The 105683-nt window shown below is 37.6% G+C and overlaps 2 protein-coding genes, 1 long non-coding RNA gene and 2 other non-coding genes across 7 annotated transcripts; 3 read left to right on the forward strand and 2 right to left on the reverse strand.

Moving 5' to 3' along the window:
* Positions 1 to 9263: 9263 nt before the first annotated feature.
* LOC129347508 (uncharacterized) lies at positions 9264 to 13418 on the reverse strand. The gene is made up of 3 exons (XR_008599642.1): positions 13123 to 13418; positions 10728 to 10876; positions 9264 to 9798 (listed from the first exon to the last, which is right to left on the reverse strand). It is a non-coding gene; the product is annotated as an uncharacterized LOC129347508 (long non-coding RNA).
* A 4668-nt stretch (positions 13419 to 18086) lies between these two features.
* praf2 (PRA1 domain family, member 2) lies at positions 18087 to 25646 on the reverse strand. Its single transcript, XM_023288907.3, has 3 exons — positions 25445 to 25646; positions 24199 to 24416; positions 18087 to 23058 (listed from the first exon to the last, which is right to left on the reverse strand). Exons 1-3 carry the CDS (start codon positions 25621 to 25623, stop codon positions 22919 to 22921), a joined length of 537 nt encoding a protein of 178 aa, XP_023144675.1. The 5' UTR covers positions 25624 to 25646; the 3' UTR covers positions 18087 to 22918.
* Positions 25647 to 28329: 2683 nt separating this feature from the next.
* copz2 (COPI coat complex subunit zeta 2) lies at positions 28330 to 51747 on the forward strand. 3 transcript variants are annotated; one of them, XR_008599640.1, is made up of 10 exons: positions 28330 to 28421; positions 34303 to 34371; positions 36053 to 36137; positions 36701 to 36792; positions 38037 to 38092; positions 41099 to 41176; positions 41273 to 41324; positions 41555 to 41667; positions 43461 to 43499; positions 50580 to 51747. XR_008599640.1 is itself a non-coding variant. In XM_023262687.3 (10 exons), exons 1-10 carry the CDS (start codon positions 28404 to 28406, stop codon positions 50625 to 50627), a joined length of 570 nt encoding a protein of 189 aa, XP_023118455.2. In that variant the 5' UTR covers positions 28330 to 28403; the 3' UTR covers positions 50628 to 51747. The 3 variants fall into 3 exon arrangements, 2 of the variants coding, with proteins under 2 accessions (XP_023118455.2, XP_054860963.1); XM_023262687.3 differs by lacking the exon at positions 41555 to 41667 and adding an exon at positions 45845 to 45877; XM_055004988.1 differs by lacking the exon at positions 41555 to 41667.
* A 1056-nt stretch (positions 51748 to 52803) lies between these two features.
* Positions 52804 to 52876, forward strand: trnak-cuu (transfer RNA lysine (anticodon CUU)). Its single transcript has one exon. It is a non-coding gene; the product is annotated as a tRNA-Lys (tRNA).
* Positions 52877 to 55989: 3113 nt separating this feature from the next.
* trnak-cuu (transfer RNA lysine (anticodon CUU)) lies at positions 55990 to 56062 on the forward strand. The gene has a single exon. It is a non-coding gene; the product is annotated as a tRNA-Lys (tRNA).
* The last annotated feature ends 49621 nt before the right edge of the window (positions 56063 to 105683 follow it).

Here is a 105683-nt window from a genome sequence, read left to right on the forward strand (position 1 = left end):
TACAAGATACATACAGATTTAATTCAATTTTATTTATATAACGCCAGTTACAGGTCAAATAATCTCAAGACGCTTTATTTTTATATTTTTTTTGTCATATTTAAAATATGACAAAGTAAGAAATTTAAACCTCTTGACTAGTCCAATTTATTATTTGGTTTTTAAGAGACTAATAGACAATTAAAATAAGTTCCTCCACTAAAACTAATAAACATGAGGTCAAATAGAAGGACGAGTTTTAAATACTGCAGTCCCATGACGACAAGAATAAAGTTTGTCAACAAAAAGTAAATCTCTTGGTGGATTCCATTAAAGTCCTAATAAATGATAATAAAGTGTGATACTAAAGGTTTGTGGTGCTAAAAATGTCCAAGTAAAGATATCAAGTTGAACATCTGGATGGAGGTTGATAAAAGTTGATCTTCCTTCATTTCTCTGGAGCCGACTCCATGGACTTTATGGATTGTGGTTAAAGACCTGCTCTTCTAGTGGTCTTCCTTCTAGTCTCTGTAAAAAGTCAGTCCATCCTGGCCGACTTCAACACCTCTTCATGACAAGTTGTTCTGCCTCTGACCTGGTGGAAACTCCAGAAACTCGGGAAAACCTGTCGAGACTCGAAGAACTCGTGGAGACTCCAAGGACTCGTCGGGCGGGGGAAGGTGTGGTGGGTGGTGGTGGGAGGTGGGGGAGTAGAGGGGGGAGGCCGCCACCCACCTCCCCGCCTACTCTCCGCCCTGACTCCACCCAGACTCCACCTTGGCTCCACCCATGTGGTCACTTCAGAAACTACGATGCCAAAGGGACGACGAATGTATTTCTTTTTATCTGATCTGTAGCTCAGTGAGTTAAGGATTTGCCTGTGGAGCTGCAGGTCGCTGGTTCAAGACCAGACCCTTCTTAAATTTTTCTCAAAATCCTGACAAAGACAAAGAAAGAAAAGTGCCAGTGGTGGGTCTTGAACCTGCGACCTTCCACTTGGTAGTCTGTCTTCTTATCCCCTGAGCTATTCGCTCAGATACTAATTCTTCTTTTTTTTGCGCATTTATCCTCTATATTTTGTCGTTTTCGAGTTTTTTTTAACTTGAGTCTCGACTCGACCGTTTTTCTCAGGAGGCTGGACTTCAGCCTTTGTGCTGGAGGGTGGAAACCTCAGTTCCAAGACTTTCCAAAGCCTCCACACCTCCCGAGTCCTCAGGACCTGAGCTTTCACACAGTCTGAGGGCTGAAATTTTCTAAGTCCCACAGTAGTTCTCTGTTAGATTGAACTTTCAGACAGTCCAAGGACTGATATCTTCTAAGTTCCTGAGTAGTTCTCTGTTAGTTTGAACCTTCAGACAGTCTGAGGGCTGAAATTTTCTAAGTCCCACAGTAGTTCTCTGTTAGTTTGAACCTTCAGACAGTCCAAGGACTGAAATCCTCTCAGTTCCTGAGTAATTCTCTGTTAGTTTGAACCTTTAGACAGTCTGAGGACTGAAATCTTAAAAGTTTCTCAGTACTTCCCTGTTAGTTTGAACTTTCTGGTTAACAGAAGCCTTAAAACTTGTGACCATGAGTCTTGATTTCACATTTAGACCATCAATCTGAGTTCTTCTCAGACCTTCACCTGTGGGTTTTTTAGAAATCCTCAACAAACTTTGATTCTCTTCACTGAACAGTAAAGTTTGTGGAGATCAGAAGGTAACATTAGTTTGATCAATGCCTTCAACTACTAGTAGACTTTATCTGGAAAGCAGTTTTCTTCAATGAGTTCTTAGTAAATCTGTCCACAATCAAACCAAGAACATAGAAAGAGGAAATGTTTGAAGAAACAACTTGATGTTTTCATTTCAGACTAGAAAACGCTTTAAGGCCTTTATCTGTTTTTGCTCTTTTTGATCGTTTTATTGTCTCTTCTGTTTAATTTGATCTTCTAAAGTCTAACTGGTGTCTTTTCAAATGTTTTGTCTTTAGTTTGATTCTTCTTAAATGTTGTTTTGCTCTCTTCTCACCTTTTATTCTTTTCTAATGTCTGATTTGATTTTGAAATGTTTTGTCTTTTTAATGTTTAATTGTTGTTTTTTCAAATGTTTTATTGGCTTGTTTGAAAAATTTCCTTTTCTTTCCCAATGCTTAATTTTTCAATTGAATCTTTAAGGTTTTTTTTTTTTTTTTTTACCACCTTTTAATGTTGGATTTTCTTTTTAAATGCTTCATTGTATTTTCTGTTTAATTGCTATTTAAAGTTTTATTGCCTTTAAGATTTAATTTTCAAATTAATCATTTAATTTTTTAATTAAATGTTTTGTCTTTTTAAAGGTTTAATAATCTAATTAAATGTTTTGTTTTTTTAAAATGTTTAATATTCTTCTTGTTTAATTGTATTTTTAAATGTTTAATGATCTAATATATTTCATCTTTCATGTTTAATATTTTTGTTTTAAAAAATGTGTTTAATTTCATAATTACATGTTTTGTATCTTCTGTTTAATTATCTAATTAAATATTTTGCCTGTTTAATATAATTTAATTGTATTTAATGTTTAATTTTCATTTTAAAAGTTTTATTGTATTACATGTTTTTTCCTTTAATTTAATTGTTTTTTTTAATGTAGTTTATTTCTTTAATCTTTTTTTCTGTCAAGATTTTAACCCCAACTATAAAAATGAAGCAAACCCTTAAATTAAAATGAAAATACATCTGTTGTCACAATCATGAGTTGGTCAATTATTCAGTTTATCAATTCAGCTTTATTTGTTTAGCACCTTTCACACAGATGACAAAACTAAACAAGCAAAGAGAAAAAACTATGCTAAAACTATGATTAAAACTCATAAACATATTTAAAAAAAAAAAAAAAAAAAAAAAAGATTTAACATGGTAATAAAATATGTTGTGTCCAGGGGATGGAGAGAGTTTATTGAAGTCTTCTTGGGCTCACATGGGAAATCATTTAAAATATAAATTTGATATTCAGTCTAAGGAAACTGCAGAGCAACAGAAGAACCAACAATATCTCCTGTTTTCTCCTTTAATGAGTCGACTCTTCTTGTGCTTTCAGACTAAAGAACTACAGACTCTAAACAACCTGCTCAAACTCTTGGTACAGGACCTCACCACACGGGTCAAGAAGGTTTCCGTCTCATTTCTACTCTGAAGCTCACCTTCTGCTCAAACTGCTGACAAATGTTTCTGCTGCTCTAAAGTCTGCTCTCCAGAACTTCCTAAAAACTCTCAAAGTCTCTTCTGCTGCAGGTTGCTTTGTAGAACTGTTCCAGAAAACCTCACTAAACCACATGCAGGAGCCTCAAGATAGTCATCCAAATGAAACTGTACAAAAACCAAACTAGCACAACCCAAATGCTAAAGTCTCCTACAGCCTACCAGAGAACCTCTGAGAACAGAGAATCAGGACAGGAACTCTTACCTTCTGGACAACCAACGCTGGTTCTCAAACAAGAACACAGAATGTGTCTGACCAGAAACCTCTAAAGACTCACTACAGCCAAGATAAAGACACAACTCAGCTGTACCAAATCCACTAATCACTGCACACATTAGCACCATGTGATAACTGTGGCTGAAGAACCACATTTACCAAGACAACTATCCAATACAAAGCCCTAAAACACACCAAGAAACACATTAAAGACGATTTTACTGCTGGAAGCTGCAAGCCAACGCCTAAAGAACAAACTAAAGCAACAGAACCAAACCCGGTTCAATGGTGAAGAGAAGCAGAGGAAATGTTTGTCTGCAGCTAAATAAAGCAGAAAGACACTGAGCTGCTCAGGTGTTCCTGATAACACCAAGCAGCCACCTGGACAGCCAATAGGAACACAGCTTCCTGGACGTCCAGAGGGTGGGGTTAGTCAAGGAAATTTAGTTTAAAGTTGAAGCAGAAAGTTAACAAAGAAAGTTGAATACCACCTTCTGATACCTGAAATCTGAGTTTTCACACAAAGAACGCCTGAACATGTTTTTTGAGCAACACACCACACTATGACGTTTTTACAACGAGGGTTCTACTATGAAGCCAGTTTGACATGTTCAAGCGTTCTTTGTGTGAAAACTCAGATTTCAGGTATCAGAAGGTGGTTTTCAACTTTCTTTGTTAACTTTCTACTTCAACTTTAAACTAAATTTCCTTGACTAACCCCACCCTCTGGACTTCCAGGAAGCTGTGTTCCTATTGGCTGTCCAGGTGGCTGCTTGGTGTTATCAGGAACACCTGAGCAGCTCAGTGTCTTCCTGCTTTATTTAGCTACAGACAAACATTTCCTCTGTTTCTCTTCACCACCGAACCGGGTTTGGCTCCGTTGCTTTAATTTGTTCTTTAGGCATTGGCTTGCAGCTTCCAGCAGTAAAATCGTCTTTAATGTGTTTCTTGGTGTGTTTTAGGGCTTTGTACTGGATAGTTGTCTTGGTAAATCTGGTTCTTCAGCCACAGTTATCACATGGTGCTAATGTGTGCAGTGATTAGTGGATTTGGTACAGCTGAGTTGTGTCTTTATCTTGGCTGTAGTGAGTCTTTAGAGGTTTCTGGTCAGACACATTCTGTGTTCGTTTGAGAACCAGCGTTGGTTGTCCAGAAGGTAAGAGTTCCTGTCCTGATTCTCTGTTCTCTGGTAGGCTGTAGGAGACTTTAGCGTTTGGATTGTGTTAGTTTGATTTTTGTACGGTTTCATTTGGACGACTATCTTGAGGCCCCTCCATGTGGTTTAGTGAGGTTTTCTGGAACAGTTCTACAAAGCAACCTGTAGCAGAAGAGACTTTGAGAGTTTTTAGGAAGTTCTGGAGACCAGACTTTAGAGCAGCAGAAACATTTGTCAGCAGTTTGAGCAGAAGGTGAGCTTCAGAGTAGAAATGAGACAGAAACCTTCTTGACCCGTGTGGTGAGGTCCTGTACCAAGAGTTTGAGCAGGTTGTTTAGAGTCTGTAGTACTTTAGTCTGAAAGCACAAGAAGAGTCGACTCATTAAAGGAGAAAACAGGAGATATTGTTGGTTCTTCTGTCGCTCTGCAGTTTCCAGTTTCCTTGGACTGAATATCAAGTTTATATTTTAAATGATTTCCCATGTGAGCCCAAGAAGACTTCAATAAACTCCCTCCATCCCCTGGACACAACATATTTTATTACCATGTTAAATCTTTCTTTTTTTTTTTTTTAAATATGTTTGAGTTTTAATCATAGTTTTAGCATAGTTTTTTCTCTTTGCTTGTTTAGTTTTGTCATCTGTGTGAAAGGTGCTAAACAAATAAAGTTGAATTGATAAACTGAATAATTGACTAACTCATGATTGTGACAACAGAAGTATTTTCATTTTAATTTAAGGGTTTGCTTCATTTTTAAGGTTGGGGTTAAAATCTTGACAGAAAAAAAAAGATTAAAGAAATAAACTACATTAAAAAATAATTAAATCAAAGGAAAAAACATGTAATACAATAAAACTTTTAAAATGAAAATTAAACATTAAATACAATTAAATTATATTAAACAGACAAAATATTTAATTAGATAATTAAACAGAAGATACAAAACATGTAATTATGAAATTAATCCATTCATCCATCCATCCATCCATCCATGGATGGATGGATGGATAAAGATGAAAAATATTAGATCATTAAACATTTAAAAATACAATTAAACAAGAAGAATATTAAACATTTAAAAAAACAAAACATTTAATTAGATTATTAAACCTTTAAAAAGACAAAACATTTAATTAAAAAATTAAATGTTTAATTTGAAAATTAAATCTTAAAGACAATAAAACTTTAAATAGCAATTAAACAGAAAATACAATGAAGCATTTAAAAAGAAAATCCAACATTAAAAGGTGGTAAAAAATAAAATAAAAAAAAAAACCTTAAAGATTCAATTGAAAAATTAAGCATTGGGAAAGAAAAGGAAAATTTTCAAACAAGCCAATAAAACATTTGAAAAAACAACAATTAAACATTAAAAAGACAAAACATTTCAAAATCAAATCAGACATTAGAAAAGAATAAAAGGTGAGAAGAGAGCAAAACTAAACATTTAAGAAGAATCAAACTAAAGACAAAACATTTGAAAAGACACCAGTTAGACTTTAGAAGATCAAATTAAACAGAAGAGACAATAAAACGATCAAAAAGAGCAAAAACAGATAAAGGCCTTAAAGCGTTTTCTAGTCTGAAATGAAAACATCAAGTTGTTTCTTCAAACATTTCCTCTTTCTATGTTCTTGGTTTGATTGTGGACAGATTTACTAAGAACTCAATGAAGAAAACTGCTTTCCAGATAAAGTCTACTAGTAGTTGAAGGCATTGATCAAACTAATGTTACCTTCTGATCTCCACAAACTTTACTGTTCAGTGAAGAGAATCAAAGTTTGTTGAGGATTTCTAAAAAACCCACAGGTGAAGGTCTGAGAAGAACTCAGATTGATGGTCTAAATGTGAAATCAAGACTCATGGTCACAAGTTTTAAGGCTTCTGTTAACCAGAAAGTTCAAACTAACAGGGAAGTACTGAGAAACTTTTAAGATTTCAGTCCTCAGACTGTCTAAAGGTTCAAACTAACAGAGAATTACTCAGGAACTGAGAGGATTTCAGTCCTTGGACTGTCTGAAGGTTCAAACTAACAGAGAACTACTGTGGGACTTAGAAAATTTCAGCCCTCAGACTGTCTGAAGGTTCAAACTAACAGAGAACTACTCAGGAACTTAGAAGATATCAGTCCTTGGACTGTCTGAAAGTTCAATCTAACAGAGAACTACTGTGGGACTTAGAAAATTTCAGCCCTCAGACTGTGTGAAAGCTCAGGTCCTGAGGACTCGGGAGGTGTGGAGGCTTTGGAAAGTCTTGGAACTGAGGTTTCCACCCTCCAGCACAAAGGCTGAAGTCCAGCCTCCTGAGAAAAACGGTCGAGTCGAGACTCAAGTCAAAAAAAAACTCGAAAACGACAAAATATAGAGGATAAATGCGCAAAAAAAAGAAGAATTAGTATCTGAGCGAATAGCTCAGGGGATAAGAAGACAGACTACCAAGTGGAAGGTCGCAGGTTCAAGACCCACCACTGGCACTTTTCTTTCTTTGTCTTTGTCAGGATTTTGAGAAAAATTTAAGAAGGGTCTGGTCTTGAACCAGCGACCTGCAGCTCCACAGGCAAATCCTTAACTCACTGAGCTACAGATCAGATGAAAAGAAATAAATTCGTCGTCCCTTTGGCATCGTAGTTTCTGAAGTGACCACATGGGTGGAGCCAAGGCGGAGTCTGGGTGGAGTCAGGGCGGAGAGTAGGCGGGGAGGTGGGTGGCGGCCTCCCCCCTCTACTCCCCCACCTCCCACCACCACCCACCACACCTTCCCCCGCCCGACAAGTCCTTGGAGTCTCCACGAGTTCTTCGAGTCTCGACAGGTTTTCCCGAGTTTCTGGAGTTTCCACCAGGTCAGAGGCAGAACAACTTGTCATGAAGAGGTGTTGAAGTCGGCCAGGATGGACTGACTTTTTACAGAGACTAGAAGGAAGACGACTAGAAGAGCAGGTCTTTAACCACCATCCATAAAATCCATGGAGTCGCTCCAGAGAAATGAAGGAAGGTCAACTTTTATCAACCTCCATCCAGATGTTCAACTTGATATCTTTACTTGGACATTTTTAGCACCACAAACCTTTAGTATCACACTTTATTATCATTTATTAGGACTTTAATGGAATCCACCAAGAGATTTACTTTTTGTTGACAAACTTTATTCTTGTCGTCATGGGACTGCAGTATTTAAAACTCTTCCTTCTATTTGACCTCATGTTTATTAGTTTTAGTGGAGGAACTTTTAATTGTCCATTAGTCTCTTAAAAACCAAATAATAAATTGGACTAGTCAAGAGGTTTAAATTTCTTACTTTGTCATATTTTAAATATGACAAAAAAAATATAAAAATAAAGCGTCTTGAGATTATTTGACCTGTAACTGGCGTTATATAAATAAAATTGAATTAAATTTGTATGTATCTTGTAATGTTGGAGTAATTCAGCCATATATGTTGGAAAACACACTTTCTTTGTCCATTAATCTGTTGATTGTTTTCTCCAGTAATTCATTTCTTGTTTTGGTTTATAAAATGTCAAACCCAAATATATTCAGTTTACTGACATAAAAACCAAAAAGATTTACATTCAGGATGCAGGAATCAGGCAGTTTTTCACTTTTTATCTTAGTTTAGTCAGAAAGATAGTTGATAATGTGTGAATTCTTGCAGCTTGTGAGCTGTAAAAGATTTTAATCTTTGGGGCCGAGTGTCAGAAAACATTTAGAAACCAACATCAACAAAACACTCAACAAAGATTTGAACATCATTAAAGGGAAATCCAACTTTTGCATGACAATGTCTAATTAAAGGACATTTATTTCCAACATAAATGTGTGATATTCATCCTCTGGAGCTTTCTCTTCACATCATCTTCCACCTGGACTGGTTTGGTCGGGAGCACGTGCAACAAACATTTGAAAAACTGCACTTTAACATCAATGAATGACACTGAAGTTTAATCTCTACATAAATGAGACTGAGTCTGGATGTGCTGCTCTGTCATTAACTGCTAAGTTTAGGGAAAGTTCAAACAAAAGAGGACAGTTCAGATAAGACTTGAGAATGAGCTTATTCTGAACAAACATCTCAGACTTTCTGAGCTTCAGCACCTCTAGCAAGATATTTTAACAACAAGCAACTCAAGAGATCCACAAGTTGGAGAGAGTTAGCTTTAGCTGAGCCAAACAACATGTGGGACGCTAACCTAGCAAACATTTCAGACTTTTCTCTGTGAATTCTGGGAAATAATTTCCTATTTAATGACAGAGCTACACATCTGAACTCAGTCTCATTAAAACAGACTCTAATTCAGTGTCATCCATCCATATTAAAGTGCAGTTACCCAAAATGTTTGTTGCATGAGCTCCAACAAAGCCTGTCCAGGTAGAAGGCCACTTTGACAAACAGGAAGTGGAAGATTCCAAGCAGATTTATAGAAGGGGGAGCCGGACTGTACTAAGTGTGGTCGAGTATAGAGGGGTGTTTTGTGGGTTTTTAAGGCTGATAATGATTATTAGTGAGACATTTGGAGTAGATATTCATTTGCAGTCAATGAAAGTATTTAAAATCTTGGAGTTAAACTTAGAAGAACACAAACTCTAACAGAAAACTTTGTTGATACGTTTTTGTTTTGTTTACAAATGTTAAGTTAAAGGAGTTTTATGCGTGACGTATAACCAATCAAATGACTCCAGAAGACAGAGCGACCACAGGTAGATAAAGGTTCAGAGCCAAAGTAGCGCCATTTTTAAATGTATTTATTACCGTAAATCAGTAAAAAATAAAATACTGATAATCAGTAAATCAGTCAGCCCACAATTACTACAATTCTACAATGTATGTCTCTTTCCTTTGACTTTTTATTTGTACAATATCCGATGTATATGATGGTGTTTTTTCATACCAAAGGCTCTACTATGATGTTTTCTAAGAGACATATGATGCTACTCTGGTTGTTCTGGCTCTGGGCTGCTGCACTCCTCCTCTGTTGTTTTCTGGATTGTACTCAGCTGCATGCCTTCGTCCACCAGGCCTCCGTTGACTCGTCGCGCCTGCCGTCTCTGGAGCTGAAGCTGGATTGGAACAGACCAAAGTACAGTCCAATCACGATGCCAGCTGCCTCTCAAAAGGCTCCTTCATCTGGCAGGTGGCGCCACTTCTTCTGAGGGGAAGCTGAGCTGGCCCGGCAGAACTTTGGAGATGTGTTCCAGTGGTTGGTGGATGTGTGAGGAGATAGAGAGGGACCTTTGAATTGTTCACAAAGGAAAACAGGGAACCCATTGGTAGTTTTAGTTTAGGGTGCTACTGCAGTGTGTTTTTGGGTTTTAAGAGGTGGACAGGAATAGTTTTTTTTCCTATTGATTATTTTTTACTGTGTTCCTGGTTGGAATGACCATCAATGTCAGCGTGAAGTTCAATTTTAGTTCTGTTTATTTATTTTTATTTTACTAACACCCATTTGCTTTTAACCCCCTCACATGTTGTGTTGTTGTAAACTTACTCTTTCAAATAAATACTCGTCTAACTGTCTGGAAACCAGCGTTTGAACTGTTTTTGTGTTGCTCCTCACCTACTTCAGACAGCCGGGACAAAACAACGTTTTGTGGACCAAAGGCTAAACTATGACGTTTTTAGAGCGACAGCTATACTATGATGTTTTTAGAGCCACATGCTATACTATGACATTTTTTTTGTTTTAGTTTTTTTTGTTGTCTTTTAGCAACATATTATAAGAATTTGAACAGTTTTAAAAATTCCTATACTTTTACTTGTGCAATGAAATGATTATTCTATGGCATTTTTTAGACGACATATTATACTTTGATGTTTTCTTGAATTACATACTATTTTGACAATATACTGCACTATGACATTTTTTGAACCACATATCATATATGACAATTTTAGGCAATATCCTATCATTTTGCGCTTTTTGAACCACATAATAATCTATGGGGTTTTTTTTGCCAACATGCTATACTATGAACTACAGGCCATACTATGTTATTCTTGAAAAGTCTACTGTACTTTGACATTTTCTGAACTGCATCCTATACTATGGTGTTATACACAGAGTGCTTTGGTTAAATGTTGATTAATAATCTAGATTTTTTTCTGTTTTGTTTTTTGACGGGATTACCACAGACCTGACAGTGAACACCGTTGACACCCACCTGAGGGAGATGCTGCCTAAGATCTCAAGGCTGCTTGGTCGTGGTCTTTCTGGTCCTGCTCCAGAATACCTTCATCAGCTACATCTTCTTTTGAAGAGGCCCTCAGATGCTGCAATCTCTGACCTTCAGGAGGAACTGCTACTTTCACTCTGTAATGAGACAGCGGTTATTTTAAAGACTCAGCTCCTGGCAGCTTTGAGTGAAAGTTTAACATCCATCAAAATGGAACTACAGACAGTTAAATCTGAGCTGTTGGTCAGTTTTTCAAACATCAAGTCTGACCCGGCTGCCCTAAAGCACACTGTGGGTGAAACGGAAACTTCACTCTCCACATCACCGACGACATCGTCACACTCCAAAGCAGAGCACCTGTCTGCTGAACTTTTAAAAGTGGACTATAAATGTGAAGAATGTGAGCAGCAGCAGCCTGTGAGCAGCGGAACAGATGTGATCAGAAAGAAGTCATTTTCTTTTTTCTTTTCTTTCTGGTTGACTTGATGCTGTCAGATGCAGATGTTGGAGCTGATTCTGATCTTTCAGGATAAAAAGCTGCTTTTCCTTCACAGATTTTTCAGGAAATTATTCTCTCAGGTTTTCTCTGCTATTTATATTTTTATTATCTGTGATTATTTCATTATTTGATTATTGTAAAATAAAGTTTGAGGCATAAAGACTCATTTAGTTATTTTATTCCTGAAATCTTTGACGTAGCAGAACTAAACTTCCATTTTCCTTCTTGTGCTTCTGATACTAGAACTAAACGTGTCTTCAACACAGATCATCTGGTTTTAATGAATCAGCAGCAACATCACAACAACAAATGAGACAATTTTCAACAAATTCATGAAACTAATGTAATTTAAAACTATCACAGTCTGTTTAATGTTAAATTAAAACTGATTACTGACAACTAGAACATCAACGTTACTGTTTTAATCACATTTAAGTTTCCTGAACGTTACATTAACGTCAACCAGCAACAGTTTTATGAACTTAATGAACCACATTACAGGAACACAACACACTTCAGCTGCTGACAGGAAACAACACAAACATCGTTAGCTTGATGCTACATTTAGCTGCTAAGCAGGACTGGTCAGTTAGCTCGGTTGGCATCGCTAATTCACATTAAAGCTAATATTCACTGGATGCTAACTCTCTGCTCTGGTCAACACACACAAATAAACTCCACCAGCTCCTGGGGTTTACTGCTCACATTATATCCGACTCTGAAGTTGAACATAAAGTTCATTAAAACCGGCACCGATCAGTAAATTATCATTTATTACCAACCAGCTGTCGGAGTCCTTCAGTGTCTGTTGGTCCAATCAGCCGAAGGACTGAATTACTGAACTGAAAACTGATTAAAACAAGACAACGGACAGTAAAACTGTCTGTGGAAAATGTGCTGCTGCTCTGATAAATACCAACAAACTAAAACAAACTGGGTAGAAGTGTTGCTTTTAGTGATTTTTTACTAAATAGCAAATATGAGGCTTTTATTTTTCTGGAAGTAAAAGGAAACGTTGCTTATCCGTAGTTTCCTAACTTAACTTTAGCTGCACTTTCACCATGTTCTAGGTGATTGATCACTTTTTTTATATTAAAATAGCTGCACTTCCTTTGTATATTTGGTTGCTGCTGTTTCATTGCAATTGTATTTTAATAATATCACTTTCAAAACAGATAATTAAAAAGAAAAAAATTGGCTCTGAAATACTCAATGAACTGATACGTCATCTAGCATTAAACTGAATAAGAATTCTTAATAATATAAAATGCAACTGACTGAGCTGGATTAATTAAATCAAGATATTGTAATAACTGTAGTGTTCATCATTACTTTGGACATATTCTGGGTGGTTACTTTTCCAATCTACAGTGCAGGAATAAGTACTACAACATGTGAATCAGTCATTAAACAATGTTAACCACTAGAGAGTAGATTTACTTTCTCCAGTTTAATTTCAGAGACTCAGCAGATATTCAGGACTACTGACAACACAGAACCTTAACCTCACTGTTTTAATCACATTTAGGTTTTCTAAACGTTACATTAATGTGAACCAGTATCTCCACTGACATTTTTATTAAATAAATGTACCACATTACACGAACACAACACAGTTCAGCTGTTTACATGAAACTCAACACAAACATCGTTAGCTTAATGCTACGTTAACTTTAATCAGGCTACGACTGAGTAGCTAGCTCGGTTAGCATCGCTAACATTAAAACTAATATTTACCGGATGCTAATTTTCTTCTCTGGTCAACACACACAGAAATAAACTCCACCAACATCTGGAGTGCATGGCACACATTATATCTGACACTAAAGCTGCATATAAAGTGCATTAAAAGCGGCACCGATACGAAAGTAAACATTAACTTACCGAACTATCAGAGTCCTTTCAGTGTCTGCTGGTAGAATCAGCCGAAGACAGAAAACTGGTTAAAACAAGCCAACGGGCAGGAAAACTGTCTATGGAAAATGTTCTGCTGCTGCACCGATAAATAAACCAACAGTTATTATATCAGAATTAATCCAAACGAGGAGAGCAGAGTCTCTGCTTCCTCCTCCATAGGACCTGTCAATCATTCCAGACCAGACTGTCAATCAAGTAGTCCCGCCCCCTGGCTTCGTAAAACTTTAACGCTCTATAAAAATTTCAATATTGATCTATTTTAAGATCGGCCACCTGATCTCTCATTTTACCATGAAAACTAGCGAAAAAAAATTATGTCCAGTCTATGCACCCTACTCTGTTTGGCTCCACACTTCCTGATGACCACTTCCGGTCTCAGAAAACGACAAAACTGACCTTTTTTCGTTTCTCTCTTACGAGTTTTACTTTTTTGCTTTTCTAAATATAAAATGGAAATCAAAGTATTTTTAAAATTTCGTATATCCCTTTTTGATCATGAAAAGGAAAAACGCCTTGTATTTCAATTTTATTTTTTGTATTTTAAAACGAAAATCAAATAACCACTTGTTTTTTGTTTTTCAATACCCGTTTCAGAACGGAAAATCCAATTGCCAAAATATACACGGATTGGACCCATATCCATGTTTAGCACCAAATCAATAAAAGCTCCAGCTCGCTATTTGTAGTTTTACTTTTTTCTAAACACCTGTACAATAATTTCAATATATATTACAGATATAAATATTTTTAAGTGAAAGAATCACTAGACTTATGTTGTGGCTGTGGTCAAAATAGTAAACAAACAAACAAACAAACAAGCAAAAAGGGCAAATAAAAGCTAAATACTCTGAGGTTTTTGCTGTATTTTTCATTGTATGGTTATTTGAAGGCACAGAAATCTTGAAATAAGTTTTTTTTTTACTTTAATTTTTCTACTTTTATATTAAAATATACACTGCCCTATTTAAAAAAGAGTTTAAAACAAGTGAAAAACGTTCTCAGGACATGTTGTAAATATGCTGTATTTATGTGGACTCATCGCTTCTGTGTTTGGTTCATCTGCATATTGTAGACAAGCAGTTTGTGTTTATGGGATTGGATCAGGAAGTATCCCCATTTTAGTAAAACTCGTTCACCAGACCATTTGTTGCTTTCTGTTTCATGTGTTCGTACTGAACTGGGTAAAAAAGATTCTGTTTACTCTGCATGTTTTACATGGAAGATGTTGCAGAAAGACTGGAAACTAACCGAGTTCATCTCATTGAGTGATTTTAAATCCAAACTGCAAGTTCTTGAGGTTGATTCTACAACATGTTTTTCATAACTTGCTTGTAAATTTAATCTTTTTTGGTTTTTTTGCTCATATTTTAATTGTGTTTTAACTGTGTTTTGTATTTGCTGCTGCCTATCTTGGACAGGACTGTCTTGAAAAAGAGGTTGTTAATCTCAGTGGGATTTCTCCTTGTTTAAATAAAGATTCATAAATAAATTAAATAAATAAAACTCATTATGCTGTGCTAAAGACAATCCTCCAATGCAGACCAAAAAAATCTTGGTGTAAAGGAGTATTCCAACTTAAATGTAGACCTAAAGGATGGTTTGGAGTAATATTCTACTCTAAAATCTTCCAATGTAGACCTGAAAGGTTGATCTGATGGTATATTCTACCCAACATCCTGGAACATTTACCTAAAAGGTTGGTTTAATGGTATATTCCCAGAAGAACCCTTGAACATCAGGCTTATTGGTATATTCCACCCAAAATACTTGTACATATACCAAGAAGTCAGTGTAAAGGAAATGTAGACCTAAAAGGATTGTTTAAAGGAATATTTAAACTATTATTTTCATTATTTAATAATCTGTTATCAGTCAGAATCCTGGTAAACTTATTTTCATCAGTTTTTTTAGTGGAAGTCACAAATAAAGGAGCTCTTGGTTTTTCCCGGCGTTACTGAGTCCAAAGCTGCTGTTTCAACACAGAACATTCACATGCATCCACAAACCTCTCAGCACTCAAACATCCACAGACAGGAGGCCGGCTGGACCGAGGCTCGGCGGCGTCCTCAGACCCACGAGTCCGGGAGTCTCTGAACTTGTTGGTCCGGTTTGAAGGCCTCCATGTGGTCCAGTAGAAGTCCACGTAGTCTGTGTTGGCTTTGAACCGCAGCGACTGGCCTCCATCAGGTGGACCGGCTCATCCTCGTAGGACTCCTCCTGTAGCCTTGAGGGAACCACAGGAACATTCAGTAGCTGTTGGAGTTCTTCCTGTCAGGCTCGTGGTAGAACGGCTCTGAAGAATCTTGTACTTGTCTTATCTGGAACAATCTAACAGCCTAAACTGTTAACAGCAGTGTAAAGAAGCAAACACACAGGCATAGATTAGGACTCAAACTAGATTTATTTTAGAAAACAAATCAACTTATAGGCATTTGTTCACACGTGGCTGAATAGGAGGCCGTCCAATCAGATTGGAGGTCTTCACTCTGTAGGTTGTTTGTTAGGTGAGACTCTTGGACCTCCATCAGCTGACGTGGATGTTTGATGGTCTTCCTCTCTAGTGCCAGATGATTCATCCATGAATTCAGCAGCTACAGACTGAAATGAAGCTCATGCTGTCGTTATTGAATTCCTGTTCCAGATCAAATGTTCAGAGCTCACCTTGAATGCAGCCGTCTGCTGTCTGATAGTTTTTCTCATTGTCGTCTTCAATAAAGTCTTTTTCCTCATGTCAGGATGTGGTGAGACTCTTTCTCAGTCTCTGCAGACGTCCCTCATTGTGCATCTCCAGAGAAGAAACAGAAAAACTGCTCACTGCTATACACGGACCAATATGTTAGCTTTTCTTAGTGAGCTACAGTATCTGGTAACATATAAAAGAGAAATTATGTCTCATCTCATTTAGAAATTAGATTTGTTTTAAGACATCATATTCTGTGATCTTCAAACACGTTTTTTTCCATGAAAATGACTCAAAGCTGTGTCCCTACAAACAAAAACAAACAAAACTAGCATTTGTCAAGAGGGTAAAATGAGTATAGAATTGATTCTTAGTCATTTTGATGCATGATTTCATTGGAGCACAATTTTTTTTAAAAAAGGAAACAAGAAGAGAAAATCTGTTTTTAGACTTTGTGTCCCTATATGTGATGTTGTGCCCACTTTCATAACTTTTATTCTTCATTAAATGCATTTACAACAATGCATAAGCAAAGATATTCACTGAAAAGCTTAACCCTCCTGAGTTACCAGGTGTCCTATTTTTCTAATATCCAGTATTTGATGTCCTCATAGACTTAATGAGGTTGTGGATGCTGCTTGTGGAGTGTTGTCTGAGTCTCCCTGAGGGGCTTGGTGAAGTTTGGTGACATTTTATGAGAACAGGATCACAGCAGGTCAGGGTGCTCTCCTGGATGTAGTCAGACATGTTTCCTCATCAGCGATCAAGAGAAGACCCCCAGGAGTTCAACCTTTAGAGGGTTTAGATGTAAAACCCTGCAGAGCTTCTAAAAGATAGCGTTAGATTTCTATGAGCTGAAGAAACAAACACCGGCCTGTAAAAGAGAAAAGACTTCTGAGTCAAAGCCTCATCTGCAGGACATGGTTCTGTTTTCTGCTGCTAGAGGAGCATTTATTGATGAATGAAGTGGCAGAAAACTGATCACATTCTGTTTACTTGACGTTTCATTCAGGATAACCATATAGCCAAAGCAACCAGTGATCTTTCATAGTAATGAGGTCAGTGTGTTTAAAGCCTGTAGCTGCTCAACACTTCCTTCTTTCTGATGTAGTTTTATGAAGGTAGAGACTCTGTACTTTGATCCATTGCTTTATTTCCTATTGAATGTGATAAATCAGAGATCCTGAAGAACTAAAACGTGTAGATGTCCAAACACCAACAGCCAGGTTTGGATGCACACTAATGTCCATGTATATAAGGCATAATAAAAGATATATAAATGCAGATCTAATAATAGTGTGACTGAAGTCGGGACTTTGTTCTAAAATAAATGGAATTCTTATATTGAAGAATCAGGTTTGGGATATTTTGACTCATTTTGTGTAACAATTATGGGAGACAGAACGTGGCAATAAATGCATTATAATGCAGAAAATAATCTTTTGTTGTCTTTTAAAAAGGGGAAATAGAGAGCAAAGCTAAGTATGTCTTTATACAACCTTATATAAACATACATTATGTCTGCAATTATAAAGTGTGAATCAGTCAACTATTTTCTTCAATGAGCTGGATTCTAGATATTCTACACTTTTAGATGTGCTTTGGATCCACACAATTAGTATTTCATAGACTACTTTGAGTTTTCTACATCTATCTTGTCCATTTTTAATACACGTACAAGGACTTTGTGTCTGAACAGATCATCTCAAAATAGAATTTGAAAAAGCTCTTTATTGTCTGAAAAAGCTCCAACCTAATGTAAAGAAAGACAAGCTTAAAATGAGAATATTGGTAATTTTCAGAATTTCTAGATAGGATACTGATGATTCTTTAAAAAAAAAAAAACTTATTACCATGAATAAAATAATTAAATAAGATCATCAGAAGTCTTTCAAATACTTAAAAAGCACTGAGATGTACTCATAAGTTTGACTTGAGATAAAAAAAAAAAAACTGATGCAGTTTCTCAAACTTTCAGCTTTATTCACCATAATTATGATTTAAATCTGAAACTCATGGCTTGTTTTAGTTTATTAAAGTAGAATATTAGCTTAGCATCTCATACTAATGCACTGATTGTTGTTTCATAACTCTGACAGACCAAGAGATGTAATAAATAAATTTAAAGTGTGTGAATGACAGTGAGAGCAGTACCGCCACCTGCTGTTAGCATCTGATAGTGAACCAGCAGGGAGCTCAGACTCAGAGAAATTCATCACTGAATGTTTAGTATTAACGCAGCTTCTCATGCTCATGTGAGACCTCTTTTATTTAGAAAAAATGATCAGCGTTTGGCAAAACAGTCAAAGACACAACTTCAGAGAAACAAAAATGAATGGAAGGCAACACTGAACAATCAGAATCATCACCTGTAAATCAGGTAAATGTAGTCATGCAACTTACAATCTAGAAATCCAATGCAAGGATGTTACAGAGAAAAGGCATTTCTTCTTCCTACTCAGATTTAAGTGTTTTTCCATACTCGTGTTATGAAACCACTAATAGTGGAGGAGGCTCTGGTGGCTGGAGAGTCTTCTGACAGGACATCTTCATCAACCACCATCCAAGAAAGAAACATAGTGCATCAGACAAGATACAGACGATCGAAATGACAATAACACACACAATAAACTGACAAAGTCTTTGAACAACATGATTAAGAAACAGAAATACAAGAAGCTGGCATCCTCAGCTGCTTAATAAATGCTTTAGATAAAATAGGTGTAGAGGAAACCTTCTTGAGGCCAGGTTCATGAACTTAGATTAAGACATTGGTCAGGAGGAATGAAAATAACTCAGAGCCCGATTACTTTAACACAGGATACAGAGGTAAACAGGCACCTCCAGGTGTTTGTAACCGGCTCCCAATTAACAATACCAGATATAATGCACGGTCCCCATAGTAGGCAGCTAGAATACAATAATAGAGCTTTCAGTTGGTCAAACACCTTCAATGCGAGGAATACAAAAGTAAATGAGTATTTATTATGACTGCATAAATGAACTTTCCTTCCTGGTAGTGTTTTTCTTTCTCCTTGAGAGCAACACAGAAGTGCATTTTATTCATCTGTCTCGAAAGAAAAGCATGTCAACATCAAGTCTACAATGCAGGACATGAATGCCGTTTTTCCACCAGCACCTACTCGGCTCGACTCTACTCGGTTTGTGAGGTTTTGCATTAGAACCTGGTACCAGGTACTATTTTAGTTCCTACTGGGCCGGGGTTCCCAGCGAACTCAGTGGAGCCGATACTGTGCCGTCTACAGAGTGCAGGCCACTGATTGGACAGGGAGTGACGACACACAGATCTGTACCGGGGGCGAACAAAGACTTTTCTGTGTTTGGTGGTGGACCAAAGAATACAGAGGGAGCTGGATGGAGAAAGTTTTTCAGGAGGTCTCTGAGCGGACGGCCGCCCACAGATACAGCAGTACAATGAAGCAGTGTCAGGAGAAGCTGAAGAAGCTCAAAAGTGACTATCGGTCCATCAAGGACCACAACGGCCGGAGTGGGTCAAACCTCAGGTGTTGAAAGTGGTTTAACCAAATGGACGCCATTTATGGACACCGACCGGCGAGCAACAGGAGGGAGAGTGGCCTCGACTCCACCGCTGCATTACTGGAGACCATGTTGGAGGACGGAGAGGGTTTTATGACTCCACCCATGATGAGGTGGAACTCAACTGTAATGGAAAACGACCTAAACCGAGTCGAGTCGAGGAGGTGCTGGTGGAAAAGCGCCTTAATAAGGTATAATAAAGAAAGTAAGCGGTGATGTCTGGACTGGTCTGAAGCTCAAAGTTTAGCAGGACGGAGGTTTAAATCACATTTCTGCAAATTTGTTTGGTCGGTGGTCAACATGATCAAATTTAGAACAAAAATATAAGAATCATTGAACAATAGTCTACAGACAAGCTAGCAGTTCTATGAGGCTTCAGGCACAGCGGTGCTTTAAGCTAAATGCTAACATGTAGCAGCTAATGTTCAGCGTATTTGTTCTTAGTTTAGCATCTCAGTAAGCTAACATTTGCTCGTGGCAACACAGCACAGCTGAGGCTGATGGAAACACCATTTGTTTAACGGGTGTAGTGAAACCAGAACTTTGATAAGAAACTTCAATCAAAACCACAAAACCATTCCTACCAACACGAATAACAATGCTATTCTACTTCCTGTGCCACCAACAGCCACATACTTCAAACTAAAGTCCAAAAACCACAACACACACTCCATTCAGACCACTTTATAGGAGTTTGTATCTGGTTGCACTTCATTTAAAAGCTTCAAATCTGGGCTTTTGTCTGGTTTGACTACAAAAGGTCTAACCACAGGAGAATACAGTCAGAAAATGAATGTTTTCCTGATGACGCTACATGGTTAAAGCTGGCAAATTTACATGATAATCTTCTAATTCCAAGCACTGTACTATAGTTCAATATGTAGTGGAGCATGGTGCTGTTACACCAAGGAAAAGGCTTCGATATTTTTCAAAAAGACAGAAAGAAACCCTTAACTGCACCACTGTTGAAGCTAATCCAATGCAGGCGAGCTTGAACGTGACGTCTCATAAGTGAGATCACTGAAGTGCAAAAGACTGAACCAAACTTCACTGAGTCTGTGTGGAGATGATTCAGTCTGGCCTAAAGCAGCAGACTGACCCGTTCATGGCTAACATGGCTAAAAACAGAGCAAATTACAAGGAGGAAAACTGCAAAAATACAGACACCACAAGCGTTGGCACGGCAACCAACGGGCTGTACTGTTAGTGGTTGTTTGTGGCAACAAAGGTTTAAACTATAAAGGAATTAAGAGGAGATTCAGAGTTATTCATCTGCTCTTCCTGGTTGCCAGCAGTGGAGGACGGGGCAGATCCACCGACCAGCAGCGGAAAAGTTCAGCTCTGAGGGTGAAGCCTTTAATTCTGGCTTGGAAATGAGGAAAAGGATTAGTTTAAACATGCTTCACATCTGCTCCTATTGAGTCTCAACGGGGACTCCGACCATAAGTTAATTCATTCTGAACTTGTTCTTCATATAACACCTTCTAACTTCACTTCTTTTAGATCAATGCGACAAAATACAGTAAAGACTAAATGAAGGAAGGAGTTCTGTTGAAGTTAGCAGTGCTCAGCTAAAACCGTCCATCTAAACAATCACAGGAAGTCCTCCAATGCAGTGAGACGATTTCAGTTACTCCTCATGCACACTGGAGAGAGTATGAAGAACAAAAACGTACATTTTATATGTGTTTCCACTACATTTGTAGGCGCTTTGGTTCCACCTGTTGTCCTGCATTCTCCTGTATTAACAGAAGGCCCAACATTGGATGGAAATACCATCAGCCACATTTCAGCTTCCAGACCTTCACTACAGCCTCTCCCCTGCTGTCTTTACCCACAAATTCTGCCTTCTCTAGACTGCATTGTATGAATAAAGGCAAACATGACAAAAAGAATCTTACATAAGGAGTGCAGATGTACACGACTCTTCAAAAGTTTGGGGTCACCCAGGCAAAAGCTCCCACTTTTATCCATGTGCTAACATAACTGCACAAGGGTTTTCTAATCATCAATGAGCCTTTCAACACCATTAGCTAACACAATGTAGCATTAGAACACAGGAGTGATGGTTGCTGGAAATGTTCCTCTGTACCCCTATGGAGATATTCCATTAAAAATCAGCTGTTTCCAGCTACAATAGTCATTTACCACATTAACAATGACTAGACTGGATTTATCATTCATTTAATGTTATCTTCACTGAAAAAAATGCTTTTCTTTCAACAATAAGGACATTTCTAAGTGACCCCAGACTTTTCAACGGTAGCATGTTTACTTGAATGTCACACTGACGTTCAACATGATTTTGTCACGAAAATAAAAATATTAATATTTGTACAACTACTGCATGTATGGTGCAGTGTCGATACTTTGGTGTATGACTTTCAGAGAAAATAAAACAATATTCAAACAATAAGGTTGCACTTTTACAAGAAAATCTCATTAATTTGTAATTCTGAGAGAGTGGTAAAATTTATGGAAATGGTTTGTTTGTTTTTTAAAAACAAAGTTATAGAATCAACCTAATAAAGTTCTAATTTTAAAAGAGAAAAATATCAATATTTAAAGAATAAAGTTGGTTTCACATAAACTGGTAAAAACACCACGATAGATGTGTGATTCTATTTAAAAAATAAACTGATCTTATTTTAAACATGCTTCAGTTTCAGAATAAAAAGATTTAGCTTTAAGAGAAATAATCCAACATTTCTAGAATAAAATTTGTTCTGTAAGTTTTTCACATAAAATTGTAATGCCATTATGAGATAAATCCGTGTTCATTTTATTTTTGAGAAAAAGATGCAACATTAAAAATAATAAGTGTGTCTTTGAAGGAGAATGTGATTAAATTGGGAATAAATTTGTGTTTTTTTTTTTTATGAGAAAAGGCTTTTTAAAAGTCTACTATTTGAAATAAAAATAAATAAATAAATAAAATTGCAGCTTCACAAGGAAATATTTTTGTTATGTATATATTTTTTAAAAGTTGGATTGTTGTGAAAATTAATTAGTAAAATAAGTACAGATTTTAATATTCTATCACAGTAAACAGGGCAGCTGGACAGTATAAACATGTAGGGTTTTACCAATAATAGTCATTTTATTCTCACAGATTTTAGGAAACTGAACTATTTCTTTTAAAATACCAACGTTATTCTCCAAATACAGAAATAAATACATATGAAGTTATGGCACTTTTCACCATGAACACACCTGGAACAACGATGAGCTTAAAGTGCAACGTTTGGCAAAAACACATCAGAAAGAATTTCATATTTGTTTGTTGGCTTCAGTCCTTTTCCTCCTGATTTCAGATCAGTGAACAAACTAAACCACAGCCTTCTACACCTCCTATCTCCTCCTCTTCCACTGCAGTACAGTTCTCATCCTGCTTTCATCTCTCACCTGTCTTCACTTTCATTCCTCCTCCTCCTCCTCCTCCTCCTCCTCCTTCCTCCTCCTTCCTCCTCCTCCTCCTTCCTCCTTCCTCCTCCTTCCTCCTCCTTCCTCCTCCTCCTTCCTCCTCTAGGATCCAGCCTCCTGCTCCTGTCCCAGAGCCTCCAGCAGGAGTCCCATGGGCGTTCTCTTCAGACCGATGCTCTCCAGTTTGTTCTCCAGTTTGTTCTTCAGGCTGCGAAGCCTCACGGATGCATGGATGAGAACCACTGGAGAGAAGCAGACAGGAAGAGATGAAGGAATACTACGAGTAAACAGAACCTTTAGTTACATCAGAGTGAAAAAGGACTCATTTTTCTTTATACTCCTCGATTCTCTGAAGTTCCTGTTTGCTTTATTAGCTTAGATTGAATTCTAAAGAGAACTCAACCTTTCTTTTCCTGAGCTGCAGTTAGATTTTATGCAAGATAAAGTGCTACGACGAGAACTTCGCAGGATTTTCTACATTTAAAAAAAAAAGAGCTGCAATTTGTGCACAAGAGACAATTAAATATAGAAGAATATCTTTATTGTCACTGCGATTTGCAGTGAAGTTGGTCATATTTCTTGTGCAATAAAATTAAAATAGATGACTAAATTAGAGCAATAATTTTTTTTTAAATTGCCTTTTTATTTTACATTTTTTAATCAAATTTTTAAAAATAATCAAAAAATTAAACATAAATTTTTTTTTTTAAAAATTAAAGTATTTTTACTTTTTCATTGTATATTTGTATTTTAACTTTTTTAAAAAAAAAATATCAAAAAATTAAACAAAAAATAAATAAAAAACATTTAAATTTTTGAAGTGTATCTTGGTATTTTAACATCTGGTCCGGTCCACTGGAGATCAAACTGGACTGAATGTAGAATCTGGACTAAGATGAGTTGGACTCTTCTGCTAGAGATTGTTCAAAGTCTAAAGTAAACATTAGCAGATAACAGTCTCATCTTTACCCATAACTAGTGAAACCTGGTGGATTTTGCAGTAGAAGTACATGGGTGTGTGTAGTATAAGTACATGGGTGTGTGTAGTATAAGTACATGGGTGTGTGTAGTATAAGTACATGGGTGTGTGTAGTATAAGTACATGGGTGTGTGTAGTATAAGTACATGGGTGTGTGTAGTATAAGTACATGGGTGTGTGTAGTATAAGTACATGGGTGTGTGTAGTATAAGTACATGAGTGTGTGTAGTATAAGTACATGAGTGTGTGTAGTATAAGTACATGAGTGTGTGTAGTATAAGTACATGAGTGTGTGTAGTATAAGTACATGAGTGTGTGTAGTATAAGTACATGAGTGTGTGTAGTATAAGTACATGAGTGTGTGTAGTATAAGTACATGAATGTGTGTATTTTCCAGTCTTACTCAGTACAGGGAAGGCTATCCCGAACAGGAACACAGCCACTCCTCCCAGCACCGATATGAAGAGGTAACTGGCCAGAAGAATGGCCAGTAGACAGATTAATGGATGGTTTCTACGGAAACGGCGGATGGGAGCTTGGTTCTCTGCAGCCCAGACGAAGCCCAGGAACAACGAGGTGACCACCGTGGCCCCGACGAACAGCTGGAAGGGCTGGAAATACCTGAGAGCAGAGAGGAGGGGATGGAAGCCGTGAATAAAGCTCGTAACTGAATGGAAAAGGATTTCTGGGACACAGATACAATTTTTGATTTTCCATATAAAATTTGATATATTGCCAAAACAGAAATATCTGTCATGATTATCACAACTTAATAAGAAGAACACAATCCAAACTATTTCTGAATCAGCTCATTTTATTATTGTTTAGCTCATTAGAAGGTGGTTGGTATTAAATTCAGATGGTTATTTAGTTGACATTTTAGTGATATTCAGTCATTTTTTTCATAATGAACATAAAAACATTAGTTTTTTAACTTTTAATACAAATGTGTGCAGATATATCCCATGGACTTCAGAAGTCCCTCAATTATAGACTGACCCGGACAATTTTCTTGTCATTTTCAACAAGTTTTATGTCAGCTTGGATCGTTTTTTGTGTCTTTGGGATCATTTTTGAGACATTTAGGACAAATTTCCTGTCATTTTGTACTATTTTTCAGTAATTATGGATCATTTTCAAGTCATTCTGAATAATTTTTGAGCAATTTTGTACAATTTTTGCGTAATTTTGGACAATTTTTGAGACGTTTAGGACAAATTTCATGTCATTCTGGACTAATTTTCCGTAATTATTGATCATTTTCAAGTCATTTAGGACAATCTTCTTGTCAATTTCAACAAGTTTTTGGATCATTTTGTGTCTTTGGGATAAGTTTTGAGTCATTTAGGACAAATTTCATGTCATTCTGGACTAATTTTCAGTAATCATGGATCATTTTCATAAACGTGTGAAAGATATACCCTATGGACTTCAAAAGTCCCTCAGTTATAGATTGACCCAACTGAGGACTCAGTGTGATGATGATGATGATGATGATGATGATGATGATGATGATGATGATGATGATGAAGCTGCTCATCACTGAGAGGTTTTGCAGGAAAACGGAGAAAATTCCCAGAACTCCTAGTGTTTCCTCCAAACATTCTGCAGACTAAGGAGAAACAGAGGGGGGCAGGTGGAGAACTCACCCCAGCAGCAGCAGGAAGCCCATCACCCCCAGCAGGTAGTTGCTCTGGTAGTACAGCAGGTTGTTGATGACGCGGTGGTTCCAGCGCTCCAGATCGCGCACGTCCGGAACCGCGAACCGGGCCGAGCTCAGCAGAAAGTCGTCCAGGCTCCGGAGGGGTGGCGGCTGCACGTCTGCCATCTTTACAGAAGAAACACACTGGCTTTCCCACAATGCAACGCGAGGGGGGCGGGACCGAGGCTCGCGCAGTGTGTGGAGAGGCGCGTGGCCGGACGCCGAGAACGCGCTTTCGGGATATATTATTACTGACATAATTATACTACTACCTCTTATTATCCTATTTCCAGTGTTTGTTTTGTGTTAATTTAATTTAAAGTCAATAAACGGTGGATTCTGGAGTGTTCACTCACATTTTACTGGCTTTAGATTGGATTGTAAATGAAAAAAGTGGCATTTTTGCTGTTTTCATTAGTTTGCATCCAGTAAGGATGCAAATTAATGAAAACAGGATTTAGTATTTAGAGTCTTTCTGTGGCAACAGGATTAAATCCTATTTTTGGAAGATTTTTACAAATTTTTAAAAAATATTTGCAAGAATTTTCTTGCCAAATTTGGGTGGGTTTTTTTTGTTTGTTTGTTTTGGTTTTTTTAAAGGAAACTTTTAAGGGAAACTTTTAAGGAATTATTGGAATTTTCTTCCTGAAGGTTTTGCAAATTTAAAGTTTAAAAATGTAGGAAAAAAATATGTTTTCACAGTGAAACTTCTGATGTCCACATTTTCAACATTTTTGGGAAATCTTTGAACATTTTTTGCTGGAAAAAAGAAAAGAACATTCACAAAAACATCAACCAAAATCCAGCAAAATTCACAGGATTTTGGTAGATTTTTTTGTGAATGTACTTAAAGAAACATTTTTAACATTTCTTTTTTTTTATCAAAAAATGTTCAAAAATTTCCCAAAAGTTTTGAAACGTGGACATCAGAAGTTTCACTGTGAAAATACGTATTTTTCCACATTTTCAAACTTTAAATCGGGTCAATTTTGACCCACAGGACGACACGAGGGTTAATAACAGAATCAGTCCTGGTGATAAAGGTTAGCATTCATTCTAATGCCTGTCTTGTCATTTTAAAAAGCTTTTTGCCTTTCAGCATGTTCCCTGATGAGATCTGCTGCTTAGACAGTTTTAGGAGCAATCACATAACCCCAGCTGTGGGAAAATGAGAAATCTCTGTTTATTTTCCAGTAGATATTCAGTAATAAGGCCACTACTAATAGTTACTGTGACTGACAGTCAGCAAGCATTAAATGTCCAGCTGAACAAAATGCAGCATGCAGATGGAATTCTTTAGTGACGTAGAGAGAAAGCTGGGTTAGAAAAGGGTTTGTGAGCTGTTTAGGTGGTGATAAATTCCTGACCAATGACTCCCTATCAGGTGTGGATTAATTCAGACTCATCAGAGAGCATGGTCGGAACACTGACACTTCACTGACCAATTTAGAATCAATCCACCTGGAATATCAGTCATAACTTCACTGTAACTTTATTATCAATGACAATTACAATCCTAAAAAGACATCAAGTCAAGAGCCTTTACAAGTAGCAACCACAGTTACACACATATCTACACTACTGTTCTAAAGTTTGGGGTCACCCAGACAGTTTCCCACTTTTATCCATGTGCTAACATAACTGCATATACAGTAACAATACAGAAAAAACAGAAAAAGTACAGTAAAAATACAGTAAAAATATAGTACAACATATTAAAAATACAGTTAAAATATAGTAAAACATAATACAGTAAAAACATAAAAAAAATAGAAAAAATAGAATATAGTAAAATACACTAAAACTATAGTACAATACATTAAAAACATAAAAAATATAGTAAAAATATAGTACAATATAATAAAAATACAGTTAAATTATGGTACAATATAATATAGTAAAATTATAGAAAAACATAATAAAAATACAGTAAAAATATAGAACAATATATTAAAAACAGTACAACTATAGCAAAAACAGTAAAATACAGTAAAAAATACAGAAAAAATATCGTAAAAATATAGAAATAATATAGTAGAAATACAGTAAAAATATAGAAAAAGTACAGCAAAGATAAAGAAAAAATATTGTTAAAAATATAGTAAAAATACAATAAAAATACAGTAAAAATATAGCAACAATATAAGTGAAATACAGCAAAAATACAATAAAAAAACACAGAAAAATATAGTAAAAATACAGTAAAAATACAGGAAAATATAGTAAAAAATTCAGTAAAAATATAGTTAGAAAATAGCAAAAAATATAGTTAAAAACTACATTAAAATATAGAAAAATATAGTAAAAACATAGTAAAAATAAATGTCCTTATTTTCTTTTAAAAATAAGACGTGTACATAATGTACTACAAATCTATCATCAGTAAGCCATTAATGTCCATGGAGGGGACGTTTAACTCCAAGTCAGTTACACTTTCACTTATTAAAAAAGGATTTCTGTTCACACTAATGGATAATGCTCCATATTTCTTTCATGGAAACGGTCAGAAAGTTAGTTTGTTGTGTATATTAATATTAAAAAAAATTCACAAAGGCTCATTATATTTTGTGAAAACGTTGCATGAACACTTTAACCTCCCCCCCCTTCTGATTTACTAATAAAATGACTTTAATGATATTTAAACATTATGATTATATATTAATATATTTCCATTCTGTAAGTATATTTTCCAGTGTTCAGTGTGCTAAAGTGCTGCTAACATGTTATAAACTGAGGAGGAGTGTCGGGGGCGCGCTCGTCTGGAGGCGCGCCGCTCCCGTCCTTCAATCCGATTGGCTGGCTGCTGCAGCGGGAGCGCGCCCGGGCGGCTCCGTAAAGAAAAAAAAATCCCTGGTGATCTCGGTGTGACAGCTCAGAGCTCCACGTCAACACACCGAGCAGCAGCGATGGACTCCACGTCTCTGGTGAGTCCTCCGCCGTCCTACCGGGACAGCACCGGGACCCCACCGGGACCCCGCTGCCCGGTGCTGTCCCGCTGCGTGCATGTGCGTGTCGGGGCTGTTTGCGGATCAGCTGAGCGGACATTTGTTGCATTAGAGCAGTTTGGGCTGGAGGGGGAGGAGGGGGAGGAGGGGGAGGCAGCAGATAGAGCAAAAATCAGCTCTAATTAACGGGAATGAGATGTGCGCGTCATGTCTGCGTGTGCGTGTGTGTGCGTGTGTGTGTGTGTGTGTGTGTGGACGCGCAGGCCTGATCTGAGCGCTGTTGGTCTTCTACCTGCCACGCGTGTAAAAACAGTCAGACGGAGTGTGAGCGACAACTTCTCTTGGTGTTGAGTTAACTGCATTAGTCTGGAGCTGCCGAGGAGCAACAGGAGGAGGAGAAGGAGCTGCAGGAGGAGGCGCTGGGAGAGGGAGAACCGGGAGCGGAGAACCGGGAGCGGAGAGCGGCTCTGCGCGTTTAAATGTCCGCTTCATATGTGCACTGACGTGTAGAGCAGAGTAGGTGCCACGTCCACGATCCTCTCTCTCTCTCTCTCTCTCTCTCTCTCTCTCTCTCTCTCTCTCGCTGAGCACCATTCCTCCAGCTGTCACTCTCTCACTCTCTCACTCTCTCATCTCCGTGTTTCCTATCATCTCCCTCCGTGTGAATCTAAATCTCTCTCCTTTTCCTTCTCGGTGCTTTGAGGCAGAGTAACATCAGAATGAACACTGTGTGCTGAAGCTGGAACTAACTTTGGAAAGTAATCTAGTTACTGTCGTTACTTCCACTGCTTTAACTCTGGAAAACCCGCTGCTGCAAAAATACATCAGTTTTATTTTTTTATCATCTTTTTTCATTTATATATATATATATATATATATATATGTGTGTGTGTGTGTGTGTGTGTGTGTGTGTGTGTGTGTGTGTGTGTGTGTGTGTGTAGAGAGAGAGAGTTGTGAAAAAAGTTTCCAGACACCCGTAAAATTTTACACAATCTCAAATATTATCATGAAATATTTTTTAAAAATCTTTTTTGTGTTTCTAAAGGTGTGGCTGCATTAGACAGACACAAACAAATACAAATAACATTTTTTGTTTATTGTTTACAAGAAAAACTAACAAAAGTAAAGTCTACCAGAATGACCCAATACTCAAAAATTTCATTTTTCTATGGAACCAATAAATTTTAGGTTTTAAATGCAATATTTCACAAATGTATGGGGTGAAGAAAATTTTTTTCCCTATAAATATATATATTAGAAATGATAATTTAAAAAATGATATAATAAAATGATAATAAAACTAAAACTGCTGTATTATTGCAGCAATACTTTTGAATTTTTTAAATGAATTTTTGTGCTCATGTTTTGTCTATATTTGGGTTTTTATATTTATTTATATATATATATACACACACACACACACACACACACACACACACACACAAAATTTACAATAAATAATAGAGAATTTACTTTTTTTTCAATATTTGGGTTTATATATACACACACATAATTTATTCTTTTGTTTTATTCTCTATTTTTTTGCTCATTTTTGTCTATATTTGGGTTTATATTTATTGTTTACACACATATATACAGTACTGTTATTTATATAAATAGAGAATTTACTTTTTTGCTTATTTTATTTATTTTTTGTTCCTTTTTTGTCTATATTTGGGTCTTACAGGGTTAAAGTTCTGATTCTTTCTCATGTAGTTTACAGAAGTGAAAGCAGCTCATCTTAACTTTTACTTCTGACACTCCGAGTGCATTTTTCCAGTAAGAGCTTCATACTTATGTAACATTTGTGGATGCACGACTTCCTCATCTTTTTCTACCACGTTGCTGCTTCTGCTGAAAAATTAAAGATCCGGACACATTTTCCATCCCTCAGTTACAGCTGCCTGCATGTTCACAGTACATCTACATAACGACTGCTTCACCTTATAAAGGCAGATATAGTTTTCTCCGTGAAACCGGAGAGAAGTTGTATTTGTCTGGATGAATCTGGTATCTTCTGTGAGTCAGTGCTCCATCGCTATAGTTTCACCTTGACTCCACATTAGGCGTCAGGCTGTAATCACCACTTGTGTCCCAGAAACAATCTCACTTCAAGAGCGTTTTCCAGATAATACTCAGCGCTGCTTCATCCTTCCTCCTCCTCTGGCCAAAGCTGATTTAAGCAAACCTTTAATGTAAATGATCTCCTACCACTGCTCTTTCACTTCCAGTCATCTTTCTGGTTTCTGTCTTCCTCCTCGTCCTGCTCTCGTCTCTTTCTGTCCGACCGCTGGCTGCAGCCCGAGGCTCCAGTCTGGAATCATATTCAGAAGATAATAAAGTTATCAGCCACCTTCTGAAGCAAAGCAATATTGGACTATAATTAAAAAAAAGCAATCCAACGACCCCCTTCCCCTCCAGCAAAAAAAACCCAAATATAATAAATTACAAATGTAAATGAAGAATAGAAGTGAAAATAAGGACAAAAATGTGAACATTGAAGGAGATAAGAAGAGAATCGCTGCTGGATAGAGGGAAAAAATGATCAATGAACTTGATTGGATTTGATCAGGATTCTTTATGCTGCATTTAGGTGCCAGAGGGAAATCCAGAAAAAGCATTTTCATTTGCTGTTGTTTTTTCCTCCCATAAAATCCACCCTGAAGGAAGCAAATTGTGAAAATCTGTCGTAAAACAGATCACTTACAGCAAGGGTCATTTTAGTTCAGGTTCCACTTTCATTCAATCTGATCTCAAGAGGGCCGGACCAGAAAAATCATAACATAATAACCGATAAAAAACTGAGAAAACATGCAAAACAAAACAAGAAACAAAGAACAACAAAAACAAGACAAAAAACAACAAAAACAAGACAAAATATTGCAAAAATGAGACACAAAACGACTAAAGAACAATGAACAATCTGGTATTTTACTTTCTGGTCAAAACAACTTGTCATGGTCTAGAAATGATTTTAAATTTATAGTTTTACTAATTTACAATCTGCAGTTCATGTCTTCTCTGGAATTTTTACACTTTGAGGGCCGGATTGGACCCTCTGGAGGACCGCTTTTGGCCCACAGGCCACACGTTGGACGACAAAGTGGACTTACAGTGCCACTAAAACAGACAAGAATCATTAATTATTGCTCAGAAAGCTAATTAATGTAAGAATTACCATGGTGAGTTTTGCTTCTTCCTGTTTTGTGCCGTTGATGATGTCCACTGCTGCTTTAGAGCCAGATTTAGACTTTCATTGGTTTTAAAGGGAATGGAAATCCCACTAATGCACAAGTTTCCAGTGGAACGTCGGGTTTTCATCCAGTATATAGGCTCCGTTAAGCAGACCGTTAGTGATCTGGTTCTGTTCAAACACATGGAAGCTAAAGTGTAAGTTTGGATATTTTAATGTGCTTCTATAAGGCTCATTGTCGGACTTGAAAAGGATCCGAGCCGCCGTCAGCGACTCTATTGATTTGTTTTGAGCATTCTGCGGTAAAAATTAAAAAATAAATCCAGTTTAGACAACTGCCAAGTCTAAACTGGAGAGGCTACCGTCTTTTAAGTCTTTATTTTAAGTCAGGCCTCCAGACATCTAAATTGGTGCTCTGGTTTCGCCTGAATCCATAAACGAGCACGCTGGAGAAAATCTGTCATTATGTTCAAACCCAACAGAGAGTTTTTACATCTTTAGCTGTTAATCCTCAGTAAGAGCAAAAAGCCTTCTCCTTTCTCACATTTAGGTTTTTACTGAGACTTGGTGATTCATTTCAGAATATTATTTTCACTTTTGCAGTGAAAACAAACCCAATTATCTGACATGTCCAGTTGTATTTCTCATGTTAGCCTCTAAAGCAGGTAATCTTAGTACTCAGGTGTGGTCATCGTTATCTGTCTACCTGGACTGATTCCCCCGAGGATCAGCAGCCGGTTAGACTACAAGCTCAAATGTTCAAACCTGCTTCAGTCTCTACTAAGTTAACTACACTAACTAGTTATTAGAACTGGTACCTGCAGGGAAAATTACCTGGCTAATGCACCAATTATTTACAGACAAGTAAAACAGGTATATTATAGAGTGGACTGTCGTAAATCTGTCTCCTAGCAACTGATGTACATCTCATTATATGTGTTTGAATGGTGCCAAAATAATAGCTTGATCTCATGGTACATTTAGTTCCTGGTGCTTCCAGTCATGTTACATAAAATCTTCATCAGCAGATAAATATGCAAAGTTGTTCCTGAATTGTAGATGGTTACATCAGCTGGGTGAATATAGAATTGAGGGACTTTTGAAGTCCATAAATTGTCCAAAATGACTCATAAATTGTCCAAAATGACTTGAAAATGATCCATAATTACAGAAAATTAGTCCAGAATAACATAAAATTTATTCTAAATGACTTCAAAATTATCCCAAAGACACAAAAAATGATCCCAAGTATCAAGAAACGAAACGGCACACAAAACAACGAATACAGCAAAACACAAAATGACAAAAATATGACAAAATCACAAGCGAGATGGAAAGGAAACATAAAACGACAAAAACGAGAAACAACAAAAACATGAGATGAAAGTCAGACAAAAAAAGACAAAAATCAATAGAAAGACAAATTATGACAAAAAATGAGGCACAAAATGATAAAAGAACAATGAACAATCTGGTATTTTACTTTCTGATCAAAACAACTTGTCATGGTCTAGAAATGATTTTAAATTTATAGTTTTACTAATTTACAATCTGCAGTTCATGTCTTCTCTGGAATTTTTACACTTTGAGGGCCGGATTGGACCCTCTGGAGGACCGCTTTTGGCCCATGGGCCTCATGTTGGTAACCCCTGCTGTACATCATCTGCATCCTCTCCTCCTCGCTGGACGTTCTGAGCTTCTGGTCTAAGTTCTGTGATACACTCTGACTGTGAATCTATGCTAGTCAGTGCATAACAGAACTTTGTCCTGGATCTAGAAACTCTTCCACCCAGCGGCCGGACACATGGATGAGTGAGCGACGTGGGCGTACGAGAATGGAAACTGTCTCAGATTTAAATATGTGATAGTTTCCACATCTGGAAAACTGTGAAACAAACTTAGATGAAGAACCAGAAGAAAAGCACTGTGAATGTGGCCAGAACCAGAACTGGGCTGGGCAGCTTTTATGTGTGTTTGGACCAGAGTGAATATAAATGTGGATGTAGCTGGAAAAACAGGCTTCATCCAGATAATAAAGGTTGATATCACACTCTGGCCAGGTGTAGGAGGAGCACAGGTGACTAACTGTGGCATTATGTTCTCCAGGTGTAAAACATTTAACCCTCGTGTCGTCCTGCCGGTCAAAGTTGACCTGTTTTAAAGTTTGAAAATGTGGAAAAAAATATATTTTCACAGTGAAACTTCTGATGTCCACATTTTCAACATTTTTGGGAAATCTTTGAACATTTTTTGGTGGAAAAAAAGAAATGTTAAAAATGTTTCTTAAGAACATTCACATAAAAATCTGCGAAATTCGCTGGATTTTGTTTGATTTTTATGTGAATGTTCTTAAAGAAATTATTAGAAGTTTTACTGATATTTATATGGAATCACTTTAAATATTTTTAGGATTTTTACTCATTTTTTGAAAATATTTACAAGAATTTTCTTGCCAAATTTGGGGGATTTTTTAAAAATGAAACTTTTAAGGGAAACTTTTAACGAATTATTGGAATTTTCTTCCTTAAGGTTTTGCAAATTTTCAGAAATTTGGGGAATTGTTTGGCTGATTTTTTTGCTTTTTTTCAGACAAGGAAACAATATTTTTGGTGGCCGTAAATGAAGACAGCAGGAGGGTTAAGATGTTCTTTCTGTTTGTTGTTGCAGGAACCTTCCCTCTACACTGTAAAAGCCATTTTTATCCTCGACAACGATGGAAACAGGCTTCTGTCAAAGGTTAGTGATCCGGTCCATTGACTGCCAATTAAAAGAATTAATGTGTCGTGACTTTAAACTCGATTTAGCTGCAAGTTCTAGTCCTTACTGCATTTGTTTGTAGTCCTGAAATCGAAAAGTTGATTGGGGGATTCTATCGCAAGACTTCAATTCAATTGGTTTCAAATTTTAAGTTTCATTTGAATGAGATTTTTGGATTTCCTCTCATAGAAACAGTTCAACCTTTCAGAAAATACGCATATTTGTTGTCTTGTTGAGGGTCAGATGAGAGGACTGATGCCACTTTCATGTCTGTAGACGAACATGAAGCAGCACAAACATTGAAAAGGTTTGTAATCGATCTATTGGTTCCATCCAGCCTGAATAAATACTCATTTATTCATTGTATTACTGCAACACCGACAGTCAGGATGGATGACTAACGTTCAGAACTTTTAGATTTAACATGTTCTTCTTCCTCGTTGGCCTACATTAGTGCAGTTCGGTTCTTGTGCCTCAAGTGGCTAAAATCTAATTCCAGACAGTAACGTAGGATTACAGGCTACATTCCTGCCAGCTTCTGATGTATGAGGAGGTCATTTTAATCTTGCAATGGAAGGGTGGACTTCACCCACAGACTCTGATAACTAGATTATCGATGTGTAATCACTGAATGTTGAATTAACTGACAAAATCTCAATCATTAATAGTAGCAGGGATCAGTATCTAATGGGCTCAAATGTGTAAATCTATCAGTGTGGTCCACTAGTTTATTTAGAGGTTTCTCTCCCATTCGTTCTGCTTGTGATAGTTTTTAGTGGTGCAACCTGATTCTTTTTTAAATGACTACTTTTAAAACGAACTAATAATCTCATCACAAGGACCCTTTAGTGGGGTCAATATATAATTGCGGGACTTTTTGTATCATAGTTGACATTTTTGCCGCCTATAACCAAACACCACACGGCATTTTAGAGAAAGATTCTTCTAAATATTATGTATACAACTGAGTAAAACTGAAATGTAAAGTTATTTCTACAGATATTATAGTAAACCTGTTGACTACTTTATATTAAATAAGTCAGAAAGCCTTGGAGTCTGGCCAGTCTGTTCTCCAGGAGGAAATGACATCATGTGCAGCAGGTCATGTGATCTGGAATTAATACACTTCCTGGAGAGGTGTTTTTGGAATGGGTAACCATTTAGCCATATAAAATTTGATATATTCTGTATGACATTTTATATGGAAAACAACAAATTAAATCACTGTCCACTAAGTTCCCCATTACAAAAACACCTCTCCAGGAAGTGTGTTAATCCCAGATCACATGACCTGCTCATTTTGGTTCTTTTTGTGGTTGTTTTGTGTCTCTTGTCATTTTGTGTCTTTATATGATAATTATCTGTCTCACTGAGTCATTTTGTGTCATTTTTGTCATTTTGTGATTGTTTTGTGTGTCTTTGTGCTCATTTTGTTTCTTTTATGGTCATTTTAGGTCTTTTTGTGGTCATTTTGTGCATTTTTTGGGTCATTTTGCTCCCTTTTGTGGCCGTTTTCAGTGAGTTTGTGGTCATTTTAGGTGTTTTGTGGTCATTTTGTATCTTTATCTGATAATTATGTGTCTCATTGAGTCATTTTGTGTTTTTCTGTAGTCATTTTGTGTTATAACACTACTGAAAGTCCTGTCTGTGTGTGTTGCAGTACTACGACCCGGAGCTTTACCCCTCCATGAAGGAGCAGAAGAACTTTGAGAGGAATGTTTTCAACAAGACGCACAAAGCCGACAGTAAGTTCCACTCCTAGTTGTCTGTTGTGTGTCTGTAGTGTGGGTTCCCCCCTTGTGTATTGTCCTGAATGCTCACACACATCTCCAATGTCAACTGATGCTCATTCTGCTGTCACCTGTAGCCTACAGCAGGTTTGCTCTAGCCTGGTTTCCACCAAATCCAGCGTGACCGTTGTAAATCTGGAGCGACGGTGACTCTGGGCTCGTTTAAATCAAAAGCACATTCATTTGGACGTTCAGAGAAACCCGATCGACGCTTTCCGCTGCTTTATTTTGTGTGATTTTAAGTTTCAAACAGCTGATACCTGAGTCTCTGCCCCTGGCTTCCTTATCACCCACCCAGTATCCCTCCTTTTGTTCTAAACTCCTCCTGCATTCCTCTTTTTCTACACTTCTTTCTTCTCTTTCTTGTCCCCTTTCATGCTACAGCCTCCTTTCCAAACTAATCCTCCCTTCCTCAGAGCATCCCTTCTTCTTTTTCCACTGTCATACCATTAAATAAACTTTTGGATCTGTCAGAAAAAGTGAAATAAAATAAATTTCCTCTCTCGTTCTGTCTGTAGATGAGATCGCTTTCCTGGAGGGCATGACCATCGTGTATAAGAGCAGCATAGATCTCTTCTTCTACGTGGTGGGAAGCGCTCAAGAGAATGAGGTAGAGGGAGTTTAAGTTTCTCTGCTTATAGAAATACAGTAATAAAATGAAAATTAAATTGACTTGAGGCACCTGAAGGTTGTATGTCCTGTTCATCTGCAGAAGTTAAAGAAAAAAGTTCAGTTATTTCTACTGGCGTTGAAGTTTTCAGCAAGTATTACTCAAACAGGGATAATATTTCTGCAATCTGTGCACATTTTTTAATTATTGAGGGTTATTCTCAGCACTATATGTAATATTTTCAATGTTTTTGTAAAGATGTTTAAGAAATTACCAAGAGCGTGCTGACTGTCATCCAGGATACTTGGAGAAAGCTAAAATATAAAACATTTTCTGGTTATTTCATGTGGTTAATGTCTAAAGTTTTATTCTAAAAAGTAGGAAAGAGTTTTTAAAAAATCAAGTAGATATGAGAAAAACATTAGTGGAGCAGCTGCATCCAGACTTTGACTTGTTCTATACTAAAATCCAAAGTTTAAAACACCTTAAAATGATAATTAATGCAAATTATATGGTCAAAATGAAAGGAAAAATACCAATTAAGATCTATAAAGAGGTTTTCAAATTTTATTTTAAGGGGTTTGCATTTATATGCATCTACAGCCAACTTCCTTATCTAGATTTGGGCATCTGTCTTATTTTCAAGCGTAAATTAAGAGTTAATCAAAGCGATTTTTAATAATAATATAATAACTTTTTTTATATAACAGCCTTAAGCACAGCATTCACAAGAGCTTTGCAGTTAAAACATCCAACACAGACAATCAAATAAGATAAAGGAGACCAGTCAGAGCAGTCAATTAAAATAAATCGTAAATATGACAATAAATTAAATGAATGATTAGCTAGATTAGCACGCAAAGTCAAAGACGGGTCAAAAAGTCAAAGAATAGAGAATTAAAGAATTAGAGAGATGACATCACACCAAACAACCTTTCAGCTAAAATTAAAATAAAACCAGAGAGAGCATCTAAAATAAACAGAAATAATACAGAATAAAACACTAAATCTAAATAAAGCGAAAAGTAAACCTCACATAAAAGCTGAAGTCTATAAAAGTGGGTTTAAAAGAAGTTATTGACTCTTTAAAAGATAGAGATTCAGCATGTTACCGTATGTAATTTACTCAGTCAGTACTTGTCAGAAGTGTCCTTTTTGCTCATTTATGCTATAAATCCTGCTGAATGCTGCTTTATAATGGCTTTTATCTCATTTACTCGTTATTGTTGTTTTTCTCTTGCTAGCTGATGCTGATGTCGGTCCTCAACTGTATGTTTGAGTCCCTCAGTCACATCCTCAGGTACGTTCTCTCACTTTAACTGTCTGAACCCCAAACCCACCAGCTGTTTGAAAGCCATGTATTCTTATTTATCAAAAAAAGAAAGCCAAAATGACACCCTTTACTAGAGATAAAAATGTCAAAACAGAAGAAAGCTTTTCAACTAATCATGTGTGACGTCCTGTTCCATGAAGAAAATTAATCACAGCTAACTTTAACAGAGTAATATTTAAATAAATTCACTTTATTCTGATTTTAAAATTTGCCATGAATGAATCATCTGCACTCACCTAATTGTGTCAAAATGAAATAATGTTTAGCTCCTCTATGTAGCTCAGGAACCTTTCATGACTCAGCTGTGACCAACAGTCACCTGATAGAAATTCAGGGACTTTTCAACTGAATTGTATCCTGTTATTACACAAAGCAGATAGAAAACAAGTATAGAAATAAATTAACCATGTAAGACCCAAATGTAGAAAAAAATGAGCAATAAAAATAAAAGTAAAAATATAAATTACCATTTTTTTATATATATATATATATATATATATATATATATATATATATATATATATATATATATATATATATATGTATATATATATATACACACACACACATGTGTGTGTGTGTAAATAAAAGAAAAATGGAAAAAATAAAATTGATGTATTTTTGCAACAGTGGGTTTTACAGGATTAAAAATGTACGAGGTATTTTCTCCAGTATTTATATTAACTACAGCCAGAGGTCCTACGTTTTGATTGCAGTTTTTTTTTTTTTTTTACTTTTGTAAAATGAAAATTAAAGAAATTTTATTGTTTTTTTATGATTCCTGCCAGTATAACTTCATTTTCCTGCACAGAACTCATGGTGGAGTCTCTCTGCTTCCATCTGTGGTGATGTGGTTTTCATAGACTTACAGTGAATTTAAATTAACCCAAAATGAGCAGAAATCACACAAAGCATGAATGATTTCATTGATAGGTTAATGATATCTTGCATCCGAAAAATACGAGTGAAAACAGAGACACATAATTCTGCTTCCCAGAGTTTTTTTTTCCGTGCACACGCGTCTGGGCCTTTGTCATGCTTTCTCAGAGGCATCGATGCTAATGGAAACGCTGCCATCATCCTACCACAGCCACTCAGGGAGATAATGAGTCTCTGTGTTGAATTTCATTTAAAATTCAGCAGCGGCGAGTACTTTCACATGGAACACAATTGTGATTTAATTTGAGAAATAGCGTTTGGCACACAGGAGACGGCTGAACGAACGCAGAGTGACGCTTAAAAATGTTTATTCAGTCCATCGGGAAACACAGAGATTAGTTAGCTGAGCCTTTAGCGTGCTCTCCCATGTGTGTGTGTGTGTGTGTGTGTGTGTGTGTGTGTGTACGCTGCACACCAGGATCTCTCGCTGTTGTCTGCAACGTTATTAGCCAAACAGCGGCCGGTGCGGTTGCCACGGTAACCGATGCAGTAGTAATGCAGAGTGTGAGCAACGGAGAGATTATATTATTATACAGTAGGAGAGATTATGGGCTGTTCTGAAAGGAACTGGTGTGAAATCAGAGGAGCTGCTTGATTATATGAGATGAACCGTTGCCATGCAGAACCCTGACACGCCGGTTTAATCTGGTAAATTAGGTACATCTGAATGTCAATTAAGCTCAGTAAAAACGGGCATTTTTACCTCCAACTACTTCAAAAAAATCTAACTTAATGTCGTGCAACAGAAATGAAATGGAATAATGCTGCATCTATTTTAGTCACAGTAGTAACAGGCAGCCTCTTCACTGATGGAAGGTGTTAAATCAGGGGTGTCCAACATGAGGCCCGTGGGCCAAAAGTGGTCCTCCAGAGGGTCCAATCCGGCCCTCAAAGTGTAAAAATTCCAGAGAACACATTAACTGCAGATTGTAAATTAGTAAAACTATAAATTTAAAATAATTTCTAGTCCATGACAAGTTGTTTGGATCAGAAAGTAAAATACTAGATTGTTCATTGTTCTTTGGTCATTTTTGTGCCTCATTTTTGTAATATTTTGTCTTGTTTTTGTCTGACTTTTGTTGTTTGTCTCATGTTTTTGTCGTTTTGTTTCTCATTTTTGTAATATTTTGCCTTGTTTTTGTCAGATTTTTGTCGTTTCTCGTTTTTCTGTCATTTTGTTTCTCATTTTTCTAAAATTTATTCTAGTTTTTGTTTTTTGTCTTCTTTGTCTGACTTTTGTTGTTTGTCTCATTTTTGTCTTTTTGTGTTTCCTTTTTGTTTTGCTTGTGTTTTCTGTCTTATTTTTCCTCATTTTGTGTTTTGCTTTATTCATCGTTTTTGTCTTTTTTTGTCTCGCTTGTGTTGTTAGTCTATTTTTTTGTTATTTTGTTTCTGGCTTTTGTCATTTTTGTCAAATTTTTGTTGTGTGTCTATCTTTTTGTCACTTTGTAACTTTTTTGGCAAATTTTTTGCCCCTTTTTATTGTGTTTCGTGTCATTTGTCTCTTTTATTGTCATTCTGTGTCTCATTTTTGTCATTCTGTCTCACTTTTCTAATATTTAGTCTAGTTTTTGTTGTTTTTTTTTTAATCTTTTTTTTTGTCTGACTTTTGTTGTTTTGATCATAACGTAAAATATTATATCATCAGTTCCAGATGACTAAATGTTGTGTTCCTTTGTCGACACTCTGATCTGGAAGTTGTAATGTGGAAATGATAAACTGAGGCTGAATGTTGCTGAAATTGAACTTATTTTCTTAATAAATTGCAGGTTGTTCAGGATGTTTTATAAAAAGATAATTCCTTAAATGTGAACATTTTTCATGCTTTTCAATCCATGCAAAGAAGAAGAATCTGTATCAGGTTTCTAGAGCAGTGTGAGCAAACAGGTTGTAGGAATAAAAGCTGTCTAATGTAGGCACAAAATCGCAAACACCTGCCTGACTTTATATGTAGAAAAAGCAAATACACACATTTCCCCACTTAAACCCACTGCACATTATGTATCATGTATGTTGTGTTAATTTGTCTTGCAGGAAAAACGTGGAGCGGAGGTGTTTACTGGACAACATGGAGGGAGTGTTCCTGGTTGTGGATGAAATCATTGATGGAGGGTAAGTTGTATATTCAGCTAGCTTACATGATGTGTGATGTGTAGTGTGTAAAATGTCAGAAAACAAACGTGTCCTGTTGCTCTAACCTGTTAACAGGGTGATTCTGGAGAGCGACCCTCAGCAGGTCCTACAGAAGGTCAACTACAGGGTAAGATGATTCCCAACCACCCCTTATCTCAGTTTATTTCTTGATGTCCAACACTGGAAAAGCTGTTAGAAAACAAACGTTAGATTAAAACTAGAAATCCCAGCAGCTATTTGGCCTGTTAGACTCGCTGTTAGACCCCACAGCTTCTTATTTCTCGGCTTCCTGCCTCCTCTTACCTGCTTCACCTTTCTCTCTCTCCTTCTCCCTGTCTCTCCTCTGATGGGTGTCAGCTAATGTCAGAGCCGGCCTATGGCTTCGTCCTGCTCGATTACATCACCGGTAACCTAGAGGCACAGACAGACAGAAGCCAGCTGCTGTAGACAGCCAGACAGACAGACAGAGGGTGAGAGAGGAAGATAGTGAAGTGGAGAGAGAGTGAGCGAATGAGAGTGAGACGGTGGAGGATGGAGGAGGAATGAGGCGAGACAGACGAGGTAACTGCATGGTGAGACAGCATGCAGACTAATACGGAGCATTTCTCTAGATTTACTGTTTTTTCCTCTGGTGGAGCGTGAGAAAAAGTTCATTGATCACAAAAAGTCAGCAAATGTTGGATTTTGTCCTTTGGGGAGGATGATTGTGTATTTAAAGCGATACACTGTAAAAGAAAAAAAATGTTTTTACGGCAAAATTCCGGCAGCTGTGGTTGTCTGTAAAATTATGATAAAACATTTTTGACATTTACGGTAAAGAAATATATTGATATTGTTGCTTTTAGGGTTAAAAAATGTGCTTCATTCCATATTTTACTGTTAAAAAAAGTTAGAACCTTTAAAAACTTGAAAATTTACATGAAAACACCATATAAAATAAAGTTTGTGTAACTTATTATGAATATTAGAGCATTTTTCCATCATCAGCACTACAGTTCGTGGATTTGACTTTTAATATGTGTATTTTTAGCCAACATTCTGGTTATAGCGGTCATAGATGTTAAACCATATGTCCGTCAGATCCAAACTGTATTTTTTACATGAAATAAATGCAGAAATTGCCCCGTTACTTGTTATAAATATTACAGCATGTTTCCATTATCAGTAGAAACTTTGAAAACTGGATTCTTTTCGAGGATTAAATGCACAAATTACAATACTGTTCTACATATTACGGCATTTTTCTATTAAAAACTGTGCAGGAGTAGGGAAATGTATATTTTCAAGAGAAAAAAGAAGTAAAAAACACACTTTTTTCCTGATTAACATATTTACAGTTATTCAGTGTTATTTAAACTGCATTAAACTGTTTTAGAGTTTACAGATTTTTACCGTCAAAGTTTGACAGTTTTTCACCGTAACATTTTTTACAGTGTAGACTGACAGACTGTGTAGACTGATTTTTCATCAGTTAAGTAGTGACAACACTTGATCTGGTATTTACACATTTAACAGTAATATACTTAAGTGTTCATATTTTTCATTAATATGTTTTCAGATACCAGTGGGCTATTCTGCTGATAGTAGAGCAGATAACTGCAAATCATCACATTTTCAACTTTGCAACAGTTCTTGAACTAATCATCTGTGGCATGCAATTCCATTGGGAAAGTTGGCCAAATTTAAGCTTACAAATTGAGATATGTATTCATTTAAAAATGGGCCAAAAATAAACCATATTTAGTAATCAGATTGGATAAAAAATAAAAAATTCTGCTCTTCTCATCACAGCAGAGCAGCCAGGAGTGACTCAGTTTTGACCAACAGTCACTGGACTAAAATTCAGGGAGTTTTCAGCTAAACTGGGCTGAACTGCAGGCAGTGTCTGAACAGAGCACATAGAAGATGACTGTGGAAGCAAAATAAAACTCTAAGTAGTAAAATCTCTGTAGCTTTTGGTGCCCCCATGCTTATTCCATTTTTTTTTTTTTTTAAATCTATTTTATGTCATTATAATTGTGTCAAACCACCCAAAAGACATTTCTGGCCATAGTTGTGTTGTTTCCATAGAGGTCTATGATGATTAGAAAGTGCTTTGAGTTCAGAGGATTAACCAGCGTTCTCTGAGTGTCTCTGGATTACAGCATGTATTGTTTTCTACAGAGCTAATGGGGCTTGCAGTGCTCTGTTTTCACTTTGTGTGTGTAACTATTTGACTTGCATTTTTCTTTTGTACACACATTAATGTCATTTTGTTTTACAGGCGGATGAGAACCCATTAACTGAGCAGAGCGTGGCCCAGGTAACACACACACACACACACACACACACACACACACACACACACACACACACACACACACACACACACACACACACACACACACACACACACACACACACACACACACACACACACACCGTAAGTAACATTAGTAGAGTGGTACAAATAAACAGGAGCCGCATACAGACACACAAATATTAAATGCTAATACTTTTTTTTAACTTGTTTTCTTTGCGGAAAATGTGTCATGTTGTGTTGGTTGCCTCTGACCACTATTTATGGATATTTTAGCCAATATTTGACCAATTTTATAAAGTAACACGTTGAACTGACAAACACTTTGATCACTGATTAGATAAACACTTTGCCAGGTTAAGTAGTTGTGTTTTTAAAGTAAAGCTAAACAAGATAAACAACACTGGTTTTCTGTTATACTGTTATTAGTGTAGATTAGTTGGTATTTTCACTTTCTGTTTTTACACTAATGAGCCAAAACATTAAGACAATCCACAGGTGATGTGAATAACATTTGGGTCAATATATAATTGAGGGACATAATGGAAAATTAGTTCAGAATGGCATGAAATTTGTCAAAAAATGATCAAAAATGATGAAAAGCCATCCAAGCTGACATAAAACTTGTTGAAGATGACAAGAAAATTGTCCAAAATGACTTAAAAATGATCCATAATTACAGAAAATGAGTCTAGAATGACATGAAATTTGTCCTAAATGACTTGAAAATTATCCCAAAGACACAAAAATGATCCAGAATCATAAGAAAAGATCCAACCTGACTTAAAACTTGTTAAGAAAATTGTCTAAAATGACTCAAAACTTGTCCAAAACGAATCAAAAATTGTCCAAAATGACTCAAAAATTGACCAAAATGACTTGAAAATGATACATAATTACAGAAACTGAGTCTAGAATGACATTAAATTTGTCCTAAATGACTTGAATATGATCCATAATTACAGAAAATTAGTCCAGAATGCCATGAAAACTGTCTAAAAATGATTCAAAATGATTCAAAATGATCCACGTTGACATAAAAATGATAAGAAAATTGTTCAAAATGACTCAAAAAGTCCCTTAATTATATATTGACCCATTCATTCAGTCAGTATGAAGATCAAATAAACATCTGTTTTGTAAGCATCAAGATAATTGTCATTTATTCCAGTTATCTACAATGGAAGTGGTCGTGTCAGACCATGTTTAGGGCAGAAATATGAGTTTACTATTAACCCAGTCTGGATGCTCAGAGGCAGCAATAATGGAATTAAGTCACAGTGTCAATAAAATTCACAATTAAATACCCCCATATGCTTGAGTATCCACTCAGACTCATAAATCTGCAGCCCAAATACACAAAAAGCTGCTTATTCACCTCTATTTTCTGTAACACTGCTTCTCTCTGATACCTTTAACACATAGTTAGACTCCCACTCATGAGTTAAAGAAAACTTCAGAGCTGACAGCTGGCTGCTCCCTGCATCGTGACTGACGGCTTTTTGACATCTGTCTGCAAATTCACTCAGCTGCATGATCTCCCTGTAGCTCTAAATGCATGCTAACGTAGCCGCTAGCCCGCTAAGGTTCCTGCAAAGCCCTGCAGCACTAATAGGCCCAATGTGAGTGTTTAACCCTCCTGTTGTCCTCATTTACAGGCACCAAAAAATATTGTTTCCTTGTCTGAAAAAAATCCAAAACTTCAGCAAAAAATCCCCCAAATTTCTGAAAATTTGCAAAACCTTTAGGAAGAAAATTCCAATAATTGCTTAAAAGTTTTCCTTAAAAGTTTGATTTCTAAAAAATCCCCCAAATTTGGCAAGAAAATTCTTGTAAATATTTTCAAAAAATGAGTAAAAATCTTCCAAAAAAAAAAAAAATCCTAAAAATATCTAAAGTGATTCCATATATATCAGTAAAACTTCTGATATTTTCTTTAAGAACATTCACTTAAAAATCAACCAAAATCCAGCGAAATTCTCTGGATTCTGGTTGATTTTTGCGTGAATGTTCTTAAAAAACCTTTTTAACATTTTTTTTCCACCAGAAAATGTTCAAAGATTTCCCAAAAATGTTGAAAATGTGGACATCAGAAGTTTCACTGTGAAAACAGATTTTTTTTCCCCCCACATTTTCAGACTTTAAAACGGGTTCATTTTGAGCCGCATGACGACACGAGGGTTAAGGAGGACAGGGTTAGGTGACTCTTTACATACTAATGTTCTGTCTTGTTTCCTGAGCTGCTCGTGTGCAGGAATGAACATGTTTTAGTGCCGGCTTGTAGAAGACTGTGTGTTTGTCTGCTCACGCTCTAAACTTCTGTTTATCTGTTGCTTTAACCCTCACAGCACCTAACAGAGAAACTGGCTCTGACCACTAACGTAAGTGTCCACTAACGTCCCAACAACCCCACAGAGCTTATTCTACAGCACACACTGCACACAGTTTAAACAGCAGGGATGTAACGATACTTCTGTCCAGAACAAACCATCAGGGACACAGTGTTCAGTTCTGGATGGATATGTCCTTGGTTTGGTAAATCCTGTGGTCCAAACTGTTGCTCTCAACATCTGTTTATGTCAGAACATCTGTGCTCCATGAATAGAGCAGAAACTCACGCTGTATCCCAGTTAGAACATGCTGAGAAGATGCTGAGATGTTTTTAATTTTATCTAATCAGGCATTAGATGGCCCGAACCTCAGACTTCTCTGGAATCACAGGAGTGCCATAATAAAAGATAAATCTGTTTAAAAAATAAGGAAATAAATGTGTAAATACAAAGAGGAATAAATAAAAGAATAAATTAAAAACTAATCTGTTAAAAAAAATCTGGAAATAAATATGCACATATAAAGAGGAATAAATAAAATATGTAAATAAATAAATCTGTTAAAAATAAGGAAATATGTGTATACATATTAAGAGGAATAAATAAAATTATTTAAAAAAGATCTGTTAAAAAATTAGGAAATAAATGTGTAAATATGAAGAGGAATAAATAAAAGAATCAATAAAAAATCTGTTAAAAAATAAGGAAATATATAAGTAAATATAAAGAGTAATAAATTGGAAAAAATATATATATATATAAGGAAATACATGTGTAAATATAAAGAGGAAGAAATAAATAAATAAATATGTAAAGTAAAAGCAAAAAGCAATGACAAAATGGAAAAACAAAAGGAACAAACAACGGGAAAAGGGAAAAGCAAAGACAAAATTTACCTTTATATTTTTATATTTTTCATAAATTTATTTATTCCCTCTTTATATTTACACATTTATTTCCTTAGTCTTTAACAGATTTATTTTACTTTTTTATATATTCCTCTTTATATTTACACATTTATTTCCTTGTTTCTTTAACAGAATTTTTTAAAATTTATTAATTTATTCCTCTTCATATTTACATATTTATTTCCTTATTTTTAACAGATTTATTTATTTATTTAGATTTTTTTATTTAGTCCTCTTTATATTTACACATTTATTTCTTTATTTTTTTAGCAGAAATATTTTTTGATTTATTGTTTTATTTATTCCTCTGTATATTTACACATTTATTTCCTTATTTTTCACAGACTTATTTTTTATTTATTCTTTTATTTATTACTCTTCATATTTACATATTTATTTCCTTATTTTTTAACAGATTTATCTTCTATTATGGCAGTCCTGTGATTCCATAGTTATAATGGTAGTCTTTTGAAAAAAAAAATGCTAATATGAGTATTTTTTGAATTTTATTAAGAGAGAAAGCTCATTAATTTAGAATTTTAACTAATTTGTGTCACACCTCCCTTACGTTTGGAGGTCAGGACTCCAAGGCTGACAGAATGTACAGAAACCATGTGTAGTTTACCACGGGGAGAACAAAGTCTGCTGCATCACATTGTAGTATTTAATACTCCAGTCTAACCAGCAGAGTGGCTCGTATTCCCAGCGTTTACCCCCCTCTGGGCAGGAGAGTTCCCTATGTGGCCTCCTGAAAGTAGCTGAAGATACGAATCAGAAAACCATAAAACATGTCTGGGAGGTTTGCTGTCGCAGCACATTTTTGTTTCCTGACTTTAGCCTGTAAGGCAGCAGAGAAATGTCACCAAGTCTAGATAGAAGAGTAAAAGATGAATTATTAATATCTTTAAGTTAATATTGCAAATACAGATGTACTAGCAAAATATACTTAGATACTATATAATATACTATTACATTACTTAATATATTACTTTTAATACCACACTTTAACAATAAATCCTATTTTGTAAACTTCTTAAATGCACTGAAGTCTGTAAAGTAACTTTTCAGATGCATGTAATTGAGTAAATGTACTTAGTTACATTCCACTGCTGGTGTTGATCAAACTTATCTGGAGAGGGGCTGAGATTTTAGATTTTCACACACAACTGTTCTGAATGGGTTGAACTACATTTCCCAGAATGCTACACTGTTACCTAGTTTTATGAAGTGAGCACCATGCGCCACCTACTGTCAGACTGAGGAACTACTCTCACTGCTGACATCACGTATAGATTAAAACCAAACAGATGGAACTTTTCTTTACACAATCGATGAAGCTTTATTAAAAATTAAATAGAAAATAATAGAGAGTAAGTACAACACATGCAGACCTGTGTTTTTATTTTTATTTTCATTGAAGTAAAATGAGCTGTTTTCTCAGTTCTCTTTCTGAACAACAGATAAATCAATATATAATTGTGGGACTTTTTGGATCAAAGTTGACATTATTGCTGTTTTCAGGCCTAAAATCAACATTTCTTTTATTCTAACCAAACACCACATGGCATTTTAGAGAAAGATTCGTCTAAATATGTATACAACTGAGTAAAATTGAAATGTAAAGTTATTTCTAAAGATATTGTAGTAAACCTGCTGACACTTGAATCACACACACTACTGAGTTGAAAGTGACTTCTGGGACACAGATACAATTTGTTATTTTGTGTTTTAAAATAACAAAAATGACCACAAAAACACCTAAAATTACCACAAACAGACTGAAAACGACCACAAAAATGCACAAAATGACCACAAAAAGACCTAAAATGACCACAAAATGGACTGAAAATGACCAAAAAAGAAACAAAATGAGCAGGACTCACCAGCATGTGTGTTGTCCTATTGTCCTGTGTCTAACTGTTCATGATATGTGTATTTTTTTATGTACCTGACAGTGCCTATGACACGGAATATCCCCTTAGGGACAATAAAGGTCTATATCTATCTATGTGATCTGGAATTAACACACTTCCTGGAGAGGTGTTTCTGTAATGGGGAACTTAGTGGAAAATGATTTAATTTGTTATTTTACATATAAAATTTGATCTATTGCCAAAAAAGAAATATCTGTCATGATTATCTTAACTTCATAAAAGGACACAATCCAAACTATTTCTGAATCAGCTCATTTTATTATTGTTTAGCTCATTAGAAGGTGGTTGGTATTAAATTCAGATGGTTATTTAGTTGATATTTTAGTGATATCCAGTCATTTTTTATTAATAAGTGACTGTTTCCATAATAAATAATGATGGAATTTGTAAAGACATGATCATAGTGAACATAAAAACATTATTTTTTTTTAACTTTTAATAAAAATGTGTGCAGATATATCCCATGGACTTCAGAAGTCCCTCAGGTATTTACTGACTCAGGTGTTAAATGGTAGTTTTACCTGAGGTTCTAACATGGCGGTTGAACCTCCATTGATCATGAGCTCAGTCTGACCTCTAGTGTCTGAAAAGTGGTACTGCAACACCAGTGCAAACAGAAACGAGTGCACTAATTTTAAATTAGTTTTTAGCATCACAACAAATAGCTCAGCATCAGAAAAGCTAGTAAACACACATAGAAATTACTTAATTAACTGTAGATAATGTCATTGTGTTGGCACGTACAGCGGATGGGATATTAATGTGTAAAATCTCTGCTGATAATTTAGAATATTCACTATTACACACTGATGTAAAACATTGTAACATCAGAATACACAGTGACCAATTCAGTCCCTCAGTTTGTGCAACTCAGCACCTGTAAACAATCTAACCCCTTACAGCTAATTCTTTATTATATAATTTTTAAAAAATTGGGCCACATTCAGCCCAATTTGATCTCCAGTGGGCCGCACCAGTAAAATCACAACATAGCAGAGCATAAAAATCTAGAAAAGACAACAACTCCAAATATTTCTTTTCGTTTTAGTGCAAAAAAGTACAATTCTGAAAATGTTCATGTGTAAGGAATTATCTTATTGCAAAACAATCATGAACAACCTGAAATTTCTTAAGTTCTTAAATTTCAAAAATATTCAGCCTCAGTTTATCGTTTACACATTGCAACTTCCAGATCACAGTTTATCTACGAAGACACAAAACATTTAGTTATTTGAAATTGAACAATATAGTATTTTACTTTATGATCAAAATGACAAAAAATAACAAAATATTACAAAAATGAGACACAAAATGACAAAAATGAGACAAACAAGACAAGTGTGAAAAAAACTACACAAGAAATTGGACACAAATAAGCCAAAAAATGACCAAAAAAAGGAACATATGGGTTCTGTAAAGCATCTTGAGACAATCTGAATTGTAACTGGTGCTAAGTAAATAATATGGAAGTGAATTAAATAGACGCCTACTGGTGCTCTCATTTGCACTTGGATGCTGTATCAAGACAAAATACCACAAAACCAAGACACAAAGCAACAAAAAAATGGAGAAACAACACAAGTAATACAAAAACGAGACACAAAAGACAAAAACATGACACAAATGACAAAAATGAGACAAAAAACAAGATAAAACCAACTAACATGAGACAAAATATTACAAAAATGAGGCACAAAACGACAACGGAATTCTGACCAGTATAGTATTTTACTTTATAATCACGGTGTAGATATTATTTTTATGTATGACACCCCTGTTTTACTGTATTATATTTCATATTTAATCCAGTTTAATTCAGTTTAATGCTTGTCCTGACTCGTGTTTTTACTGTGTTCTTTCATGCTACATTATTTACATATATGTTTATTATTTTTGGCCTTCTTTTCCCAGGTTCTGCAGTCGGCCAAGGAGCAGATCAAGTGGTCCATACTGAAATGATTGTCAAGAAAACTCTAAACATAACTTCAAGCCCTTAAGTGACTCCTCTTTTAGGGCCAAACTAAAGGGAAATTCTTTACATCTGTTGGCCAATAGGCTGCTTCATACAGCAATTAACCGGCCAGTAAAATGATTTTTACCCCCCTTTTCTCTTTTTTAGTTTTTCTGTGTGACGCCATTCTGTTATTTTGTGTGTATTTAATTTATTTAATCTGTGAGTGCTGCTAGCCCTCACACATGGAGAAATGTTATTTAGCAGACCAAATGACAGCCAGGACTTTTACTAAAAACCCAACAGACAATAAAAATAAAAGAGCTAGAAAGTTGAATGAGGATTAGTCATCTAGTAGTATTTAAATGGAGCAAGACTGGGCTGTTTTGCAGATTAGTGTCATAAATATACATTAAGATTGTTGGGTTTTGTCCCTCAAAACATGTTACACATCCAAATAATTTAATATCATATTGTTAGAACATTAGTTAGTTATTTTCTGCTACATTCAGATCAAGCTGACAAATATTTTTCAATTCAAGCTTTAAAAAAAAATGAAATTTGACATTAAAATGATTTGAATCGCAGCCTTCAAACCATGTAGTGTTAACGAGCTTGGTGCTAAATTCAAACTGACATCATTAGTGCGCTACAGTTTAATTAAAAATAAGAGTTTTTGTAGCTCCTTAAATAACAGTAATGTGTTTTGTGAGGCTTTTTTAAGGACCGTAAAGGAATGTAATGACACTTTATGACACTAAGCAAATGTTAGCAGTGTGTGTAGGATGCAAGATGTTACTGTTGCACTGTGTGGAACGCACAAGACTGAAGTCTCTCATTTAAGTTTAATGAATATCTGTACATAGAAATGAGCTGTAGAGTAAACAGGACCTTAAAGGTGAAGATTTTGTGGCCAGGGTTACAAAGAAGAATGTCTATTTTACTGTTACGATGAGAATTGGAGATGTTTAATAGATGTAACATATTTTCTTAGTTTATAAAGAGAAAAAAGCCAAAGACAAACTAATTATTTTGTTTACATTTGGATGTTGCTGAAGCAAATTGATATTTTGTCCATCTGCTTTTGTGAGACTGATAATAAAACTGTATATTTGTTCTGGTTTTAAATGCTCTTTGCAGTCATTAATTCTTTATTTTTAAATCCACACACTTTCACTGGAAAAAAATCTGTTAAATCTTTGGTAAAAATGTGCAGAAACACCGTCAGAATATCAAAAACAGAATAGGTTTCACTCTCAGCCAATCAGAATTCAGAATCTGTGATCCTTATAAATATTAATGAGCGAAACAACATGTTTCTGCATCTGTGGGTGTGGCCAGTGATTTTATTGGCAGAATCCAGGGGACGTCAGTAGACACGTGCTTGACACTGCCTCAGCCAATGGTTCGTTCTGGATTTTTTTCCTGCTAATGTGATTGGCAGACCACGTCACCGGCCTCTGACGCATCATGAAACGAACAGATGAGAGTAAAACTGAATGTGAACATGTTGAATTAAATGTGCAAAAGAAAGAAAGAAAAGATGCTAATTTATTTCTCATTTTATTTTGAATGTTAAATATTCATTTTAATTTATTGCTGTTATTATTATTATTATTATTATTATTATTATTATTATTATTATTATTATTATTATGGAATAATACAAAATTACAGTTATAAAATATAATAGCTTTTTTGTTTCAAATGTTACTAATCTTAAATCTTGATTTGAAAAAATATATCCATTAATGGTGTAATTATTCTAAATATCAAATAACCTAATCTCCCCCTTTACAAGTCAGTTGTGTTTTTTCAGCAGTTAAATGTTATTGGACATTTTACTGATTTATTGATAGATACCTAGAAGGACCTCTAAGCTTCTTCATCTCTTTCTACCCACTTTGATAGCCTTTTATTTATTTTTATTGGCTGTATATTTTATATTTTATTCAGCTATGAGAGCCTTAAAATAAGAATAAAATGATACATAACAACATAATTCATTAATGTGGAGGAAAACTCAAGGGTGAAGGAAAAAATAAGTTTCACAAACTCATTTCGTTAACAGAAGACATATCTGATGTTTTGTCACTTTTCCTGCAGCCTGTTTTGTCTGTTTACAACACAGATGAGGTCACACCGCCCCTAGTGGCCACATATTGGTACATCACATCACACACCGCCCGGCTAGCTCAGTCGGTAGAGCATGAGACTCTTAATCTCAGGGTCGTGGGTTCGAGCCCCACGTTGGGCGATATGTACTTTTACTGAGTAAGGCGTTTAGATCTTACTACCTCTCAACACTTCACTGAACAACGCGTCTTTATTCATTTTTTTTTTTTTGCTATTGTTGTATCTCAGTTTACAATACCCCTCTTTAAGTGACTGGTACAAATATATTCACCAGTAATTTATATTTTCTTAAGCATTGTTTTACAAACATCCAGCAACACAGTTTCCCTTTAAATACAATAAAGCACGACACATAAAACTGGATTCTTCACCCACTGACAAATACACACTCCCTTACTCTCCTTACTGAATTCCTAACTGTCCTCACTGTCAAAGGTTTATTCTACATATATAAAAGGTTCCTGAGCTCATTTTCTGTCAATATATGTAAGCAGGGTTTATGCAGAAATCAGCCAGTCAAATTTAATGCTTGTTAATGCCATTTTAATGCTATACTGTAAAAATTTTAATGCCACGACCGTGGACTCAACAAATTACATGGGTTTGTTTTCTTGTAAAAGATGATTTTTATATGAAAACTGTCCCTAAATTTCACTATTTCTGAATCCGGAAACCACCACCCACAGGCTGCAGTCATTCTCTGAATTCCACATTTTCTTTCCATTTTTGCTGGAATTTGCATTTCCCTATTTCCCAGTTTTCCTCCACTTTCCAAACATCCAATTTCTGGCAATTGTACCCGACCGGCCGGAGCAATTATCGCAATGCTTCGGCATGTTTATGCAGATGCGCATATCTGACAAATCGCAGTCTACAATTATATATTATTATTATTATTATTATTATTATTATTATTATTATTATTATTATTATTATCATCAAATATTTTTCTTGAAAACAGCAGAAAGAATTTTTAATGCCACTGAGAATCAAATGTAATGATTTTGAATGCCATTTAAGGCCTTAATTTTCCCAAAATCAATTTAATGACTTTTAATGCTTTTTAATGCCCTGCAGAAACTCTGTTAAGCAAATCAGAACCAGAAGCTGAATTTGAATCATACAATTCAAATTTTTATTGCTCAACTTGAATAACTGAAATAATAAATTGATATATATAATTTGAACTTGCATTGATTACACTGAAACTTTACTCCAGTAAACTTGAAAGCAAATGTAGTAGTTTGGAATTAAATTCTATTCTCTGAAATTGTATTTAATCCTCAATGAAAATCCACCTCTCTAAATCTGGTTCTTCAAATTAGATTCTGTCACACACATCGGGGTCTTACAGGAAGAGCAGAGGAGCACCGATCAGCACTTTGGATGCAGAGTTACTGCAGCTTGGAAACATCCTGCTATTACTGTACAAAAGTGAAGCCAGAATCTCCAAATCTCTGCAGGTGGTATGGAGGTCTGCATCCAGGACTAGAGGATTTTTTGGGTAGATTAAGTTTGTAAGCTGATCAGCTATTAGTTAACTAGCTAGGACAACAAGTAGGTTAATATGAGGTACTCCTTTTATAAAGAAATGGTTGTGCTGTACTTGGACTGAAATTAAAAAAACCTGAGCTATTGTAGTTCTGAATCCCTGACTGTACTGACAGAAGGATTTGAGGAAGAATGTATTAATTAGTACACATGGATGACTGTTGCTCGTTGTTTAATGTTTGTTAACCTCACTTTAGAGGTCAAATTTTCTGGATTGGAACCATGACTTATGTATCTGTTGCAGTCTGTTACAGTACTATGCATTTTACACCTGGGCTTCAGTGGCATCCTACCTGAATTAAACCACCTCTTAATACTATCATTATGCTGCCACGGCTGTAGGAGACCACCAATATTATACCGAAAGGCAGTATAACAGGACGTTGCATCGTTTACAACTGTCTGATGTAGGGAGAATGAATGCCATTACTAAATCTACTCAAAAAGTCTCCATTCACTGCAGCAGCGCCTGCGCACATGCCACAAATACGTCATATCTAGCAGAAGCATCAATATTAACCCAATAAAATGGCTAAAATATATACACATTAATATTAATCATTTTACTCACCAAAACTTGTCCTTATTTGAACACAAAATACATCCTCATTTCTTTCCTCAGGAAGAGTTCGATCACTCTGTCGTGCTAGCAATCCGTAAGCTTCAGTTCCAACGATAAATCCTTTTCTGGTTGTTAGCTTCGGGGTTGCTAGCTTCGGGCCGTATTCGGCCTTGTTAGCTTCGGGGTTGCTAACTTCGGGCCATATTCGGCCTTGTTAGCTTCGGGGTTGCTAACTTCGTGCCATATTCGGCCTTGTTAGCTTCGGAGTTGCTAACTTCGGGTCATATTCACCCTTGTTTGCTTCGGGGTTGCTAACATCGGGTCATATCCGACCTTGTTTGCTTCGGGGTTGCTAACTTCGGGCCATATTCGGCCTTGTTAGCTTCGGGATTGCTAATTTCGGGCCATATTCGGCCTTGTTAGCTTCGGGATTGCTAATTTCGGGCCATATTCGGCCTTGTTAGCTTCGGGGTTGCTAGCTTTGTGGATGCTAGCTTTGGGGTTGCTAGCTTCGGGCTTGTTAGCTGCGGGCTTGTTAGCTTCGGGCTTGTTAGCTTCGGGGATGCTAGCTTTGCGCTTGCTAGCTTCGGATTTGGCCGTGCTTTCCTCACAATGTCCAACTTTTCTGGTAAAGTCCACCTTGAACATGACTTTCTATATATCTGTGACCAAATCAATATATTCTCCTCCGTCAACCCTTGTGGGTTTAAAAAAATAAACAGCTATTAATACTTCTGCAATCTAGTTTCAGCTTGTGCAGGGTTCTAGCTTTGGCTAAGATCTCTGACCATCCAACCAGAGCACGTGACAATGCTGACGTTTCGTACGCCTGCGAGCTAGTCCAACTCGAAATCTGATTGGTTAAAGCAGCAGCTTCATTGTGACGTATTTTAGTTACAGGCGCCTGTACCTTTGATTCTAATTAATGTGGAGGAAAACTCATACATCTAGAAAAAACTATTTTAAGAAAGAAAAACACATTTAATTAAAGGACAACATATCTAATATTATTTGTGACTTGATCCTTTTTCTGCAGCCTGTTTTGTCCGTTTATAACACAATTGGGTCACACCGCCCCCAGTGGTCACATATGATCACATCACGTGACAGACTGATACACTGCCCGGCTAGCTCAGTCGGTAGAGCATGAGACTCTTAATCTCAGGGTCGTGGGTTCGAGCCCCACGTTGGGCGCAAGCTTTTGTTTGATACGTAGGATTAGTGAGTATTAATAGGAAATGCTTTACATCATCAGAGCATAATATAGCTCCACTGCTGTTAGAACAAAACAATAAAAAGTCTTACGAAAAAAATCTTAAAAATATCTAAAGTGATTACATATATATCTAATATTTCCTTTAAGAACATCTACCAAAATCCAGTGAATTTCGCTGGATTTTGGTTGATTTTTTCTGAATGTTCTTAAGGAAACATTATTTTTTTTTAACATTTCTTTTTTTCCACCAAAAAAATGTTCAAAAATTTCTCAAAAATTTTGAAAATGTCGAAGTTTTCGCTGTGAAAATGTATTTTTTTTTCACATTTTCAAACTTTGAAACAGGTCAATTTGACCCGCAAGACGACACGAGGGTTAATATTTCTGTACATGTTCATGAGGAAGGAGTTCCCTGAAGCATTTCTTTTCACATTTGACCCTGTCCTAAAGCAGGACTGGTGAGAATAGTCCAGTTTTTCCCAATTACTTAGCCACATTTACTTATTTAAGTATTCATTTAATTATTTATGAATAATTAAGTAATCTTTTTAGGGATCTAACAGTTGGTTTCAGCAGAGAAGAAGAGCAGAAATGATGAATGAATGTGAACATCCCCCTCTGGTGGTGAACAGATGTCCCTGCAGCAACTTATAAGACCATCAGTACACTTAGTTCTAAATAATCAAAATTAATTCATGTATTTCATTTTCCTCTTTTATTTAATTCTCTTATTCCCAGTTTTCCCATCCCTTGAGCCCCAGTCAGTGCTGTTTCTTTTTGCCTGGTAAATAATATCATGTCAAAATGTCAAAGTCGTCTCCGCTGACTCCAATCCGAGCTGGCAGTGACAGAAAGATAGCTCTTCTCTATGACAGTGCAGAAACTTAAAAACATTCTTTGAGCACATCTACATCTAGTTTCAGTATCATACTGGCAATAATCAGTCCCAATATTAACTGAACTGAATTATTACACTGAAACATCTGTCCAAAATAACACTTTAATGCATCATCTCATAACCAGTCCTGAATCTGACTCATCCTGTCCATAGTTTCCTTCTCCTGCTACAAATACACAATGGATGGAACTCTAAAATGACTGACATTTTTTCTTTTTTTGCTTCCTATTTAATGTCTTTTTCTAATTTAATGGAGACAACTGTGTAAATATAAAATTAACATAATGATATGTTTTCAATGTCCTGTCCACATGTTGTTCATCAGTGTTCTTTGAGGCTTTTAGCTTTAAAACATATAAGAAATATCAACATTTTACACAGTTAAGTGTTGGTTGTTTTGGATCATATTGAGGTCACTATAACATGCTATTGTATAATCTTGAAGAAACTTTAAGGCCCTAAACTTTATGAAATTGTGTTTGTTTTTCCTGGGGTCAAATGGACCCCAAATAAAATACGTGTTACTATTCTTGATAACAGAAACAGCTTTTCATTCCAAATATAGGTACTCTGAAAAAATATAAAGCCATTTACACATCAAAAAGAGATCTCTCTCCAGTTATAGTAAGTCAGTGAGATTTTATTGTGATATTTCTGGTATTCTGAATGTATGAGGGAAGTCAACAAACAGACATAAAGTACCTGACACATAAGCCTGAGGAACACATTTAATTATAATAACTTTCTGGAGGTTTAAATTATTGGAGTCAAAAGATGTTCATAAATTTGAAGGTAATAGGAGGTTTAAAGTGGTACTTTTCATTTATTGTCATAAAATAGCAAACCAGGAAACTCTCCATGCTTTTAATTTGTTTGTTTGTCGTGTCGTCCCGCAGGTCAAATTGGCCCTTTTTAAAGTTTGAAAATGTGGAATAAAGTATATTTTTATGTCCACATTTTCAACATTTTTGGGAATTTTTGTTGAACATTTTTTGGTGGAAAAAAAGAAATGTCAAAAAAATGTTTCTTTAAAAACAGTCACAAAAAAATCAACCAAAATCCAGCGAGATTTTGGTTGATTTTTTTGTGAATGTTCTTAAAGAAAATATTAAAAGTTTTACTAATATATATGTAATCACTTTAGATATTTTTAGGATTTTTTGGAAGATTTTTACTAATTTTTTGAAAATATTTACAAGAATTTTCTTGACAAATTTGAGGGATTTTTTAAAAATAAAAGTTTTAAGGAATTATTGGAATTTTCTTCTTGAAGGTTTTGCAAATTTTCAGAAATTTGGGGAATTTTTTTGCTGAATTTTTTGATTTTTTTTCAAACAAGGAAACAATATTTTTTGGTGCCCATAAATGACGACAACAGGAGGGTTAATATGCATTAAAGAGCAGTTGGTTTAGTGATGATCATCTGGTGTTGTACTGTTTTACTTTTCAGAGTAATTTGAGGAACGGTTGACTCTGAGAGGAGATACAGAAATCCAGAAAGATGGAAAATATACTGTCAAACTGATTGAGGGCAGGACCGCTGTGGTTTAATGACTGGCTGTTGATTTGGTGCTGACTCCACAGAAAACCCTCGTCATCATCATCATCATCTCTCTCAGATGGTCTGGCTTTCATCAGGGCAGGTATATAAAGAGGAGGAGCTCAGCTTTTTATAGGTCAGCTGGAAAAGTCATGTTTGCGGTGTGTGTGGACATCTGGTTAAGTTTCTCCATCGTATTTAACAAAATATATATTTGTATATATTTGCTTTCTCTGTGTTTGTGCCCTCCTCTTCCATCTGTCAATCAAACAACAACTTTCCTGGACTTTCTATTGGACACAGAGTTCACATTAAACCATAACACACATCCCACAGTGTCCCAGTGTGTGTCTGTGCTCATATCTGCTGGTTTATATACTACCCTGGCAGAACAACACTCGCTGCTATTGGCCGGGAGGGAATTTACATGAAGCGGCTGATTGGTCGGGAGGCTGACAGTGATGGATTGGCCCGCTGGTGATTGGTTAATTAAGCTGTGATGTCACTTAGTGTGGGCCGGGTGAGAGAAAGGGAGAGAGAGGGAGACTTAGAATGTGTGGATGGGTGAGAGAGAGTGAGAGTGGGAGGGATGGAAATGATAGAGAGACCTTCTGTTAACATGGAGAGAGAGAGAGAGAGAGAGAGAGAGAACGAATGGTAGTGGGAGGTGTGTGTGTGTGTGTGTGTGTGTGTGTGTGTGTGTGTGTGTGTGTGTGTGTGTGTGTGTGTGTGTGTGTGTGTGTGTGTGTATGTGTGTCCTCTTTTTCCGTAGAGTAAATAAAGTGATTGAATTACTGTACTGTTTACTGGCTGGCTGCTGTTTGTTTGGTTTTAGATGAAAAATGGGGGAAAATATCGCCCCAAAAATCTGTGAAAACACATTTCAACAAGTTCAAGCCTGCAAACTATTAAACTTTTTTAAAGCCGTGTACAGCTTCAACATTTTTGTTCCTGGTGGTCCTCTTTCTTTTGACACCTCCATCATATGTGAGTATTTGTGAATCCATTCAGTAACAGTCCCTTCACAGGCACTCCAGACATCACCACGTCTGGATCACAAAACCCTTGAAAACACAAAAACCAACAGTGTTTTTCGACTGTGTCTCAGTATTTGCTGACTTCTCGACCCTGTCTGTGGCTCTCAATCCCATATTCTTAAAAAAAAAAAACAGGCCACAAATGTATATAACGGTGTGTTTTTGATTGTTTAATTGTAGTTTGTCATTGACCAGGTTCTGATACAAAATATTTGAGTCCTGTACATCAAATATGCTGATTGGATTCAGGTTTTATCCAGTAATGGGTAGTATGCAAGTGAAGTTACTATTCTCTTACTGATTCCTGTAACACTTGTTTGTAAATGTTGGGTTTCTGGAGTGCTGCTGCATGGACTCACCAGTTAGACCATTATATGTTTGTTACACATATTGCTTTCTTTTCCTATATATAATTATTCTGTCAAGAAACGCAGCTTAGTTATGTGACGATCAGCATCTGTCTGTCTTTTAACAACGTTTCTCAAAAACAGACTAATGGATTTGGATGAAATTTTCATTAAAGGTCAGAAATGACACAAGGACCAAAAGATTAGATTTTGCCAGTGATGCAGCTTATAGTCTCAATACACAGATTTGTTAAAGATTTCTGTATCATTGCCAGATAGCGTCACGGCGTCACTGTAACCATGACAACAAGTGAACACTACATGATCACATGATTGTGATCCTACTACAAATCCACCACTGAGGACTAATCAGGACTTATCCATCAGAAATGATCCAAGGAACAACTGATTAAATTGTGGGGGTGTTTCTGAGTCCCATCAATTCCCGCCGCACGCTACATATTTAGGTCACGTGATTCGGTATCTGTACATAACGTACACATGCAGAACACACGCCTGAGCTCAGCACAAGGTCTGTTTGTTTGTGGGTACATCTATATTAAATGGACACATTCTATGTTGCTGTGATTTCTGATCATCAATAACTAATAATCAAATGCTGCATTTCTGACATATGGGGGAATGAGCAGCCTTGGAGGAGGACTGCTCTCTCTGAGCTCTTTTCTTGTTGCAAATGTAATGCTAGTTGTTCAGTTTGTTGTTTAAGTAAAGTAGGGCAAGCAAAACCAGCAAAAGCTAAATCTTGACACAGATTGTGTCCTCACTGCAACACTGCAAATTAAATGCACTACACAGGCTTTAAAAAATACTTTAGACAGACCATAATGTCCCTAAAGATGGAGGGTTTTATCTGTCATAACGAAATGTTGGAGAGGATAGCTGCAAATGAAACAGATTTCACTAAAATGCCAGTTGAAATACATAAATTCACTGTAATACAACCACTTAAGCAATCTAACTTTTTTTAGTTGTCATTTTGATGTGCTGATAGCTTAGTTGTCATTTTATAAGAGTGGATAGTCCCTAAACTGATGTAACTTCTTAACTTTCCATTTAGCCTCTTCCTGTCTGACTAAATGCTCTGGCTGAAGGACCTATGAGTCAAAGTAACGTTGGGTGAAATGATTTTTCAGAGCAAGCGTTGTGTCAGTGCTGATTAAACACTGTAGGAGCTCCTGTGACTGATTGTTCTGTCTCCGTTGCTGTGATGCTGTAATGTTTTGTAGCTTTACTCCTAACATTACAGAGAGTTCTGCCTTTCCATTAGGCTCGTCTCTGCTCGGCCAAACGCTCTGCCTGCAAACCCTCACCTTTAATGTGATGTGGAAATGTAATTATATTATTTTTACAGCGGGTTCCAGCTGGAGGCCTGGCTGTAAAAATTAATTAGCACCTTCAAAATGCCAAGAACTCTGACAGCAGAAGGAGCCAACTGACAGCAGAAGAGTCGCCGCCAACAACAGCAGGCAGCCGTGGCCTCCAGAAACCTCCAGAGATATAAAGAGGGACCACAGAAGGATCTAAAAGCCCCCAGAGACGTCCAGATGTACTCAGTAGAAACCTCCCTAAAGGAGCAGTTCTACCTTTTGACAAATATGCTTTCTTATTGAGGGCTAAATGGGAAGATGGATTCTATTGTCATGTCTGTAACTTGGCCTGGAAGACGAGGCAAAAAGTTAAAATGGCTCCATTCAAAGGTGACAGACAGCACATATAAACCCTCTAAAATGGAAATACCCATTTTAGTCTTGATTTATAATGATGTAGGGGCTGTAGAGGAGTGTGGTAATATTAATAATCTTTTCATCTAACTTTGTGATGAAAAGTGAATAAGAATAGTTCTCAAAATGTCAAATTTATCTTTCAACCCTCGTGTCATCCAGCAGATCAAATTGACTTGTTTTAAAGTTTGAAAATGTGGAAAAAAAAATATTTTCACAGTGAAACTTCTGATGTCCACATTTTCAACATTTTTGGGAAATCTTTGAACAATTTTTGGGGGAAAAAAAGAAATGTTAAAAACGTTTCTTAAGAACATTCACATAAAAATCAACCAAAATCCAGCGAATTTCTCTGGATTTTGGTTGATTTTTAAGTGAATGTTCTTAAAGAAAATATTAGAAGTTTTACTGCTATATATGGAATCACTTTAGATATTTTTAGGATTTTTTTTTGAAGATTTTTACTCATTTTTTGAAAATATTTACAAGAATTTTCTTGCTATCCATCCATCCATCCATCCATCCATCCATCCATCCATCCATCCATCCATCCATCTGATCAGCACCACAAGCAGTTAAACCCTGATCTGTTCAGACTGTATCTATCCATCCCTGACGATGTGCCCAAGCGAGTAAAAAAGTTGGGCCTCATTGGCGAACTCCCTTCATTCCTCATCCAGCAGTGAAAAGGAGAAACACAACACATGGCCTTCATATCGCTGCGCTGCATGCCTCCATTTCAAATAAATGCAAGCTAAATAAATATAAGCCAGGTCTTGGCTTCGGCAGACCGAGGGGCCTCTTGTGCCACCATCTGGCTGAAGATCATCTACAAGATGAATCGCTCGATATTAAAGAACCACCCCACCTTCCCATGAAGCACATGTCCATCCTCAGCTCCACACCCTGCTCTACACAACTCTACAAACTTATTCTGCTGAGTTTGAACTTGAAGTAGAAATCCTCGAGTCTAGGAGTTTAAACTTCACTTTAAACCTGTATTTCTGTGTGTTTTCTAACCGAACATGTAGTTTTAACCTGAAAGCATCAGTGTAAAGTAGAGAAAACGGTCAGTTTTCAAAGGTCTACGATTAAAGCTAAACTTTTTGTCTGTTAGAAAATGCTAGAAAATGGTCTCCAAACACACACCCGGGCATCAAACTCATAATTCTTTAGGGTCTATTGAACTTGGTGGCGCATTTTGGGCCCATGAGACAGCAAAAATGGTTCACACACACTCTCTCACACACACACATTCGTTATAAATGATGCTCCTGCACTTGAAAAAACAAACGGGTTCCCTGCAGGATCTCACAGCTCTGATTGGAGAAACACAAAACCAGCCAACAGAAAAACACGCAGCTGCAATTAGCAGCAGAAAAACCATTTATCCCGGCGTGAAGGTAAACATATCGAGACAGGTCAGTGATAAATAGAGCAGGGTGGGGGTGATAAAGCCAGAAAGCAGCACAGCCCTCTGGATTAATTATGCCAAATAATCTTTGGATTTTTTAAAAAGGCTTTTAGTACCAAAAGTCCCACAAAACCAAACCCCATTAGCTCCACCTGAATCATGAGGATTTTCTAGTGAGTCCAGGTGTCAGATTTGAAGCCTGTTGGTGAGTTTTCCATTTAAAAACAGTCTCTGGGAGATAACATTTACAGATTATTTCTCCACCTTCTTGCCAAAAATGAGCCGTTTGCAAAAAACTTTTCATGCATAAAAAAAACATGAATTATTAGAGTTCTCAGCTGAACTGCAGGCAGTGTTTCCACGACAACAGAAATAGTGAGGAAGCTAAACCAAACTAGATCAATAAAATGCTTTACGGTCTTAAATATCCATCTGTCTGACTGCCTGCCTGGGTTGTAGTTTTCCCCCAAATTGACTCAATAATTTAAAAACAGTCAATGTGAACACATTTTGAGTCATTTTGGAATATTTTTAAATAATTTTGGACAGTTTTTGGTGGATTTTGAGGCCACTTTGTCTGTGATCAGTTGCTTCAGCTGTTCTTCAGCATATTAAAACTCCTTTTCTTTGCTTTTTGGTGATGATTAAAGTAACACTTTCTCTAGTTTTGCAGTTTTTCAACCTCTTAAGCACAAACAAAAAACAGAAATTCAAACAATACTGCTGGCTTTCCATGTTTCTGTGAAGCTCCAATGCTGAATTTAAGCAACAATTTTACAAATTTACAAAGTTACCAATGCAATTCCTTCCTTTGACCACTAGGTGATGCAAAAAGCCAAGGACAGCTGTCAGTAAAAACAGAGACAGACCAACCCAGTAAAACAGACGGAGCATCCCAGAATAAATGTCATATATTAGCTTTTTATCTTTTATTTACATTTTAAAGTTGAACTTTTTTGATTTCTATTCATTTTGCTGTAAAGGTGTGTTTAGGTAAAGTAGAAGAGGGTGGCACCTTTCATCATCCTCACCTTATCCAGCTTGTGTTGCTCTTTTGGTTGGGTCAGATCTAAAAGCAACACAAAAACTTCTTTCAGAGGGGGACAAATAGTGGCACTTTTGAACATCTGAAATGTGGATTTCTGAGAATTAATAGCAATTTAGACCCAAAGGCAGGTGGATAATGCAACAGAGTAAAGAGAGAGATTCAACAGTAGAAGTGAAAAGAACAATCCCTCACCAGTAAACTAATTTTTTTTGGCTTTAATTTATTCTTCTGCTTTAGTTTTAAGGCAAAGGTAAAGGTAAATACCCCAGACCTCTCAGTATCTTTGCTTGAAGTCCAACCTAAATGGTCGATTCATCATTTATAAATGGGAACACCATTCATTTTCTTAACTGGTGTAGTATGGAATGCAACTAGTACATCTCTGCTTCTTTTTCTGTAGATAAAGCAGCACAGGGCCTAACAGATTTCATTATTCAGAGTCAGTCAGATGAAAAAATCTGGATGGTGTCACTATGGATGAAAAGTCTTTTTAAAAATCCAACTAAAAAGAGGTGCAGTGCTGAGATGCTGAGCTTAGAGTTAGATTAAAGTAAGAAAATATGACATCTGTCCAATAATGCAATGACCTGCGACTCGCTGAATGCAAGTAAAGACATAAAATAGTGTGTAAAAGCCAATGTGATGCATAATCCATGGCAAGTGTGTGTGTTTCTGTGCACGTGTGTGTGTTTCTGTGGATGTGTGTGTGTGTGTTTGTGTGTGTGAAGGGAGGAGGGGGAGTGGTTTATGGAAAACTGGTCAGAATTCATCATGGTGGTGTTGTTACCATGACGTTGCTACGTGTTGTCGAGACAGTTGTGGCGCCTCGGCCTGCTTTGATCAGATGTTTGACCACAACTCTGTCAAACACACACACACACACACACATACACGCACACACATACACACAGATGTCTGATTGTCAGAGTGGCATTCACACACACATTGTTGTTCTCACACAGACACACACAGACACGTCTGAATGCTCGTCCGTTCTGCTTCTCTGAAATGACCAAAGGCTGTCTGGGACAAAGGGGGAGTGACAGGCTGCTCTGATTGGTCATGGCAGACTTTGATTGACAGGTGATGGCAGCTGGGTGGAGTGTGTGTGGGAGCTGAGCCGCCTGGTGTGTGTGTGTGTGTGTGTGTGTGTGTGTGTGTGTGTGTGTGTACGTGTGTAGGTGTGTGTGTGTGACAGGAAAACAAAGACACAACATCCAAAGTTGTAAAAACTCCCCCAAACAGACAAAATTAATTTGAAAAATCACCTTTATTTTCAAAGTCGAATCGATTAATCAGCCATTTTTTTAACGATATTCAGACTTGGCTTGACTTCTGAAAACACATTTTTATCTTCTGGGGTCTGGATAACATCTCAAAACATTTTTTAAACGTTGAGAATCTTTTGCTATCATGAAATCTGACAGCATCCTCCAAACATCCTGTTAACGTTCTGTCTTAACTTCAAAGCTCATAGGAACAATTTTGGAAATATCCATAAAACGTTCTTTAAACATTAGATTAAAATGTTCCATAAAGCAGTTAGTGAATAACATGAATAATTCATGCTTCCAACCACAACCTCATTCATTTCTTTATCTTTAAATGACATTTCAACTCCTTTGAGTGCTTTTACTTTGACACTTCAAAATGTTTCAGGTATTCACTGTTACACAACTTCTACCTCAGCTGAGATCACCACAACCTTACTTATACTTGAGCTGGCAAACTAATTTTAGCTCCCAAACTTCAAATCCTTTTCGTACTTTTATTTAAATAACTAATATTTCCGCTTCACTTCCTTCAGCGACTATAGTTTAACTGCTATGAACTTCAAATATGACGTTTTGTACTTGATGTGTTTTCTCTGTACACACTACAGGAAAATAAACACGACAGTTTGTGATTTAAAGCGTCTTACCAGGTATTCAGACCAAACATAGCGTTCTGCACTGACAGCTGATTAAGATCTTACTGAGAAATATGAGACGAGGAGTCTAGTTTTGGTTACAGATGATGCATTTTAAAACCAATCAAACACCAAAACACCGGACAGGATTGTACAATTCAGGACAGACAGTGATCACTACCACATTACAAGGCAATCTGCGAGGAATAATACAGGGGTCCTCGGTTTACGACGTCATCGACCTACGGCGTTTCATCGTTGTGTCAGAACTGGTTACGTGCAACTAGTTGATGAGTGGATGAATACGTCGTCACGCAGCGCTATCAGACTGTTATGGCAGGTGCCAGAGGCTCAATAGCAGGAAATGAGAGAGCAGAAAGATTTGCGTTTAAAATGCTTTATTTACAGACTCAAGGAACGCACGCATAACAAAAACCGGAACCGGAACTACAAATCTGAGCCAGAGGTCACTAAGAAAAAACTGAACATAAACACCTCTAGAGGTAAGGAGGACTAAAAACAAAACCCAAAACTACAATTAACCCACTATTGGTAAAACCAAGGCAGGAAAACAACTAAGGAAACCCAACTAAACAAACTCAAAACAACCAGTAACTGTACTAAAACCCCAAAAACTCTAACCTAAAAAAATCCCAAAGGTTAAGAGCCGACAAAAACAGGTTGGTATAATCTACGTCTGGTGACTCTAGGGCTGGAGAACCTTACTGACACTAGAAGAGAGGGAGGGGGAATTCGTCTCCTCTTGGTTCTTCCTAGGAGCCTCCTTTCAATAAGCGGACACAAGGATGGTAGTTATGGCGTCCCAAGCGAGGCAGGAGGAGAGGGAGGTAAGATGGATCCAGACACTCCAGGTGCTGTGGTTGGTGTTATCCTGGTGGTTCTGATGACGGCCAATTTCCTCAGTCCAACAGAATCCACGGAGAAGAACGGAGGACCAGATGGCAGACCAGTGAACCGGAGGAATCAGGAACCACCAGCAGGCAGAAGTCAGCACTAAACACAAGAAAACAGAATTACTGGTTGAACAAAAAATAACGTGGCTCAGACAGTTCGGCTCACAGCACTGACTGGAGGGACGAAGACGGTCCAGCATCAAACCACGACTGAGCCCAGTCTTTATAGGGACGACAGAAGCTGATTAGCTGCCCTCCACCTGCACACCATCTGCTGATTGCGAATAGAAACACCTGGACCTCTCATCAGCGTCACACACCTGTAGGGTAGAGAGAGCAAGGCCAAGGGAGGAGAGAGTCCTGCCACAGCTCACAGCCTAAGCTGTGGCTGTAACACAGACGGCTTTGTTTCCATTCTCTGGTTGTACACCACCTTGGATTGTGCTACATTCACTAACTTTTTGTCCTTCATTATGGCTCCCAGCGTAAGTCAGACTCTTCTGATGCTTGGAAGAAAAGGAAGTGAAATTAGATAGAATAAAACGCTGGGAACAGGAGGAAACACCGACCAACATGGGTCACATTGTAAAAACAGGTCAACATATTGTAGTGACCCTCTGTGATGAATGAGTGAGACTTTATCTGGTTCTCTGCTGGTTTATTGAACCTTCACACAGGCTACTGTGGACCGTAGCCAACGCCAGACAAACTAGAAAAAGTTGCAAAATGACCACAAAGACACATAAAATGACCACAAAACACCTAAAATGACCACAAACAGACTGAAAATGACCACAAACAGGCACAAAATGACCACAAAACAGTCTGAAAATGACCAAAAAAGAAGCAAAATAAGCTCCCAAGCATAAGTCAGACTCTTCTGATGCTTGGAAGAAAAGGAAAGCCGTCTCCATGGAAGTGAAACTAGACAGAATAAAACACTCAAGTTGTAAAAACAGTAAAACATATTCTGTTTTCTTCTTGTAAAATGATTCATACATGTATGAAAGTCATTGGTATTCATGACTTTTATGAAGAACTCATCGATATCATGATGCATGCAACGGCTTTGGTTACATTTTCGCCGGAGTTCCAACTTATGGTGAAAATTGTCTTACATCGATCCGTAAGAAAGGAACTCCGTCGTGAGTTGAGGACCTCCTGACAACAAACTGGCCCCATTTAAAGGAATGAGAGGACTGCATTTTATTTAACACAGGACTGTTGGTTGTCTGAAGGCTACAGTCCATCTTTAAACCTTTATTCTCCTTGGCAGACATCCACACAGACAGCTATGAATGTATTTGTTGCTCTTGTGCCACTTTTCTAGACTAAACTGCATCCATTCTCAGTAGGACATATCTATGTATCCTACACATGCACACTACTGCCCTTGCAGCAGAATGGATGCACTAATTATGGGTTACACATGGATGCAAAATGTCCCCCATGTGTGAGACCTAACATGAGTCTGTCTCAATGCTTCGAACTTGTTGCTCTCTTCCAAGCCCCTGGATTGGCTCAGAGTAGCGGGTTCGTTCCAGCACATCTCACGGATGCTTGGTTTATATTGGGATCTGGGGAGTTTGGAGGCCAAGTCAACACCTTTGGATCTTTGTTGTGTTTCTGGAGTCGTTCCTGAGCAGCTTTTGTGGTGTGACACAAGGTATTGTCCTGCTGCAGGGAGACCATTGTCATGACGGGTGTGTTTGGTCTGCAGCAATGTTTAGGTGGGTGGTACATGTCAGAGAAAGACCCACATGAATGCCAGGACTCAAGGTTTCCCAGCAGAACATTGCATTGTTACTAGATGATCAGTGGTTTTCACTTTTATATATTTCCAAAAACAGCTGGTTGGTGTAGTTTCCACATTCATTAGGAACTGTTACCAACAACAGATTAGGTTCTAGAGCATCAGGATGTGGGACTCGCAGCAAGATGAACAAGAAAAGCCCTCAGAGAGAGCAGTCCTCCTCCAAGGCTGCTCATTCCCCCATATGGCATCGTCAGAAATGCAATATTTGATTTTATTTATTGATGATCAGAAATCACGGCACCATAGAATGTGTCCATTTAGTATAGATGTACCCACAAACACAATGACCTTGCTCTGAGCACAGGCGTGTGTTCTGCATGTGTACGTTATGTACAGATACCGGATCACGTGACATAAATATGTAGCATGCAGTGGGAATTGATGGGACTCAGAAACATGCCCACAATTTAATGAGTTGTTCCTTGGATCATTTCTGATGGATAAGTCCTGATAAGTCCTCAGAGGTGGATTTGTAGTAGGATCACAATCATGTGATCATCAGCAAGCAACTGATGTAGTGTTCACTTGTTGTCATGGTTACAGTGACATCTTGCTGCTATCTGGCAATGATACAAAAATCCTCAACAAACCCATGGATCCAGACTATAAGCTGCATCACTGCCAAAATCTAATCACTTGGTCCTTGTGTCATTTCTGACCTTTAATGAAAATTTCATCCAGATCCATTAGTCTGGTTTTGAGCAATGTTGCTAACAGATGGAATAACAGACGGACGGACAAATGTACATCGATCTTCACAAAACTCTGCAGTGTTCCTTGGTAGAGTAATAAAAAAACAAGAAGCGGTATTACTTTTGAAATACTATACTTTTAAAAATGATACCTTGCAGTGTTTTGAGATTTTTGGAAGTTTTATTGTATTTAAACAAAAAAAACAACAACAAATGGTATCCATCTCTAAATTCCCAGAACCATTCAATGAGCTCACTGTGGTTTCATCTGTCTGTATTCAGCTCTGGACATGTGATCCTGATCAAATAAAGGCTGTTGAAGAAGAGGATGATGAGGCTCAACGGGAATAAACTATTAGCTTTATTTACGTGACGCTTTTCCAAACAAAGAGCAAATTATTAACGTCTCTAAGAACCTTATAAACCGACTGCACAGAAATACAAACAGTAACCCGAGTAGGTCCAGATGATTGGGATGATGATGATGATGATGATGATGATAGTAGTTCTTGACAGCGTGATTGACAAATCTCAGTTTAGATGTGACTTCTGCCATGTGTGTACTTGTAGGTGTGTGTTTGTGTAATTTATGAGCGTAATGCCGCTAATTGCAACCACTTGTTAAAGGCTGAGGTCTGCATCTCATCTTATGTCATATCAAACACACACACACACACACACACACACACACACACACACACACACACACACACACACACACACACACACACACACACTGCGGGCCATTATTCCCTGCATAGACGTAGAGCCAATCATTAACCTACAACTCTTTGAGAGGCAGATATATCGCACACAGCCACACACACACCCTCATGTTCGAGCTAATCATGAGCTAGTGTTCATTTATAATCAATCTCTAACGCCTGACGCTAGCTGTAAATAAACAGACCTGCATGTGAGTGTGTGTGTGTGTGTGTGTGTGTGTGTGTGTGTGTGTGTGTGTGTGTGTGTGTAGGGTGTGTGTTTGTGTGTGATTTCCATATGGCTGGTGTGGAATGGGAAGCAGGAAAGTAGTCCCGGCATCTATCCATCACTTTGACCGTGCAGCAATCCACGTGTCGTGATCCGCCTGCTCAATCTGCATGGGGTGTGTGTGTGTGTGTGTGTGTGTGTGTGTGTGTGTGCATATGTGTGTGTGCATGTGCATAGGTGTGTGTGTGTGTGTGTGTTACCCCCTCTGATTAGTTGTAATGTTTAACACATGGCTGTAGTGCTAAAGCTTACTTTCCCACACACACACACACACACACACACACACACACACACACACACACACACACACACACACACACACACACACACACACAGCTGGTTTGTAATTTTTGAGCTCCACACTGTTAAATCCTCCTGTTGTCCTCATTTACAGGCACCAAAAAATATTGTTTCCTTGTCTGAAAAAAATAAAAAAATTCAGAAAAATAAATTCACCAAATTTTTAAAAATTTGCAAAACCTTCAAGAAGAAAATTCCAATAATTCCTTAAAAAATTCCCTTAAAAGATTTATTTGAAAAAAATTCCCCAAATTTGGCAAGAAAATTCTTGTAAATATTTTCAAAAAATGAGTAAAAATCTTCCAAAAAAATCCTAAAAATATCTAAAGTGATTATATACATATCAGTAAAACTTGTAATATTTTCATTCACATAAAAATCAACCAAAATCCAATGAAATTCACTGGATTTTGGTAGATTTTTTTGTGTGAATGTTCTTAAGAAACCTTTTTAACATTTCTTTTTTTCCACCAAAAATTGTTCAAAGAGTTCCCAAAGCTGTTGAAAATGTGGACATCAGAAGTTTCACTGTGAAAATATCTATTTTTTTCCCACATTTTCAAACTTTAAACTGGATCAATTTTGACCCACAGGACAACACGAGGGTTAAAACGTCCATACGGAAACTAAAGCACCATGCTGAGGAACGCCGGGACATTCAACACGATGGTACAACTACATCTGTAGGATTCTGTACAAACCACCACCTCCCAATTCTGTCAGAATTCAGCTTGAAATTATACAAAATTATTGCCAATTTGATGGAAGGCAAACATTTTTTGTCATTTAGGCTGTAAATGCAAGGTAGGTTTGTTTTCCACTGCCATGAACCTGTTACAAACGAGAAGAACATGCCCACTAGAAGCATTTTTTAAAAAAAATTATGTCTAATTTTTCATCTTGTCGCTTTTCCAGAGACAATGGAGTAAAAAACTGTTCCTCCTCTACATCAGAATCAAGTAATAAGTCATTAATTTAGGCTGTAAATATGAGGTAGGTTTATTTCGGACTGCAGTGAACCTTCTATGAACTGAAGAACATGCAGCTAGAAGCACATTTTAAAAAGAAAGGATGTTTGATTTTTCATCTTTTCCTTTTTCCAGAGACAGTGTAGTAAAAAACTATTTGTCCTCCACATCAGAATCAAGTCATTCATGTGTCAACAATAGACATTTTACAAGGTATGTGGGCTGAAATGTAACATCTTGCTGTTTAATTACAGCTCAGTCTCACATCAAAGTGTGTAAAAGCTATAAAAGTCCACAGTAGAACCTTATGCAGGACTGTTCTCTTTCCCACAATGTGTCTGTTTCACAATCTTTATTTGTCTGTATTAACACAGCAAAATTACAGTTACAGTAATAAGTATTTGTTTTACCAGGGCAGTATTTCACACATCTTGCTAAATATATGCAGGTAGAAGTGTTCTTTCTTTGAAGGAGATCCTTTATTGGCCAGTTAGATCAGCTTCAACCCAGAAGTGACACATTTGTGTGTAAATTTTTCCTGTCTTTGTCATCAATAACTAGAAAATTGGTCCAAATGTCAGACTTGGTTGATTTCATTCCTCTAGCTGCGGTCAATCCAGAGAACCCACAGTTTACTGTTTGACTACTTGCTGCCACCCACAGTAAAGGTAAAACCGCCTGTTTATGTTCTTTATGTTCTGAGCGATTCATGTGGTTTCGAGTCACTAGCGACCAGGAAAGTTCAGCATTACATGTGTGCATTAAAACCCAACCCATGATCTTTTACTACACCTTTAGTTTTGGTGACCAGACTTATCCGAGATGTTTTGTTGCATAAATCAAGTAAATAGTGACTGAAAATAACAGCAACTAAGAATGCAATAAAGTGTAAAAACAATGGGCTGTAAACTCCAGTCTCCACAATCTCTCCATCCTCCCTATTTGGACTTTGTTGGTCTTGTGAGTCGCATGACTTGGACATGGACAAATACACTGCAGTGTGTAATAAAATAGACCAAAAAAAAACTTGTGCATCTCACAATCTAACAGAATTTATCGTGAAGCTATTGGTACTAAATCCTGTAATTGTCGTTCTGTGCCACAGAAAGGTCTGCTTTGCACCTCATCATCATTCAAGGGGAAACATGCTCTTGCTTGTTTGTGTTTCTGTAAACCAATTACAACCATCATGGGCAAAGCTACACCAACCATGTGGAGAAGGAGTTTGTGTTTTGGTGAAACATTTGCAAGCAGGGAGGCGAGGACTGTCATTAAAATGGCCAATTTGCTGAAACAAATAGAAGGTCTGCCTTACTGCACCAAACAAATCCTCGGCATAAGCTGTCATTGTTGGCGTGTAGGTTGCTGGTCTGGTGTCGTTGTGGTCGCTGAAGGCAGTTTTGAAAATGGTAATGCGTAGATAGCAAGGAGGAGGAGGAAGCCACATGAGAAACACGAGTTCAAACCAACGGCCTACATCCGGTGAGTCCATCTACCCAAAACAGGATGTTTCTGTAAACAGCTCGATCTGTTTATGACCTCTTGTTCTACAACTGGAACACAAACAGCAATGAAGCAGTTGTTGACTTCCTGGAATCTCCGGAGACTATTTGCTTCAAACGTAAGAATTTAAATAGTACGGTAGTTACTTTCATCGTTATTCTCAGAATGGTAGCTAAAGAGGATATTAATCTACCACATTCCTACAGTTTGTGTTTTTCATGAGCAGGACAGTTTGCTAAAATGAGTCTTCTGACGACATCTAGGCCTCCGAGAGTAAAATTAACCAGAATCGGCCCATTTAAAGAGCGATTATTGAGATGGTGACATTAAATCTGTCATTCTACGGCAGAATTACAGCTGTTAGGCCAGTTTGACCATTTCTATATGTGACACCATCATGAGTATATCTGCAGCTGGTGTAAATTAATATTTATTAACTTAGAATGTAAACATCCCAGAACCAACCGCTTGTACCATCAAATGTTAAATGATAATTTACTTCAGCTTTTTATTTAAGCCTTGTGTTGTCTTGTGGTAAAAATGAACCAGCCACTGTGTTAAATAGCAGAGAAAACCCCCTAAATGACCTTTTTTCAACTTGAAATTCAATGGCTTTTCCTAAAGTGACTCCACCATCAGAAAAACTAAAACACTGAGTGCATGTTTTTAGTTTTCAGCAACCAGCAGGTCATAAATCTGATTTTTTCAGACATCCAGGAGGTAAAAGTGTAAAACACACACTGTGTGCTGCACATGTGAAAAATTCCATGCACACTTGCATACTATCCTACATAAGCTAACTAGAGTTTATTATGTTCTTTATATTTCTGTTTTGCATCTATAATTGTATTTTATTGTTATTATTGTTGTGGGTGGGAGCAATGATTCAAAATGTGAGAAAATTAGTATTTTGTAGTTGAGTTTTGCAGTTGAATTCCATTGTACAGCATAGAGAACACTGTTGGTGTTTCCCTAAATGCATTTAAAGCTACTTTCTGCACATTTCTGGTACTTTCTTAGATTATACAAGCGCTATCTCTTGCTAAACAAATAACATTTGCACCTATGCAGTATCTTTAGCAGCAATAATAGTGATAATAAACCTCTAATTTGGTAAAGAAAACAGTTATAACATGTGTTATGTACTATAAATGAGTGGTGTCCACTGATTAAATGCAGTCTTTCTGCCCTCTGAAGAGGGAAAACCCACATATTCACAAAGTGTGTGATGCATGACAAGTTTTGGGTTGAAGATTCAATAAAGCTGCTTTATTTTAGAGGCTCAGAGGAGGTGGTTTCTATGTAGATGCAGTTGGTCGTAAAGATAATAGAAGGTGGACAGAAACAGGGGTACTGGCAAAGAAAAGCACACAGAGATGGTCCTAAATAGACTTTTAAAGGCCCCAAATGCCCACTGGTGTGTCTCAGAATGCCTTTTTTCCAATAAACAACTTGTTTTAGACTTAAAGAAAGCGTATTAGACATCTGACAACAGTATTTTGATTCCTTAAGTTCATGTAAAAGAGCTGTATTTTAGGATTTTAACACAATTAACTTAGTTTGGTACTACTGACATTGATAATAGTTCATGTAAATCATAGTTTGTCTTCATTTCAAGGCTGACATTTCACACTGGGTGCATGTTTTATGAATAAATATATACATACATCTTTTTCCTACAATAAAGGAGAAAGAGGCGGAGCTTTTCTGTTCTACGTTTCTCTCTCTCCGTCCATTTTCTCCTCCATCCATTCATTCCCGGATGGACGGATTGTCTCGGCGCTCAGCCTCCGGTCACATTTGACCTGGAAGTGCTGTGATTGGTCCAAAGGTCATCCAGCTCGCCTCTCATTGGTCTAGAGGTCACTTCATTGGCCCCCATAGGTCCCACCCCCATCCATCACTGTCACCGCAGCTTCTGTTGACACCATTATTAAAAGTCAGTGTGTGTGTGTGCATTTGGCATGTCGTAAAAAGTCTATCAGCTCTGTGAATGTGCTCTGATCTCTGTAGATATCTGTCCTGGTTTCTTTCAGACATTTACTCTAGATTCCAGACCTTTCATTTATTGTGAAGTTCATGCGTTTGCTCTGAGCGATGTGTTCAAATTGATGTCATAACACGTTGTTGGCTGATGTAAACTGATGTAAAATGTGTCTGTGGATAAATTAGACCAATTTTCCTGCAAATTTTCCCACAAATAAATGCAAGTGTTTCCATATGTGGCTGAAAACGCAGCAGCCCAGTTATTGTGTTGATGGAAAGTGGATTTGTAAATCTCGTTTACATCAGGAGACGTTTGTTCTTGAGTGGAAACTGATTTTCTGCAGACACACATCATGAGGGTGTTAAAACAGCTGCTGCCTCAAATGAAGGCTTCATTTTCATGTGTTCTGGGGTTACAGTTCTAGACAATTTAACCACGTTCTCAATTATATTTTAAATTAAATATATTTTCTCCTGGACAGTACGATGTTGCAGGAAACCACTTTTGAGGTGTGGTGGTGTCAGACACATGACTTTCACCAAGGAGACTGGATTTGAGTTGCATTTTGGGTCATTATTTTAAGACTTAGGCACCAAAGCTACTCAGTTATGTTAAAATACGACCCTTTTACAACATGTTTGGAGCAGATTATTGAGTCCCACCCTATCTAATATACACTGAATGGCCATAATAAAAGTCTTCACCTGGATTTAACTGAGCAAATAGGTCGAAACAATGTCGTCTTTCTGTCTCAGACTTGAGTCAGTTAAATTGAGAGTATAATGATACTGCCACCTCCATGCCTGACGGTAGGTATAGAGTCCAGAGGATCCAAATATAAACCAGCAGATGGGGGCATCAGGGTAAGAAGAGAGGCAGATGAAGGACCAGGTTTTTCCATCAGTGGAGGTTTTCTTCATGTTCTAAGATGATGATGCCAGGATTCATGGGTTCACATTGAGAATGAGTGGATCAGGGAGCATGAGATGGATTGTCCTCCACAGAGTCCAGACCTCAGCCCCACTGAGAATCTTTGGGATGTTCTGGAGAAGACTTTGTGCAGCGGTTCCACTCTCCCATCATCAACAGAAGATCTTGGTGAACAATGAATGCATCTCTGGACAGAAATAAATGCTGTGACTTTGCAGAAGCTCATCGAAACGATGCCACAGTGAATGAATGAATGCTGTAATCAAAGCTAAAGGCGGTTCAATAATATATTAGAGTGTTTGACTCTTTCTGGCTGGGCAGTTTATGGCTAGCTCACCAAAAAGGAGCAACAGCTTGAAATCATTCCAGAAAATAGCATGTTGATTAGACACATATTTGTGAAATGTCATGAACAAAAATGTGTTTCCCTCAAAGGGTAAAGGAAGAATGTAGACAAGGTTTTTGGAATGTAATTCTTCAGAGACAGTGCTGTCTTCTAGTTTCTGTTCTGGGGTAGTTTTTCCTGATTTAGGGCTGTGTTAGGGCATCAGTCTGGTGGAAACTCACACTGAGCCCATCAGAACCTATGATTCTTCTGCTCACATTTGTGGATCAAACGATCAGCAATGACACAATTCACTCTGAGCATAAGCAAAGCCTCCAGTTGGTGCCCATCAACAGTTTCAATAAAACTATTCTACTATGAAAGGAAAACAGGATGAAAACAGAGAAAATATGAAGGTGCCGATGCCTGGAAGATGTCAGTCTGTTCAACAGTTGAGTTCAGCTGCACAGTTTGAGGCGAGATCACAGCATTAGAAGGTAGTAAAATACGACCATATGAAAATAATAAAATCAACGCATGAGAGTTTATGGTGGGAATCGCTGGATACAGCAGCAATATGGGAAATTAAATCATGTAACTGTTCAAATTCAATGTTTGCTTGGCTTGAATGCAATATGGACTTAATAACTGGGGGTCTGCACACTTTGCTAGTATCCACATATGTTGACCAGAGAGAATATCTCTAGAAAATGTCAGTATGTTTTCCATGAAAACTCCCACTTTTATTCATGTGCTGACATAACTGCACAAGGGTTTTCTAATCATCAATGAGCCTTTCAACACCATTAACTAACACAATGTAGCATTAGAACACAGGAGTGATGGTTGCTGGAAATGTTCCTCTGTACCTCTATGGAGATATTCCATTAAAAATCAGCTGTTTCCACCTACAATAGTCATTTACCACATTAACAACGTCTACACTGGAGTTATCATTCATTTAATGCTATCTGCATTGAAAAAAAATGCTTTCCTTTCAAAAATAAGGACATTTCTAAGTGACCTCAAGCTTTAAAACGGTAGTGTACATATATCTGATCTATTTCTGCAGCCCTCTCTTGTAGGATTTAGTTGTATAAATACTGTATAATTGGCAGGATGATGTCTCCATCAGCCTCAGCTTCATTAAATCAGACGGAAGCAGAGCGAACCGGTTGCTGGGGGAGCAGAGGCAGCCGGTTTTCCTGGGAGGATGCTTCCAAACAGGGCTGCATTCTGGGAATTAACGGCTGATTAAACAGGCGACCTTCTGTCTGTGTCTACTGTGCATGTATACAATCATTCTGCATGTGGGTGTGTGTGCGTACATAAATGACTGCACTGTTTGTGGAACATGGTTTGTGTTTATTGTGCCAGCTACAGAACAAACCGGTGGTTCTCCGCCCCGACAACGGGTTCCCCAAGAGGTTAAAGATATATCTGTCAGATAGTTAACAGGACGATGCTTTTGATACACATTTAATATTTCTTTTTCTTACTTTTGTCTGTTATATTATCACATTTATACATCTACTTATATCATTTAATCAAGAAAAAGAGGAATAAAGCAAGGACCGGGTTCAGAGGGAGGCAGTAAGGAGCCTAGAAGGCGGGAGAAGATGGATAAAAATTAGCTATCACTCCTTTAACCATCACTTTAACCATTCATGGGACTCAAAGGGAGTTTAAAGCTTTGGACAAAACTCTCTGAACCACTGACACCAACAAACTGTGGACTCAAAAATACAACTCTAAACACAAAACAAGCAGAATCTAAAAGTCTAGATGAAAGGTTCATTACTACAAGACGGACAGAAGAGAAAGATGAACTTGTACAAAGACCAGGGAGCCCAGAAATTACTTTTGTATTCAACAGAAACTGGTGAAAATCAAAGAAAATGCGACAAAAAGTCAGATTTCTGACTTTTTAATGTTGGTAAAGTTTCCCAACCATAAAGCTCATATAAGGCAGTAAAAAAAACACCATAGAAAACTGTCTTATTAACCATCCAACCGAATGTAAACGCCACAAACATCACCAAAAATTATGTTTCATAAGAAACTAAGAATTATTCTCCAATCTAAAATGCTGGTGGTGCAGATCAGCAGCTTTCACACCCAAATAAACAGAGCTAACTGTACAAATGGACCTGAATTACCTTTAACCAAATAGGTTAGATGTAACATCACAAACTGTAGATACAGAATAATTTCAGCACTTTGCAGCTGCTGGTGAAGTACCCCAAAAAAAAACCCTAAGCACTCAAAAAAACCTAAACCATAGGTGGGAATGTAGAATGGTGTAAGATATTGGAGAACAGGGAGCATGGAGGGCAGAATATCATGAATGAAAGTTTGTAAAATGGTCCCTGCAGAGGTTCTGATGTTCCTCAGCTCAACAAATGAGGGCAGGAAGTGAAGACGTCTGAAATCAGACAAAAGGTGAGTATTTGCAAAATGAAAGAGGAAATACACAACTTTCATACACATACAGTATTTAACCTCATGTGCAATACTATAATTTAAATAACATTCTAATTTATTACCCCGGTTTAACCACATTTGTGTCTTTTTTTACACTGTACTTCTTGTATTTATACTTCTTATACTTGTAGCATTGTTTCTTTAGAATTTCTCTGATTTAGATTGCTTTATTCTTTTATGCCACACGGCATTTTAGAGAAAGATTCTTCTAAATATTATATATACAACTGAGCAAAACTGAAATGTAAAGTTATTTCTAAAGATATTGTAGTAAACCTGTTGACTACTTTCTATTAAATAAGTCAGAAAGCCTTGGAGTCTGGCCAGTCTTTTCTTCAGGAGGAAATGACATCATGTGGAGCAGGTCATGTGATCTGGAATTAACACACTTCCTGGAGAGGTGTTTTTGTAACGGGGAACTTGGTGGAAAGGCATTTATTATTTTACATATAAAATTTGATATCTTGCCAAAAAAGAAATATCTGTCATGATTATCTCAACTTAATAAAAGAACACAATCCAAACCATTTCTGAATCAGCTCATTTTATTATTGTTTAGCTCATTAGAAGGTGGTTGGTATTAAATTCAGAGGCTTATTTAGTGACATTTTAGTGATATCCAGTCATTTTTTATTAAGAAGTTTTAAGATTGTTTCCATAATAAATAATTATGGAATTTGTAAAGACATGATCAGAATGAACATAAAAAACATTAGATTTTTTATTTTTAATTAAAATGTGTGCAGATATATCCCATGGACTTCTGAAGTCCCTCAGTTATAGACTGAGATGGTTGAATAGAATCCCTCTGATGATTTGAAACACAATAACTCATTTGGTTTTTAGCGGTTTGATGCTAAATGAGCAGCGAAAGTGAAACAAAACACCCAAAATCACTCTAAAGCTGCAGAAGAAGAGCTGCAGACCGAGGCAATGATAATTCTCTACAGTTCCATCAGCAGCAGAGTCCTTTCATGTCGTTCTGTCAGCTGATGCATCGTCTTTATAAAAGCATCGATTGGAGCCACTTTTTAAAAAAAAAAAAGCTGCTTAAGATGAACACGCTCTGTTGTAAAAAACACAGATCATTTACAGACACGCACTCAAATGGATGTTGTATAGTGGAACTGAATCAATATGTCCTTTGAATCTGCTTATCACACACACACACACCCACACACACACGCACACACACACACACACACACACACACACACACACACACACACACACACACACACACACACACACACACACACACACACACACACACACACACACACACACACACACACACACACACACCACATCAAACCCACGCCACCCTATCACTGTCAGCGTTACATGAAGCTAATCCATTAACATGCCACTATCAGGCCTGATAAGTTCGTGTGTGTGTGTGTGTGTGTGTGTGTGTGTGTGTGTGTGTGTGTGTGTGTGTGTGTGTGTGTGTGCGTGTGTGTGTTTGACCTCCAGATTGGAAATAATCACCTCCTCTCATCCTGCTACTGTGTGTTTTTCTGCTCTTTTCCCTCCAGCAGGTTGAGGTTTTAAAGTAAAGCATGAATTTGTTAATAATGAGGATTTTTTAATGTGAAAAATAAACCCAGAACCCAGATCCAACCCTGAGGTGACACATGGTTGGTGCAGGAGTGTGACACCAGCGACCATCTGTCTGATCCATGTTCAAATGGTTTGTTTCATGAGAACATAAAAAAATGAAGATGCAAATTGTGTTAAGAAAAAAGTCCCACAATTATATACTGACCCATCCAAAATGACTTGAAAATGATCCATAATTACAAAAAATGTGTCCAGAATGACATGAAATTTGTCCTAAATTACTAGAAAATTATCCCAAAGACACAAAAATGATCCAAAATGACAAGAAAAGATCCAAGATGACATAAAACTTGTTGAAAATTACAAGAAAATTGTTCAATCTATCATTGAGGGACTTCTGAAGTCCATGGGATATATCTGCATACATTTTTATTAAAAGTATAAAAACTAATGTTTTTTATGTTCATTATGATCACGTCTTTACAAACTCCATCACTATTTATTCTTAATAAAAAATGACTGGATATCACTAAAATGTCAACTAAATAACTGTCTGAATTTAATACCAACCACCTTCTAATGAGCGAAACAATAATAAAATGAGCTGATTCAGAAATAGTTTGGATTGTGCTCTTTTTATTAAGTTGTGATAATCATGACAGATATTTCTTTTTTGGCAAGATATCAAATTTTATGTAGAAAATAACAAATTAAATCCCTTTCCACCAAGTTCCCCGTTACAAAAACACCTCTCCAGGAAGTGTGTTAATTCCAGATCACATGACCTGCTCCACATGATGTCATTTCCTCCTGAAGAAAAGACTGGCCAGACTCCAAGGCTTTCTGACTTATTTAATAGAAAGTAGTCAACAAGTTTACTACAATATCTTTAGAAATAACTTTACATTTCAATTTTACTCAGCTGTATATATAATATTTAGAAGATTTTTTTCTCTAAAATGCCATGTGGTCTTTGGTTATAGGTGGTCATGTTGATTTTAGGCCTGAAAACAGCAAAAATGTCCACTATGATACAAAAAGTCTCACAGTTATATATTGACCCAGATAATGTAAATAGAAATAAACAAGCTGGTGTGCATGAAGTAGATTTGCTGTAGGAAGCTTGACTTTAGAGATCCACATGTTGGACTGTTGACTAATGTCTGTGCATTCACTGCCTGTCTGTCTGACGGAACAAAAAGCTCTCAGATTTGCCGTATGAAGCAAAGAGGGAGGTCGTTTCTGTGGTGAGTTAATTGGGAACAGCGTTCACATCGGTCGGCTCAGACTTGCATTAGAAGTCAGCCATGGAGCGTTTCTAGACGTGTTTCTAACATCCTTCCCCGTGTCCGTTCTGTCACACCGTTTTATCCCAAATCTCTTCATTTTCTCTCTTTCCTTTCTCCTTCTCCCTCCCCCTTCCTCCCCCGTCCTCCTCACTCCCACTCCGTGTCGCCAACGTCCCACAAAGCTGGACCTGGTGGGGAAGCTCCTCACCCACAGTGCATCACTTTCACGGCTCCACGCGTCACTTTACTGTCACATTTATCTATCTGGGAGTGTGTGTGTCAGGTGGTACGTAGCCAGCCCAGACCCCGGTGGGTCCATGTCCCCCGACACACACTCACACTAGCACACACGCACTAACACACACACTAACACACACACACTAACACACACTCAGAGCTCTGCCAGCTGCCCTCCTCTCCTACAGGGAATTGAATACACTTCTACCACCAGCTGAGCTCAGAGAGAGAGAGAGAGAGCATCTGTCCATGAACACACACACACACACACGCACGCACATAAAATGATAAAAACTAGACACAAAATGACAAAAACGATGCACAAAATGATGAAAACTAGACACAAACACACATATAAAAGTGGTGTGCACATTTGTGGTCAGCTTTATGTGTAGGAGCACACTTTTGTACTCCCATGTGCATGTGCATGTGCATGTGTGTATGTGTGTGTGTGTGTGTGTGTGTGTGTGTGTGTGTGTGTGTGTGTGTGTGTGTGTGTGAGGCCGTTCCAAGGGGTTAGTTTGATTAATGCCCACCCCGCCCTCATTCCACCTTCCCTCTGAACAGAAAAAAACAAAACACAAAGAGAGGGAGGGGGGAGTAACAGCTCGTGATGCTCTCTCTCTCTCTCTCTCTCTCCCCCCTACCTCCCTCTCTCTCTCTCCCTCTCTCTCTCCTCCCTCCCTCTCTCTCCCCCTACCTCCCTCTCTCTCTCTCCCTCTCTCTCTCCTCCTTCTCTCTCTCTCCCCCTACCTCCCTCTCTCTCTCTCCCTCTCTCTCTCCTCCCTCTCTCTCTCTCCCCCCTACCTCCCCCCCCTCTCTCTCCTTTTCATGTGGGCCTCTCATGCTGTCAGAGCTGATTGATAGCTGAGACAATGATTGGATAGAAATATATGGAGAGAGAGGGGGCGAGGGAGGGAAAAGGGGAGGATAGAGAGAGAGGGGGGAGAGAAAGAGTGGTAGAGAAAGTGAGAGAGACCCCGTTAACCAATCGGTGCCCAGGAAACGGGTGGATTCACCAATGGAGGGGCAGAGAAGATGGTCGAGAGAGGAGAGGGAGGGCGGCGCTTGATCGCCCTCTGACGCACAAAGAGACAGAGGGAGGGGAGAGGGGGGGGTGTGGGGGGGGGAAGGGTGAGGGAGGGGGGAGGAAGGGTGAGGGAGGGGGGTTTCTAGCTATTGAGCTTGTCAGTTTTTTCAGTCACACATCCAGCATCAGTAAATCTCTCTGACGGTGTTTTGATTGTGTCACATTGTGTCACTGTGTGTGTGTGTGTGTGTGTGTGTGTGTGTGTGTGTGTGTGTGTGTGTGTGTGTGTGTGTGTGTATGTGTGTGTGTATATGTGTGTGTGTGCGTGCACGCAGGACACTATAAAAGAGGCCGATTTAAATACTGAGGGGTGCATCATCTACACACACACAGCGTTGTGTAACTGAACAGAATGCATCACACATAAAAAAATAAATCAACTTGCAATAAATAAATCAACTTTTAAAGTGAATTAAAAAGCTTAATGACAAGAAAAATGACTTTTAAAGTAGTTGTGACATCCTTACAAATATACACAAGATTAATTATGGTATTAATTTAATTACTGCTCATTATAAATAAATAAAAAATATGCATGAAAGCATATATAAATGTAGCACAAAGTTAATTATTGTAGAATTTAAATCATTAGTGATTTTATAAAATACAGAAAAACTAATTAGGAGCAATTAACTGCAGTAAACAGAAAAAGCACTATTTAGATTATTAAACAAATCAGTTGTCTTTTTTGCATATTTATGTGCAATAATTATGACTTATTAAGGAAATTAGGTAAACTGCTAATTTTAAAAAAAATTATAACACATTTATTTAAATTCATTGATTGCAACCACTGGATTTTCAAAATTTATTTTCTAAAACTTTAATTACAGAGTTTATTAATAAAAATGACAAAGGTGAGCTGCAGTTAAATGGATCTTCTTTTTGTAAATTAAAAATATTGCCAAATCATTGCAAAAAAAAATCTTGTAAGTGCAAATTCTCTAAATTAAAACAAAAAGAATACAAAAGATAAACAATGATCATAAATAACTACATTAGCACATGTCCAACAAAAATAAGCTTCAGTTTTTAGTTTTTTAAATTGTTTCTCACCAGGCATTACAAGTTATCTCTCATATTAAAAATGAGATCACCACAGTTTACAAAAGAATATAAATCAATAATATTTTTTATTCTTAGTGTTTGATTTAATATTTATACAAAATTAGTGCAGTCTGTGGTGATTTAAAGAAGGGATTTGGGCTTTTTTCATACTATTCTGTATAATTTATTTTGTCCCCCATAAAGTTAGTAAATGGGATCTAATGAAGATTGGTTTGGGTGCAGAATTTTTAAATAAATGATGAAATTAAATTTGCAATTAGAAATTACACAAATATTTAGTCCTGCTTAATTACAATTTCTGTTTTCCACTTTAGGAGCGAATCGAATCCTTCTGTCCAAATAGAGATGTACACACACACACACACACACACACACACACACACACACACACACACACACACACACACACACACAGAGTAACACACACACATACACTCTGCTCAGCGTGTATTGAGTTAGAGAGCAGAACACATGCAGAGGGGCCCCGTTGATCAGGGGGCGGGTGAAGTGACGGCGCCATGCTGTCCGTCTCCCTAACCCTTCCCCTCCTCACACACACACACACACACACACACACACACACACACACACACACACACACACACACACACACACACCACACACACACACACACACACACACACACACACACACACACACACACACACACACACAGGCCAAACTGAGCAGGGATTGTTTGCTAAATGTGATTTGGAGCAGCAGGTCTGTGTGGAGAACGGGGGTTAACCGGAGGACAATGAATGTTCCTCCACCAGCAGCTGTTTCCAACCTTCAGTCCATCAATAAAACAAACTTTTAAATCACACACATTTCCATTCCCTAAACCTGCATGAAAGGATTTACTGGGTCAGGTACAGGGAGGTGCAGCACTGCATTGTTTTAGAACACTAACTACAAGAAGAAACTGCATCAGAAGTGTTGCTCTGATTCCATACTGTTCTCTAATTGTACTTTATATTGCTGCAAGATACAAGAAAATGATTAATATTAACCCTCCTGTTGTCCTCATTTACGGGCACCAAAAAATGTTGTTTCCTTGTCTGAAAAAAATCCAAAAATTCTGCAAAAAAATTCCCCAAATTTCTCAAAATTTGCAAAACCTTCAGGAAGAAAATTCCAATAATTCCTTAAAAATTTCCCTCAAAAGTTAGATTTTTTAAATATCCCCCAAATTTGGCAAGAATATTCTTGTAAATATTTTCAAAAAATGAGTAAAAATCTTCCATAAAAATCCTAAAAATATCTAAAGTGATTATATATATATATCAGTAAAATTTCTAATATTTTCTTTAAGAACATTCACATAAAAATCAACCAAAATCCAGCGAATTTCGTTGGATTTTGGTTGATTTTTTTGTGAATGTTCTTAAAGAAACATTTTTAACGTTTCTTTTTCTCCACCAAAAAATGTTGAAAGATTTCCCAAAAATGTTGAAAATGTGCACATCAGAAGTTTCACTGTGAAAATATAATTTTTTCACATTTTCAAACTTTAAAACGTTAATTTGACCCACAGGACGACACGAGGGTTAAAATAAATAAAAATCCTGGTTCAACCTGCTGACCGGTGGTTATACACATTGAGACAGTCTCTCCAAAAGGATTATTTCCACACTAAAAGTAATTAAACATGAGAGAAAAACTGAAGAAGGTTCACTCACGCTGCTTTAAAACAGTTAACATGAAGCGGTGTGAATATTGACTCAAACTATTCCAGATAGTGTCAGCTGCAAAAAGGAGAGGAAAGAAGATTTAAAAGGGTTTTAGATGTTGCTAACAGTGCTGTGCTTGGTCAGAACAAGGGGCTGCTCCAGTTCAGGATGGTACGTAAAGTTCCTTCTACAGATATTAGAGAGAAACGTCAGGTGAAATGATGAATTTGTATCTAAAGATGTAACACGATCCGTCAGTGGTGAGGAACTCTCCATGGTGCTGAAGCCGCTCAACATCCTGTCAGGGAGGAACAATCTTGAGTAGATACTGGACAAAATGTTGTTTCCTGATATTAAATGAGATGTGCAGGACACCAGCTAACAGAAGCTGTGAGGGAGATGCAGGAGGAACTCTGTGACGATCAGTGTCTGTCTGTCTGTCTGTCAGCAACATCACTCAAAAACAGACTAACAGATCTGGATGAAATTTTCATTAAAGGTCAGAAATAACACAAGGACCAAGTGATTAGATTTTGGCAGTGATGCAGCTTATAGTCTAGATCCATGGATTTGTTGAGGATTTATGTATCATTGCCAGATAGCGGCACGGTGTCACTGTAACCATGACAACCAGTGAACACTACATCAGTTGCTTGCTGATGATCACATGATTGTGATCCTACTACAAATCCACCGCTGAGGACTAATCAGGACTTATCCATCAGAAATGATCCAAGGAACAACTGATTAAATTGTGGGGGTGTTTTTGAGTCCCATCAATTCCCACTGCATGCTACATATTTATGTCACGTGATCCGGTATCTGTACATAAAGTACACATGCAGAACACACGCCTGTGCTCAGAGCAAGGTCATTGTGTTTGTGGGTACATCTGTACTAAATGGTCATATTCTATGGTGCCGTGATTTCTGATCATCAATAACTAATAATCAAATGTTGCATTTCTGACATATGGGGGAATGAGCAGCCTTGGCGCAGTACTGATCTCTCTGAGGGCTTTTCTTTTTCATCTTGTTGCGAGTCCCACATCCTGATGCACTAGAACCTAACCTGTAGTTGGAAACAGTCCCTAATGAATGTGGAAACTACACCAACCAGCGGTTTTTGGAAATATATAAAAGTGAAAAACACTGATCATCTAGGATGCATTTCTAGGAAAATATTCTACATTTCTGACAATGTCATATGGGGAAATGAGCAGTCTTGGGGAGGACTGAGGCTCTCTGAATTAAAGACATGATCAGTATTAAAGATATGAGATTAGATGGAGTGCAGTGTTGTATCTTAACCCTCCTGTCGTCCTGCCGGTCAAAATTGACCCATTTTAAAGTTGGAAAATGTGGAAAAAATATAACATTCACCAAAAAATCAACCAAAATCCAGCGAATTTTGCTGGATTTTGGTTGATTTTTATGTGAATGTTCTTAAAGAAAATATTAGAAGTTTTACTGATATATATGGAATCACTTTAGATATTTTTAGGGGGTTTTTTGGAAGATATTTACTCATTTGTGAAAACATTTACAAGAATTTTTTTGCCAAATTTGGGGGATTTTTTTTTAAAATAATACTTTCAAGGGAAACTTTTAAGGAATTATTGGAATTTTCTTCCTGAAAGTTTTGCAAATTTTGCGAAATTTGGGGAATTTTTTTGCAGAATTTTTGGATTTTTTTCAGACAAGGAAACAATATTTTTTTGGTGCCTGTAAATGAGGACAACAGGAGGGTTAAAGTTTTGTGGGATTTTTTTTGGTTAATTTTACTGACATTAACCACACTACAAGGCATTTAATTATACTTTGCTGAAGTTATGCTGCTACAGCATTGGTCAGGTTGTGTCTAATAGTATGTCATTTTTTATAGTAATATCAAGCGGTACATTACATGTTTTCACAATGTAACATACTATACCAAACTGCTTTATAATTTAGTGAAAAATTGTGCATTTAATCCCAGGCTAAGGAGCATATATTGGCAGATGCTCTAGAGTGACTTTCCTCCATCAGACGCCACCAGCGGCCCTTCATCAGCCCTGCATGGTTGTAGTTATTCTGTAGAATCGTGGGATTTGCAACAGGAGTCATCGGTCAGAGCATAGGAGCATATCCTCCGTCTCCCGCAATTAATTAGGTTAAGTTACCATACTCCAGACTGTAATTTGTGTAATTATGCGCTCACCAACGAGTCAACTATCTCCAGATGCAGCTTGCAGGAATCAAAGTCCAGCCGCTCATTGGAAGAGTAGTGCGTCTCTTCAGGCCAGTTGGCAGCAACGCTCAGGAAATTTAAATGTGCTTCAGCTGCCTTTTCTGTTGCTATGTTTGGAAAGGTGATTTACTGCGTGGAAAGTGAAATTAATGCTCGTAAAACATGACATGATGTCAGTCAGCTCTTAGTCGGCTGAGAAACCCCAGACGTGTCCCAGTTTCTGTCTGAAATGTGCTTCTTTCTACAAAATGACCAACAGGGCAGAGAAGACTTGAATTTGTGCAAAGTGAGCAAATCTACTGATGAGCCTGTCACCACCTGAAGGTCACTCAGTGCATAAAAGTGCAGGACATCATTTACTAAATCCTCCAGAAAGTTTGTTCTGTATCACTTTATTAGCCTGAACCATTTTAATCTGTGGAGTGTGTTTGCTAGCACGTGTTGTTTGGATTTCTACAATTACACTGATGTTCTTTCAGACGAGGTGCATTTGCATACGCATGATCAGGAGGGGTCAGTGTTGAGAAATCACTTTCTATGCATGCAAACATTCAATCTATAAACTGAACTGCTGGTGAATGAGGCCTCTGGTGTTTTTAAAAGCTGCCGGTGCATCACATCTCCTTCTGGAGTGGAGTCATGCTAAGTGCTGGTTTGCATGAAGGCATTTGCAGGAAACACATTCAGATTTAAAGGCATTTAAATTAGCGCTGGGACTTTAACGTGTTAATTTTGATTCATTAATTACAGAAAACATAACACGTTAAAAAATATCCCATTTAATCCCACAACGTTATTCCTCTCTCCTAACAAAATTATGCAAATTAGGCGATGACATCATTTAGTGACTTCTAGTGACTTTTAGGACAGCCAATAGCAACTTTCCTTACTGAGGAGTTAGCAACACTGTGCACTGAGTGATACCAGCAAGTTTGGTGAACAGTGGAGGAAGATGAGATGCATTGAGCGTGTTGGGGAGACAATTTTCCTCTAAAAATCTTCCTGATGGCAGCTTGGATAAAAGCCTGGTTGTTTGCAAATTGTGCAACAAAGAGTTTTCTGATCACCTCAATGTAAAACATGTAGCTGTTAGCACCAGAGCTAACGTTAGCTACGACAGTGAATGGTGTAGCCATCCCATAATAGACCACTTTTCAAGACAATGAAAGTGCTTGAGTTTCTAAAAAAATCTGATGTGTAATAACTGCAGAGGATGTCTGTGACATCTCAGTGATTGGGGGTATTTTAGTTGTTTTTTTTATTGCGTGCCTTTTTCTACCTCTTTCCCGGTTGAATTCTGGGGACTGCGGTGGAAATTATTGACAGCATTTTATACCTGAGATGGATGAAATGCAAAGCAGCATGTGATAAACATTTTTCTAGGCCTATCTTTCAACAGGCTGAATACAAACGCCCTGACGGCCCATTATCCCCACAACGATGTCCACTGTTCTCAAGCCATGTTGCTGCTTTGACATGTTTACTGTTGCCATGACGACTACATACCATGATAAAAGTGATCATTTCAACCCGAATTACAAGTTTTCCATAAACCTAACAACAGCAGATGTTGCGACGTGCACAGATTTGACATCATATCTGGGCTGTAATGAAATTCGCTGGATTTTGGTTGATTTTTATGTGAATGTTCTCAAGAAACATTTTTAACATTTCTTTTTTTTCCACCAAAAAATATTCAAAGATTTCCCAAAAATGTTGAAAATGTGGACATCAGAAGTTTCACTGTGAATATATTTTTTCCCACATTTTCAAACTTTAAACCGGGTAAATTTGACCCACAGGACGACACGAGGGTTAAGACATACAAAAACATATCGTATCTCTACTGTACGACTGACCATGCTTTGCATTAATACTGTTCTTGGTTTATTGTGTCTCAAAAACAAGAAAGATGAGCAACCGCTATGGTGGAAGCTAATGGAGATCCAAATAAATGACAAGATGAATATATTTTAAAATAAATGTGAACAAAAGTCTCTTAAATCACATCTGGATTTGATCTGGATGTGACAAACTTTCACCAAGGTCTGTTTTCTGCACTTTTAGTAGCCATTCAAGCAGCTGCATTATAAGATGCTTCACTGATGCTACCTTAGAAAACCAAACTTAACAGGTTTCAGTGACTCTTGTCTGCTTTTCTTTAGAATATGTCGACTCTGTGTGTGTGACGGTGCCTTGTTTTGGTGGGAAACTCTGAGCTGGAATGTGTTTGAAAACAGCATCCATCCTCTCAATGAAGCATGAAAAATACTTCAAAAGTTGTTATTTCACGCTTTGGGGGTGTCAAACTTGGCGCTGAAGCATTCCTTTCTCACATTTTTTGTGTTTTCTTTTCCTTCAGACATTGCAGGGCTTTTTACGTTCTCGTAATTTCTCACTAAGAGAGTCGCCATCGAGGTCAATGAGAAAACGGTCAATCAGCGATATTCAAAGAAAACAATCACAGGAAGTGAGGAATATTGAATAAATATTGTTGGAATAATTGTGGGGTTTTGTAAGTAAAGGGAAAGCAAAGAACTTTTTTCTTCTGTGCAACTTTCTCACACACAAACACACACCCTTAAGAAATGTAATAAAAGTTAGCAGCCGATAATCAGTTATTCCCAAATTAATGAATATCCTGTCTTGTTGGAACACACCCACTCATCCAGCACAGCCCAAGTACAACACACACACACACACACGCACACACACACACACACACACACACACACACACACACACACACACACACACAGAGCCCACATTGTGTTCCAGTGCTGTCTGTTTGACTTATTTTGCCCGGCTTAATGAGAAATATCACATTACCGCAGCACTGAAGGCTGGATGGAAACCAGGCTGGAGAACATCTGAGAGACGGAACCCAGAACTGCAGCCGCTGCATGTTCTCACTGGCATTAATAAAACTACAAGTTTACCTGTCACGGTTCGGAGCCACGGCGGTGTGCAGCAGCAGCAGTGGTGGTTGTACAGCGGTTACATCATTTAGTGTAATTATAGCATGAGGAGCTATGAAAGCACAGCAGCAATAGAACAGTAATCATAACTGAATAACATCAGGGGACATGAGGGGAACTGCCCCAGGACCCACAGACCACCATGAGCCTCCAGAAGCTCCAGTTTCATTGTGGAAGGACAGATTCAAGCAGCCAAACTGTAACTTTGGAGATATGGAAACGTTAATATCAAACACAAAATCTCCTCACATTGAACGGTTCTGTTTTATGAGCTAATCTTGTCACCTTGTCTTGAAGAGGATCAATATATCATGTGATATGTGGATTATATTTATGTGGAGCTAACTGTTCAACAGTGGAGCATTGCACACAACAGGTGGAGGGTGGTGATGCAGGTCTGTAATGCTCCAGGTCCACCAGCTGGTTAACCTGACTATGAAATAAAATCCTAAAACATGCAGCGTTGTGTCAATGTTCTTGCCCTGAGACCAAATTTTTAAAAAACTACAAGTAAAGAATGTTTGAAAATATTTTAAAAATACCAAATAAGTCTGGAGTTCCCCTAAAATGACATTGTTCTCTTGTCCCACCCCCTGATGACTGAATCTCTATAATCCAGCATATTAACGTCCATTGCTGTTCAAACAGACATTCATTAATATGCACTGTCCCTATCAAATAAATTAAGTCTGACAGGGATGGTGGCCAGATTTTAAATCAGGTTGAAGTTGATCACACCTTGTTGGTGATTTCAGTTAGAGGACTTGTTGAATGTTTCTCTATGTTGTATATTTCAAACAAGCTAAATGTTGTGTCGTTGCTGCTGAACATCCTTTATTTACGTTGGTGTTTATTCCTGTCAAAGTGCCCTGAGCAGCACCAGTCTGGTTAGAGAGAATCTGCTGATCATGAGTCAGTCTTCATTAACTGAAAGCAAATGTGGATCAGTTTGATGATCAGTAGAAAGGAGCAGCAGCAGCTCCACAGTGACATCAGTGTAACTCTCTTCATGTCCACAGACGGAGGAGTGATTTCATCTTTAAACACACGACAGGTTCTGCAACGAACAGCAGGAGTATTTAAAGAACAGACTTTACAATAACGAGAACTGTTCAGACGTTAAAGAAAACATAGACACAGCTAAACAATACCTCGTTGCCCTGCCTGTCATGAACAAGTTTCCCTCTTAAAGTCCTCTGAAGTCCATTAAAGTCTCTCAAACACGTCCAGTCTGGCTCGTCTATGCTGTCCATCACTCAAATCCGTAGCGGAACCAAAAACATGGAACCTTAGTTCCTACATGGAAACTTATTGTACAGTTACATAAATGATTTATTGACTTATTCAACTCAATTTGTAACCCATGCAATACTATTTATCACATTAAATTAAAACCATATGAAATTATTTATTACATGAACTTAGACCTTAAATAACAACATTTACGAGTGTCTCTGTTTTTGATTTTGCTAAGTATTACGAAAGAACAGCTAAAGATATCACTTCATGTCTTGCTCAGAAACACCCCCATCACACGCACAGTTTTTGGACTCGTGTCTTTGTGAATTCTCTCACTGACATAACGTCCTCCCCAGCCCCCGTTAACCATCACATCAGGATTCCCACCACTCCAACCTTTATCATAAACCAGAACTAATCCCGATCCTAACCTGAACCCAGCCACCAATTCTTAACCCTCAAACAGCTCTTCAAGGAACTGCACTGTCTTTGGCTGGAATTCCTTTTGCTTTGCTGCAGCGATCGATTGGAATTCCCTCCAAAAATCTCAAACGGTCATCGCTTCCATCGTTTCCTTAGCTGACCGCTGACTGTTTTCACTGAACTGGAGCATTAATTTAGGCTGTTTCTAATCTCAGTTTAAACACGTGTATGTCCTTTTTTGTATATGTATTGTTTATTAGTTGCCTTTCTTCCTGCTGGGGCCTCTTACCACATCATCGTTGTAAATGAGAAACTGTTCTCAACTGATCTTACCAGGTAAAATGAAGAATTAAATATATATATTTTTTAAAGAACTGCTGAGGTCTGAATCTCAAACTGGTCCTCACAAAGACAGACGTCTTCACACACACACACACACACATACATACACACACACACACATATACATGCCCTGACCACCTGGAGCTTGTGTAGCTGGAGGCCCCCTCTGGTTCTGTTAAGTGAGTCCTGAGTGAGACTGATGGGGGTCAGGACCTCCATAGACACTCTCTCTCTCTCTCTCTCTCACACACACACACACACACACACACCAGCAGCCTTCACCCTGAGGCGGTACAGTCAGGCCCCCCACCCATCTGCACCCCCACCCACAGCTGCAGCTGCTCCAACACACACACACACACACACACACACACACATGCACCCACTTCACGCTGCGTGTATCTGCGCACACGCATGTTAGTCACACGTATGTGTACATATGGTGTGTGTTTGTATATCAATATTGTGGGAGCGTATGTATGCAAACCTGAGCCTATAGTGTGTGTGTGTGTGTGTGTGTGTGTAGGTGTGTGTGTGTGTGTTTGTACGTATCATAAACTAGTCAGGCAGCAGAAACATAAAAGCCTGCAGCGTTTGTCTTCCCTCCTGCGTTTTCCTCATCATTGTTTTCAGCTTTTTTATTGTTTTAATCTTCACCACGTCTGTTTTATCTTCTTCAGCTCCAAACAGGCAGAAAGAACTACTGGATAAAGAGACGGAGAGAGAAAGAGAGAAGTAATGGTGATATGTTGTTGTTTCTTTACTCGGCACTGTTGACCTTTTTAGATTCTTACATTCTGTCTAGTTCTACATGTTGGAAATTCAATGATTCAATGCAATAAAAAGGGACAAATTTAAATAGAAAGCTGCAAGATACTGAAGCACAGATAGATAGATAGATAGATAGATAGATAGATAGATAGATAGATAGATAGATAGATAGATAGATAGATAGATAGATAGATAGATAGATAGATAGATAGATAGATAGATAGATAGATAGATAGATAGATAGATAGATAGATAGATAGATAGATAGATAGATAGATAGATAGACAGACAGACAGACAGACAGACAGACAGACAGACAGACAGACAGACAGACAGACAGACAGACAGACAGACAGATAGATAGATAGATTCCTGTTGTATCTGCATTAACAAACACTATGGTGTGGTTCTTCCTTTTCCAGTTCAAGTCAACATTTCAACCAATCAGCATTTAACACCACTGCTGAGGGGAGACTCACTGCTGCCTTCAAGGAAGACTTCATGCAGCTTCAGCATTGGTTGAATTCCCATAATCCTTCACTCTGCATGAGGCCAACACAGGTTATAATTCCATCACTACATGGGAATAAGATAAACATAAAACAGACATGGACATCCACAACACTGCAAGAACTATTCAAATGCTAAGTAGACAATCTACAACACCACAATAAAGTGAAACTGATGGCTGCTGTGATGTGACAAACATGGAGTTAAATTCTAGATTAATTTGCTAGATTTCTTCAAAACCTAATTCAGATTTATTTAAGATCAAATTAGATTGATTCTCCACTCAGCAGTTGTTGTCTGAACTCAGCCTGCAGCAATTTAGTGCCGCTTACTGTATTCTAAAATCATAGAGAGAACAAATAATCCAAACAGACTTTCTGCGTACATCAAAATGTCTCGTTACTCCCTTTCATAGTACCAAACCTGCCCTCCACTGTTTGAGCTGCTGTATGTCCGACCCTCTGATGCTTCGCTTATGTCTGAATATCAACAGGACTGCTGTGTCAACGGTAAAGACAGATACCTCCAACCCTAACCCTGAGATTTAAGCTGAAAGTGGTGAAGGAGTTATATGATTCCAGACACTTATTTTTGTTTTTTGAAGACCTACGATCATTAAAACTGTGGCACAGACCTGATGGAGCTGTTGGTATCTGCAGTCATTCTGGTGTCTGTGTGAGGGGTTGTACTGAAGGTACGTGTCCACTAGATCTGACAAGTTCCCGCATCCCATTCATTGTCTATGTGAAACGCACCGCGTTGCATGCTGCTCCGGTTGCGGCGTGTTTCGAGCTGCGATCCGGAGTGTCTCATTTGCATAAAGTAGACTCGACTTCTACTTTATGCAAATTCGATGCGGAGTGCGGAGGATCGATGCATCACGAAACTTTCTTCAAACGTCTAAACGAGCCATCTGTGAACTAAAATCAGGACAGATTCAGCTGCTGCACAGATTATTTCTCACCACAAATGCTTTCAGAAATACTTTTCCCTGAAGTGCTTTCAAAATAAAAGACAAATGTTGGTCCGACGCATCTGCTGGACTGAAGTTCTGTCATGTGACCTCTAGTGACCTCTAGTGACCGCCCACCAAGCAGGTGGTTTTCAGATGCGGCACGTTAACATGTGGGACAAACGGATCTAGTGGATGCAGCATTAGCCACAGCAGGGCTTGGAGCTAAACTTTAGCACGCTAACAGGCTAACAATGACAATGAAACCATGTTAATGTTCTTTAGATCTAATATTTATCATGATGACCACCTAACCTGTATCCTCCACCCAATAAAAAACACCTGGATGCAAATTTTAAAGCTAAACCTTCACTGCATAACAACCACAATAAAACTACTCCAATGTAAATAGACTTTTCATGCAATTAACAGAACAGAACCGTACAATTTGTGCATCAGTACCAGTTCATATAGCATCAATCCAGCCCTTATTAACCCTGACATGAGGATAAAGCCCTAATATTGCTATTAATAGTTATTTGTCTGATGGGACATCGATATATGCCATTCTGTCCATTTTTCTCCGCACTCGTTCTTTCTTTAAACCTGTTTCTTCTATAACCCTGTCCCCTGCTCCCCACTTCATTAGTGTATTCACTGATGTGTTTGTTTTTACCTATAGTAGCAGTGAGGTTTCATTTCCTCTTTCTCTTCATGTCTCTCTGGTATCATTTCCAATATGTAGAAATCTTTAATTCAGAGAACAGAAAGTTGAGCTTGACTTCACAATAAAGGCTTATTTTTCATTACAGGTGATTGGATAAATAAACAAACCCCTTCAGAGTGGGGAATGCAGTGAAACCTGGATGTTATCAGAGAGAAGAGCTGTTAGAGCAGCACTTTATTGACCGTGGTTTCAGAATTATATGTTCATATCGATGTTGTCTTCTGGTGTCTGGTGTTGACAGCTTTTTCTATTCCTTTAATATTCTTTTATATTTATGACTTTTTTTGTTGTCAGTCCTCTCTCCATCTGCTGTTTTGTTTTAAACCCTCCCACCTCGTTCCCTGAGCAGTACATAACGTTGTTACTTATACATTAATGCCATTTATTCTGCCAGGCGTCGATGTTCTTCGCCCAGCTGTCGATTTTTCCCCCATTTCTCGGTGCCTCTCCTCTGCCCTCGCTCTGATTTACAATATCGTTACTAATACGTTTATGTCATTAGTTCTCCACCTGGATGTCAATTTCTCATCCCCACCAGGAGGATTTGGAGGAGATGATCATTGATCGGGACCACACATCGATGCACAACGCAGGGATCAATAGTTCACTTATTCTGGTCAGGAAGAGGTGGACCGGGAGGCTGGAAGGAAAGAATCTGAGCTGGGAACACATTCATACCCATATTTATTTATTCTGCTTATTTCTATCTATATCTACAGGGTTATTCAAAAAGAATGAACCAATTTCACAATTTTATTAAGGAAAAGCAACAGAAAACTCCAGCCAAGTCACAAATATTCTACTCACAATCAACTTTTATGTCCTGTCTTACAAGTGTTCAACGTGGCTTCCACCTGCAGCATCAGTGGATCAGAGAATTCCTCCCAGACACGTATCATTATATCACCATCCACTGAGCTGATTGCTGCTGTCATTCGATGACCTTAACCCTCCTGCTGTCTTCATTTACGGGCACCAAAAAATATTGTTTCCTTGTCTGAAAATCCAAACATTCTGCAAAAAAATCCCCCAAATTTCTGAAAATTTGCAAAACCTTCAGGAAGAAAATTCCAATAATTCCTTAAAGTTTCCCTTAAATGTTTCATTTTCAAAAAATCCCCCAAATTTGGCAAGAAAATTCTAGTAAATATTTTCAAAAAATGAGTAAAAATCTTCCAAAAAAAATCCTAAAAATATCTAAAGTGATTCCATATATATATATATCAGTAAAACTTCTAATATTTTCTTTAAGAACATTCACATAAAAATCAACCAAAATCCAGTGAAATTTGCTGGATTTTGGTTGATTTTTATATGAATGTTCTTAAAGAAACGTTTCTAACATTTCTTTTTTTCCACCAAAAAATGTTCAAAGATTTCCCAAAAATGTTGAAACTGTGGAGATCAGAAGTTTCACTGTGAAAATATTTTTTTTCCCCACATTTTCAAACTTTAAAACGAGTCAATTTGAACTGCAGGACGACACAAGGGTTAAACATCAAATAAAAGTTGATTCTGACTAGAATACTTATGACTTGGCTGGAGTTTTCTGTTGCGTTTCCTTATTTAAATATTGCATAGTGAAATCAGTTCATTCTTTTTGAATAACTTTGCATATATGTGCATATTTTCATATATATATTTATTTCTGTGTGTTTTTATTCTTTATTCCTATTATTCTTATTGTTTTGGTTTGGAGCAGGCGCACAATGCATTTCACTGCACATTATACTATGTACAATTGTGTTTGTGATAAATAAACATCTTGAATCTTGATGTGTTTTTCTTTTAATGCAAAAAAGTGACTTGTTGCGGCTTTTTTGTCTGTGTTTGATTTGTATATGAATGCTTCTGCTCAATGTCTTTGAATGGTTGACACCGTTTACTTCTTTGAGGTTTAGTGTCGATGCACCACTCTGAGTTCTAGTTTCGGATGGAATGGCTGCTTTAGCCACCAGAAGGATCCATCATTGGTTTACTTTCATATAAAAGGCAATACTTGGACTACTGCCCTACATTTGCTCCTTAGCGGCACAGAAAAGTTCTGATCTTGACTCTCTCCGTTCACCAGATCATTTCCTGCTATCTTTTCCATATGTTCGTACTGAATTGGGTAAAAAGGCTGAAGCTTTTACATGGAAAATGTTGCAGAAACACTGGAAAAAGTTCATCTCCTTGAGTGCTTTTAAATCTAAACTGCAAGTTCTTGAGGCCGACTCCACAACATGCACTTGTTTGTCATAATTTGCTTGTACATCTGTTCTTTTTATTTGTTTTTAGGTAGTGTTTTAATTGTGTTGTAACTGTGTTTTGTATTTGCTGCTGCCTATCTTGAACAGGACTGTCTTGAAAAAGAGGTTGTTAATCTCAATGGGATTTCTCCTGTTAAATAAAGGTTTATAAATACCCAGACAGAAGAACATCAGTTTGGATTTATTTTCTTAAGCTTTGCAGTTCTCAGAATGTTGTTCACATTTATCTGTAACTTATATTGATGTTTGAAATCTCCTCCACTCCTTAGAAAATCTAAATATTTACACTGCAGATAGACCAAAAGCTTGACAGAGATTTTGGCATAAAGATTAGTTGCTCTTACTTACATACTACTGCCATTGTAAGGCTACATCTTTGCAATAAAGGACCAAATTCAACAAAAAGGTATGTAAAAGTTATGGTCCAAAGTTTGTTTTTGAGGCTCAGCAGTCATACTAAATTAAATCCAAAATAAAATGTCACTAAACAAAAGCTTTTTTCAGTTATTTGGCCATAAATCAAATAAACTAAACTGCCCTGGCATCTACAAAAAGTCCTCCTCACAGTAAGCTGATATTGACAAAGGAGAACATCTGTAGTTTAATAAAGATGAAACATACAGCGAGAAGTTTTTAAAAAATGGTTTGCTCTGTGATGAGACTGTAGTGGTTCAGAATCACTCTGCAAGAAAGAAGCTTTAAAGGAATAATATATCTTAATGACTTCCAGAGGATTTAGTGTTACCTCAACTTCACTTCTAGCACCATGTGAAGCTGTGAAATCACTTATTTAATATAAAGTAGTCAACAGGTTTACCACAATATCTTTAGAAATAACTTTACATTTCACTTTTACTCAATTGTATATATAATAATTAGAAGAATCTTTCTCCAAAATGCCATGTGGTGTTTGGTTATAGGTTGGTTTTAGGCCTGAAAACAGCAAAAATGTCAACTATGATACAAAAAGTCCCGCAATTATATATTGATTTATCTTTTTAAACTATAAAATCTATAAATGCATATCATATATTTAACATACTTTTAAATTATGATCAAATGAGATGTCTCCGATATCACAACACATCCTTTTCTTATTTCTCTTCTCCCCTCTACGTTCAGCTCGTCCCTGTAAATGTCTCCATAAATGTCCATTCACTGTCTCTGCTTCTCTTTGTCTCACTCTGTCTTTCGCTGTGTCCCTCCAGGAAGCAGAGGGTGTGTTAGGTAGCTAATGGCTGGAGGCTTTTTATTCCTCCCAGCCTCTAATATGGTATACACACACACACACACACACACACACACACACACACACACACACAGATGGACACCTACACACCCAAATCCCGCTGTGACATCATGATGGAGTGTCAGGTGCTGCTGGCTAATTTCTGCCTCGACGTGTGTGCAGGAGAGGTAGAGTGGATGGGTATGAATACTAAACAGCCAGCTAATGATATCTGTTTTCTGTGTGTGTGTGTGTGTGTGTGTGTGTGTGTGTGTGTGTGTGTGTGTGTGTGCGCAGCGGCTACCTAATGATATCTGTTTTCTTAGTGAACAAGCCCACTGTGTATCTCTGCATCTCTGCAGAGGCGACTGCTGTTTCCCACCTCTCCTGCTGACTGCACACACACACACACATACACACACACACACACACACACACACACACACTCACACTCACACACACACACACACACACACACACACACTCATCCTGCTCCCACAATTCATGTAGGCAGCGTGACAGAAAATGGTTACAGCTATGAATGAGTGATGATGAGATTCAGTAGTTTTACTGAAAAGAAGAGATATGTGATATGATATTTTCTAAAAAATTAGGATGTAAATTGCAATGTTTTAAGTGTATTTGTTGCGATATGACAATTGGTAAAAAGTTGCATTTTTTCAGCTTTCAGAACATGCTGTAACTGCTGTAACTAATAAAAAACCCTAATAATAAACTAACATTAATAGATCATGTGAGTTTGTCAGAACCCCAATCCAAAAGAAAGCTGAAGTAGGCAGAAACCTGGAGAAAATAAAAGAAATGAAGAAAAGCAATTGAAAATACAGCCCTCCTCTTGCAGCTTTTCCCTCTCCTGTCACACTTCACCCCCAAAAACCTGCCTACCCATGTTAGTAATGCGCCTGTAGACGGGTTACATGTTCACTATAAGATAATATATTAATGTTGTGCTTCCAGTTTGGCCCCCTAGAGACAAAGAGGATGATGAAAGCCACCAATAATGTCAGAATATTGCAGAACATAGTTGAAAAGACACATTTCAAAAACAAATAATGATTGTTATGTTATTCATTGTATTCCTGAACTGTACTAGAACCTCAACACCACATGTTTCTACCAGGATATGTGAGTGGATGTGTCTGTTTAAACCTAGTCATAATTTTAAAGCCATTTCATGATTTATGTTAAAGCAAATGTGAGGTGCTTTCTTGCTCTTTTTGCACCAAGATTTATTTCCAGCATTGACCAGTTTCCTTTTCTGTGTCTCTTCATCTGCACTCGTCACACATACAGCAGTAGGACCCCCGGGGTCACGACCTCTGACCCCCTGGTGATGTCATTCCTCTGCCGGAGGCAAATTAACCCCCGAGGAGACGAGGATACAGACTCCCTCTGTAACCCTGTTGTTGTTCTGTAGGAGCTAGAGTATGTAGGTGTGTGTTTGTGTTTATGTGTGTGTGTGTGTGTGTGTGTGTGTGTGTGTGTGTGTGTGTGTGTGTGTGTGTGTGTGTGTGTGTGTGTGTGTGTGTGTCAGCTCTGTGTGTGGCCCATTTACACACAGGACCTGCTGCTGTCCCGTAATCAGATTGTAATGTTTCTAATGAAATTATCAAAATTCTGTTCCTAATTATGAACGATGCAGAACAAAGTCACACACACACACACACACACACACACACACACACACACACACACACACACACACACACACAATAGGACTCTCTATCTCCCCTCCCTGCTCTTAAATCTATGTCGTGTCAAACACACAAACATATGCACGGATTCTGGTGGATAAATTCTCTGTCACTCCCTCACAGACGCCGCTCAGGATGCCGTCCATCACCGTGGCAACAGCAGCAGGCTGGGAGGACGACCTCCGACCCCTGCAGAGGTCAGATCCCAGGGGTCAGCAGGGCTGTTTGAAAAGGAAGACATGCAGGCATCTGGCTGGAAACAAGGAGGGTCTGTGTTACATATACAGTCATGTATGCAGTGGACTGCTGCACTTTATCTGTGTAAAACAAGAGAACACGACCCAGAGTGATTTCCATTTGAAATTAACCATTAGCATAACAAATTTAAACTGTTAATGTCATGACTTTACTATATTATATAGGAAAGCCCAGTGATTCCTTTTGAAAAGCATTTGGAGACAGCAGAGAGGATGAAAGAGGCGGAAAAGGAAGAAACCTGCAGCAGAACCAGGCTCAGTGAGAGCAGTGATCTTCCTCACCTGGTTGGGTTGAGCAGATAGCAGAAAAGATTAAAAATACAACAAACATTAAAGCACACCTGCAGAGAGACACAGAGACAAAAAGGAAAAAGCTGCAGGAGAGAAAAGATGCAAAGTTATTGCCATGCAACAGTGATAGACACAGTCCTCCTCCAAGGCTGCTCAGTCATGTGATTTCCGACGCTAAAGTCCAGCTATGCATGTGTACGTTATGTACGGATACAGAATCATGTGACCTAAATATGTAGCAGGTGGCAGGAATTGATGGGACTCAAAAACACCCCCACAATTTAATCAGTTGTTCCTTGCATCATTTCTGATGGATAAGTCCTGATAAGTCCTCAGAGGTGGATTGTAGTAGGATCACAATCAGCTGACGTAGTGTTCACTGGTTGTCATGGTTACAGTGACACCGTGCTGCTATCTGGCAATGATACAGAAATCTTTAATAAATCAGTGGATCCAGACTATAAGCTGCATCACTGCCAGAATCTAATCACTTGGTCCTTGTGTCATTTCTGACCTTTAATGAAAATTTCATCCAGATCCATTAGTCTGGTTTTGAGTGATGTTGTAATACATGCATGGAGGAAGCACAGGAATAGATAAAAACACATTAAAAGTCAACCACATCAACAGCAGAGCCAAAGTAGGGTACATTGAAAGAAAAAAAACTAGTAAAAACCAGAGTCTTAAAGGTAAAAAATCAGCATCTCTTCACACATATGTACATGCATTTCCTTTTGCTTTGTTCACTGAAAATTATCTATAAAAAACAGCAGTAATTTTAAAAATTCAGCTTCACCTTCACTTGTTTTTGGAGCTACATACGGGTACTTCTGCAGCAGTAAGAGAAAAGAAGTGGGAAACACACCAGAGCTTCATAAAGACACGACTCCAGATGTGATTTTGATGGCCACATATATTAACGTCACTCCACTCATTAGAGCACAGACCTCAGCTCGGTGTGGCAAAGAAAAGAGCTGAAACTTGCCAACTTTCTGTGATGTTTCTGTCCAGATGCAAACCTCAGAGTTGACAGACATGACGTCCTTAATGATGAGGCTGAATGTTCCTAATCTAGAGTTTCTCCAGTCAGTCTGATCTGCTGGGAACTGAACAGAACCGCTGGAGCAGCTGGAAACCTGGAGGGAACTTTACACAGTGTGCAGTGTTGAATCGAACCCCCAAGTCAAAATCCAGCTTTTCTGTTCTTTAAACCACCTGTTTGTTTATTATTTACAGTAAAAGTTGAGTTTCAGATGTGTTTGGTTGTTCTTGAGGTGTTATTCCCAGCCATGATGGTTGTTACACTTCATACATTTTAGGGTTTTAATGCAGTTTATTTGAACTCCAGGCTTCTTAAGCTGCCCTGCTGCAGTCATGTTGGTGTAAAGGTGGGGTTTATACAGACTTGATTGGCTTTTTTATTTGATTGGATGCATCAACTGAACCAAAACCTGTGCATTTGAAGACAAAGAAGCAGATTGACAGGTTTAAATAGATAAGATAAGGTAAGATAAGATAAGATAAGATAAGATATAACAAGTCTTTATTAATCCCCCAGTGCGGAAACTGACAGTGTTACAGCAGCAAACATGTTACTTTATTTTCAGAACTTCGCTCCAAATTTGGCAATAAAAAAATGCATCTTTTGTACAGCTTTGGAAATCCCTATTGTTAGACTTTTCCTTTTCAGTTCTAGCTGGAAACCTGCTGGTTTTCATTCTTCCAGTGGTTCAATAGAAGCTGTTTTGATGAGCAGTTAATGTCTTCTCTGGAATTTTTACACTTTGAGGACCGGTTGGACACTCTGGAGGACTGCTTTTGGCCCACGGGCCACATGTTGGACACCCCTAGTCAAAATTTTTACTTTGTTCAACACTGAATGTTCCAGTGGATGTAAATCATGAGGAGCTGGCTCAATCAATCTCACATGTGCAGCTTTGTGTTTTCTTTCTTATCTCTAAAGACATTTTTATACATGTGATTCCACAACAAAAGCCCTCCTGCTGCCACAATAAAAGCCTCAACTTCTCCTTAACGTCAGTGTGTTGGGGTTTTCTGTTGGACTGACAGCGTTGCTTCACCCCTGACTGCTCAGGCACCCTACCAGTCCTGCCAGCTGTCCATCATTTTGGTTCACACTGATGACCCTTTCCCATAACCTCTTCCTCCCACACACACACCCACACACGCACACACACACACACACACTCACACACACCTACACGTACACACACACACGCACACACCTACACATTCACACTCACACGCACACACACACACACACACACCTACACATTCACACTCACACGCACACACACCCACACACACACACACACACACCCACACACACACACACACACCCACACACGCACACACACACACTCACCTACACGTACACACGCACACACACACACACACACACACACACACACACACACTCACACACGCACACACACACACTCACCTACACGTACACACGCACACATGCACACACACACACACACACACAAAATAATAAAAACTAGACACAAAATGACAAAACTGAGACACAAAATGACAAAACTGAGACACAAATAACAAAAATGAGATGCAAATGATAAAAACTAGACACAAAATGACAAAAATGAGACAAAATGACAAAAATGAGACACACGAGAGAAAGAGAGAGAGACTCTAAAACGGTGTCAGTGTTAGAAATATCAATCAAGATGACAGAAAGAAAGTCAGGAATCACACGACCACACACACACACACACACACACACACACACACACACACACACACACACACACACACACACACACACACACACACACACACACACACAGCTACACACTCTGTCTCTGTCTCTCTCTGTCATGCACCCATGCAGACATATAATCACTCCCACCACCACCAGCAAACACACAAAACACACACACCAACACACACTCCCTCTTCCTCTGTTTCTCTTCCTCACACACACACACACACACACACACACACACAGGCGGTGGTGTGAGTATGAGTGATGGTTGCAGCTCGTGTCGATCCATTACGGCGGTCTGGCTGCAGACAGGTGAGCAGGCTGATACATGAGCAGGGCTTTATCTGCTCCCTCCGTTTCATTCAGCGGCTCGCAGCGTTAACAGCCCCCCATCCCCACCACCACCGCCCTCCAACACCACCTTCACCTCCACAAAGAGAGGAGGGGGTCTAAAAAACTGCAGCTACCATTTAAATATAATTTCATTATCAGAATTCTATATTAATGGGAGCCTTGGGAAAGAAACATGAGGCGGCTGCTATCTGCGCTCCACACATCGCTCACCGTTTGCTTTAATTGGTAATCATGTGCACACAGCAGGTAAAAAAAAAAAGGAATAATCTATTTGTAGTGTGTGCATTTTGAGACAAAGTTAATTAATTAATTAAAAGAAATTCATTATCTGGAGTTCATAATTCAACTTAAAGCATACGGTGCTGGATGAAGAAGGAGCTGTGTCACCTTTTTAAATCACCCATGTGTCATTCTGGAAGTAGACTTTTTATAAATGGGATTGTTTTTAATCATCTAGTTTAACTTTAAACTCACACAGCAAAAACGTGGCTGTACCCATTACACCACTGTGTATTTGATTAAAGCGTTTTTGGTTTTAAAGTTCAGTGAAGTGGTCAGATAGGCTGGGGAATTTAGCATTTTCATTTAACTTTTGCCTGAAATGAGCCTCAAATTATCACATGTGAATGATTAAAATGTGAACCAAAACCATCTGGTGGGAAAAAGATATTACAAGGCAGAAGAGAAAGTAAGAAAAGGACAGGAGATAAAACAATTAAAGTATATTAACATCTAACTTGTGACTCTGATGGATCAGAACAGTTAATGTGATTGGTTTGGGGCTGTTCCTCTTCATTTGTGCTGTGAAAGTAAATGTT

This window comes from Amphiprion ocellaris, chromosome 19, assembly GCF_022539595.1.
Source record: "Amphiprion ocellaris isolate individual 3 ecotype Okinawa chromosome 19, ASM2253959v1, whole genome shotgun sequence".
Lineage (NCBI taxonomy): Eukaryota > Metazoa > Chordata > Actinopteri > Pomacentridae > Amphiprion > Amphiprion ocellaris.

Bases quoted from the DNA above. Each gene is read 5' to 3' on its own strand.
- praf2 (XM_023288907.3), bottom strand. From the start codon at position 25,623: ATGGCAGACGTGCAGCCGCCACCCCTCCGGAGCCTGGACGACTTTCTG. The intron at 24,417-25,444 runs GTGAGTTCTCCA...CTCTGCTCTCAG, and splicing joins GGCTTCCTGCTGCTGCTGGG to GTATTTCCAGCCCTTCCAGC. The intron at 23,059-24,198 runs GTAAGACTGGAA...GCTTCTCTCCAG, and splicing joins GATAGCCTTCCCTGTACTGA to TGGTTCTCATCCATGCATCC.
- copz2 (XM_023262687.3), top strand. The intron at 38,093-41,098 runs GTACGTTCTCTC...TTTGTCTTGCAG, and splicing joins TCCCTCAGTCACATCCTCAG to GAAAAACGTGGAGCGGAGGT. The intron at 45,878-50,579 runs GTAAGTGTCCAC...TTCTTTTCCCAG, and splicing joins AACTGGCTCTGACCACTAAC to GTTCTGCAGTCGGCCAAGGA.